The sequence below is a fragment of the Vigna angularis genome, chromosome 4 (genome assembly GCF_016808095.1).
Source record: "Vigna angularis cultivar LongXiaoDou No.4 chromosome 4, ASM1680809v1, whole genome shotgun sequence".
Taxonomy (NCBI): domain Eukaryota; kingdom Viridiplantae; phylum Streptophyta; class Magnoliopsida; order Fabales; family Fabaceae; genus Vigna; species Vigna angularis.
The window spans coordinates 42,454,500-42,580,194 of record NC_068973.1 but is presented as its reverse complement, the minus strand read 5'-3'; the positions used below and the strand labels follow the sequence as shown (position 1 = coordinate 42,580,194).

Sequence of the window (125,695 nt, the reverse complement as noted above, 5' to 3'; positions counted from 1 at the left end):
TTTTATTAAAAATGTATAGCTTGTTTTTAAAAAAATGTTTAAATAAAAAGTATAATTTATTTCCAACAATAATATAAAAATATAAATCTTATCAGTCTATTTAAGCTCATTGGTTCATTGACTTAATTAATAGTTTTCATACAAAAAAGGTTATGAGGAAACTTTTTCTGTTAAACTAGGCTTTTAAAAATATAAGGGAAAATCTTAAAAATTGACATATAATAATATATGTTAAAAAATGTGGTTTGGCTTCACTTAATTTTACTTAAATGTAAAAAATGTTATATGAGAAAAATAAAGAAATACCCAGAGTAAAATATATGAGATACGAAGAAGATAGTAGAGAAATGCAATGTATGTGTATGAGTTAAATTGTAAAGTGGTGATGATATGTGAAATGTGAAATGTACATAAATTGAGAGTAATAGAGAGAAAACAGGGGTAAAAATATAAATGTGATGAATAATTACTAAACGTAAGAGATATGAAAAGATGTATAAAATAAATAAATAAAAATAAAAGAGTGCGAATGGTTATTGATAACAGTGTGATGTGAGATCCTTAGGAAGAAGGTAGGGTTGAAGAAAAGGCACAGCTCTTGCTTGAAGTTGCAGGCTTCCTCAGGATGTTCTTCCACTTGGCAGTCGTATAAATTTTGTGCAAAAAGTGTAAAAGAAATTGGAATGGTAAGTATTTAGAATTTTGAGATTTAAACCCAAAAAAAAAAGGGTTTTAATGATACTGCACCGCGTCATCCGAATTCCAAGTTGATACCATGAAAAGAAAATCGATCCCATCTGATTGGTGGATGAATTGACCGAAAACTTAAACAAAATAAGAACTGTTGTTAAACCTTGGGCATGGTTATTCAAGCTAGACAGATCGGTGGTTTTTGGTTTCTTTGAAAATGAAAGGGAATAATTCTTATTGCTCAGATTTGTTGAAATAAGATTCTCAGACAACTCATACAGATCACTTTCACTCAAGTTAATCCTTTCTCTCTCTATCTCTCTCTATCTCTCTCTATATATAAACTCCTATAAGGATCAACATCAAACAACTTGTTACCAGAGATTCTATTACGTTAATGATTTTCTTTTTCGTAGTAAAATATTACATTAAAGATTAATTGAGCTTATTTTAGTCAAGGGATGGTTCGGCTTTAATAGAAGATGGAAAACATGGCAAAAGATATATATCACAAGATTTCAAGGATAGATACAAATTTTGGGACTCATTTTTTTAGTTTTTATTTAAATAAGATATTTATACATATTATATATATATATATATATATATATATATATATATATATATATTATTACGTGTTTCAATTACACGTATTAATAATTGGTAATTAAAAGGAAAAGTTTATTGTAAATCTAGAATACTATCAATTTCAGATTTTAAACGTATTTTTAATACACGAAAGATAAATATGTTTAAATGGTAGATGTGTTAGTCTTTTATATGATTTGCTTAATTAATATGTGGTTTATATTTTTGTGTGTAAATGTTTAGTGAATTATTAAGACACTGATTTTAGGTATAACTCAATCCTTTAAAAATGATTTAATAATATAAAATTTGTTTTTATTTATATATTATACTTTGATTTTATTTTTAATTTTTGAAAATCTTCAGTATATCCTTTTATGTTGAAAATACTGAATGCTTAAGGATATCAAATATGAAAATTGAGAAAATAACTATTATAAATTTAAATATCAATTAAAATTGATTTTTATAACTTTGATGTCATAAGGTAATACGTTTAATTCTAACTCGATCTTAAAATCAGTTTAATAAAATAAAGTTTATTTTTTCGTATAATATATAATTTAATTTTATATCTAATTAATGTATAATCTTCAACATGAATTAATTGAATACATGAGAAATTAATGGATTATTTGAATTATTATAATATGTGTATACGACTTTTGTATATGCATGTGAAATTTTTAAATAATAACTTCTCTTTTCTTTTCTACTTTGTAGTGAGTGTAGCTTCATAGTGTAATTTGACTGTAATGATTATGTTGTGTTCTTGCATAAGAATACATATGAAGACATATGAGATGCCTCTCTAGGAATGAATAATTTGTATTAAGTGTTTTGATTTAAATTTTAAATTATATATGTAAATCCTAAGAGGATAAAATTAATTTATTTAAAATTTTAAACACATATAAATAAATATTTAGCAAATATAGTAGCTTTTGGCATTCCAAGTCTCACTCTATACCATATCAAAAGATCATCTGAGCTATTTTAAAAAAGTAAAATAAAAACTGTAATCTAATTGATACGTAAGCTGATAAATATAATAAATTTCTATTAATCTGTATTCTAGTTTATATGAAATTATAGATAGGATTTTATATCAAGTTAATGGACAATTTTGATATGCTTCAAAAAATTAAATTTAAATCAACAAATTTCTTTTTTAATTTTAGATATAAACATTAATTTGATATATGGAATTTAATACACTTATATAATTTAATAAATAGTATTTTTTAAAATATAAGAATCATTTTATGAAATTAATTACTTACCAATTAATTTATAGAAAACTTAACATAAAGAATCAAAATTAAAAATTGAACGAAAATGAGAAACATATTAAGCACTAGTGTTAATTATATCAGTAATATATTCCATAAGTTTTATTTAGCTTTTCTTATTACATAATAATGAATTTTAACTACTTTTAAACTAACTTTCGCTATGTCTTAAACAGATGTAGAAAAACACTTAAAGGTAGATAAATTAAATAAATAGATATGCATTAAAAAAATTAAATTAAATATCCTTATTATTATTAAATTTGGAGTCAACGAGGTAAATTATTATTTTTTAGTGGAAGAGATAAACCAATAACCTCTTTCATTTACTCTTTTACTATTACCATTCAACCAACAACCTTATAGCTCTTCCACCAATTTTTATATGACTTGCTTAATTAATCCACCACAAATTAAAAAATTAATTATTTTAATTTGTAACATTGATTTTGTCATCAAAAATTATCTCTAATATTAATGAGAAAAAATTTTACTTATTTTTTAAAATAAGTATCATTATTAAATTATTTATTATTTTAATTGTTATTTATAAAACAAAAATCTAGAGGATACAATATTAAACATTAACCGGTGATGAGGACATTATAAAAAATAAAAAAAACATGATCTTTATTATGAATTTTCTTTCTCTTCCGTAGTAAAATATAAACAATATAAAAGATTATAATATCATATTCAAATTAAAACTTTAAAGTTATATAGTGTTCTTCAATATATTATTTGGATTCTGATTTGGTTTGTGGAGTAAAGGTTAACCGTTATTCAATATTGGTTCATTCAATTTAGGTTATAGTTAGTCCTTCATTGTATTTTGGTTTAAGAAATTATCGTACTTTGATTTTAATGTCAGTATAAATTTTACAGTTTAACAGTAAATATATATCAAAAGTGATCAATCTATTACAATACCTCAATCTGTATTTATAAATTTTCAAATAAACTTTATCAATCTAATTAGGATTTAAATAGTAATGGTCATGCTTTCGTTTAAGATAATCACCCTTAATTCTAATTCTTATTTAAGACTAATCATTTGATTCATATAACTTGACCAACCGACTCGCTAAATGTTTTTAATTAATAAGATTGTCTGTTCTTAAACTGGCTGAATGAGTATATAATATAGATTTTAAGACTATAAATTTATTACAATTTGGAGAAGCCTTTTCATAAATACATCATAATGGTTAAAAGCTAAAAAAATGTACCACTTTATTAAGTTGTTTTAAAGACGAGACTTGGTGTGGAATCTAAAGTGACCAACTCATGATTCACAAGGATTCCAAATGTGGGGCACTTTACCCTAAGAAATTAAGAAAAATAATAAGTGAGGGAATTATAATAATATAATACATATTTCGTAGGCAAAGCTTTCGTCGTGGTGGCTTCCCGGACTGCTGAAAGCCACATACATATATATACACACATACATCCACAACACTAAACTTCAAAGGCGACATTAATTCTTCACCGCAATCACGAAAGTGACCCTTCAATTATTTTATTTTAAGGACGTGTCACCAAGATATTCGCCATTACCACCAAATGTATTTTATATTTCAAAATATAACCTATTCCACTTCTCAACTTTCCTCTCAAAAACTACTTTCTCTCACTTTTCTTTTTCTTTTTCTTCCATCATCTCTATAATTACTTTTTTTACATTATATTTCCTCTCACATCTCCACTAATATGCATTATATATTAGATACGGATTATCAGCAAACTCGTAAACATGATATCTTGAAATGTTCAACTAATATCCAACTAATTATTATTTCCAGTACCACTAGACTAAATTTTCACAAGTGATTAACTTAACTAAGTGATAAAATAAATTATTAAAAAAAATACTAAATACGATAAAACTACAAACTAATAACATCTCACTAACGTAGATGAATCTTTTATACCGATTTAACAGAACTTTTTATGCCCCTTTAACAAACAACGTAAATAAAGTGCTTAGAAGATATATAGTTCAAAAAATATAATAGGACTTCAGTAAAAATGTTGTATTGAAATGACTAAAAGATGATGAAATATTACAATATCTTTCAAGCCAAACTAACTAATTCTATGATTAATGAATTTCAAGCCTCGATAACTCTCCTCGTTAAAGTGTATAATTGAGGATATTTTTTTCTAATAAATATAGCAAATCACGTATTCTAAATTTGGTGATCAAGAATAATGTGTACTCGTGAGAGGTAAATTGTAATAGTTAAATATTATTCTAATATTACAAAAAAAAATGATTCTGAAACTATGACAACAATTCTATATCTTATAATCACGGTGCAATTTTCTTTTTTAATATGTGCAATGCTGGGTCTTGGCCATAAATATAAGTTATAACTTTTGTTTTCTATAGAAGTTGGAACCATTAAGTGCCCAAAATTAAATTAATTAATTACTGTTACATTGTAAGATTTAAAAGATAATTAAGAGTAATAGATATTTTATTTCTAAATGTCGAGTCCAAAAATAAAAAATTGATTATTGAAGTTTTATTTTATAAAGATTAATAAAAAAATTTCTTTTTAAGTTTTAAAAGATTCTTTTATTCTTTTAAAAAATAGATATTGTCTAATAATCTCGATATAAGATAGATCAAAATAGTCCTTTATTTGAGTAAATTTATTTTTATCTTGAGTTAGTTTTTAAAAGTTTTATATATATGAATATACAATTGTTTATATAATTCAGTATTGTTCAAGATAAATTTTTATCCGTATCATATTGATAGAAAACCTTCAAATAATTTATTATATCATGTGGAGAGTGAAAGCACTTCAAGCATTTTAATTATTTGACTTTCAAAGATATTTGTCCTTTTTCTCTATTTGCCCTTGTAGGTATTCATCATTTTTTAGCTGGTTAGAGTTATGTTTGTACAAAACACTTGAAGTCGGTTAAATGCGTCAACAAACAATAAATCTAATTATTAATAAACATAGTTAACATACATTTTAGAGTGTGTTATTTATGTTATGATTCATTGATCTTTACCTTAGTGAATTTGGATCATAACCCAATTAATTACTAATCTCAAACTATAGTAACTAATTGAGAATAATATAGTTGATACGATGTCATCCTAATTGAACATATAGATACATGTCAGTTTAATAAATCAACGTATACTCGACAAAAACAAGTTTTGACAATTCCAAAAATAATTTAGTTATTTACATTTTACCAGTCCACTAAACTTTAACATGGTATATGTTGAAAATTTTACCATTAACAAAACTCTAATTGTTTATTAAACATCACTAAAGAAAAATATAAATTATAAACGGTAATCTGAAAACCTAATTATATCCTTAAAAAATAATAAATTATAAATAAAAGAAAAACTTCAAAGCTAACAGCATTGAACATGTAGTAAATATTTAAACTTAATGATTTTTATCTTTCTCTCTTGAACATATACTTTGTGACTGTGCATAATATTTTCATCAATTTCCAAAAATAATATTATAGTATTTTCTTACTCCGCCCCCATTTAAAAACTATTTATCTGATTATTAAAATATCTTTATTTGGCCGGCAGGCTTAAGTACATCATGGAACCAAGATATAATTACGTCGTTGCAATAATATCAATAACAATTGACACACCAGTAAAATGCAATCAAATATTAAGATTAATTACTTTTAACAGGTTGAGATGATTCCTTAGCGAAAATAATCCAAGCAAATAATGCACACCTAAATGATAATTAAATTAAACATTGAATTTCAATAAAATGGGAAATGTATTATAAGATTAGAGTAAAAGTCAAAACTATTAATTTAAAATAGTATATTTTAATTAAGCTTTTGCTTTATTGTATAAAACGATCTTGTTAAAAAAATAAATAAAACCGTAAATAACGTACTAAAATTGGAGAGTTGAATGACTTAGCTTATGTGGTGATTAAAAGCAGTGGTAAATAAGTATGAGTTGTGTCGCAGTCTAGGATTGATTTAGGATGAATTTGTAAAGAAGAAAGCACGTTAATGGTATTTTAAAGAAAAAGTAAAGCATGTTATGTTAGTAGACAGAAAGCGATTTAATAGTATTGTATTTGGGGTTAGTCATTGAAAATGAAATGAAATATTAAGTATTAGGAAGCTAGAAGCAACTTTAAAAGATAGATTCAACAGAACGGTGACGTTTTTATATATGAGTGTGTCATTTGATGTAGAAATTGTAAGCGGCGAATTGCTTATTAACAGGGTTGAAATAAAGTACATAGAATGCCACAAAGTTTTCGTAATAAAAGCACTAATCATAGTATGTTACTGTACACTTTTAAGGATGATATCCTTTTTTATGTCAGCCCCTCAACTTGCGTCTTTCCAACGGAAAGTTCACGTTTTATGCAATGCTTCCTATCATCGTTCACTCTTTATGTTGTGCCATTCGGATTTTCACTAAGCCTAATGCTTAATTTCGTTAGTATATGGAATCCACATATATCCATTTATAAAATATAATAATTTTCAGAAAAAATTTCTTTTATTTGTATAGTATGATAGATCAGTTTTTTATTGAGTGAATAATCAACTTTTTAGAATAATATTGAAAGAAGATAGTTCCCAATTGTCAGAACCATTAAAAACCCACTCAAAATTCCTCTAAGCGGATGTCAGGTGTTAAGCAACGAGGATCCGAAAATCAGATAGTGGAATGCAGGTGTCAGCAGATGAGCGGACGTTCGTTTTAAGCAAAACTGAGTTTTAGGAAAATCACGTCCCACTCTCTGCATGCATCTTCTTCTCCAAAACTCTGACCTTTCATTTATCCTCCTTCTCTCTAAAAAAAAACTTTCCCTTCTCTCTACCGGAACTCACCATTTCTCTACTCCGATCTCCGTTCAGGCACCGTAGAAGCGTTTCCGGCGTCCTAAGCTCCATTCTGAACCGAACAGTTTTGAGTTCTGAACTGGTAAGTTTCCTAGTCCTTAGCCGTTCGTTCTCTGGTACATGCAAATCAAGTTCTGATTTCATGCTATCATCTTGTCTGAACCATTTTTGGTTTTCTGTGGTTTGATTTAGTTCGAAGAGTTGTTGAACATTGAGGGTAGAAGGATTTTAGTCAGACAAACCGCATTCTATTTCTAGTACGCTCGTTCACGCTAGAGGTAAGGGAAGCTTATTTAATTTAATTGTATGTTCGTTGTACGTTCGTTAATAATGAATGCATGTTGCTGAGTGGTTGAATGTATATAAAGTATGAATGCTGATATGCCTGGTTATATGAATATGATTAATTACTATGTTATGGATTGTATGAAGTGTGCAAATTGATTATGATATGAATTTATAAAGTTATGAAATTATGTATTGAGAAATGAGTTGAAGATAAATGAATCCTGGATATAAAATTTTTCCTATGATAATGTACGTTCGTCACTGAACAGTCATTGACCGTTCGGTAATACTAGTAACCTTGGTTAAAATTGGATTCTTTCATTTGGAAAGAACCCTAGTTGAGGACGAGCGTCTTCGTGTGGTAATACTATGCTTGAGCGTTCGGCCAAGCGTAGTTGCATTTGAGTGTTCTATGATAAACTTAAATTTTGTAAATATATATAATTGTATATTTTAGTTATTCTTAAACACTACTCTAATAGTATTTTAGTATATTTATCAAGACCCTTTTCTTTAAGTTTAGTAGCACTTGGTCTTACACCAAGTGTTCATCCTAAGCAGGTGTTTGGTCTTACACCCGGCTCTCGTTCCAACTTCTTAAGCTAAATTTCCTAATACGAGCGTTCGTCCAAACCCTCTAGGGTTAGTTCACTATAGTGTTCCGTCTTTAACTGACATTCGTATTTCTTGATACTAAATCTGAGTAATCTAATTTTTTTTCATAAGTGTTCAGTTCTTCATGGGAATTCCTCTAAGTATTGTTCTTTGAATACCTAGAAGTGTCGGTGTCCATCGGTTACGGCCTAAAGCTTTAGTGTCGAGCATGGTCAATTAAATGTTCGGTTAAAACTCTTAAGAGTCAGTTCATCTAATTGGCTCATTTTGTAAGCTACGTTCGTTCTACTCGTTTCTGGTAATATATGATTGTACTCAGTTTCTTTCTACAACCGATAGTAAACTTCTTGGTCTAAATCCTTTCTAGAACTGGAGACCTCTCGGTCTCGTTCAAATTATTCGGTCTCGTCCTGAGTCAGGGTTGAACGTTCGGTATTTGGTAACCGTACGAATCTTGGTGAGAAATGTTTAAGTGAGATAATTATTAATGAAAGATGAAGAAAATATGATAAGGAAATGTTGTGGATTATGGACGAGCGTTCCGGGGAGGAACGACTCATGTATGAATATTGGAATTTGTAAAGTATGACTGTGGGTAAGCTAAGCTGGCTGTTCATCCTGATGTTCTGTGAGTACTCGTCTTCACGTAGAGGAGGGTAGGTCACGTGTGGGAACGGCCGGAGGTCCTAGTCCTTAGGGTTACTTTGGACAGATAGGGCTAACCTCGGGTGGCAGCTGTTGAGGGCATCCCAGTTACTACATCACCCGGGTGCACGAACGCCTGTAGCTACGCAGATTTCATACAGTCCGGACAGTCAGTCTAGTATTAGGATTTGTGTGAACGAACTATGAATTATCTTGTTTGAATGATGTTGTGAAATGTATGTTTATGCATGAATTAAATTACATAAGCTTACCTTGTGTTTTTCTGTCATGTCTCTTCTTGTGCGTTTGTCTTGTCGTTGCATTGATCATCCATGTGGATGTGAGCAGAAGGGGACGCGCTGTTGGAAGATGCGCTAGAAGAAGAAAATTTGGTAGAAGTTGAAGTTAAGACCGAACCTTAATACGTTCGGTCAGTAGAGTAGTTTTATTATAAGGTGGTTTGTCGCCACTTTCCTTTCTTTTGTATGTATGACAGTTTGGTAGTTGACTTTTGTAAACCGTTCGGTCAGACTCGTACTTCTGTATTGTTTAATTATAGTAACTCTTTCTGTAAGGCCGTTCGGCCGAGACCGTACGTTCTCATATAATGTAAGACTGATATGCTATATTATTAAATGTAATTATTTTATTATATGGTTCTTGACTGTATTTTTGGGATGTTACACCAATCTAAAGTTTATTTGAATTAGAAAATTTCTCAATAAGTTAATGGATTATGTAAATATTAGATATCAACATTACAAATTGAATATATTAATAAATAAAATATATTTATGAACTTTGGAATCTTATTAGACACTGATTGGATCAATCATAATTAAAAATTTATTTTAAAATTTACAAATACAAAAATAAAATAAAAAAAACATATAATAACATTTATTTTGAATTTAAAATTTTATTGTGATAATTGACTATACACATGTAATAAGAAATTAAAGATAATTTTATAAAGAAAACTTACAACGATATAAGAAAATTGAAAGAAAAATACAAAAAGGATCTTAATCGTGATCCTCGACTAACATTTATCGGTTTGTAATTTCTAATATTTTTTTGTAAGTAATTTCTAATACCTAATAAGGATAAGGTCTTCAAGTGTACACTTTCATGCCAACAGTTGAGTTTGATATTTTCTATTCCCTAAATATTATAAATTTAATGGTACCGAAAATTAGGTAAAGTTTACTACATTGAATATTTAGCTAACATTAAAATACATCTATTCAACAAAAAAAGGCAATATATATGTCTAAGCAGAACGAAACCAAATTAGAAAAAAAGTTGGAGTATGCTGGGCGGAAGAATCTGATGTGATCTACTGAAGTAATTTAATAATTAAAACATTGTTTAGATAGGCACATCCAATTTAATAATGCCTACACCTACATTGGATTTTCTGTATCATTTAGTAGGGATGTTTCCCGTAATTTCTTACTAATTCTTATCTTATATATTAAACATTTACTTTTGTAATATCGTTAGTTTGCCTCACTTTTAGAACAAAAAGAAAAATTATTTTTTAACTTATAAAAATTATTTTATTCTTTTTAAAAGTTTTCAGATTAGACATTTAAATTTTAAAATAATTTAATTTTTTTTCGTGGATTTATAAATATCGTGGAGGATGTGACCGGTTGATTCAACTCAGTTGTTGGCAAAACAAAAGCTAATTTGATTGATTTGTTTGATAATTTCTGGAAAAGAAAACAATGGTAGCACCAAGGAAGCAAATTGCTTTTTGATAATTTAGGATTACTGCATAGGTGTAAGACGTATGTTCTAAGTTTCCTTTTTAAAACAATCTCAATATTTTTTTTTCTTTATACTTTTATCTAATTTTTTAGAATTTTTTTTTTATCTTTTTAACCACCAGATTATACCTTAAATGATTATAATAAATAAGAAAGATTAAATATAATTTTATTTTAAGTAAGTTTATTTTATCTATTTAAATATTTTAATTTCTTTTTTCTTTAGCTTTTTGGATACATTACTTATTGGAATGAACATAAGATTAGAGTTAAATGAAGATAATCTCCATTGATATATTAATATAAGTATATAGGAATGTACTTTTGTTTATAGTCAAACTTTACTGACAGTAAGTTGTGATTTTTAAACTTTTTAGAGTTATGAAAAATTCTTTTAACAATCTAAATAAAAGTTAAGAGAAGTTAATTTAATTAGTTAAGTTTGTTTTGAGTTAAAAATAATATATGCAAGATGAAAAAAAAAAGTGTATTGAACAATAGATTAAATACAGAATAATAAGTTTATAAATGTGATTATTTTAACAGTGGTTGAAAGAGTGTCGACACACTGCAATTGAACCTAACATTCAAGCTTGTAAGAAGATTATCAATCTGGTAAGAATTGTTATAGGAGAACATAAAAAGTATTCCTTCGAGCTGAAAATAAACATGAAAGCTATTGGGTAGGGCTTTCTGATCTAGTTGTTTGGTCTATCAACACAATTACAATCATGTCACAGCTCCAGCTTGTAAAATGGTAATCCATCTGGTTAAAAAAAAAATCATGATATATTAATAAACAATAAATTATACATCATTATTTTATTGATTTATATATTTGAGACATATTAATTACAAATTATTACGTAAGTGATTGTAAAAAAATTATCAGAAAAAGTTGTAAAAAAAAAATTTCCTTCAAAAGAACATGACATTTTCATGCTAGACACAAGTTTCGAAGAAATTTTTGATAATTATTAAAAAAAATTTAACTCAATCTATAAAATTCGTCAAGATGAAATCATTATATATTATAATTTTGAATAATAAATTTAATAAATAATAAATTTTACCAATTTATGAATTTATGAATGTAATATTATGTTAAAAAAAATAAACTTAATTTAATCTTATAAAATAATATTTATATCTATTTATATATTTAAAGTTAATATTATACTTAGTTAATGTCATATTTTCAATAATAATTATTCCATTTATTTTAATTCATAAATATTACAAGACATATTATTGATGAGAATTTTGTGATGATGAAATTCAAGTAGGTTGATGAAGATTTGAAAATATGAATAAGATTTATCTCAAATCTTAGAAATAAAATTATTTGTGGTTTATTTTTATTTAATTAAGAGTTGTGTGATAGGACAATATTGTGTATATTGTATAATAGGTTTAATATTTAGTTGTTTTTTAGGTTTATTTTATAGTTTATTGTGATTGTAATTTTTTAGATAGAAGTTATTTTTTTTTATGGCATTAAATCGTTTTAATAAATTATTGTTAAAGTATATGAAAAACTTATATTAATAGGATTGCTTTGAATTATGATTTAAAAGATTTGAAAAGTGACACTCATTTGTAATTAGGTTATAAAATTAATTGAACAAAATTAATATTAATATGTGTAATAAGAAGCCGCCAGGAATTTGAGGGGGTTTAAAAACCGCCGATAATAAACCCCTCTTAAATTATATAACTTGTGTAGTGTTTGTTAATTTTTATGATAATAATAATAACATTTATAATGTATAAACACAATTTATTTAAACTTTATTTTTTGTTTATTAAATTTTATAACCAAGAGTAAAATGATGATATTTCAATTTTATCTAATAAAAACTTTTTTAATTTAATAAACTCATTACCTTCGCTAAATTTCATAAAATTTCGTATTAACGTTTTTTATATATCATTCTCTTTCTCTTTATTAAAATAGTCTCACTTTTATCTATTTTTTCTTAAATTTATTCTCCTAAATTTATTTTATCCTGAAAATGTTATAGACAATATAGGTTACATTAAGAAAAAAATGTGTATATATATATATATATATATATTACAGTATTTTATATATGTCACACTTGGTATGAGAATTTTTCACACTCAAAAGTGATAAAAGCAGTGAATTTTGTTAATTATTATTTTTATAAATAAATAAACTTTGTGTATATTAAAAAATATTTTTGGGATTATTTATATAAAATAATAACATGTTCTTTTAATAAAACTTTGTTTTAGTTTAAGAAAGTTTGATGTTCTCCTCTTCAAAAATTATTTTATTATAATTTGATTTTGGTGTTAAATCTGTTGTTCTTTATGAGTGCAAAAACCTAACCACTATATTTATTTATGAAATTAAATGTTTAAATAATTTTAAAAGTAAAACATATTAGATAATATATTTATTGGTTGAAGAAACCTAACCAAGGCAAAATTATTACAAGAAGGAAGTAATGCAAAATAAAAAGGGGTCCACAGATGATACTCAATCTGAATTACATCAAATGGACATTAATTTAATAATTGTATTCTTTTTTATACCAAGCAAGAAGAAAAGTCTGTCTAGATCTTGTTACGCTTTCCTTTTCGACCTCACTAATGTTTTAATTAAATATATGAAGGGACTTTACAATAATTCATATATCTATATACTATGTAATCAATTGAATTAAACTTTTTTGTCACCAACTATTTGAATTAATTTATTTTAAGATATATTTCTCTTTTTGTTAGCATTTGGGAGCTTTTTAAATATTATTTTCTGAAACTTTTTTTTTCCTTTTAACTAATCACTGGTAAAGTGGAACAATTAGATAGATCTCAATCACTTATCACTCGGATACACAATCTTAGAAGTTCATTACTGGAAAGGTTTGTTAACGTTGATAAGATTAATTGTGTCTCCATTAATAATTTTTTTTAGTTTTTTTTTATTAATACAACCAGGATATCTTTACACTTGAAGTTACTAAATCTCAAAAATTTGATGAACACCGAATGCAGTCTGGAGTCTGAGAAAAGCTTTATGAAGACACATGAATTTGGATGTGTTATTTATTTCCTGTGCTTTCAATATATACTAAAAATGTTTTTAAAATATTAATATTAATATATTTTTAATGTCGAATAAAGAACAATATCCAAAAACACAATAAAGAAGTTAAAAACGCAATAGAAGGGACCTGTAACCATTGAAATAGAAAAAGAAAGAGATTATTTGCCAATGGTGGAAAAGGGAAAATGGAAAAAGTAAAAGCAGGCCTTTATTATAGTACAGACTAGGTCAACGATGAGCGTACGAATAACCTGTCACTGAGAGTTATTGTAACAGAATTTTAGTGAAAACAATAAAATTTATTTATCATTTTCTACTTGTATTATTACCTTATATTAATTATAATATTAATTTATATTAATAATAAAGTTTTATACAAAATAAATAAGATAATAATTATAATAACGAGTTTTTAAATAAATTACATAATAAATATTCAATTATAAAATATAAAAAATTTAGAATACTTAATAAATAAAGAAATAAATTAACATAAAATTAATTAAAAATATTTAAATTTATCATATAAAGTTAAAATTTAATTAAGGGGTTTGCTAACACGCGTACGCCTGTTTTTCAGTTGGTACGTTTTAGCAATGTGTACCGGATTTTAGTAGACAAAAATATCTTTATATATCATGGATTCTAAGTTTTAAAGTTAAGGATATTTTAATAATTTTCATTCTCAAAACTAAAAAAAAAAAAAAATCCTCCAAACCTTTACTCACCTCTCTCATTGCTCTCAACCCTTTCTCTTTCATCTTTCTCTTTCATCTTTCTCCCTCCAATCTTTTCTCTGTCATCCCTACTGTAGCCCCAATTGAAAAAAATCAAAAATTTCTCTCAACTCTTTCTCTTTCGTCTTTTTCACTCCAATCTTTTCTCTATCATCCCTACTGTAGCCTCAATTGAAAAAAATCCAAAATTTCTCTCAACTCTTTCTCTTTCATCTTTCTCACTCCAATTTTTTCTCTCTCATCCCTATTGTAGCCCCAATTGAAAAAATCAAAAACATTTGCCGTTAAACAATCTTACAAAAAAAATGATTTTATAATAAGTTTTCATCTTATAATTTTTGTCTTATCTAATTTTATCCAATTTTCACAAGCATAAAAAAATTGGTAATTGACTTGGAAAAAATCAGAAATACTCGTTAAACAATTTCTTACAAAAAATGATTTTATAATGAGTTTTTATTTTATAATTTTTGTCTTATCTAATTTTCACAAGCATAATGACATCAAAGGAATTGATAATTGGCCTGGAAAAAAATCAGAAACACTCATTGTTAAACAATTTCTTACAAAAAATGACTTTATAATGAGTTTTCATTTTATAATTTTTGTGGTATATAATTTTATCTAAATTTCACAAGCATAATGACATCCAAAAGAATTGGTAATTGGTTTGGAGGGTTTTTCTAGAGATGATGATTCAACATATGCACGTGATGAAATTAGAGAGGTTAGTGAAGATGGTAAAATTGAAGAGATCTTGAATGAACCTTTGCCAGATAAATTGTTTAAAGGCAAATGTTTCTGATTTTTTCAATTGGAACTACAGTAGGGATGACAGAGAAAAGATTGGAGTGAGAGAGATGAAAGAGGAAGAATTGAGAGGAATGAGAGAGGTGAATAAGGGTTTGGAGTTTTTTTTTTTTTTAAGTTTTGAGAATGAAAATTATTAAAATACCCTTAACCTTAAAACTTAGAATCCATGATATATAAGGATATTTTTGTCTACGTACACATTGCTAAAACGTACCAACTGAAAAACAAGCATACGCGCGTTAGCAAACCCCTTTAATTAAACTTAAAATTAATTACGAGAACATCTCACTTTTAAGGATTATAATTAATATGTATGCAAATTTTATATTAAGAGCACCTGAATAGCAATACAGAAGTTTGAAGCATACGTAAATAGTAATGCAAAAGTTTATCGACCATATTGTTTCGACCATAGTTAAAATTGAGATTTAAATTGTAGTATTTGCAAGTTAGATCTCATGTATAATCGTAAGATTGGTAAAATCGTCGAACAAAATCGTAAAATCAGGTAAATTATTCATTTTTTTTCTGCTAAACCATCTCTTCACCTTATTCAATTTAAACAAAACAAAAATCTAATTAAAATTAAATACAATTAAAAATTCACTCTTATGTGTATTATCGAATGCAACACTATCCCATTAAAAATAAATTTTAACAATTTTTTTTTGCCTTTATCCTAACTAAAATTTAATACAATTAAAATTTTTACTTTATTAGTATTTAGTTGAAACAACACTCAACATTCACATTCTTGAAAGAATTTCAATTAAAATAAAATCCAATTAAAGTTGACAAATAGATTTTTAAGTAAAACAAAATTCAAATTCAACTAAAAATAAAAGGTATTTTTTTTCTACACCATTTACCTTCTTAAATGAAATTCAATTCATTAAAATAAAACACTATTTTTTGTTACACTCTTAAAACTCCTATGGTTAGAATGGTAAGATCACAAAGTAATTAGTTTTGTAAACTTAAGTTGATGAAATATTTAAAGACCAATTGATTTTATTTTAATAATTTGTCATTTTTATCTTAAGTTGATGAAATATTTAAAGACCAATTGATTTTATTTTAATAATTTGTCATTTTTATCTTAAGTTGATGAAATATTTAAAGACCAATTGATTTTATTTTAATAATTTGTCATTTTTATCGTGGAAAGTAAAATATATAATTTGTGTTACGATTTCACAATTTACAATTTTAACCATAATTTCGATTTTAACTACCTTGATTCCAGCAATGAAATATGCATGAGAAAGAGGGACATAACAGTTGTCTCCTGTCTAACAAACCTTAAGAGTGTGTTTAGTTTGGGGAGATGATTTGAGGAAGAATGAGGGGATAAATTTGAGGGAATTCGAAAGTAAATTTTTTGTTGTTTATTTGAGTAAATTTAGAGATAAGTGAGAGTGAACTTAGAAGTAAAGTTTGTAAAAATTAGTGTAGGATTTGACCGATATGACAGATAAAAAAAATATTAAATTGGTAGAAATTGAATATTACCAAAATACTCCTAATTATAAAAGTAATATAAAATTATAATTGTTAATGTTACGTATAATTGTAAAAATGTAGGACAAAAAAAATAATTATTAATACTATTATTATTATTATTATTAATTCATTTCTTCTGAATATTACATTTCAATATTTTTATAAAAGGGTGAAACTCACAATGGGGTCAATTGGTGCAAATCTTCGCATATAAGAGAAGATTAGAAAACTCTTTTATCCAGCAAATCAGTTGTTTTCATCGCTTGCAAATCGTTCGAAACGAACATGCATATAATCTCAAATTCGTCTTCACTAATCAACGATTATAGTATATTCCATCAAAATCAACACAACATAAATATAGACTATGTAGGATTAATGTGGTTGAATTATAATACTGAGTTTCTACTTGAACTATTGAATATATATATATATATATATATATATATATATATATATATATATATATATGATCATTGTTTATGCCAAATGTTTTTGTTTTTAGTTAGGGTTCCAATACCAAATGAAGTGATTTTCGACTGCAACATAAGGATGTAAGCTTCACAGATTTGGTGTAGAATACATAGTCGGTGTCAAGATCAAATCACCCTTTCACTATTGTTAAGGCCAAAAACATGGAACGATGCTAATAACGAATTTAAAACTTAACAATTTGATTAGTGCCATAAAAGGATCATGATTCGTAGATAAAGTAAGCATTAATTGTCATGTAACATAATTTTACTATTTGTATTGTGAGTATTGTAGTCATCTCTTACTTCAATCAATTTCCATATAAAAACTGTAATAGACATAATAGAACCATTTTAGTTATAAGAATAGTTTAACATATGTAAATATAATAATTATTCTAATTTATTCAATTAAAATCTTATAAAATATTTATATGATTAAATATTCTTTTTAATTTTTATATATATATATATATATATATATATATATATATATATATATAAACAATTTATAAGAATTAAAGAATTAAAAAACAAATTAATAAAAAATGGCAACAACTTTTGGTGAGAGAATTACAAATTTGACTCGTTTCATTGTAGTAAGTTGAATCAAAATGAGTAAAATTGACCTACCACTCCTTATTATAAAAGAATTTTACACAAATAACAACTTCATATCTTAAGCAAAAATCATATTACATTAATGTCTTTTAGTTTACTTAAATGAAAATATAAGACTCATATCATACTTATCTATTTTATACATAAATTACTCTTGATCCTTAAATATACCTTAACTATCATAAAAGAAATAAAAAGTAATACAAAAAGTGAGATTAAAATAGTAAAAAATGTAAAATTATTTCAAATCTACCATAGGATCCGGAGAAAATAAATTATAATTATTTATTTTAAAATAAAAATTGAATTAAATAAGAAAAAAATATAAAAATGAAAACGAATAAAAAATTTAAATATATATATACCAAATTAATAATTAAATCTAAAATCATAGTAATTCTATCTTTGTTTCATCTTCTAACTACTGTAAGAAAAACTGACAGATGTATTTTTTAAAATTAATATGGTTTTCCATCTATTTTTTATAGCAGAGAAAAATGATTTCTTTGCATTTCGTCATCCAACAGAAGACTAAAACATATGCTCGTTAGTTTTTTATCCTTCAAATAAAATATTAAAAAATTTGCACATGTTTTCCTCCCCAACTACTCACATGCTCATTTAATTGAGAACTTATTGCTTGTAGAAGGTTGACAAATAGCGAGAACTAAATAAAAAAATAAAAAAATATTAGAATGGACCAAGTAAGAAAAATAAATGTAGTTAGGACCAAGAACTACTAAATTTCCATATTTATAAGACATCAAAATAAAAAACAAAAACATGTAGAATTACTTTTCTTTTGTAAAATTTTCATCTCAACTAAAATAAATAAATAAACAACAAAGACTATAAACGAATTCAAGAAGTTTAAGTATTTCTTTTAATTATTTTAGTTTGTAATGAATTTTAATTTTTAATTCTTATAATATATTTTTGAACACATTATTATTGTAACGCCCCGGCAACTCAAGGGACCATCGACTGCCCCCACAGATCACCCCACACTTTCCGGGAAAACTTCCCAGAAGGTCACCCATCCCAGAATTACTCCAAGCTAAACACGCTTAACTATGGAGTTCTTATGAGTCAGGCTACCGAAAAGCAAATGCATTTTGGTGATAAGAGTAGCCAAATCAATTCCTTTAAGCTATCCTTCAACTGTATAGTCCCATACCTACACAGTCTCCAGATCCCTCTCATTCCGGTGTATGTTCGATTCGTCCATGTACCCCTTCCACCCGAAGCTGCCAGGAGCCGCTCCTTGTCTGTGCCCCCTGCACCATGCTTCTTGCACCGGCGTCACTCCCCGCCCTCGTCTCCGTGCCCGGGTGTCACAATTATCATTAAAAAAATAGAAGTTATCAAACACTTATCTTTTGTGAATAATCATTAAATTAATTTAATTAATATTAATTACAAAAAGTTATCTTTAAAATTAAATTTAATTGAATGAAATATAGTTGACATTTTCAAGTTAATTTTTGTTAAATGTATTAATGAGATGAACTGAATATATTTTTTCTAAAGTGAGTAAATAATAATGTTAAATGAAAATATGATATTCAACATATTTACATTTTTATTCTTTAAAAATAATATAAACTCCTTATATTTTTAAAAAATGTTTTGGGGTTAAATATTTAATTCTTAATTACGGTAATATTTTTATTGACTACCTGTTTGACTATTTATTCTTTTTAATATATATTTGATATTATTGAATTTTATTCACATGAAATATTTTTCTTAAGAGTTTTATTCTAAAACGATATTTAGTTTTTTAATATTTTATCTTTTATAATTAATATTTAAAATTCGCAGTTAATATTATATAGAAACTATCTTCAAAAAGTTAATGGGAAAAGTACTCAAAAAGAAAGTTGAACGAAAATTTTTCATTTTAACTGTTATTTTTATCCATAATTTGTAAACAAAAAAATTGACAGCAAATATTACTCAGAAAAGGATAAGTTAATGGAGAAAATTTCAAGTTTTAAAAATGTACATTTTATAATATTATCACACATCGTTAAAATAAATTTATGTTAGTAAAATAAAATTGACTTAATATTTTTAGTTCGCTAATTTTTTCATGAAACGAGACAATTAATCTTAAAGAAAATTATTTATAAATTTTTAACCGAAAAGGAGAGTTAAAAGTGAAAAAGAAGTATGAAATAACTTGTATTTTATGGTTAAACCTTTAATTTTGAAGTAGCAGTAGATTTTAAGAAAAAAGGGTGAAAGTTAACCTTAATGTTTTTAATTTTTCAAATTTCAACAGCAAAGTAGCCGTTATTAAGATAGGCAACGGCTAGGAATAGTGACACGGCGACATCACCGTCTGAAATTCGCTTTTCATCATTTCTTTTTATTCTGAGTGTTGGCTCAGCTGTCGCCTCCCATTTTCAGATTTCATTTTCTTTTTCTTCAGATTCATACAAGCGTGAGTTAGCAGCGTAAGGGTCTTCCATGTTATCTTGATTTTCGTTTGTGTTCTTTCAACGGATCTTGCTTTTCTTCATCTTCTTCCGACTTTTCTGATTCATGTTTATGGCACTGCACGCACACACAGTATAGCAAAGCCAATGGACGCCGCAAAGGAAAACCGCCTGCCCTCTTCAGATCTTCAAGGTTGGTTCCTTCCTTATCCATTCTTTTCATTTTAATAATAATACTTGGATACGAGGACGAGATTGAGGTTTCGTTGTTTTTAATGTTTCTCCTTTCCTTGAATCACAAAGGGCATCCAAGAATGGAGGAGAATCTGAAGGCCCTCCATCACCGGTTGCCTCTCCGTAGCATCAATCAGAATCTTATGCCTAACAGAAGCCCTGTTCATTCCCGGTACACTTCGAAACCAATCTGTCTCTCTCTGTCTGTCTTTAAAAGTTTGTCAACACTTCAATATACATTCATCTTTTTTGAATTTCTTTGATGATGCAGCAAGAGCAAAGGACACACAGTTCTGCATCACCAACCCCCTCAGCCTCATGTACTCTTCCCTCTCCATAAACCAGATGTCGATCATTTTATTTTTCTTTTATTTTTTAATTTGTTTACTCTCTTGTCTTTCCTATCTATCCTGTTATGTCAGGCAACTAAGAAACAGAACATGTTGGCTCCCAACCCAAGCTACACCTTAGATTGTGAAATCATAGCTATCGACGACAACGATGAGGATGCCAGTGACAATGCAGTTCCAGAATTCGTCAAGCATACTGAAGCCATGCTCGACGAAATAGACAGGATTGTAAGTCTTTGAACATTTTAATCTCATTGTCTGTGTTTTTTGGCACAATATCAATAATGTCGTGTGCTCCTCTGTTTCTCAGGAGGAAGTTGAAATGGAAGATGTGCAGGAACCTGTTTTAGACATCGACGCCTGCGATAGGACAGATCCACTTGCAGTTGTTGAGTACATCGATGATATCTACAGCCTCTACAAGAAAATCGAGGTAGGCTTATGAGCATGCTGCATCATCAACTGTTCAAAATATCTCCGCTGGTTGGTTCTTGTAATAAAAATCTGTTCTTTAAAATTACAAATTAAGTAGAATTTTTCTTGTTGGTTTTGGACATTCATCGGATCCTCTCTCCAAATAATTAAAAGAAAACCTCCCTTGTAGATCAGAACATCAAACGGGCAAGAGCTTTCTTGGGGCTTTTGTTTTTTCGGTTGGAAAATGTTATAAAAGGGCCATGATTTCTTAATTACTTGATTGGAAAATCTGGTGCAAGGACTTATATATGATGTTGACCCATCAGTTATTTCGCAGGATTCGAGCTGTGTCTCTCCAAATTACATGACTAATCAATTTGACATTAATGAGAGGATGAGAGCCATTCTTGTTGACTGGCTTATTGAGGTGCATTATTTACATTTCCATGTTAATGTCCTTTTCAAGGGTTGAAATTAAGCTTCTCAAAACTTAATCAAGCTTTACGGCTTCTGACAGGTTCACTACAAATTTGAGCTTTTGGAGGAGACATTGTTCCTTACTGTCAATCTCATCGACAGGTTCCTGGAGCGTCAGTCAATGATCAGAAAGAAACTTCAGTTAGTCGGCGTAACAGCTATGCTAATAGCTTGTAAGTACGAGGAGGTCTCAGTCCCAACCGTTGAGGATTTTATTCTGATAACAGACAAGGCATATACAAGAGATGAAGTTTTAGCTATGGTAACGCAGTTTATGCTTTTTTCTTTTTTTCTTCCTTTAATTTTGGAAAATGTATCTAATCAAAACATACGCCACTAGGAGAAATTGATGATGAACAATTTGCAATTCAACTTGTCTGTGCCTACTCCATACATGTTCATGAGAAGATTTCTAAAGGCAGCTCATTCTGATAAAAAGGTGAGTAATGCAGCATTGTTTTACGATGATTTATAATACTAAAGTAACTTAACGAGTATGATCTGTGAAACTGTGTCAGCTGGAGCTCTCGTCCTTCTTCTTGATTGAGCTTTGCTTGGTGGAATACAAAATGCTGAAGTTTTCACCATCTTTGCTAGCTGCTGCCGCCATTTACACAGCTCAATGTAGCATGTACCAGTTTAAGCAATGGACTAAGACCAGTGAGTGGTATACTGATTACTCAGAAGAGCAGCTTCTGTAAGTTATTTTTACCAGAGATGTCTTTATTATTGTCAATTGTCAGTGTCTGTCAGTTGATATTGCTGAATTTGTGAAGTGTATAGTAAATATTCCTTCTGTGTGATGTCAGAGAATGCTCAAGGCTGATGGTTACTTTCCATCGGAAAGCTGGATCAGGAAAACTCACTGGTGTATATAGAAAGTACAGTACATGGAGATATGGCTGTGCCGCAAAAGTAGAGCCAGCTCTGTTTTTACTGGATAATTAACGGGAATGGGAACCCGCATGGAGCTTCTGGCTTCTGGGTAGCAATACTTTTGGAATTTCGGAGAGCTTTTTTGGAGGCTTCGCAAAGACCTGGCAACCTTTCAGAGAACTGTTACCTTAACCTTTCAGAGAAGGTTGTATTCAAGGCCTACCTTACTGGTTGTATAGAAACAGCCCTGTTTCTGCTGGATAATTTGAGATTGTAGAATGCAAGTAAGTAGTAGTAGAATCCAACTACCAGTACCGGTTTTTCTTTCAGGTGTTGTTGACAATCACTAAAAGTTACTTTGAGTATAATGTGTGTAGAGTGGATATTCAAGGTATTGTAATAATGGTTGTGATAGTATAATGATAAGATAAAATGAGTAGGTTAAGATTATTGCATTAGGCCTTCAAATTACATTTACTATTTCTAAATGGTCACAGTTTTTCAGATTACATTTCCGATTCTTAAATGATCATAGGTCTTCAATTAGTTTCTTTTAGGATCTGTTTGTGTTGTTAGGATGAAAGGAAAAAATGCGAGCACACAAAATTGCACTTGCAGAAGTGAATAAGCACAAAATTATCACCAAAAAGATTTAGTCATATTCTTAAATGATAGAAGTTTTATGTGTGGCTTTCCAAAATGATCCTCAAGTGGTGGGACATGCACCCATGGATGAAAATTAGTGCAAGTAAAATTATGGTCATGGGATTTTAAGATAAGGAGTTTTCAATTGGAATCGTAGAAGTAATTTCTTAACTATTTATGTAAAGAAGGATTAAAACGAAGAAATGAAGAGAAAACACAAATAATAATAGATAAAAAATGAATACCTTTTTTTTTAATTTTTCTTCTAACACAATCTGACCTTTTTCATCTAAAATATTGTTTAATAATGTTTAAAATTTTATTTATTTGTTAAGTTATATATATTGATATTTTAATCTTCAATTTCAATCTTTATAATAATATTTGAAGAATTATTTATTTTGTTTTCATTATTATAAAAAAATAAACTAGTTATTAATTTTCACATTATTGTTAGGGATGACAAAAAAATATGTAGCTTACGTTGGATAGTTGCTACCTACAGGTACGGAATATTTTAATATCCACTTATAAACGGGTTGGGTGTACGTATTATACTATCCGACCTGCAAGTATCCATTATCCGCAAAAAAATAAAATAAAAAATTAATTTATATTTTATTTAATTTAATTTAATTTAAAATATAAATTAATTTTATATTTAATTTAATTGAAATTAAATTTTAATATATATTTTATTTTATTTTTATTAAATTATATATATATTTTTAATTTTATTTTAGAATTGTATAAAATATATATGTCTTAACATTTGCGGATATCCATGTGTTTTTTTTGAAACGAATATCATATTCATTTTTCGAATCAGGTACATCCGTAATTGTAGCTCTCCTAACTCCTTCTGATATAAAGAAAAAATAAGTATTTTTGTATTATTTATTTCATAAAAAAGTTAACTTTGTACGGTCTCGAAGTAAAAGTAAACTTTTAAATTACACAACTTATAAATTATTTGATTTCTAAATTGCGGAATCCGAAAACTTTTTCCTATAACATTTAGATTACACAATGTAAAATTTATTTTTAAGACAACAATTATTTTCATATTTATATGGTATAGAAAGAAAATATGGAGGTGTAAAAAGAAATTTTCTTTATTTCTTTTTGTTGGGCACAACATTCTCGAACGATAAGTCAAAACCCACATTTAAAATACATTATTAGAAATATTAAGAAAAAAAAAAAAGAATGTAGTATGTAGTAGTAACAAGAAACCTTCAAGAACTCAAAATCATAATGACAAAGAGGATCTATCGAAACTCACTTGGTTATCCTAATAATACCAATAAAACTAGGTAGATTAACTAACTATACTCACAATTACAAGGGCTTCAGTCAATCAAAGTAGAATAAGAAATAAGAAATGTAGAAGTTAAACAAATTTCCTAATTTGTGAGTTTGTGAGTTTTGGAATATAAGGTTTAAACTGAAGAAGAAAGGGATGGATAAGTCAGGGAGAAAAATTATAAGGTCGGGTTATGTTTTTTTTAACTTATTTAATTAGTGCATTCTTGGGTTTGTCTATCTTAACCTAACTCAACATTATTCGCAAAATAAAATTTGAACTAAAGAGCACAACATAAATAGTTAATTAGCCTTTTTTTTTAAAGAAGTTAATTAAATAAGCAAATAGGATACAATGATTGATATGTAATTTTACTTATTTTGTTCTAAATGTATAATTTTTTGTTCTAAACATCTAAATCAGCTAGTTGTTAGTTGAGTTCGGTGTACGAGCTGTGGTAAATTTAGTAATGAACCTTGAACAAATGTTGTAGATAATGATTTTAAACAAAATGATTATTAACCTTGGGCATTTTTTCTAGCATATTATATATAAAATTAACACTATTTAGCTATGAATTAATTCAACTTTTACTAGTTTCCTAGCATGGTGTAGTGATGAACAGCAATAACCGTCTTATAGTAAAGAGAACAAACCAATTCCTCTTCTGAATCAATGTACAGGTACTCAAGTACTTAAAAACCCAGTCTGGAAATCAGTCTGTTTGCCTTTGAAGTACTTTTGTTTCAAACGTAATCCAAACAAACTTTTAATTCATCTTCAATTCTTCTTTCTTCGATCTTGTTGTTCTATAACTATTCTAGTTTATCCAACCTCGTTAAATAAGACATGCGATACATCAAATTTTATCTTATCATCAAGACATACTTTTGTGGGTGGTAACTGAGTATGTTTCATAACGACTTCGTTTTAAAATAAAATTACATTATAAAAAAAACTGTATTTTGCAAACAGATGACAAGTAGCGTTCCAAACCCAAAATGTTTTCATCTTATTCGTGATCACAAATTACCTCCCTCTAAGATGACTTAATGGTAGTTGACAAAGTGAAGTACTCGTGAATCATCATCCCAAGCCATCATATGTTCAATCATATTCTGCAATTGGCAGCTGGACAAGTTGTAAAAGAGAAGAGAGAACGAATCAGAAATTAATATGTCGAATTAATACAATAGCAATGTGCCAAGTAAAAGAAAATGTAATACATTAGAAGCAGCCCAAAGAGCATGGGCAGATGGAGTTCATCTAAAGCAAGAATAAATTACATTACTTTCTACTTCTACCCCTCAACTCAAAATCTTAAATTAGCCCGCTTGATGTTTGTAGTATTAAAATGGAAGTGAATAATTGGATAAATGCAAGTCAATCATAAGTTATTCAACCCAGTGAGATTGTTTTCGAAATTTTTCTTTCCAGTTCACGTGGGCATTGGAGCTAGACCATGTCAACAAAGAAAGTGCATCATGCCATATTTAAGCAGAATTGCAGCAGAGCAAACACTTTTATATAACTTCATTACTTTAAGGACTTTAAGGACAATTTAAATACAACTCCACTGAGAAAAATATTTTCTAAAACAAAAGTTATTTGGTAGCTAACTCTGATTAAACCGTGGATACTAATTATATAAGGCAGTTTAGTGTGTACTTACTACAATACACAAATTGATTCAGATCGAGAGTAACTCTGCCTTGTTTTGCTGTATCAAAAGAATTAAACAGATTCCTGCAAAAAAAAAATAATAATGAAAGATCATTATTATAATATTGTAGTGGATAACAAAATAAAAATTCAATGAGGTTGGAAAAAATGGTGTTAGAAATCTGTGGCTTTCCTTTCCCGGACTTTGTATAAAATGAGAACATACCGTGCTGATTGTAAGAATATACAGATTGATATGAAGTCGTCCAGCCGAAACCTTCCATTTTTACTTTGATCAAAGCTCTAAGAAGGATAGAAAAGAAATAATTTAGCATGGTCTTCTGTATTGCATTAATGTGCAACAAGAATTCCAACTAAAATTAAATTTAGATGTGAAAATAATGAAAAATAATTACAAGGCTAACATAACATTATAGGATTCCCCATCTCTATTATACATTCAAGCTATCATTCCAAGAAAGGAACAAAAAGAGATGTTTTACCTCACAGACAGTGTAAAAAGCAGGAGAATCCAGCTTGAAACCAATTTTTACCAAAGCCTGGAAACATTTAAAATTCATCAAGATCAGTCGCAAGAGAGAATGTTATGTGAAATAAGCAGAGTCTTGTAGTCTCTCAACACTGGAGAAAGATAAAGGCTAGGACTACACACTGTAACACACTTTCTCACTGATAGGAAATGATAAAACTGGTAGGTCTCACATCTTATTAATGGCTCTCTTGATTTTGTAGTTTTTAATAATCAACAAAAAAGGGTGTGTCCCTAGAACTCAAGGTAAATACAGATCATGCAAGGACACCACTGTAAGAGGAGAATATGAACATTACACCAACAAAGGACCTTGATATTTTGTTTCTACAACTTGGAGATCAGTTTTAAGAACTATAAGCTCAATTGGATGGAATAAAATAGTTGCAGTAAGTACACGGTATAACTCACAGAATAATATATAAAATATACCTCAAATACATCATCAGGCACAAGAAAACCACGACCCCTGCATCAACGAGAGCCTAACAAATGTTACGACTCATCCATCCATTCTTCATGGAAAGCACACAGATAAAAAAATTACGTAATTATTTAAATTTCAACCAATGAGCTTTACTCTCTAACGCGAATCCCTCACTTTAGGGAAGCCAAAGCGACTACTGCTCTATTTTGCGTGATTCAATAGTACTATCCAGAAATCTACTGATTGGCATTCTATCACATAAAAGGTACTTAGACTTTAGAAGTAACAGGTCAAAAAAGTATTAAGATTCGTACCACCCACAGTCGCATGGTTTACGAACCTTCACATTAATAATTTCTTTCGGAAAGGTCGTCCGTTACTTAGTAAATCTAAGTAGATGTAAGGAGAATAGTTTATAAAAAGAGACATGAGGCGAAATTGCATAAACTTATAACGGAGGTTAAAATAAATAAAACGATCACCTCTCTAGGTCCGAAAATGCATGTTGAACCTGCAAAGACATTTATTTAAGTGGTATAAGAATACATTGGATGAATATCAATGGATAATTTGAATTTATCGATCGTAATGTGATGTACCTGCAGATAAGGGACGACATGAGTTAGGAGGACAAAAGATGATAATTGAGGTAGTCTTACAAACATGTGATGTGATGTGAATTGATATGATGAGGTGTAGAATGTAGAGTGATTTAGCACAAGTAAAAGTAAGTAAGTAGCAACCTTAAGAAGGAAGTTGTTGAGTGCAACAAATTCTGAGAGAAAGAAGTTGTTTGAAGGTTAGAGAGAGTGGAATGTCGGAATTAAAAGATAAAATAAAAAAGGCATGGACAGAGTAAGAAAAAAGGTAGAAATTTGGCGGGACAATGGTAAGGGGATAATAGGGTATTGAGAATGGCGTGTGTATGTACCTTGAAAGCTCATGGTACCATTCCTGTCGAAATCGTACATCCTACGGAACGGAATAGAATGAATCACAGCAGTAAGGAGAGGAATAAAAACGGAGAAGAAGAAAAAGAAGAAACCTGATCATCTGGTGAACCACTGAGAGGGGGAATTGCAGGTTGCCCACAGCCAGAGCTGCCTGAAAATGAGAATGATAAGAGAAAAGAAAGATAAGATCGCATCGCCGCCGCAACCAAAAAACACTCTTTTTACCTTCAGCTGCACCGCCGTAATGCTTCCACTTTTCTCCGAGTCAACGCGGTCAAACCATTCTTGTAATGTTACCCTGTTCTCCATCCTCTTTCGTTCCCCACAAACTTCTTCCTTCCTCCACGCAACTAACAAATGCCTTTTCAACCTAATAAAAACGCCGTCGTTTCATGTTTATCAATTAATAAATGAAAACAATTCCATTTCCTTTTTTATTTTTTGTAATTTATAATTTATAAAAAGAAGAGTAATAAAAACATGGAACAAAAAGAAAGGCAAGGCAGTGGAGAAGAGAGACGTGTAATAATTAAATTGATTCTGATATTATTATGTTACCTATTTTTTTATTTTTTATTTATACTTTAGGAGGGACGAGGGAGAGAGAGGTTGTTGGGAGGATTGGGATGCGAGATGGACAAAAAGGGTTTCCTTTGGTGAATTGAATTGCTTACTTGGTTTGCTATGCTATGCTGTGCGATGCTATGGTTCTTGGCATAAGGAGACGATCCAGGTGAGGTGACGCTGCGAATTCACCATGCGTGAATTCAATCCATCGTTCTTGAATTTAATTTATTTAGCCTGTTATCATTGTTGTCATCCACTGATCCAATAAATCTGGTGAAGAGAACAGGTGATGTCTGAGTTGAATTGAGGTATATATAGTGGTGCGTGTGTGTGGGAGTGATTGGTCAATGAACGACACCAGCATTCTCATCCAATTGGTTTCCTCGCCTCCCACATGGGCAACTGTAATCGCAGCCGCATTTCTCCTCACTACCCTCACCCTCTCCATGTATCTTCTGTTCGAGCATCTTTCCGCTTACAAGAATCCCGAGGAGCAGAAGTTTTTGATTGGGGTTATCCTAATGGTTCCCTGCTATTCTATTGAATCGGTAAGTCCGCACTCCCCTCCCATCCCTCATATCACATATTGCATGTTATGTCTCTGCTCACTTTCCGCTTCCCTCCAACCTCAACCAGTTTGTATCATTGGTCAATCCATCAATCGGGGTCGATTGCGAGATTCTCCGGGACTGCTATGAATCCTTCGCCATGTATTGCTTTGGAAGATACCTTGTTGCCTGCCTTGGCGGCGAGGAACGGACCATTCAGTTTATGGAAAGACAGGGTCGTCTCTCTGTTAAAATTCCTCTTCTGCAACATTCTTCTGACAAGGCCACTGTTAACCATCCCTTTCCTCTCAACTACTTCTTTAAACCCTGGAAACTCGGTCATCGCTTCTACCAAATTGTTAAATTTGGCATTGTTCAATATGTATGCTATGCTTCTCTTCTCTTCTGTCAATCATTCCTTTCTTTTTCCTTTATACTAATACTCTCACCAAAACTTTCAGATGCTAATCAAAGCTTTCACTGCTATTCTCGCTGTAATCCTTGAAGCCTTTGGAGTCTACTGTGAAGGAGAATTTAAAGCAGGATGTGGGTAAGATACTCTTAAATTGCCTTGTTCAACCATATCACATAAAAATGTTCCATTTCTTTTTCCCTCTTGCTTGCTTCTTTTGCTGTCTTAAAATAACTTTTTTTCCTTATTATTGCCATTCTTTGTTATTCTTTTAAATGATTATTAATGTTCCATGGAACATTCGACCTCTTTATCTACGAAATCATATATTTATATTAGGTAGAGTTTTGTGAAACTATGTTCTGCGATCACCTTTCTCTGTACGGTCGTTGACTCCTACATCTATGTTATATTTTATGGTCATCTTCTTCCAAGTACATATGCATTTTCTATCACTTTTGCCCTTAACTACTTTGCTAGTATAACATAAAAAGAATATTCTGCTTGACAATTCAGAACCCAAATTTCTAAGGAGCTATTTATTAAACTACTCCAATTTCACATGAACAGATAGCCGAGAAGGGAAACAGAATTTTTGAAATAAACACGAAAATCTTGAATTGGAGGGAAACAAGAGTATCAGGCAAGAAAAAGAGGGGAGGAAAAGAAAGAAACTATCCAATCATGGGATATAGATTGTGGATTATTAGATTACATTTCCATTTATATACGCCGTATGAATTTTTCCTTTGACACCTAAACAGCTTTAACATAACCTGGTATACCAGAATGGTGGCTTAGATTTTAGTCAGTAACTTGCCATTCAAAATTGTTTCTTCTGTCTTAAAATATTTTTAACTAGAGAAATGCCAAATCATCTTTAAAGATTATCTCAGTAATCCTACTTCCTCCTAATTACTTTTGGAGGAAAGGGATGACGAAAGGGAAGTTTTGAGACTCTCTAAATATTAAATGCACGTGCATTTTTTGTCTTTCTTCACTCTTTATGTAATTAGAAGGATTATTATAATAATGTATTCAAACTCCTCAGATAATCTTGTCATAAAATCTCTTAATTTGGTCTTTAACCAAACCAATGGCATCATGTGATCCATGTAAGCTGGCCTCATCTAGTGCGATAAGGTTTTTGTTGTTGTGATGATGTGTTTAGAGGATTTAGCATTTCTCTTTTGACTATATGTTTTGTACTAGATTCTAAGAAATCTTCGAGCAATTATTACTGAAGCTCTGTCAGTTACTTTCATGCATAGGTGTTGAACTTATTATGTTTATTTCTAGATTTGGTTGTTAAAATTTCATATTTGGTATCTTCATTTTAAAGTTTGTGTTCTCATGCAATTCTAGTGACAGGTTAAGGTTTTCAAGTTATATATAACTGCATGAGCTTTCTGCTACTTTTGTAGGTATCCATATACGGCAGTGGTTCTGAATTTTAGTCAGTCATGGGCTTTGTACTGCCTTGTTCAGTTTTATACTGTTACAAAGGATGAACTGGCTCATATAAAACCATTGGCCAAGTTTTTGACATTTAAATCAATTGTGTTCCTCACTTGGTGGCAAGGTGTGGCAATTGCTCTCCTGTGCACCTTTGGTTTGTTCAAAAGTCCCATTGCTCAAGGCCTGCAGTTCAAGTCAAGTGTCCAAGATTTCATCATATGCATTGAGGTAGACTTCGTCCTCTTATGTTTGCCTTGCTTCATTTTGTTTGGTAGTTGCATTAGGAACTGGGACAGCATTTTAATTGAATTTCTTTTGTATCTATTATATCATACAGCTGACTGTTGTAAGGAAGCATTTTGTGCAACCATTAACCATGACTAACTCAGTTCCTGGTCCTCCATGGTCCAGAATGCCTGGTGAACATGGTCTGGGAAATGAATTCTCTCTTTTAATCATAGCCTTGGTGGGAAGTAAATTGTGCAATTTGAGCATGAAAACTTATTTTAGTTTGCTGCTAATCGATCTGTCTAAAAGCCTATAGATTCAAGACACAATTATCTGTGTTGGATTAATAAACGGTGTGCTTTGATTGTTTTCATGGAACTAGGTATTTTTTGGTAAATCCAACTTTTAAACTGATGTAGTTTGGTTGATCAGTAGATTGATCATTTAATTAATTTTGATAATAATAACCAGGCATGATGCTGTGGGATGACAATACGCCGCAAGGTGTTAGTTTGTAATTTATATTTTCAGTGTTCTGTTACATTTTGCATGTAATTTGTCAACACTCACGCTCTTAGGCCTCTAGACACTGTTTCTTGAACTTGTACTTGAACCTTTTTGGACTCTTAAGTACATGTTCAACACTTCTTATCTTCATGTTTTACATTTTTATGACTGCTTCAGATAAGGGGAAGAATAGAGTTTAACAGCACTTTGTATTCATCAAGCACAGATGGGAATTGCTTCCATAGTTCACCTGTATGTGTTTCCAGCCAAGCCTTATGAGTTAATGGGAGACCGCTTTCCTGGAAGCGTTTCAGTTCTGGGAGATTACTCTGCTGACTGTTCTCTGGACCCTGATGAAATTAGGGACAGTGAGAGACCCACAAAGCTGCGTCTTCCTACACCAGATGATGATACCAAGAGTGGGATGACAATTAGAGAGAGTGTTCGTGATGTTGTTATTGGTGGTGGTGGATATGTAAGTATGCCGAAGTTTGCTAATCTTACAACATTGCTTCTTTTTCTCTGGGCATGTGGTATTAATTAACACCGGGAAAAATTCCCTACCAGCAAGGGTGAGGAAATAATATTATTCCCTCATTCTTTTGAAAAATGAAATCCTAAGTATTTATGAACTTATCATAAAGGGGCTAATTCGTGGTTGATAAAAAATGAAACAAACTATCTTCTTTTAAATTATTCTAAGGAGAATAGGGTCAAATATTTCCCTTTAGTTGGCCAGGTTCCAGCACCATCTAGAAGAAATTACTTTTAATGTGTCCAAAATTTCAGTACTGTGCATATTTTGCCAAGGGAAAAGAAAATAAAAAATTGGCTAAAATGTCCATCTACTTTGCACGTTATTTTTATTTATTTGAACCTGTTTGTACGGTTATTTCCTAATATGTCTGCCAATCTGCAGTTTCTGAACGGAGTCCACAATTCACAATAGGCAGCAAATGTTGTGTGTATACAGATACATATGTCCTCTTAATTGAAAACTTGATCGGGAAACACAACAAATGTGCATACCGTGATATTTTATAAAAGAAAATAGAGAAACACTAGATAGGTAATAAGATCTTGGATAAGATTAAGATGGAATCTTAAAGTGAGCTGCATCTATCTGAAGTTTCTTTTTTTGTTTTTTGTTTACTTCAATTTTCAACTCCATTCTTTCGTATTAATTTATTTTCTAAACATGCCAACAAATATGATTTATTAGGAAACTTCAGGACCAGAAAAGATTTAAAAATTCCAAAGTTATTTTTATCAGTAGTAGAGAAATATTGGCTTATTAATTTCAAGTGCCTTTTTTAATATTGTATCTGCTTCACCCTTTCTTTGACACTCAGATTGTTAAGGATGTGAAGTTCACTGTTCATCAAGCTGTGGAGCCCGTGGAAAAGGGGATTACTAAATTCAACGAAAAACTACACAGAATCTCCGAAAATATTAAGAAACATGACAAAGATGGAAGAAGAACCAAGGATGATAGTTGCATTGCCTCATCATTACCTGCAAGGAGAGTGATTCGGGGAATTGATGACCCCCTCTTGAATGGGAGTGTCAGCGATAGTGGCATATTGAGGGGGAAGAAACACCGAAAGAAATCTGGATGTGCAAGTGGAGAGAGTGGAGGTGAGAGCAGTAGTGATCAAAGTTTTGGAGGCTACCAGATTAGAGGCCGTAGGTGGGTTACTAAAGAGTAACCAATTGTTACTAAAGAGTAACCAATTGTTAGGGAACAGCTTATGAGTGGGAGGAATAATTTGTTACATGCTCAGACTGGCTTTTGAAACATGTTTGGTGCATGAGAATTCTGGTTGATATTTTCTTGTATATTCTTGTGCCATTGTATTAGGGGTCTTTCTGTATTTGTATAGAGGTTACTTCTGGCAGCTTCTAATGCTTTGTACCAAACTAGAAATTTCCTGCGGCTGCCAGAATAAGCCATTGTTTCTCGGGGACAATATTATTTGATACTGGCTGGGACTTTTGGAATTTATATTTAAATGATAATGTTAGTTTTATTCATTTCAGATAAATGGAGTATATTTTACTGATGTAAGGAGAGTTGATGGATCAGGTTGGCGTTGTATGTGGTTTGAGCATAGGAGATGAACCAGAGAAAATGAGACACAAAAAGGTGGATAGATACATTTTTGCTGTTTGATGGTGGGTGGGTTGCAAAGAACATGTGGGAAGGAGAGGAAAGTTGATAATCCAAATATATATTTTATTTTCTTCTTTCTTGTCCATTTTGAGATTGAAAAACACATCTAAGTCTCGTAGAAAGTGTTTCATTAGATAATTATCAATCTTTTACTCTAGATACATTTCATTAAAAAGAGAATGAATTTTGCCCTTTGTTAGCAATTTATTTGCCAGTGCATTAAAATCATGTCCTGTAGACTTTAAAACATTTCAACCAAGAATATTTAATGTCTATTATAATAGTAAAATTTTAAAAATAATAAAAGATGTGAACAAGTATAAATGTAGGATTTGCTAAGAATAAAATATCCTCTTTTACTATATCACATCACCACTGTCATCACTGTTCTGGCATTTGTGCTGTAGAGGGAGAACGCTGAGGAGTACAAAAAGAAAACACGTGGAACAAAGTTCATTCTGGAAAGCTCTTTCCAAAAGTGCATTTTATGTGTTTCAAAAAATTTATTTTTAAAAAGTTTATTCTGAAAACTTGTTTCGAAAGATATTATATATGTTTTGGAAGACTTATTTTAGAAATTTTATTTCGAAAAACTTGTTTCATTACATTTGATGTGTTTCTATTCTGAAAATCTCATACAAAAAGTTTTATTCTTAAATTTCATTCTAAAAAGCATGTTCTACAAAATTCAGAACATTGTCAGAACAAATAATCTAAGGATCACTTCTACATATGTAAAATATAATTTTGGAATCCGGTGAATAAGAAGATTTTACAAGAAATTGTGAAAAGAATATCTTGCAGACATCTGACATAAAAAGAAGTTAAATGCTAATATAAATACTTCAAATTAGAATATCTGTTATGAAACAATTATATGTCATTTAAATAACAATATAAAATACTAAACATTGAAAGTTTGTTTTCTAAGTCTTTCAGTAAATGTAATAGAATTATACTGCGAAGTAATTGATAATGTAAACATTTCTATTAAAATTAATCAAATTTTAGCTAATATGCTAAAAATGAAAAATTATTAAAAAGTATCTAATTAAAAGATATTATGTGAATTTTATTATCACGTTATATGATCAACATAATGAAAAAAAATTATAAAATTCTACTTTAATTAAGTTTCGAATTCTTCAAAACTTATAAATTTGATAATATGATTGATGTAAAATGATAAATATCTTTTATTGACAATAGTGGTGAGGGAATACTCCTTTGATTGTTGTAGATGATAAATGTTGACCAAGATTTTGAAAAACTAAAATAATATATATTTAAAATTTATATATATTATATTCTTACTAATACAACAAAAACAATACATAAATTAATATAATTATAACTAAAGAAAACATACATGTTAAAAGAAATTGTTCCTTGGTTCAAACTCATCACCTCTCATTAATAATTGAATATAAACTAAAATATTAAGAAATATATTTTCCAAAAAAGAAATTATGATATATGAGTGAGAGTTAAAATCTAGTTACAAAAAAAAACTTGTAAAAGTTAAGATTTCATTTTATATTCCTACAAAGAAAATTTTCATAAAAAAATTATAAGAATACTTATATTACTATAGTGTAGTAATTTGAAAAATAAAATAAAATACAATTATTCAAATTCTTATATTATTTTTCGTATATTTTAAACAAAAATGTTTTTAATGAGAACAAGTAAAAACTCATTCATAAAAATTCTATAAAGCTAATATTTCATTGTATTTTTTTTTTTCAAAAATAAACATAACTAGTGAGCCATGATTAAAAGCAACGAGTTTGTATTCTACTCATTTTTGTTTTCATTTATTTATAGACTATATAACATACGAGTAGAACTAATAAGTTTTATGTTTTACCGTAAAAAAAAATTAATGAATGGGATGGAATTAATTTTCTTCTCTACACAACTCATCCGATCCTATTTTTATTGTATTAATTTTATATTTTAACATTTATTAAAACTAAATAATGTATGTTATAATAAATTAGAAACTATTCTAATTTAGTTAGTATTATATTTATATATTTAATTTTAAAATATTTAAAATTTATCATCCCAATAGTATTTTATTTCAATATTAACACATTAAATCAAGCAAATAAAATAATGAAAGTAAACTATAATGAAACCATTCATTTAATAAAAAAGTTAAATAATAAGAATTTAATTAAAAAATATAATTCTTTTTATAATAATTGGTGAAAAACGTTTAAATTAAAAATATAAATTTATGAAAAATTTAAAACTTAATTAAATTTAAAATTTTGTATAAAAATATATTTAAAAAAAGTTGAAAGTTGTTATATTTATTTAGAATGAAAGGAAAAGAAGAAAAGAAAATAGAAAAAGGTGGATAATGTAAGAGAACGAAAAGAGGCCGTGGAGAGGAGTAGTGATCCTGGAAGCATCCGACGTGGAGGAATTGTGATCAGACGGGGGAGAGAGAGAGAGAATAAGGGAAGTTCTCTTCTTCTCTTCTTCCACCGTTGACAGAAATGAAGATGGCGCTGCTCAAGGCACCCACACCCCAACTGCAATGGCGCTGTAGTGTTGCACCCACCACGCTGGCGTTTCCCAATTCTCATTCCATTTCTACGGGTGAGTCACTGTCTTCCTTTACTTCCCCCAAATAATCACAAACCAATGGCAATTAGGTCAGCTACTGATTTAACATCAATGCCTATGGAACTGACAGGAAGGGGAAAAGGAAGAGAGTGGAGTTGGAGGGTGAAATGCAGCAGCAGTGCCGGTGCGGAGATTGAGAAAGGGACTGCCAATTTTGGGCCGGGGAGCCCAGTGAGGCCAACCAGCATTTTAGTGGTGGGGGGCACCGGAACACTTGGAAGGCAGATTGTGCGACGGGCACTCGACGAAGGCTACGACGTTAGGTGTCTGGTCAGGCCCAGGCCCGCTCCTGCCGACTTCCTTCGCGATTGGGGAGCAACCGTTGTCAATGTAAATGTCTTGCCATTCATCACCACTTCTATTTCTGTTTTTCAGTTGTAACCTTTATCTTTCTTTGATTTGTATATAAACACTGTTATGCTTCCGCTTTGGAACTACACTATTCTCTTCAATGATAATGAACATTTTTTTCTCCTGGGCATTTTGTCAAATTCTAGCACTCTCTTCACTTTCTTCTTCCCGTTCTCCAGGCTGACCTCAGTAAACCAGAGACCATTCCTGCTACCTTGGTCGGCATACACACCGTCATTGACTGCGCCACTGGCCGTCCCGAGGAGCCTATCAAAACCGTAACCAACCCCCCTCCACTCACCTTTTCATTTCATTTCCTTTCCTTTACACACATTTATACAATTCATACATACAAACATAGGTAGACTGGGAAGGAAAAGTGGCTCTCATACAATGTGCCAAGGCAATGGGCATTCAGAAATATGTCTTCTACTCCATCCACAATTGTGACAAACATCCCGAGGTTCCCCTCATGGAAATCAAGTATTGCACTGAGAAGTTCCTCCGTGATTCTGGCCTCGATCACATCGTCATCCGCTTATGCGGTTTCATGCAGGTCACCGCCACCTTACTCTCCCCTCAATCCATTCCTTTAATTTCTACCCACTTCCATTTCATTCATTTACAATCTGTCCTTGCAGGGTCTTATTGGTCAGTACGCAGTTCCCATCCTTGAAGAAAAATCTGTTTGGGGAACTGATGCCCCCACCAGAATAGCTTACATGGATACTCAGGTAATTTATGTACCATAATTCATCTCCTCCCTCCATGCTTTCTTTCCCTCTTTATCTTTCCTTTCTAATCGCTCTGCCTCCACCCTTAGGATATAGCTCGCTTGACATTTATAGCCATACGAAATGAGAAATTAATTGGTAAACTTCTTACATTCGCTGGTCCCCGTGCTTGGACAACCCAAGAGGTAATCAACTTATCTTCTTCTGCTGCTATTCTTTTTCTCTACCTCCTCCTCATTCCTCCTTTTACTGTCAGGTAATAACCTTGTGCGAGAGGCTCGCTGGCCAAGATGCTAATGTCACCACAGTTCCAGTCTCCATTTTAAGATTCACTCGTCAGTTGACTCGCGTTTTTGAGTGGACAAATGATGTTGCTGACAGACTCGCATTTTCAGAGGTACTTATTTCTTTGCCCATTACACCTTTAGTAAATTGATATACTGTTGCAAGGAATTGCTCCGTTACCCACCTTTTCCCTTTAGATCAAGCACCCATCCAGTATTCATTCACTGTTGGTTGGTTGGTTATGTTTACGGCATTTTCTTAAAATTATTATGAAACCAAATACACTTTTAATATCCACCAGTGAGCCATACCCATTGGACAATTCCCACAGGGGCTTTACTGATATGTGATGACTTGTTGTAGGGGGTATCTGAATGTTCTTGTTGCCTTATTACTAGCATCTCATAACTAGAATTTTTCACATTCTTCCACTCCACATATACGTTGTCTTTTAAGTGGCTGCCTCTGGTACATAATAGTGGGTGGATGATTCACAAAACAGATAAATGAGTGATGCATGTTCGGTATGCTCACAAACTCGACTGAAATTCTGTTTAGTTCATAATTTGACTTTTATAGAAGATCCTCTTGAACATTTTCAACAAAAATGTATGAGATGATTTTAACTTTTGAGAGAAGTTTTAAGATGAACACTTGGATTAAATCGGGTGGAAAGGAAATCCAATCTGATCAATCTTCGTTAGTGTCTCCATGCAAACTAAAATGAATGGTTGTATTTTAGAAAATAAAATATGAAATTATATATATTGTTTTAAAAAAATAATGACGTGGATTCTTGCAGTTTTATAGTTTATTAGATTACAATTTAATTGTTGATTTTTTTAATATACTGTTATGATTTCCTCAAACATATTGTTCATTTCATGTAAGTCAAGTTCAAAAATTTAAAATCTTCCAATGATTTAATTGTAAAAATATCGGTTTTATTGATATAGAATGGACACATTTTTTCATGAAGTATTTTTTTTGAGAAAAAATAAACAGAAAATATGAAATAAACCTTTCATAAGATAAATTTAACTTTATGTATAAATCGAAAAGAAGCAGCTGAAATATATAATATTTATAAATTAGTCTATACATAAGTTAATTTTGGTTTATGAAGAAGTTTATTTTACCTTTTTATTTTTATTTTAAATACGTTTGAGAAGAAAATGGTCTAAACTTTATCTTTTTGTTAGAAAGAAAAAACAAAATGTGTAATTGACAAAATTAAGGCATATGTGTATCATTGTTCTTCTTCATTAGTACATGTGATCACTCTCTATTTAATTTGATTATGGGTGTTTAATTTTATCTTTTTGGTGTATTGGCTTTTTAATTTTTAATTTTTGGGTTTCAAATTCAAGTGTGTATCTTTCATTCATATGATTTGTTATATTCTCAAAAGTTATAATTTATCATTAATCTTTGTTCAGGAATCATGTATTTATTTGACTGGACAATCACGATTCAATCAGCGAGCTATTATGTTCACTAACTTGTCTGTCAAACATTTGTATTTCCTCGTAGTGGTAATAAATATAATTAAATGGGAAAATATGCAGGTCCTTAGCAGCGATACTGTGTTTTCTGTTCCAATGGCGGATACATATAATCTTCTTGGAGTTGATTCAAAAGACATAATTACACTGGAAAAGTATTTGCAAGACTACTTCAGTAACATATTAAAGAAATTGAAGGATCTCAAGGCTCAGTCAAAGCAAACAGATATTTACTTCTGAAAGATTATTTGTAACATAAAACCACTTAAGGGATGTAGATATCTAGAAGTCTCGTTTATATATATTAATTTTTTTTCTTCCGGTTGGTGTACCTAAGAAAGCTGAGGATGTACAATAAAATTCAGACATATTATATGTTTACATGAGTTAAATTATCTTGTGATAAATATAAGAGACAATGCTGTTTATTAATTGCCAGATTATCATATTTGCATTTAACAGTGAAAGTAAAAGGAAATGAATATAAAAATATAACTCATTTTAGTAAACGTATTATTTTAAACAGTTATGAAATATTAGATAGAAATATTAAAACAGAGTAAGAACAATTTATTTATAAATAGACTAAGGTTGTTAAGGCAAAGTATATAAGTAATAATAATTATAACATGATTAACAAAATTAATAAATATTCGTTTCTTAATATGAATTAGCTTTGTTATTTGAGATGTGAATTGATCAAATGGAATAATAGAAAGAAAATGTTAGACTTAATTGTTTTTTGGTCCTTACATTTAGCTCTGTAATGAGATACTAAACTTTGTTCACTTGAATGAATTTTAGGAGAGTGATTGAATGAATTTGAGATGATTTAAGGGTAAATTTTTTGTTGTTTATTTAAGTGGATTTGGAGGTAAGTGAGAGTGAATTTGGGAGTAAATTTGTGAGAATTAGTGTAGGATTTGATTGATATGACAGATTAAAAAAATTTACTTCTAATTCACTTTCACTTACCTTCAAATCCACTCAAATAAACAAAAAAAAAATTATCTTTAAATCTTCTCAAATTCATTCAATCACTCTCCTCAAAATCTATTCAAGTGAACAAAATGTAAAAAATCTATCACTTTTCTTTTCTCTCCTCTGTTCTCTACATAGTTCTCTACACATTATTACAACGATGAAAGAACACTTAGTTTGATTATTTAATATCTTTGACAAACCATCTTCAAATCACAGAAAAGAAATAATTCTTTCTGAAAATAATGAAACTACCAATGTTTAAATATATATATATATATATATATATATATATATATATATATATATATATATATATATATATATATATATATATATTTAAAAATTAAACTTGAAAATATTAATTAAATTAAAATTATTATAACTCAAAATATTCACGTTTAATAATACTATTTTAATTTTTTTCACCTTATTTTTGTTCATGGTTATCAAGTCCAGGGAAACAATGATTTACTATTTTTCTTGGCCAGACAAATATGTTTTTCTTAAACGTTAACTAGTTCATCATAATTAAAAAAAGTAGTTAATTTATTTTATAACCATATTTAAGTTGAGTTTTTTTATAAGTAATATACGATGCAATTAAGATTAAGGAAACGGGTGAATAAATATTTGTTAAGGTGATAATAAAAGCTGAAAATACTCAATCAAAATATATTTAATACATTAACTCACAGTATTAAAACTTTAATAAATGTTTTTCGTATATTTATTAGTAAGACAGTAATTTATCAATCCTAATTAACTCCTTCAAAAATTTGTGTAAAATTTGTAATGAGTTATAATTGACCCCAACACTAAACATAATTCTATGATAATTCTTAATTTTCTTTTATTTTGTCTTAAATCTTGCATAGGATCTATTGTTTGAATTAAAAAAAATAAAAAAATATAGATAAAAGAAGAAGCATGACCGACAAGGCTGTTGGGTACAAACAAAGTCTCACATCAGATAAAATAAGAGATGAACATGAGTTTATATACACATAAGATACCTTCATTGATAAGAGGCCTTTTGGAGTGGTACCAAAAGCAAATCCGTGAGGACTTGACCCAAAGCGGACAATATCTTGATTGACAGTGGTTGCACAAACCATATGACCTAGGGAAAATGTTTTGCTCTAAATCCATTGGAGGAAGAGCAAGTTACCTTTATTGATGACTAAACCAGAATGTGCTGAATTTTTTTCTTGAAGTTTAAATCAAAAGTAGCTCAAGTTTTTTAGAAGTTTAAGATAAGAGTTGAGAATGAAAGCAACTGCAAAATTCATATTGTAAGATCTGATAATGGGAAGGAGTATACTTCAGCAGAATTTGATAGGTTTTGTGAAGATTCAGGCATACAACATCAACTTACACCCCCTTACACACCTCAACAAAATGGAGTTAGTGAGAGGAGAAATAGATACATCATAGAGATGTCAAGATGCATGTTGCATGAGAAGAAATTGCCAAAAAAAATTTGGGCAGAGGCAGCAAATATAGTTGTGTTTCTTCAAAACAGGCTTCCAACAAAGGCACTGAGAGAAATGACACCATTTGAGGCATGGTATGGTTATAAACCATCTCTAAAATTTCTTAAAGTATTTGGTTGTTTGTATTTCACTCATGTTCCACATAGTAAGCGTGACAAGCTTGATAGAAAAGTTTCACCAAGCATTTTTATAGGCTATAATTTGTCAGTAAAGCCTATAAAATTTTCCAGCCACAAACTGGAAATATTATTGTCAGCAGGGATGTTCACTTCATGGAGGATGAAGAGTTGAACCTAGATGATGCAGAAAAGAAGGGTCAGAACATGGCATAACTGAAACTCAAGTTTTCTAGTTCAAGCATTGAAGAAGAATAAGATGATTGACAGAATCAAACAGTGGATGATGCTCCTGTGTGACGAACAAGGTTGCTCTCAAATGTTTATGAAAGGTGCAATATTGCCTTATGTGAACCTGCTGACTATACAGAAGCAAAAAAGGATCAAAGATGGATAGATGCAATGGAGGAGGAGTTGTCAATGATAGAGAAAAATAAAACTTGGATCCTAGGAAGTAATTGGAGTCAAGTGGGTGTTTAAAACCAAACTTAGTGTTGATGGCTAAATCAACAAACACAAAGTTAGGCTGGTGGTTAAAGGGTATGCCCAAATCTTTGGTATTGATTATTCTGCACTTTTGCTCCTGTTGCTAGATTGGACACAATCAGGTTACTCCTTGCAGCACAAAAGAGCTGGAAAGTGTTCCAGTTGGATATAAAATCAACCTTTCTAAATGATATCCTACAAGAAGAAATTTATGTTGAGCTACCCAAGAATTTGTGAAGGAAAGCGAGGGAGATAAAGTCTATCTTCTCAAGAAAAGCCTTTATGGTCTAAAACAAGCTCTAAGAGCTTGGTATAACAAAATTGATGAATATTTGCTGAATTTTGGATTTGAGAAAAGTCTATCATAAACAACCTTGTATGTCAAACACAATGACACTAACATTCTTATTGTTTCATTGTATGTTGATGAACTACTAGTTACAGGAAATAATACAGAGCATATTCAAAACTTCAAACAGGAGATGATGAATGTGTTTGAAATGACAGATCTTGGAGTTATGTCCTACTTCCTTGGCATGGAGATCAAGCAAGGGCAAACTGAAATTTTCATATGTTAGAAAAAGCATGCAAAGGAAATACAAAAGAAATTTCAAATGGAAGAATGCAAGGCAGTAAGCACTCCAATGAATCAAAAGGAGAAGCTGCATAAAGAAGATGATGCTAACAAAGTTGATGAAGGATGTTTTAGAAGCTTGATTGGTTGCTTGATGTACCTCACGGCAACAAGGCCTAATATTTTAAATGTTGTAAGTATTCTGTCTCGATTCATGCATTGTGCAAGTGAATTGCATCTCAAAGCTTCCAAAACAGTGATTTTGTATGTGAAGGGTACAAGTAATTTTTGTTTTAAATTCACATGAAACAAAGAATTTAAGTTGGCAAGTTTCTTTGACAGTAACCGGGGAGGTTCTATGGATGATATGAAAAGTATTTTAGACTACTATTTTACTTTTGGATCAAGTGTTTTCTCTCAAAGAAGCAAGAAATTGTGGCTCAATCCACTGCAGAAACTGAGTTTATTGCAACAACAACTGCAGTCAATCAAACTTATAGTTAAGAAAAATTTTAATGAATTTAAGTCTGAAGCAAAAAGAAATTATTAAGATTTTTCTTGACAACATAGCTGCTATCGCTATTTCCTATAATCCTGTATTTCAAAGAAAAACTATTCATTTCAACATCAAGTCTAAAAATCAACTTGTAGATTTATTTACAAAACCACTTTCAGTTAGCGGGTTTAGAACTGAAACATGTCTACCTTTTAATTTTGTTTTATTTATTTATTTATTTTCTTAGTTTTAAAAAATCAATTTAGATTTATTATCTTTTATTCATGCATTTTTTTAATAGCTTAATTCTATAAACACAGTTATTTTTAAATTTTATAAATTGTAATGTTTCTTGATTCAATAAAATAATTTTTCATTATTCTCCTTTCATGAATTCTCCTTTCGTTCATCTTTGTTCCCTTGATAAAAAAAAATACTTTGGTTTGTTATAAACACCAACAAGTGATTTAGAATAAAATAATGTAAAGTGTAAATTTAAAAGAGAATGAAAAATTTAAGCGACAGAATTTATATGAGGGGAGGAAAGTCAAACGTGGGAAGGTGAGTCCAAGCGTGAAACATAGTTTGTCTCTGAAAAGAATATATATATATATATATATATATATATGTGTGTGTGTGTGTGTATGAGATATGGGAGAAGAAAGATGAATGTAGAAGATGAAGATGTGTCAGAAAGGTCAATGTCGATGACAGACTTTTTTTTTTAAGAGAAGCACAAGAGAGAAAAAGATGTGTCAGAGTTACTCTTCTTTACTAAAATGATTTACTTTTTATAAATTAGTTATAATATATTAAAAAAATTATTGATTTTGAATGTAATTATATAGTAGATAGAATAGTAATTAAATAGAATGAAATAAATGCATGATTATCCTTTGGTCTTGGTCTTCCTGGACATCACGCTTAGGAAGCCGCCGGGCTGGGCCCCTAACACGTTTCTTTATTTCTGTGGTAAACTTCTCATCAGCGCTTTTAGTAAAATAGAAATCTTTTTGCTGAAAACTTGAATCTTTGAGTAGAAGGAGAAAACCAAATGAAATAGAAATTTGAAAAAGTGATAATGTATTTTATGTATAAAAAGTAAAATTAGGAATATGATTTGAATGAAGTAAAAGAAAATGTGGCTATAAATAGATTGATAGGGAAGGAAGGGAAATGAAAAGTATAGAGAAATGAAGAAGAATAGAATGATATGGAGCGTAGGAGTGATGCTGTGGACGCTGTTAGTCGGAGGAAGCTGGGGAGAGCAGTGTGGAAGCCAAGCAGGGGGTGCGCTGTGCCCAGGTGGTCTCTGTTGCAGTCAGTTCGGCTGGTGCGGCTCCACCGACGACTACTGCGGCCAGGGTTGCCAGAGCCAGTGCGGGGGAGGACAGCCGGCTCCGGCTGATCTCACCGCTCTCATATCCAGGGCCACCTTCGACCAGATGCTCAAACATCGCAACGACGGAGCTTGCCCAGCCAAAGGCTTCTACACCTACGATGCCTTCATCGCCGCTGCCAGTGCTTTCCCCAGCTTCGGCAACACCGGGGACACAGCCACTCGAAAGAGGGAGATTGCGGCCTTCTTCGGGCAAACGTCTCACGAAACAACCGGGGGATGGCCCACTGCACCGGACGGACCGTACGCATGGGGATACTGCTTCGTGAGAGAGCAGAACCCAAGCGATTACTGCTCCCCAACTCCCCAGTTTCCCTGCGCTTCTGGACAACAATACTATGGCAGGGGTCCCATCCAGATATCTTGGAACTACAACTACGGTCAGTGCGGAAATGCAATTGGGGTGGATTTGATCAACAACCCTGATCTCGTCGCCACTGACGCCCGCGTCTCCTTCAAGTCCGCCCTCTGGTTCTGGATGACCCCACAGTCCCCCAAGCCTTCCTCCCACGACGTCATCACCTCTCAATGGACCCCCTCCGCCGCCGACGTTGCCGCCGGGAGGCTTCCGGGCTACGGCACTGTGACGAACATCATCAACGGAGGCCTGGAGTGCGGCAGAGGACAGGATAGCAGAGTGGAGGACCGCATCGGGTTCTTCAAGAGATACTGTGATCTGCTAGGAGTTGGTTATGGCAACAACCTTGACTGCTACTCTCAGACCCCATTCGGAAATTCACTGCTTAATCTCCATCCCTTCGTCTGAATCTCTCATCCCATCAAAATAAACAACTTATTCACTTTTAAATAAAATTGCACTTGCTGGAAAGCTACTTTCTGCTTTCGTAGATCAGCTGCACAATGGAACTTCTTCTTCGCTCAAATCGTCACTGATTTAACACAATGGTCCGGAAGAATGTGATGCATGCATAATAAATTATGACAAAACATGTATCCAAATCAGCCTTTTCTACTTCAAATTATTGAACCGTTACTGATAATGCAATATTACACACAGAACTATTCTAAACTAAACAACTACTAAAAAAAATCAATCACAGTTCGTAATGAGCACGGCAACGCGAGGGGAAGATTCAACCTGCATTGGTATATGTCTCTGTCAACTGCAACAACAATCACTTGAACTTGCAAGTCCTTTAAGTTGTCCATCTCAGTTTTTCAGAAATATTTAATGACTTTTTTAATCTATTTTTGACATAAATTTTTTAACATTTTGATACAATAATAAATAAATAATAAACTGTCTTAAAATATTGTAAAAAAATTGTCTAAAAATATATTTTTTCCTTACTTTTTACTTCATCTTCAAAGTTAATATATATTTTAGCCACTTTACTTACAATTTTACATGATAAAGATCAAAACAAATTAATAAGTATGTCCACAGAAAGTAAAGAAAGTAGTTTATGAATATCGGAATCAAAATACAGAATTTGTATAATTTTATCTAGAATTAGTGTCAACAGTCTTTAATATAATTTGAATTCTTTGTTTTATATTTGCAGCTTTTTTCATCTACTAATTTTAAATCTTAAATTCTATCATGCTAAAATTGCCTAACTTTGTTAGTTTGACTTTGACATTCAAACTTTAATACAGTAAAATTCAGAGACATCGATCACTATTTTCTTAAAATTGTAACGAATACATTTAGGATTATCAGATAACATAGATTTAAAAATAGATGATGAATGAAAATTGTATTTTCAAAATTTATTGACTATCAATTTAAAATTCTAAACCTCGTAATTTACTTTATCTTCTTCATGTGATACCTAAGTTTTTATTATCTTTTTCACCAGGTAGCTATTAGTGTGCTGATAATAATCAAATTCTACCAATTAGAATTTTGATTTCAGTAGGTTTTCCCTTTTCTTTACATTTTCTTTTTTCTTTTAATATTCTCTTGCATGCATGTAGTGTTTTGGGGTATTTTTGTATATAATAACATGGGAATAAGAATTCTTATCTAAGTCTGGAATGATATGTTTGGTTTTTTGTTCAAGTTTCTTAAGTGATATTTAGAAATACACCAAAACCCCAACCAAGTAGATGATCTAGAAGTGATATTTAATAATTCCTTATGATTTGTTCATGAACAACTCGTGATGAAATTTATTATGGAAAATATGTAAAACAATTTAAAAACAATGTTCTAGAATTATTTTTGGTAGATTTCTGCAAAGTGCTTGATGAAGAGCGACATTGGGAGACTGAACAGGCTCTTGTACAGGGCAGATTCTGGGTGCTCTGTATTTTATTTATTATGTTGAGGATGTTTACGTTATCAGCAACCCACCATTGTTTGATTTGGGTTTAAATTTTTAATTCAATGCCAACTTCTTAGTTGATTTCACCTGTTTTAATATCTCCACTCATCCTCTTTGCTTCACCGTCTGATTTTCTTGGTGAATTGGATTCCCTTGTTCAATCTTCATGACGGTGCTGTAAATGTGGTCCAGAGTCTAACATTCAGCTTCAGGAGACCTATTAGAGTCCAACAACATTCAGCTATTTTCATCTTAAACAACGTTTCACCCACAACAGTGGTTAGACGTAGAATCACTCATGTACTTTCTTCAAATAGTTTAACCTTTTAAAAAGTTGATTTCGTCTAAAGGCATAATTGGTTCATGACGCAAGTCGGTCTTTCCCATCACCATCACAACGCTTCAGTTCTATGTGATCCCAACATCTTTCAGAGCAATCAATATAGAAAGGAGTGAATCACCTGATCGTCGTTCACTATCAAAACTATCTTTCATGTATATAGTGTTTGCATTTACATCCTGCACCCAATCTTAGATGCGCATGCCAAAATTTACAAGTTGGATTGTGTGAATGCGTACCATACCAGTTTGTCAGAAGAATAAAGTCACACTAATAACCAACATTTTACTAGCTCTATACTATTTTGAAACTTCCATTACATGCCACTGGAATTGCCAGAATACTTTTACTTACGCTTCCAACCCTTTAATCTTGTGATTTGTGATGTATTCTCGAGACAACGAGAATCGATATATTCTGTTGCTTTAGCATAACAAGATTTGGTAAGCGTATAATAATTCAACTCCCTTTTTCACTTAGAGTAGCCATGAGTTCTGACCGAGCCTTATCGAGGGCACTTGACAAATTTTCAGGCTTCCTCCCACCTGCCTGAGCAAAATTGGGCCTTCCACCTCCTCCACCGCCACATAATTTTGCAATTTGTCCAATAAATTTACCTGCCTGAATCCCCTGATCAACCACCCCTGGAGAAAAAGCAGCAACTAGGCTAACCTTCCCCTCACCTGGGCATGAGCCCAGTATCACGGCTGCTGGATCTGTTAGTGTTTCCAGTAAATATTCTGCGGCACTTTTAAGTGATTCAGCATCAACATCATCGAAGGACTCAACTAGCACCCTGCAAATTTTGAACAACAAATAAATAAAAAGGATACATCTACTTAATGTTTAACAGATTTCTAAAGATAATTTTTTTAACAACATACGGAATATCTGGTTAAAAAAACAAGAAAATATACATACAAGGGACATCCTTTCAACTTAATTTCACATAATTTCTGTAGCAATCACAAAACTATATATTCAAGGGACTACCAACGATGTGATGCAATACCTCTGCTTCATAGTTGTCAGATTTGTTTGGTTTTGACAATAAAAACTTCAACTGAGAAAAGTTTGAAAGACTTAGATATCAAAGAAACATCTTCAGGTTGCTAAAACTGAAGAAATCACTCTCCCCCATATTAGGGCAACATATAATATCACACTGAGAACTATTACCTGTACTGTTTTGAATTCCCCACCAACAATGCTTTGCTCGCAATACCTGAAGCTTTGTAGATTGCTGCCTTTGCACGCACAGCAGAATTTTCATTTCTAACTACCCGTAACTCCTCCAAAAGGTTTTCGATCCTTGTTGTCACTTCTTCTGGTTTAACCTTAAAAGTATGATAATATTATATAAATTATAACACGTAATTTCATGCAAAAATCAATATTGCAAAGCATAACACATGCCCAAACAGAATTAGAAGTGCTTGAAAGAAATGGTGCAATGTGCTGAAATGACCAAGCGAACAACACCCCTGGAATTTTTATTTTATTAAAAACACTAATTAAATATTATACGCATAAAGGACATACATTATGTATTTAAGAAAGTCCATTCGCTGATATGTTTGATCCATTGCGGAAGAAACTACACAGGAAATCCTATTAAGGCATACACAAAATGAAAGTCCCAAAGCTAAGTGATAAGCACCCAAAACACCTCCCTTCTTAAAACGGAGTTGTTAAAGGGGAAAGAATCAAGCTACTTAAGTATTTTATCGAGTATACCCTACTTCTGAATGTGGGATTTAAGCACCTCATACTGTCCCTGAAAGCCAAGGTGTTGCATATAATTGAATATAATTGACCCAACAAGGTGTATATAATTAATAATTGATCAGAATAATTGAATAACGCAGAGATATTGACCCAACAAGGTGATTTTATAATTTCGGTTAATATAGATAAAATGAAAATTAACTGTTTCCCCCGAGGGCAAACTATAACTTTTCAAGCCAAGATCATGGAACATACTTTGAGAGTGGAACATAGCTGCTTTAGATAAAAGTCACGGGCATTGATATATTCAATGAAGGCTTCGCCAGCTACAGCTTCAATTCGCCTGATTCCAGATGCAATACCCTGTTCTGATATTATTTTAAAGCCACGAATTTCAGAAGTATTATTTACATGAGTCCCACCACATAGTTCCATTGATACACCAGGAACCTCTACCACACGTACCTGCAGAACGCCAAATTAGAAACCAAAATAAGCTGCATAAGCATCAGCTTGATAAATACTAACACAAACACAGATTCTTAATCATTTCCCTGATTGATGAAAGGTATAAATATACACGCCTAGATCTGGAACATATAACTGTAATCTGTCATAGAAGTGATGAGCCATTAGAATTTAAACTTTTCTTTTAGTTTCATTAACAGAATATTCTCTTAATAGGATTTACAGAACCTAGTATCTTAACTGTACATGATTTACTACTGTGGTCCATGTGCATGCGCTTGACAGAAATACGTGGATAACTACTAGTATATCATAAATGACAATTGTAATTGGATGTCTTCCAAATTTGCACACTTTTTCTGGAATGAGTAGCAATCTAACAATAGTAAAAAGGGAATTTCAGTCAGAAGTATTGTTTTGAGCATTTGCAGTATTGTAAACCTTCCCTGAAGGTCACCTACTTTGAATACACATTTCATGATAAATGTAATCTACAAGCTTAGAACTACTAAAACAGAAGTAATACAATTAAACTTTAAAGGTCACTACTAAAAGTGTTTGAAGCAAATCCTACCTCTTCTCCATATTTTTCTCCAAACATTGCAATAGCCCCAGCACTTTTTGCATCAGCAAGGGGCATCACTTTGTTTTGAAGTAGCGTTGCATCCTCAATCCATCCATTGATCAGCAGTTCGATTTCAGCAAGCTCACTATCACGAAGTGGTCGGTGGAAGTTGAAATCAAATCTGAGACGATCAAATGCCACCAACGAACCAGCTTGTGAGGTCTCCTGACCAATAACCTTTTTAAGTGCAGCTTGTAGTAAATGAGTAGCAGTATGATGAACCTACAAAACCCAACTATACTTACTATAATCTTGAACAACGTGTAAGTTTGAAAACTGGAAATATACATGACTATAAATGAGCAAATTAATAGTTCTTGTACCTTAGCTCGCTGCCTCAGCTTCGGATCAACTGCTGCTTCCACTTCTTTGCCAACCTCTACAACACCCTTTTGGACTGTACCCTTGTGCACAAATATGTTGCCTAAAGATTTCTGAACATCTATTATCTCCACAACAGCTTTTGGTTGATTATCACCCTCTGAAATATATAGAAAACCATGATCGCCAATTTGACCCCCTGATTCAGCATAAAATGGAGTCTTGTTCAGTAAAACTTCCACATTACTCCCTTCACTGACCTGTACAGCTGGATTTCCATTCACCATTAAGCTTTCTATCATTGCTTTACAATGAAGTCTGTCATATCCAATAAATTCGGTGTCACGTACATTCTCTGCAACATTTCCCCCATTTTCAATGGCAAGTCTGACAGTATTATGAGCAGCTTGAGATTGACGCCTTTGCTTCTCCATCTCAATATCAAAACCATCCATATCAATACTCACACCACGTTCTTCAGCCACTTCTTTGGTTATTTCCATTGGATATCCATAAGTATCATACAACAGAAACACATCTTCGCCAGCCAAGCAAGGAACAGTTCCATTTCTTTCTGCATTTGATAAAGCATCAGAAAGTTTCTCCTCAAGCAACTTTTCTCCTCTCTCCAGTGTATGCACAAACCGAAGCTCTTCTCTCTTCAGCTCCTCAAAGATACGAGGTGCTTTGTTCTTTACATCAGCATCAATCTGTGTACTTAATTCCACTACCTTCTCAGCAATAATCGGTGAAAACGCTCCTTCAAGGTCTCCCCTACCATCACCCTTTATACCAAGCAACCTGCCTGTACGAACAACCCTTCTAATAAGCCGCCGAACTACATAACCTCTCCCAACATTTGATGGGACAACTCCATCAGAGATGAGAAATACAATTGCACGCATGTGATCTCCTATAATCTAAGATAAATCAGAGAAAAAAAAAGCAAAACAAAAAAAATGAAATGACAGATTAAAAATAATAAGAAAGACAGATATGAGTTAAAATAAAGTAAGATTGTACAGCAGCATGTATGAAGATAATCATTATTTACTTTCAGATTCCTCTTTGTCTGATCATCAGCAAAACCATACGAAACATTTGCTAACTTAGAGGCCTTCTCTATGATGGGGAAAATCAAGTCAGTTTCATAATTGTTTGGAACCTGCAGAAAGAATTGGCTATATATAAGATGGACATTAGGAGCATGTGAAATGATAGTTCTAGTGCCCCAGAAATACTTCTTAAAATGTAAACGGTACCTATTACAACAACAAAAAATCAGCATAATGAACATATACCTGTTGAAGAATACGAGCCAAACGCTCCAGTCCAAGACCAGTGTCTATGTTCTTCTGTTTTAGAGGTTCAAGAGAACCATCATCCTTTTTGTTGTATTGCATGAATACTAAGTTGTAGAACTCTATAAACCTTGTATCATCATTGAGATCCTGCTTTCATCCCCCAGGTCCCAACCACACAACAAAATATAAAATATTGTCCCTGAAATGATATTGAATCCTTCAATCTAAAAATGATATACTTACAGCATCTACATATCCCCTCTCAGGATGAAAATCATAATAAATTTCTGAGCAAGGACCACAGGGACCTGTCACCCCACTAGTCCAGAAGTTATCTTCTTCTCCCAACCTTTTTATGCGTTCAACTGGGACACCAACCTGCACGGAAATCAAGTAAGCAATAGGAACAATAATCCAATGCGCTTTGTCAAATGTTCGCCAGTCAAAACAGAAGTTAGTTACGTAAGTAAATAAGATGACGGTCGAGGAAAACAATTTGTAGCTAACCTCATTAGACCATAGCTGAAAAGCCTCATCATCATCTTTATAAACACTAACCCACAATCGGTCCGGGGGCAAACCAAACCTAACAAGGTAAATGAAAGAGAAGAAAAATCATAATATATTTTGTCATAAGAAAGAGGTGGGGTGGAGGGATAAAATGTACTGACTCTGAGGTGGAAAGCTCCCACGCCCATAGAATAGCTTGTTTTTTGAAGTAATCACCAAAGCTGAAGTTTCCAAGCATTTCAAAGAAGGTATGATGTCTGGCAGTCAGGCCAACATTGTTAATATCATTAGTACGGATGCATCTCTGTGCAGTAGCAGCACAAGGTACTTGTCTTGGAACCTGTAATTAGTAAGTTAGAGAGGAGAGTTCGTGATACTGATTGATGGTGAGGCACAGGCATACCTTGCCGAGGAAGATGGGCTTGAATTGGAGCATCCCGGCGATGGTGAGCAGAACAGTGGGATCATCGGGGACAAGAGAAGCGCTGGGAAGAAGCTTGTGACCGCGGGAAGCATAAAAATGAAGAAATCTCTGACGTATGGAATCCCCACTCACAGAATTGGGATTCACCGTGACTTGTTGCTGCTGTTGTTGGTGGTGTTGGGGAAGATGAACACCATGTGCCTTGGAAAACAATGAAGCGCGAAAACGAAACCCGCGTCGACGGTGCGGTCTGAGAGACAGAAATCCTGAGCACAATGGCAATCACGATTACTATTACAAACACAATCCGAAGCAACTGCGTAGAGTAGAGAAAGCTTAAAATTGAAGGAAATAACGAACCATTGGTATTATTATCATTAGTGTTACTATTGTGTGGACTGGGAATGGCGGCAACCTTTGGAAGCGGTAAGAGGAATTGTGACTGTGCAAATGGAAGAAGCGCCAACCCTTCCATGGAAACGTCGATGCCAACGCGAACTCTCAACGGATAGATAATTCTTCTTCCATTCACTACGCTCCCCACCACCACACCACATAATATTATGTAATATATATATATATATATATATATATATATATATATATATATATATATATATATATATATATATATATATATATATATATATATATATGTCTATTTACTCTAAATTCATCAAATAAGAGAAATAATAAAATAATGAATCAAAAGGAGTATTTAAATCTCGAAAAATTGAATTCTCATACAGAAAAAAGTCAAAATTGTTCATGTGATTGAATTTTTTTATAGCACTAAAGAATAGTTTTTCACAAAAAAAAGGTACATATATTTTCTACCACTAATTTTAGGATCTTGTTTTGATTTATGAAACTATTTGAAAACTCATAAATTCTTACAATATATTTCTTACATTAAAAAAAGTTATGTCGTGAGTCATACTTGTTCCAGGAGGAATATTGATATTATAAATGAGTTCATCAATTTGAAAATTCTTATTAAGAACAAAATTTTAAAAAAAGAACGAGAACAAAAGTACAAGCGTGGAGTGAAATTACAGAACATATAGTGAATTTATAAATTAGATATACTAGAAACCAATTAAGAAATTTTGTACAATGGGTTTAAAGATGAAAGGGAGACACTATTCAGAAACAATTCTAAGAATTGATTAAAAAAATTCTAAAATGATTATTTGTACATGTTATAAAAAGAATCTCGTAAAAAAATTAAGTTTCAAAAAGAGTTCTCATGTAAAACATTTCCAATGTAGAGTTGTAACTTATAAACTTAAAATTTAAATCTTATAATATATTTCATTAAGATGAATAAAACTCTAGATTTTAAATAAAATTATGATTTATAAAAATCAAAAATTATTTTTAAAATTTTGAAAAACTAAAGTATAATAAAATAAAGCATAAGTTTTATAAAACTATTGTAATAAAGTAAAAGTTATAAGAATAGCTTAAAACTAATGTAAAATTCAAAATAATGTTAAGATATTTGACATGATTGATTTATAGAATATCAATTTAAAAAATAAGTTTACGCTGAGTTTGGTACGCATAGTCCATTTTAAAGCAATAAATATGAATTATTTATCCTAATATTATAAAAAAAATATTATCTTACATACTAAAGCCTTATTTAATAATTAATATAATTGAATATTAAAAGTGCTTCTTTTATTAGTGTAGAAAAGTAACAAATCAATATTATTTTTAAAAAACCTAATTGAACTGCATGTCTCTTTAAACCACAAATTAAAAAAATACAAATTAAAAAGGACTCACTTCAATTTAAAATATTAATTTTTAACTTAACCCAAACTAAATCTGGCCCATTTTAATGAATTCATACCGATAAAAAATCTTTATAATGTAAACCAAATTGAAACTTCAAATTCTCACATAAAGTCACCTTCGAATGGAATTTGATATATAATCTATTTAAGTTAAGCAAAATAAAAAGAATATAACTAGAAAATTAATTATAAAAATGAAAATGAGAAAAAAAGAATCGATGAAGTTAAGAAAAAAATAGTAAAACAAATTGTTTTCAATTGTTTGGATTAATAAAAAAAAGTGAATGAAAAGAAAACAAATAATGTTCAAAACCTTATTTTTATATTAATTGAAAACATGTTTTAATATAGTGAAAACGAGAAAAGGAACCGAGAACTTTTTTCTTTACTAAACAAATGGTAAAAAAATTAATATACCTACACATTTCATCCCTTTACCATTTTTTTTCATTATTTCATAGAAAGAAACCATTAGAGAATTAAAATGAAGCAATTTGAAAAATCTTTCATGAAAGTATTAAGCGATTTGGGACACAAAATCTAATTATATAACTGTCTGATTTCTCATCCCTTAAATCAACCCCCCAAATTCAACAACTTCAATCCTACTTCAATCTTAAAATCTTTACATGATAGATCGGCAAAATTCTTAATGGTACACATTCCTTCAACAAGGACATGAAACTTAAATTTAAGGTCTGAAAAATCACTCCCAACACATACAATCTAGCAGTCTCTCGGACCAACAATACGATAATAAGGCTTAAATTCAAGGTCAATAAAATCTCTAACGATACAAATACCAATAAAAACAATCAAATCAACTCGTTACTTTGTGCTAAAAACAACAATGAGCTATTTGTTAATAAAACCTCAACATTAATTTAGAAATAATCAATGCTTTATTAATTAATTTTAAAATCTTAAATATTCTTCAAATATTAATTATTTATTAATAATTTTATTTAGAAGCCACTGCTAACAAATTCATATTTCTAGAAATGGCATTGGAGTGACAATCTTTTTCTATATGCTCACAGAATTGTCATCAACCTGTAGCATTAAGTTTAGTGTCAAATTTTCATAATAGGGATATGATCCTAAAATATTTAAGAATATTGCGAATTGGCAAATCGCCATTATTGGATCAAACTGAGATTGAAAAATGTGTGATCATTAGTAACTTTGGAAAGAGAAACCCTATCACAAAATTAGACAGGTTCTGAGCCTTAAAGGACACCCACCCACTTTGCGTGGGTCTTCCTATTCCTGGCCCCAGGTACTTGATTCAAGTGTTTGTGACATCTCGTAAATACTATATTGATTTCAAACAATATTTCCTCAGTGATGTTCCACTTGTTACTGCAACTTATGCCACTATCCTTGCATATGTAAAGCATAGCACTAGTTCCCAAAGAGTTGGGAAGTAACTCTGATCTTCCTCACATAGTATTAAAAGACCGAGAGTAGGAACTGTTTTAACTTAATCCAATATAAATGAACAATATTAACAAAGTTGATATTGCTACACTACATTCAAACAAAAACTCGACTACTTCAACATAAGATCAAAATTCTATCCATATTAAAACCATAGTAATGATGCCTAATGCAGTAAAGCAAATACCTACTACAATCCATGACAATAAGCAACTATGTGCCCATGTTCTCTATCTTATCACCTTCATTCCAAGACTTGAAGTTCCTAGCTGTGTAAAGCAACTTTCAAATAAGACACAAACATACATAGATTCTCTGACCAAGTTGATGATGCATCTTAATTGATGACCGAACCCTTTGTTGCTTGATTATCTTGGGGTTGTGCTATCTAGACTTTATTCAAAACTCAATCAAGAGAAATACGACGGTTACATGTCAAACAGGTTGGGATATGAACAGGATTTCTCATTTCTTACCACATGAGAATCTTGTTCACATTATATATTCATAAATAGTTGTTAGGGAAATCCTGTTTGACATTAAGCTATCATAATTTTCTTGCGTTGGGTTATTGAACAAAGCCCCATAGTAGCACAATCCAAGACGATCAAGTAAATCAACCAATCGTCAAAATCCAACGAGATGGACCATCAATTAAGACACAATCCAAGATGATCTCGATTGAAAGTTGCTTCAATGTAGTTATCGCTGCAACATCAAATTGTGGACTGAAGGATGAAAACAGAACATGTACACTTCAAAAAACCTACATAAGTTACCCTAAATTCTAAAGATTACAAACTTCGTTTGTTGTTGCACTGCAAGCAATGCGCAACTTACAAAGGCAGGGATAGTCAGACAATTTGCAGGGACTAGTGAGAAGATCGATAGGATATAATAACTATTTGTTTGAAATCCATATTCAGTATCTACGAGATGCCACAAACCCATTTGTTTCTGCAAGCATCAAGCATCCAGTACCCACGCTAAGAATCAGCAGCCTTAATTAAAGGATGTAACTGTCAAATTTTTTGGCAACTTGTAAACCCTAGATCATGCTAGGATTTCTTGCCAAAACATTATTGCAATCTCAGGTTGACCATTGATGATAATTTATCCATTATCGACACACTTGAATGCTTTAATCAAGTTTCCCCAGATGTCTTTTTACTAGAATAGTAACTTCGAAACACAAGAAAAGAGAAATGACAAATATTCGTTCATCTATTCCTTGTACTAATAACTATGAGATCAAAATAGAACCAGCGTCTGTTTCGATCTGGCCTCAAGGTAAGGAACAGTGATACTAACAAAAGCTATTCTGATGTCAAAAAATTCTTTTCTGATGGTCAAGGTTGCGTGCCTCTTAAATGATTGAAACTAAGGAAAACGTTTTTCCTTGTACAATATCTTTGGTGAGAATATACATTAGAAAATAGCTTAGTCGATGTATTCTTCTGCATGAAGTATACAGTCGATGCACAAAAAATAAGGACAGTTAGACCAGTAGGTTATCAAGAAGAATATGCTAAGGTTTAGAGTCTAAGTGACAAAGACAATGATCTTAATGCAGTTCAAAGTGTGACTTAGCTTTGCTAAGGGTTGTTTCACAGGCATGGGAGTCATGAGGATCATCAGAGGTAGTGAGGCCAATGCGTACTCTATGGACCCATTACCCAATGGCTTTGTCAACACCATCATTTGCAAGTTTGTTGGCATTTCATTGCAAGCTTTGTTTAAACATTCTGTTCAATTATTTCCAATTGAAAAATTAAAAATTCTGAGAAAATTATGTGAGATTAAAATCGCACGTGAGAGAAATTAGAAACTGTGTGTAGGTGAACGTACACTAAAGGGAGATATACCATAATTTGTTGAATTTAAATACAATGTAGTTTAGAAACCCCTTATCCCGAGCAGAGCAGTCCAATTCAAAGTTGATGGCAAGAATGTCTGCATGTCCAGAAGGTGAACTATTTGATACTCTGCATGTAGCGGGATCAAAACAAGAAAGGAAATGAAGCCTGTGATAATATGTAAGTTTAAGAGAGACAGAGGGAAGAAAGGTACACTATTCCTATAGCCTAATTGGGAATTTGGGGGGACATGTAGATGAGCAGGCATTATAATTTTACCAACTAGAAATGGATCCACCACGCCATGAAAATTCCCACTCGAAGAGGGTGTTGCATCGGTTACAATCCAGCTGCAGCTGATCATTCACTCTGCAATCTGTCCATATGGCAAGCAATTAAAAGTATAAACAAGTAATTTGAAATAGAGTCACTATCCAAAAGAAGACGCAAGGCTAATCGCTGATAAAAGAAAAAAAGATGACTAACTTGATTAAGAGGATTGTCAGGAGATTTCTTCCATAGCTTCCATATCAAGTCCTTGTACTGATTATGAGTAAGACCCGGTTTCTCTTCTTTCAGCTTAGGGAGTTCGGCTTCTTCGAATGCCTGCAAGGTATGGTTAGCGGATCGAATCAAATAAATGATAAAAAGTGAAAAATAGAATGAATTTATACCTTGAAGGAGGCCTTGAGGCGCCTCTCGGGATGGCGATCGGGGGGCAAGTTGTCGGCAACAGTCATCTGAGCGATGGCATCATCCAAAGATCTCGCTTCGATGATAGAATCGTCGCGATTAGTGTTGGACACGAGGACCATTCTTTCGTACTCATCCTCTGCAGCAGTGCGACTCTGCCGCTTCTTCACCTCCTCCGCCTTCTTCTCAGCCTCCGCCTGCTCCTCTTCCCGCCGCCGCCTCAGCTCCACTTCTGTCACCTTCGGCACGGGTATCGACACCCGGTTCGCCTTCTTGTCCACCTTTTTCATCGCCTTTTCCAGCTCCTTCTCCTCCTGCTCCGCCAACCTACGCGCCTCCGCCCGACGCGTGGCTGCTTCGGCCCTCTTTTCGGCCTCGTCCTCCTTCTTCTTTGCGGCTCGTGACTTAGAGCCCTCCGCCTCTTGCCAGTACTGATCCTCCTTTTGTCGAGTCTCCTTCTCCTTGCGATCCGTTTCCGCCGCGCTCTTACGCGCCCTCGCTGCCTCCGCCTTTGTGTTCACCCCCATCTTCTTCGGCATCTTACTTAGGGTTTACTTTCCTTCCGGTGCTGATGCTGCTGTATCAATAATTTGATGCGTGCCGTGACCACATTATATATTCACGAGGGACAGGTTGCTGACGTTCAGTTCCGTTCCTTCCTTCTCGATCATTCTTTATTTCTAGGCCATTTCTTTTTCCACATGTACTTTGCATCTGCACCCATTGGAGGCTTAAAAGACCAAACTATCCCTTTGTCTTTTGCGCTATTTTTTACCTTGTCCTTTACCTTTTACCGTGGATGAAATTGGATTCTGCAGTTTAAAATGTTTAATTAAAAAGAAAATTATGAAGAAAATTAATAAATAAAGATTTTTAATTTATACAATTTGAAAAACATGTTTAAATTATGTAATTTGAAAGTTTTTTTTCTTGAAATAACTACTTTTATAAGCTGTATTTAATTATTTTTATATAAAATATATTTTTAAATCGTGTAATCTACATTTTTTATACAAAAAGTAATTATTGAGAGTAGAAAATAAATTATGAGTTATACAATTAAAAAAAAATACTATTTGATAATATAATTTAAAACTCGTCAAGATAAAATAAGAATTTTCACATGGATGCATAAGAAAAATAAGGAGGTGCAAAAATAAATCTTTTTATTTCTCCTCTTTTTTATGTTATTAAACCCGTTCCGAATTTTATTTTATTTTTTTGAAATTTCCATTCAGAAAAGCGTGTTTCAAAATATATTTTATGCGTTTCAAAAATTGTTATGGAAATCTCATTTTGAAAATTTTCTTCCAAAAACTCTGTTTTAAAAATATTATTCCAAAAATCTTATTTCAGAAATTTTGAAAAACTTGTTTCAAAAAATTTCCAATCTATTTAGAAATTTGAGGGAGTGGGCGAAGAAATCGAGGAGCTGCAGTTAGTATCCAATACCTTTTCTCATCAGTTTCAATCAAAACTTAGACTACAAAAATTTTGTCAGGCAGACAGCAAATAGAAGGGATTATCCAATATCACAAAATTCGTCTTTCTTACCATAAAACTTGACAAATTTAAAATCTTCGAGAATTACTGACTTGAAGATATTTTTTTCTCTATATTTCAGGTAGTGTTTTAGTCAGATTTCCTTCGGAGTTAAACCAAAAATAGGACATTTTTTTTCATATTTGAATTGGGAAGGAGTACATAAATCCAAATTCTTGCTTCCAGAACGACAAACAAGTTGGCATAGAAAAGTAAAATTGAGCATCACTCAGATATGGAGCCCCTCAGATGGGCGAAATTACACCCAAGTTATGACGGTTCATTGCACTGTCTCCGCTACCCGCAATACACATGTAAGCAAAAAAGAAAAGAAAAGAAAAAAAAATGGAAATATTATATTGGAAATCCACTATCATCATGTCATGCCTTAAAAACAAAAATAACAGCGGAAGGCATGAGCATGGAACATCGAAAATTGCGTTTGTATGGGAAATAGTAGCATGTACAAGAACAAAATGTCCAGCTCTCTCACCCAAGCGACTTCAATCCATATCTTGTGTGCTATCTGATTTCTTCCGTTTAGCAGAAATTCGTGGCCGTAGCTGTATGAGCATGTAAGTAGGTAAACTGTAAGCAAATGCAATATAGTATGGCAAGTGAGGAAATTAAAAAGAAAAATTTATGTGGACTGTGTTTAAGCATGTAAACAAGAACTTCCATGGAAGCATGTTCAATAATTCTGTAAAAATTTTTAACTAGGATACATTTTAAAAGCCTTTGCCTTTGTCCCTTACTAATCTAACCAATTCAAGTCTCGTTAAAATATTAACCCTAATTAGCACACAAACAGAAGTATAAAAACGCAAACTGCCAATCAATCACCAAATATTCCTTTGACATAAATACAATAATGAAAGTTATGCAGTTTGCATACATACCACTTCCACATACTTCAGTTGCTTCAATACTTGATCTGTTTCAAGCTCCTGCAGCAAATAACGGATAGGATTCAATGAAAGATGATAATATTTGAAGTGATCAAAATAAAGGATTTAAGTTGTCTAATTTATTATACGAATACAATGAGCTAAGACCTTGTCCAGATCCATATTCATAGCGAATAGGCACAAAATACTACTCACTGTACCTCCTATAATTTAAATTGGATTTCAGTATCAACTATTTCAAATATATTTTTATTTATTTGAACATGTCTGACAAATGCTAGCTGTTTTATGCTTAACATCTCAATATTATGTTTTATATAAAATCTAATACTCGTCGATATATTAGTTGTGATGGTATTGTGTCTTGTACTTTTGCCATATATGTTGTGTCCCCTGTACTGATTGCTCTGAATACTTGTATCTGTGTTATATTCATGCACTCCATTGAACACAACAATATGTCCGTGCGAGAGCATAGAGATCTGACCATATTCAACCAAAGTAAAAGGAACTCCAATCATAATAAATGAAATACTTCAGCATAATATTTCATGTTCACGCTTGGTTAAGCAAATAGGTAGAAAATGAAAAAAAAAATTGAGTTTTTCAACTCAGAATTAAAAAGTAAAACCTTCATGACAAAATAATCAACAGCAAGGAGAAAGATGAAGAGTTAAATATATTTCACCTGAGGTACAGCACAATCAGCATGAGATGGATCCCAATGGATAGCACAAAAGCACTCCCAGGCATTAGTTTGAACTTCAAAAAAAGGTGCCCTGCCAAACAAAAAAATTGGCTAAATTAATGCAATTTAAACACAAACAAGAGACTCTTCACACACACTACTCCTTTCTCAAGCTTTATTAATTTCTCCCTTCTGCATGTGAAATAAGTAGAAAAAGTACGATTGTGCAACGTCTAACTCTCACCTATTGACCACCTGAATCTGTCAGTCCATTTGATGGTGATAAGTCTAACTATAAAGGAGTTTAGCACAAGCTAAGTTAAAGAAATTTTCCCAGAATAATGGATAAATATCTGGTCAAATCAAGGTGGGAAACGCTTGCAGACACACCACTCTAAGAAATACCTCAGCAGACTCCTTTGGTTCGAAAGGGTGAGTCATTGCAATGAAATGACAATATTTCATCAACTATTCGTGACCACGAATTTTCTTCCAAGCCCTATAGCACTACCTATCCTCCAATCAAGTCCTCTATTACATCAGACCCAATACGAAATACTGCAGCAATCTCCTTGGCAGTAAAAGGGTGAGCCATTGCAATGAAATGGGCATATTTCGTCAACTATCCATCGCCACTAATATTGTTTCGAATCCTATAGCACTCGCTATCCTCCAATGAAGTCCAATATTACATTGGACCACACTTATGATAGACTTGGATATGTTGAACATGGATGTACTCAGTGAACTCAATGATAAACTTGGGTAGAATCACGAGCTTAAGTGTGAGTTTGTGTTTACATTAAATTTTTAAATTTGATGACTTCACCCCAGAATTGTCATTGTTCATCGTAATTTTAAAGCCTTTTTCTCTCACGAAACTGTGACACACTCATGCAAAATTCCCAAACCATTATCCTCTGTTATTGTTTGATGAATCCATCATACTACAGTCTGCAAACTCACTGGTGCTGATACTGCTGTCTGCAACCTTGTCAGATGACACTACTGTTTGACCACTAGTACCCTTTTCACCTATATAAGATATGTTGAAACTCATGGAATATTATATTTTCACTATTTTGATACTATGATCATATATGGATAGTTTTTAGTTAAAAACTGTATGATATTTTGTTACTAACTCCTTATGGTATGCATGAAGTTGGCTTTTTAGTATTTTGACTCAAGTTTACAGGCCCTTCACTACCTTACCTAAACTCTCAAGTTTAACAATATTGCTCGTTGTTACTGGGAACAATCATGCTTTGATCGAATTCTCACTACTCAACTCAATTTGGTATTTCATTGATAAAGTTTGGTGTTTTAATCTATTTTCCTGGAATTAAAGTCAAGCCTGACTCCATGGGTCGCTTTATCTCACTCAAAGCATATACATAAGAGATATTTCAGAAAAAACCAATATGACAGAGGCCAAACTCATTTCTTCTCCTATGGTAGCCACAAACTTCGAAAAAGGATTCATCCTATATTTCTTATGTATCCTCTTAGAATTTTGATGTAGACCTCACCGAACTACATAAAACCAACTTGTAAAGTAAGAGTGACCTTCACTCATATAATACCATAATTTGGTTATATTATACATATAGTCCACTTAGATCTTCATCACACACCCCTCCCATCAAGTAGTAAATATCTTGTCAAAATTCCCTTATTTGTGCTGCAGTTAATATTTCCCTCTACAGTTTTAATTACATGATTAGGAGACTTTATTGCATTGCATATTTAAGAGGATTAATAGGTTGACAATATATTTTATATTAAATTATTATACGGGATCACTAATCCTGAATTGTAGGGATAAATTATACTCATCACAATTTAGGATTTTCAGTTATTATGTCTTTGTATTCTATTTAAGAGCAATTGCTCCTCTACAAATAATATCAAAAACAGTTTTTCTGACATGGTAGGAGCACTCTAAAATCCTTGAGAGTCTATGTAACCTCTTATGTAGCCTGCACTGCTGCAACCCCACAACCCTTTCTCTATTCTACTATGTTCCTTCTAGGCTTGCATTGTCATACTTCAAACCTTTTTAATGGGAAAAATTACCTAAAATGGTCTCACTTTGTCCAAACCTTTTTAAAAGGGAAGGGTAAATCAGGTCATCTCACGGACAACCTTCCATAGTCTTTAGATCCCAAATTTGCAGAATGGGTCAAGACAAATGCGGTTGTAATATCATGGTTGTGGAATGCCATGACACTAAAGGTTAGTGATGCTTACATGTTTATGAAGATAACTAAGGAGGTATCGGATTGTTGTAAAGCAAATTATTCCAAAGTTGGTGATGCTGCCCAAGTATGAGATTAAGATGAGAATCTCTAATGTAAAACAATGGAATTACTCGGTGAGTGTATGCCCACAAACTACAAAATCTGTGGCAGGAGTTAGACCATTATGAACAATTTGATGCAAAAAGTAATGAAGATGCTGACCTACTCAAACGCTACAAGGAGGACAGGATCTGCAAGCTCCTGATAGGATTAAACAATAAGTTTGACCCTATTAGAATTCAAGTGCTAGGGAAGGACTTGTCCTCCCTCAATGAGACAATGGTAGTGTTTTGGGCAGAAGAAACCGCAGTGGAGTAATGTTAAATCCCCCATCAAATGAAAGTTCGACCTTGCTTGTACAAAACAAGGGGAAGAAAGTTGGACAAGGGTAGATCACTTCATCTAGAAATGAAGCAAGAGGAATAGATATACCTAAAGGAGATAATAAAGACTCCCTTTGATGTACCTACAGTAAGAACTCACGACACAATCAAGACAAGTGCTGGAAATTTCATGGGAAGCCTCCAAATCCAAACCAGAATTGGACACTTCATAGATGAAACTCGAGCTTCTCTTCTCCATATGTTCCAAAAGAATATTGGGGAGATGTTGTTCTTCCTGCTACTTATTTGGTTTATTGTCTACCCTCCAAAACACTGAAAATAACATTCTCATTCAACTATTCTACAACTTTTTCCTGGACTTTTGGACGACAATCATCTTGTACCTTGAGTCTTTGTTTGTGTATCCTTTGTCCATGTTCATTCTAATCATAGGGGGAAACTTGATCCTCGGTTAAGTGCACTTTTATTGGTTACTCAACTACCAAAAAGGGATACAAATGTTACCACCCTCCAACAAAACGATTCCTTGTGTCTTTTGATGTCACCTTTGATGAAAAGATGTAATATTTTCAACCTTATCTTCAACGGGAAAGCTCATGCATTGAAGATAAGGATAATTTACTCTTAACGGCCCAATATTAAGTCTCATTAATACTCCACCATCTATTGAGTCTAATACTTCCCCATCTACCGAGTCTAGTCTGGTTCCTTCTCCTATTCATTCTCCTTTTATGTCAAGTCCATAGATAACTGGGGAACAAACTCAAAATGCCAACCATCCACTGCAAGTATACTCACGAATGACAAGGTCTGTTATTCAATCACCACAAGTCTATGAATCTGAACCTATACTCAAAATATCTGATATTGATGAAGAACATTATATGTCAACCATTGAAATTCGAGATCTTTCAAGTACAATAACGAAAGGTGTTAGAGCATGTACTCAAAAGCAAAGGTACCCATATTCACACTTTCTGGGTATTACAAACTATCCAGTAATCACAAAAGCTTTCTTGGGCTTCTAAATACGTCACTATTTCAAAAGTTGTTGATGAGGAGTTGACTAGTACAGACTGAAAAATGCTATGATGGTTGAAATGGTTGCTCTAGAAAAGAATAAAACTTGGAAGTTGGTGGATCTACCTAAGGGAGAAAATCTTGTTCGATGTAGTTCGGTATTCACTGTTAAATACAAGTAATATGGGACATTAGAAAGGTGTAAGGCAAGGTTAGTAGCTAAGGGGTATACTTAAACATATGGGATTGACTATCTTGAAACTTTTTCACATGTTGCAAAAGTCAATAGTGTTAGAATTTTTTTGTCTCTAGCCGCTAACTATGGATGAATTTTGCAGCAATTTGATGTCACAAATGACTTTCTGCATGTCAATCTTGAGGAAGAAATTTACATAGAGGTCCCACTTAAGTTTATAGCTGAGGAGGGAAATATGTATAAACTAAGGAAGACACTCTATGGATTGAAACAGTCTTCTAAAACATGGTTTGGCAGGTTCACTACTATAAAGACCATGGGCTACAAGCAAAGCCAAGGTCTATGTTTATTAAGCATTCTGCTTCCAGGGGAGTTACTGCACTAATTGTCTGTGTAGATGATATAGTTGTAATTGAAAATGATTAGGCAGGAATGGAAGCCTTGAAAAGATGTTTGATAACAGAATTTGAAATTAAGGAGTTAGGCAGATTCAAAATATCTCTTGGGTATTGAAATAGCTCATTCTCAATGGTATTTTCATCTCCCAACAAAAATGTACTGAAACAAGAAAATTAGGATGCAAACTAATGGATACACCTATTGATGTCCCAAAATCACAAACTTGATGAATCAATTGAAGATGTAGTCGTGGATAGAAAATCTTATCAAAAACTGTTAAGAAATTGATCTACGCGTCTCACACTAGGCCCAACATTACCTATATTGTAGGGGTTGTAAGTCAATTCATGCATAATCCAGAGACTCATCTCAGAGTTGTTTATCACATTCTACAATACTTGAAAGGAACACCTAGAAAAGGAATTCTATTTACAAAGGGGAATGAGTTCATCTTAGACAAACTCTGACTATGCAGGTTTTATAGACCACAGGAGATCTACCTCTGAATATATCATTATTCTTGGAGGAAATTTAGCCACTTAAAAGTGCAAGAAACAAAAATGTTGTGGTGAGATAAAGTGCAACAGCAGAGTTTAGAGCCATGGCCTTTGGGATATGTGAAATACTGTAGTTAAAGATAATTTTAGAAGACGTGAAGATTGATTGGAAGAAGCCTATGAAAGTGTATTGTGATAACAAGCCAGCAATGAATATTGCTCATAATCCAGCACAACATGTTAGAACTAAGCATGTTGAAGTAGACAAACACTTCAAAAAGGAGAAATTGGATAATGGGACAATAGGTACACCATTTGTATCCTCTGGAAATCAACTTGCAGTTGCAGATGTATTGACAAAACGACTAAGTGGTGCTACATTCCTGTCTATCGTTGGCAAGTTAGAAATGGATCCACTTACTAACTTGAGGGGAAGTGTCAGAATCCCATGATTTATGTTGCAATTAATATTTCCCTATACAGTTTTAATTACATAATTAGGAGAGTTAATTGCATTCCCTATTTAAGAGGATAATTAGGAGGATTAATAGGCTGACAATATATTTTATATTTATTATACAAGATCATTGATCCTGAATTGTAGATATAGAATCCATCATAAATTAGAGCTTTCAATTATTATATCATTGTATTCTATTTAAAAGCAATTTCTCCTCTAAGAATAATATCAAAAATACTTTTCTGACATATCTTAATCATGAAATTTGTAGAATTGGACATCTGCAAGTGGTCCAATAATGACTTGATACCACTGACATAATAAGCCCAACAACCATCTTTGGGATAGTTTTAGGTGTCACTATAACATGCATGGAATCAATTATTTGATTACTAATGTTAATTTATGCCCCAAAACTCTAAAGGCTCACTCTAAAGCTGTTAAATGAATCCTTCAGTACCTCAAAGGCACTATTTCTTGGGGTATTCATCTTCTCCCAACAACTTCCTTTGGTCCTCTCCCAGTTACTTCCTTTTGTTATGCAAATAGGGCATATAATCCTAATGACAGATGTTCCACTTCAAGTGATTATATTTCTTGGTCCCCAATCTCATTGCTTGGTGATCAAAGAAGCAAACAATGGTTGCTCATTCTTGTACAAAGGTTGAGTATCCAAGTTTGGCCCTTGCCACTACTGAAGTCACCTAGATATAAACTTTTCTTGTTGAACTTGAGGTTCATCACATCCCCCGTATTTACTGTGATAATTTGACAATAGCTGCGCTTGCCCACAATCATGTTCTTCATGCTCATTGAAAGCAATTTATTTGAGAAAAGACCATACGCAAACAAATTGAGAATCCAGAGATAAGTGTGTGGATTTTATAATTAAGCTTTATCTCCTACTCGGTTTAATGGGCTAAGAACCAAACTCAGTGTGGGAGACTCCTCTGCTTCTTCCGCCGCTTGAGTTTGTAAGGGTAATTATTAAAGAAATGTACAGGATGTTATTTTTCCCTTGCACATGCACTATGTTTTATGTATGGGACCAGCCTTTTTCCTGGTCCACTGTTAGATGGGTTCGTCTATATAACTAGTTTTTTGTCTTGTAGTATATAACATAATCATAATATACATTTTAGTTATCTTTTCTCTCTCACGTTGAACTTCATCATCCGCTTATAGCCTTAAAGTTATGTTAAATAAAAAAATTATCCTTCAAAATAATAACTTATAACCCCTAAGAAACAACCTTGCATTAAGTTTGAATTGCACCATTCTACAGTCATATTTTCTCCTTGTATAACTCAAAATATTCAAAACAACGATGTTATATGACTTACCTGCGCCATTTTCCACATATAGTTCCATTAGCTCTGTCTATAACTGTCTGACATTGGATCCAATTACCAATGGCACTAAGTTTAGCAGGACTTCGCGTATTCTCTTCCTGCAGAACAGAAATGCATTTCCATCGGCAGGAGATTCAAATTAAAATAAAGATAATAAATAAATGGAAAAACCTTTACCAGCAGTCTATTGAAGTCTGAAGGATTAATTTCGAATGGTTCAGGAAGGGTATCTTCATCACTGCAAGAAACAACAAAATGATGTTGGAAGCAACTTAATACTGAAATATTCCTCATGAACAATTCATTCGGATACACACACTAAATATGCATAATTTCACCTAAGAAGATTAAACCCAGCAACAAATCAGAAGAGTGATCTCATCAACTGTTTCTATGCTATGTGTTTTATTTTATCAAAGGATTTGCTTAAAGATGCAAATTAAAAGCTTAAGCTCCCTCTACTAGACTCTCCATTTTGTCCCTTAGGTGATCTATCTAGTAAGTCGGACCAATATTGTTACATGCCTCCTCAAAGAATAGAAAAGAGATAGGAAAAAACGTAGTCTAAGACTGTTAAGAAGTGGACTTTAATTCTAACTCAACCTCACAAACCAGCTTGTAAGAAAAGGTTTGCACTCACTTATATACTATAAATTGATCTTATCTCTAGTCGATGTGAAACTCCCAACAAAGACTATTCTTATTGTATTATGTCAGCAGTTATCAACTCTGAACACAAACATCAGCTTATAAAGGAAATCTATTCCTTTCACAGAGGGCATTCATTGTCACAACAGCTGAAAAATCTCCTTCCCCCTTACCCCCATAAGATAAGACTAAATATAGATTTTCTCATAAAGTCTCACCCCAACTAACTTCTTAACTATTTATATTTTTTAATTTCTTTTTATAATACACTTTCCATTCCTTCTCGTTACTTCCCTGCCTAAAGTTTCACTCAATACACCTTGGATGTTCTCAAGAACTAAAACACTTCGTATTCACAAATCGATAAGACTTTTCAGACTATCAATGCTCAATGGGATTTTTGGAAGTCTTATAAGGTGAAGGAAGTATATTGTGATGAATATGCTTCGTTTGATGCATTGTATATTCTATTTGTTTGGATACCATGATTAACTGTTTTAAACATGATATTTGATTTGATTTGATTCAGTAAACTCTTGCAAATTCACTTGTCTGAGAGTTGAATTTATGGACTGTCCATGAGTATAAATACTCTTAAGTTTGACAACCTTGTTAGATGTCACCATTCCACTTCCATTGACTTACATGCGTTCCAATTTTGGAAAGTTCTCTTTTCGTTAATCATTAGAATGTCTTCCAAAGTACACAAATTCAGCACCAAAAGCCCTACCCTTTTATATAACATTGGGATCCTAACATCGACAATTAGCCTCATCAAAACAATGGGCCCTAAATCCACAAATGCACCTTCATAGGGTGCTCAAATCACAAGATAAAAAAAAGTTACCAATGCTACTTTACTTTGACCACTGTCACTCAATGGATGTAACCTTCCATGAGAACTAGCTCTATTACCCCAACGTTGCCACTCAAAGAGAAAGAACAAACTAGAACTCTAAGAGATTGAACCCCTTTATTCTACTAAACCCCTCAGAATAGTTTTCTACTCAAAACAAAAGTAGTAAAAGTTCATATTTAAAGCATTGTAAAAAAATAAATAAAAATAAATAAATAAATAAACACTACAGAATGGTATAGAAATTTGGTTCCAGACATTTGTGAATAGAATAGAAGTTACCTTTTTATCGGACCTGACCAATCAAGAACTTCTACTTGAAATCCTTTACCAACCCGCACACTAGATGTATATGGCTTGGTGTCTCTCAACATCAAAAGTATGGGATTTGATTCACCCTTGACTGAGGTAGCTCTACATTTGCCCAATTCATTGTGGATACTTGGTTCCTTGAGATTTTTTTGCCTTTTCTTAAGACATGAATGACAAAACCACTCATCAATTGGCAATTTTTTCAAACGTGAATTGTAGCAAGATGGATGATATGCATCTTCACAATGATCACATAAAAGCATGTTCAGTGAACTGTCTACACGATCACATATTTTGCATGACCTGGAACAGCAGTTATTACCCGTGATGACAGTATCTTCCCCAGAAGCCACATTATCTTCAGGAGAATATTCTCCAAGAAGTCCATGGGTTCTTAAAGTATTAATGCAGAAATCCTTTTCTGTCACTTCTTCCCTTGTGGAATCCATGACTATTACACTAGAGGTGGACCATTCACCATTTACATTCATTTCAGTTTCCATATCTGCCTTTGAAGAGGAGCAACTACCATTTACATTGCTAATACCTAAGTTTTTATGAATGTTATCTTTGGTTACTCCATCACACAAGACTGAAGGTGAGGTAGGATTTTTATCCACTTCCATTTCATGATTTACTCGAAAACCAGCAGGTTGTTTCTCAGCTGATAATAAATGTGCAGCAGCGCTTACGACTGAAGGGTAATTTGCACTTGCCAGCATATTAGTTGGCTCTAGTTTGAAGTTTGAGTCCTGACGAAGCTTCTTTCTCCTGTATACCATCTTAGGTTTAGGTGTAGTATTTTCCGTCATTATACTAGCAGTTGATGTCTGACCCAAGCTTGAGCGGTAAGGATCATCAGCTTTCCTTCTATCTGACTCCACTGGTTCAGCTTTTCTACACCAGTCAAGAGGGTACCTATTGCATTCGAGACATACCTGCCAAGTTTCACCACTAGGCATCCGATCACATAGAACATCTTTCCCATCATCAGATACATAACATAGACCAGCTTCAACTGAACTAAGGAGAGAAGTTTGTATTAACATTATCACCTGAAGAAAATTCAGAAAAAATGTAGTATATTGCTACAGAGCCCCAGAGATAGAGTCAAGACAATCAAGTTTCTGTGTTTCAAATTAAAGATTATTGAGTTGTTGGAAGCGTGTCCATCTATCTCATCCAGTCAAAGCACTAATGCCACCTGGTTTAAAAATCAGAAACAGAAGTAGGAAAAAAAATATAAGAAACAAGTATAGGCAAAAACAGACTTTCTATCATACATATACATACCACAAACAACATTGAAACATTTTTTCAATAAATAATTGTAAAATTGAAAGATTCAAAATTTTAGGATGAAGGCCAATGTTATCGTACAAACTAAATCAATGCCTTCTTCATATGCCTGAAAAATACATGTCAGCACAACACAGTATAAACATTGCAGTGAATCATTTGAAGACAAACCCAATTATAGATGTTAAATTTTCTAACCCAACCATAAAATCAGATCACCACCCTGGCACTTGGGAAACTCTCCCTTGGCTAGCTGTCAAGGGAGAACCAAAGACTTAAATATCTAATCAATCATCGTATTCTACTCAACAATGGACTTAGGTGCACCATAATTCCCAATTCATAGATAGCACCACCCAGAAAGCCATCATCCAATGGCTAACACTCCACAACATTACACTCATCCTTTTGTTAGCTACTTTGTAGGTTGCTCTTTTCGACACACTAGCAACTAGCTCTAATCCAAAGTATAAAGTACAACTTATAAGCTGTGTATTAAGCTTTTAAATGGAGAGCATAGAGAGAGAGAAGGGTGGAAGGTGACTTGCCTTGTTTAGATTTTTAAGTATCGAAAGGAGGATGACTTACAAATCTAGAGGAACTACATATTCCTATCAACCACCCTAATTCAAGAGGGTAAACTTTACCCCTTAAAGTCCTCCATCCACGTAAGGGTTTAAGTCACATATTTCTCCTCCTAGTCTCTCTCCTTACTTCCCATCCAACCACAAAAATTTGGTCCCACTTGGACAAGTTTGGCTTCATGAATTTCCCAACACCATTAATCTAGGATAAGGAGGACTCCTATAAAGTGGACTTAGACCTAACTCAATCTTACATAATTGACTTGTAAGATGAGGATTACTCACACTTATATATTATGTTTTGACTCTACCTCTAGTCGATGAGGAACTTTGGTTTTTCCAAATAAAGACCAACTCTCACAGGAAATATTCATCTTAAAATTACTCTTAGAAACTTTCTCCAATGTCCTTGCTCTCTCTCTTCAACTCTCCCTGTATTCGTGGGATTAAAAACTATGCAATCTCTTCACTAATGTCTCTATGTCTCCATTGACCTTCTTTGTACATGACCAATCCATCTGAAACAATTTTCAATTGTCTTTTCATAATCAATGTCACACCAACATATCCTTGTATACAACCATTTTGTATCTTGTCCTTTCTTATGTGATCACCACACATCCACCTTAAAACTCTCCCTTTCACAACTCCCAAATTTTTCTGTTGTTGTCCCTTTAAATCCTAATAATTACTACCATAGAGTATAGTTAGAAATGTAGCAAAGCAATACAATAAAATTTAACTTTGAGCATAGCAACTACTTTACAATCACAAATAACTTTTGATCCCTTTCTCCATTATAGCCATCCCATTTGTATCCTGTGCGTGACAACCTCATTAGTTTCCCCATCATTTTACATCATTGATCCCAGACTTGTTAACTTGAAAATTTCTCTCATCCAAACATGGATCAAAGTCAAGCCAATATAAGCATGAGTGATACATTGATTCCAATTATGTATCAATTATCAAGTCCAAATCCTTATAAAACCAAGTAATTCAAATATATAACCAATAATTACGATAAAGGAAAAGTCGCACAGAAAAAATTACCAGCACCACACTGGATCCCCCTAATTTTTTCTTCTCTACAACTTAATAATTGTCCCCCTTAAATGCAAAATGCCAGAACACTTTCCTTCAAAGGAAGTAAACAAAATCTCTCCTCATCCACCTTCTCACAAAAAAAAGAAATACAACACACTGATGCACTTCTCCAATCTGTTTGACAAAATATGGGGGGAGTGAACAGTGGGAAATTACTAGGCAAGATAACAGCATGTGCTCAATAAGGCAACCTTTACTCATTAAAACATATAAACATTAATAAATTTTAGTAATTAGAACATGAAAGTCATGTCTCTTATACTTATCCAATGCAATTACATTCCATACTTGTCAATCAAGTGCAACTTTAATTTTACCTATCAAAACGGTGCTCGTTTCAATAATGTTTTTTAATAGTCATGAGAAATTAGCACGGCTTATATAAATGTTTATCTTTTAAAGCTTAGTTTCATGAAGTCATTTACCTAACATGACACAAATTTATTATTACTTTTATGATAAACGAATAAAATCGTGATTTACCTAAAGTTGTGGAAATCAAAAGTACAATAAGAGAGTATTGGCCAACAAATGTACATTGCTTGAGTCTAATTAAATTAGTTGGAACCAACGCAACTCCATATGTCAGTGGTAAAAATTCATGCACCAAACCAACAAGAGTAGGACCGAAAAAATCCCTAAGATGTTGTGTCCATAAGGCCAACTCAAGGTTTTAAAACACACTTTGCAGCCGTGATTTTAGCCAAATTGACATGATTTTTCAGATCTTTGCAACAGCACTTACAGTCATGTCGACTGCAATTTCCTGCAATATTAAGGATTGCAACGAAACCATATCAATTGCATTAGTCTGCAATTTCCCAGACATCAAGGATTGCAAGACAACCATAACCATTATCACAATACAAAACCTTAGTCTTACTAGTCAGATGTAACATCACTACTTTATCACAAAATTAATGAATCAGCAATTAAGTCATATATTAGGCAAATAAGTAAATACAACTAATATTGGAAAATTGAACTTGTATATAAGTCAAGCTTGTTATCCCAAAACTTTAATCAAAAGAATTAAGAAAAAACTCCTACTAAGTTGTGGGTGAGGGCCCGACTTCATGAAACTTTATTCATTTTTTGGTAATAAAATTGAAGAAGCCACATATTAAGAATATGTCATTGCCCGAGATAGTTAAAAGGGGCCAAGTTGCCACCCTTGCTTGAAATAGGCCATGAAGATATCATAACCTATAAACACAATAACATTGAATTCATAGAAGACCACATGATACTTTAACAATGAAAAGAAAAAATAAATGTAATAGTTTGGTAATCACTTTTAGTAATGCATTAGAGAAGTGCTTGGTACTGATCTTCCTGTTTCCATATAAACAAGTGACTACAAACCAGAGCAATAAAACCTTCCTTCAAGATTGAAATGAATAATTTATCTTAATCTCTATTTAAGTTTTGTAAAGGGATTCACAAGAATGAAATATTGAATAAGGTTTTTGTGACCCATGAAAACCCTTCAAAGCATAAGAAAACTCACTTCTTGAATTATTAGGAAGGGAAGTTTAAACATTTTCATGGTTTTCCCCTGCATGTATGACTAAACCTGTGGATAATTCCAAATTCGACATCCTTGCTGAGTAAGAAAATATCTATAAAGCAAAGATTTTTTAAATAAATTCATTCAATAAAAATCAATAGCCAAGGTTACTGGTTAGGGCTTGAGCGCAGAGTTAATGTTATTAGCATCTCCAATAGGATAAAAAAGACAGGCAATTGAAAGCAATAATAAATTAAATCTTCCTAAACCTCTCTATGAAATCAATAAGTAGACAACAATTTGGTTCTTTAACTATGGAAAGAAATGGCAAACAGCAAAAGATATGAGATGAGAGGGACGAAGCATCACCCAATCGGATCAGAAATGATAGAGGCGTTGCATTGAACCGAGGAGAGGCAAAGAGTGGCGAGCGGTGCCATCCCAATACACGAATGAATGGGTTTTAACCTTCACATCTATATGGGAACCATTCAAAGCCTTAATTGTTCAAAAGCCAGAATAACCCCTCCCTTTGTATTTCAGTTTGAGTCTCTTGATGGATCCATGATGTTCAAAAAACACACTGTTATGGCTCACAGTCACTGACCAAAGACCACCCTTTTTCTGCATTCAATTCTATTTCTCTATAGCTTAAACAACCTGCACAATTACACCCATCCTCCTTCACCAATTTCCTCAATCAATTTAAACTCTCCACCTTCTCTTCCCAAATTTTTTATTAAGAAAATGGTTATGTTAATCATGCATGCTAAGAATCTCATAAATTCAATTTATTAAACCATTACCAGCAATTGTAGAACATACTTCTTCATTGTTTTTAATATTCAACTCTTCAATAAAATGTTATTATTTATTATTTCACTTTTTTTTTAATTTCACAATAATATATTTCTTTAATTTTGGATGAAAAACCTTGACTAACATAAGAAACGTATTGACTAATTTTTCAATTTGCTAACTGTCGTTTCCCAATAATCATAAATTATGCCATTCCAATAAAGACCAAAATATAATGTCTATAGAATAATTGCACATTTAAGAATATTTGTAAGAACAACTTCAATAAAAAAAATGAAGTTCTAGGAAAATTCAATCACATGGAATGAAGATGTTTTATTTTTTAATATTTTTAAAGTTTATTACTCAAGGGGTGTAATGAGAGTTCAAACAACAAAACTCCAAATTGCATGATAATTTGGGGGTATATGATATTATTTAGAGTTGCAAATATTAGTTTTAAGTTTTGAATTTAATAAGCATCTAGTATACTTATGTGAACAATATTCCTTATTTATTAAAATTCATGGTAAAATTGAACATTATAATTGTGCCTTGGATATTTTTTCTACTGTACTTCGAGTTAGGGATATTTATTTGAAAAAATCTAGATTTCAATGTGATTTGAAAAATGGTTTTCTGTAATTAAAAAATAAATAAAACACATATATTTGTATTCTTTATGAAAATTTAAAGAATGAAGAACCTAATCAAATATCTGAAGTTAAAATAAGAAATATTTTATAGTGTGGTTTACTGGTTTACTATGTACATTAGTTACAAAACTAAAATTGAATCTTCTTTAAAAAAAATTACGAAGAGGAATTTAATACAAATAAAGACAGTAAATCTTACCACATATGATAAAGAACTATAATAGAACAAAGAAGATTTATAAGAGATTGCGAAAATATTTCAACACATTGTGTTTTATTAAAGTTATAGTAGTTAATATTTCATCACTGATCTTAATAAATTGAAAGTTGAAGTAATTTTACTCTAATAAATAAAGAACTGAAGTCATTAATATTTTATTAACTATGTTGAAATCGTTAATAAGATTTATAAGAGATGCAGAAAATATTTGAATGCATGTTGTTTTATTAAAGTTATAGTAATTAATATTTCATCAATGATCTTAATAAATTGAAAGTTGAAGTCATTTTACTCTAATAAATAAAAAACTGAAGTCATTAATATTTTATTAATTATGTTGAAATAATTAATAAGATTTATAAGAGATGCATAAAATATTTGAATACATTGTGTTTTATTAAAGCTGGAGTAATTAATATTTCATCAATGATCTTAATTGTCTTAATAAATTGAAAGTTGAAGTGATTTTCCTCTAATAAATAAAAAATTGAAGTCATTAATATTTTATTAATTATGTTGAACTAATTAATATTTATTAATGATCCTAATAAATGTATTTTTATTTGTGAAATTTTTATAACATTTCATTTAATAATATAAAACTATTAAATAAAACAACAGTTTTGAATATGGTTTAATACTCTTTAGGTTTATAACTATAGCCTTGAAATGGTTATTTAATTGGATACTTGTTTGGTATATGGCATCATATGTCTTATAGTCATTAGAATTAACATAATGATTGTTAAATATTTTGTAATGGATGAATTATTTACTGGATATCAAAGACTGCACTTAAAATGAGTAAGTTCAATGTTACATCGTGAGTACCAACAACTGAATATTGTGTTTCTCAAACCAAAGGTTACATTCATCTTGTGAAAAACATGTTATTTGTTTGAGTAGAATGTCGCCTATCTATTCTCGTATGTTGAAAACATTCTCACATTAGGTAACTTAGCTAAATATGATTAGAGTTCGCCACAAATAAGCTAGTCATTGAGCGTATGGGCCAATGAGTCTATAATTGATGTTCATTCAGGTGAGGGTATAGGGTCACCCAATCACATCTATAAATGTTATTCTAATCATATTTGACTTCTTTTTTGCATTAATCCAACTATGACTATAATCTCTTACCTATAGCACTAACTTGGGTATTAAAGAATCTTTCACATTTGAAATAAATATTTATAATATATCGATTTAACAATTACACTTGTTAAACATACAACATATTGGTACATTCATACAAATAGTTGGTATTAAACTAATTTATCCAAATACATGCCTTTGACATAGGATTTTAACACAAGCGTACACTTGTAATAGTATCCATGCTCTGCAAAGGCATAAATAAAGAGACTACCACTTTACCAGTTAGTGTTTTTCACACCTACGACCAATTGTATAATGGCTAAGATCTCCTACGACTCTCACCACATAACTCTATTTGAATATAAATAGTGGTTAGAGTTCAAGATACTTGATCTTCAACTCATATGTCAATGCATACATAGGACTCAACCACGTCACAAATTTTCTCCTTGAAACTATCTCACAATATTTCAAATCATATTATCTATCAATAGAAACAACATCATACATCTTAAACATACATAATAACCATAATAAATCAATATCAAACAAGTAATAATATAAGAAAAACGCAACATACACATTGACACTTTTAGGTGGCGCTTAGTGCAAGACGTCGTGCTCAACAACCTGAAATTAAATGGTTTCAACTTCCAATGAAAAGTGGTGCTCAATGATTCCCTGCCATCACTCAATGGTACAAGCTTGACGCTCAACAATCTGAAACTAAAATGCTTCCAAACCTGCACAAGGAACTGACGTTTAGCGCTAACTTGTCACTACTCAATGTCATACCAAAAACCAACAAATGAAAATTCAGTGATTTGTGAAAGTGAAACATATTCAAGTGATTAAATTAACATTCCTTACTTAGTTTTTGGTTCAAAAGAAATTTTTAATCTCAAGGCACATACCAATTTTCTCAATTAATCAAGTTTTCATTTTTCCAATTAAACTTCATTTAACCAATTCAACAATCAACATTTACAACAACCAATCAATCAACAATTCAACCATTATTAACAAACCAAACAAGCAAATTACATTCTTAAAGCATCTACAACTCTAAAATAAGACAATAATATTTTCTTACCTGAAAAATGATCAAACAAATTGATAGATCTATGAATACCTTCCAATGCACAAGATGTTTTATATGCTTATATAAACAACACAAACATATAAAAACACACCATTGGGACCACTGATAAACAAATATCCTTAAAGACAACCCAGACCCCACATGCAAACTAAAACCATCCACTTTCAAAAAAAAAAACTTAAAAAATAAGAAAATGAATAGAAAACTATTTTAATTTATATGAGAAATTAATTGGGTAAGGATCGATCTTTGATCTTTAAATTTTTAGTTTTTAAATTTTTAGTATTAAAATAATTGACTTTTATTTTTTAATACACATTATCAATTCTATTGATTTTATAAAAATTTTACAATTTTTATAATATTATTTTATTATTTGGTATCTAAAATCTTGTAATTCTTTATTTTAATACACATTATCTAAAATCTTTGATCTTTAAATTTTTAGTATTAAAATAATTGACTTTTATTTTTTGATACACATTATCAATTCTATTGATTTTATAAAATTTTTACAATTTTTATAATATTATTTTATTATTTGGCTTCTAAAATCTTGTAATTCTTTATTTTATGAATTGATAAATGTATCCTAACAGTAAAAGGTGTTAAACATCGTACGAATGCTGAAATTGTTTTTTTAATGATTTTTTTTTTCATTTGGTTTTTATCTTGAAAAGTATTTTTGAGGTAGTGAGTCTTCTATGATTTTCTTTTTTCTCTTCCAAGATGAATTTAGCTTATTTTTTTACACATAAGAACTCACGAGCTTCCTTTTTAAAACAATTTCTTATTTCTTCTCCCGAGCTTTAAATACGATGATACTGAGAGGTGTAATTGTGTTTTTTTTAATTATCAATTTCAATGTTTAATGATGAAAATTATAACACTTATCATTAAGATACTAATTTTTATTGTTAACGAAAATTATTGTGATTTCGCTTCTTTGTTTAGATTAGAGAGAAGTCGAAAAAGAAAAAAGAAGAAGAATGTGACATTGTTTAAATTGAGAGAAAAGAAGTAAAAAACGTTTGGAAACTACATGGTAGAATTGATTAATGTGATATAATAAGTACAGTTGTATATTATTATATTGGACAATATTTTGTGAAATAATTTTTTAAAAATAAAGTTATGTAAAAAAGTAAAATTTAAAAATATAAATTAAAGTTAAAAAAACATTATAAAACATTAATAGATAAATTTTTTTAATTTCAGAATAAAAGTATATTAAGATAAATCATCAAAATTTAAATTATTGTTTTATATTATTTTAATATTTTTATTTTAATTATTTAGTTTTTAGTACAACAAGAAAATAATAAAATATTATTGTTATTAATACTATTATTTATACTATTATATGATTATTTTTAGTCTACACATTTTTTTCTACTTTAATCTTTAAATATATATTTTTAAAATTAAAAATTCTTTTATCACTTTTATTAATTTTTAAATTTAATTATTTTGTTTATTTAACTGTTTTTTAAATATATTTTTAAAAAATACAAATTACTATCTACAATAAAACTGTAAAAATTATTTACGTTAACTTTTATAATTACAGTATTAATAATTTTATTATTTTATTATTTTTATTAAAAAAAATTAAACTAACATGTAAGTAGAGCATTTATTTTCACTAATTATAAAAATAAATATAAATAATTTTTACAATTATATTATAGATAATTTTCATTAAACTAAAATACAGTTAAATTAAAAAGAAATAAATTGAAAAAAAAGTAGTAAATAAAATATATATAACAAGACAGAAAAATCCTCTTTATAGTTATTTTTAATTTAATTTATATATAGAGAGAAAAGTTAGTTATTATAACATAAAGAAAAGATGTATGATATATAAATATAAATTGAAATAAGAAAAGTAAAAAAACACAACAAGTTACTCACATAAAAGTCGTTAAAAATAGAAAATTAAATACTTTATTTGCTTCAGATAAAAGAACATTAAAGGAGCATTATAAAGAAACTGTGTATATTTATGAAATTTATTTAATTGGATATGAATGATTTTTTTACCTGTATTACTCAAGTGATTTTATATGTAATATTTATCAACCATATTAAAAGTATTTTCAAAATAATTTCCCTATACATATTACTGATGCCTTTATATAGTTGTTTTTGACACATACTGAACTATAACGTTGTATTCATCTTAAAAGTATTTTTGGACTATCCTTCCCCTTTATTGTTTGAAATCTTATTAATAACTAATACCTTAAATTTATTATTTTCATTAAAAATAAATAATTGGATTATCCTTATACTATAGTAGTATAAAAAAGCTTTTTATTTTTATATTTGTTTCTAATTTTACTCTTTAAATAACAACCTTTCTAAATTAAGATATTTACTTTCTCAATCTTATATTTTAAGGTACCATTTTTAAAAATTGATACTTTTTATTTGATTATATTTTTAAATTTAATTATATTTTTAAATAAAAATAATAATACATAACATTTTATATTATTATATAAATATAATTTCTTATTTTGATATATACATTTGGTTTTTCATTTTTACTATTTAAATAACTATTTTTAGAAATTAAAGTAATTACTTTGTTAATTTTAGTTTTTAAGTAACTGTTTTTCAAAATTAATATTTTTTGTTTCACTATATTTGAAATTAAAATAATTATATATATATATATACTATTAGATTTCTCTTTTTGATATACATATTTGTTTTCTATTTTTCTCTTTAAATAATTATTTTTAAAAATTAAAATAACTAGTTAGTTAATTTTACTCTTTAATTATTTTATAAGTTAAACTAATTATTTATTATTATATATTTTTAATAGTTATTTTTTTATAATTATATTTAGTAAAAAATATATTATAATTTAATAAAATTTTACTAAAAAAAAAAAAGTGGACACACCACCAGTATTTATTTAAAGTAAATATGCATTAAACTTTAACTATAATACGAGACTTTTAATGTTTATTTGATGGTTGAAACATGATAGTATAACATAAAACATGGTGAGAATATAACAAAATAAGAAAAAAAAAATAACATAATGTTATCCAACAATTTATTTAAATTCGAAAAATTGTGATAAAAGTAATATAATAAAAAAGAAGAAATAGTTTTTGGTGAATATTAAGAAATTGAAAGGGTAATAAGAAAAAATAAGGGAAAGAAGAAGGATTTGCGTTTTTGTGAAGAGCCTGAGCCGAGTCTGAGTTCCCTTATCCTCAATTCGTATTCTGTTACAAACACACATTGCTCTCGCTTCTTCTGCATCTTCTTCTTCAACAACAACAATTCCTCCTATTCCATAATTCCATGACATGACACCCTTCACTTACAGTCACAATCTCAATCTCGTTGATAACGTTGTCCTTTGCTACAACCACTAGAATGTCGTGTTTGTTGCCGCACTTCAATTGCCACCTCGACACTTTCAGGAACCATCCATCTGCTCTTCCTACCCATCTATGTAACCCTTTTCTCTGTTCTCTCTCCCATTCCCAATTGTCTCCTATTCTTTCTCACTCCCGTTTTCTCTTCCTCTTTTGCAGCAAGAACAAGATCAAATTTCTGTTTCCAGCCGCAATGTCTATTGTCCCCCACGTCGTCTTCAACTCTGCTTAATTTGGAAAAGAAGTTGGTATTGGATGCTCCTTCTGATCCAAACACGTCTTGGCCCTATGTCACGGCTGTTGCCCCTCCCACGCAGGTTACACTTCTACAACTATCATTTTAATATTAAACATAATACCAAATCAATTTACCTAGACTTATTACTTTGTTTATCCGGATTGAGAATATCGTAATTTTGTCTTCCAAGTTATCATTATGCATGGTTGGTAGCTCAAGTGCAGGTTACCACTTCCCTTCTTTAGGGTTGCATCAGGTTTATAATTTAATATTTATCATCATTTCGCCACTATAATTGAATTTTTGCTTCCAATGAAGGTTCATTGGTTTAAGGCTATTGAGGCTGTCCCCAATCACAAAAGGCTTCCCATTTTTTTCTTTATATTTTTGTAAAAACAAGTTGCTTGTTGCCAACTTGTATTATTAGGCAATCAGTTTTGTTGTGATATGATGTATTATTTGTTGTTAATTCTGTGGGTAATATTATGTAATATAGATGTTGTTTTATATTGTTTAAAAGGTTGTATCACTCAAGTTATGGAGAAAATGATTTTGCATCTATTTTGGACTCTACAAAAATATGGCTATTGAACTGCACATGGAGCTTAAATTTTGCAAACACTGTTTGGTCCTTAAAAACAAGACATTCAGCTTGAGATTATTTTCATATTGTTCTTGTTGAGAAGCCTTAATTTTGTTAATAGGGGTGCCATTCTGTGTTTTCTTCATTGTGAATGGTTTGTTGGGTTGCAGTTTAAGGTAAAAAAAGTAGTGTCACTCATTGTAAATTTTGTAACTCTTCTGTTTGTTCTCTGTGTAAAAAATATAGTTTCTCTGATTGTCTGTGGATCCAGGTCACGTTAGCCAAATCATGTATTTCTTGCTTTTTTGTGTTTTTTGTTTTGTCCTCATCTTTTTCCATAACAGTTGTTTTATATACATACGATATCAATATATTGCTTCTATTGAAAGATGTTTTGGATTTACTATAGAATATACAACTCTTTGATTTTTATTTGAAACACAGCCATTTAAAACTTTGCATGATGATGACTTACTAAACTATTGTATCAATCTTGAAAACATTTGAAGTTTTGGTGAACCTTTTGACACTGATGGACTTTATCTACTTTTATAATGGAAAGTATGGTCTGAAATGCTAACAAAATAAAGTTGTCGATCGAGAATTAAAATTACTTAGATTATATTTGAGGTAAACTAATTGTGAGATAACTCCAATGGACTAGCCATATTATTTATGGAAGTGAAATATCCAGATTCTTCTATTATATACCTTTGGTTTGTAATTTTGTTGCTTAGGAAGAGCTAGAAACATAAATTGATGAGTTGCATTAGATTATGCCTCAAACATAAATTTTGCCCAAGGCTCAAGAATTCCTTAAGATAGCCATGTGAAGGGTGATAGGTAAACTTCAATTGCCTTGCCCATGACAAAAATGGCCTTCACTAATTCTCTGATTTTGGAATAGGACAACTTTGTCCCCTCTTTCCAAACTTTCTTCCTTCCGAAACAATAAATATAATTCCTTGATCTCTTTTAGACGCTATATTCATCCTGTTTTCATTGTCAACCAATTCATAAGCAGGAACTAATATAGATTCCCATTTGTCTGCTTTTAAACTTTCTTCTCTACCTTTTGTTTTGAAATTTTCAGTAGTGCTTGTACTTTTCATTTTTGGATCAATTACTTTTGGGTTATTTTTATAGTTGTTTTGCCTTGCAAAAAATAAAAATAAAAATAGACATATCAAACTTGCCCAGGAATTAATTATATTTATGGCTTTAATCAGGCAAACTTTAAATCAACCTTATCTACGGAATCACTTCTTACTAATGAAGAGGCTGTAATAGCTGCTGCTGCATCTGAAGCCCTTGCTCTTGCTAAAGCAGCCGTGAAGGTTGCAAAGGATGCAGCTTTACTAGTAAAAAAGAAGCCCCAAGCAGAATCAGAGTATAAATCCCATGTTTCTTCCAAGTCTGATGATTTATTTCTCAAATGGTTTCAACATATGGATGTGGAAAATGGTGTAGCAGGGGAATCCATGGGTGCTGGAGCAGAAATGGTGGAAGGTGTTGACCTAAGCCCCAGCGAAGAGGAATCCGATGTAGAACCTTCGCATGAGGAACTTGAGCGCCTGCAGGAACAACTTTCCAACAGTATAGCCGTAAGATCTAAGCGCCAACCAGAAAGAAAAGCTAAAAGAGACAGAGCAGCAGAGAAGGCTTCCACAAATGTTGCATCTTTTAAGCCAGGCTCCTCCAGCAGAAGAAAGCGTGTTTCTGTGCAAGAAATAGATTATTCAGACCCACTTCGTTACTTAAGAACAACAACCATGACTTCTAGACTTCTCACCTCAACTGAAGAAATCAAGTTGTCAGAAGGAATACAGGTGGGATTTGTGTGCTAGTGACGTGTTATTAGTATTTTAGGGCGACATTGTGTAGAATCATCCATGCACTTCATGCACTTAATGCCCTTAATTGCTGACATGCTCCTGAATCAGCTAATAATCAGTATAAAGTCTATGCTGATCTTTAGATTTTGTGAATCAATATTTGTCATTCTTCATATGACATAAGCCTCATTTATCTGGCTTCTCATTTCCAGCACTACGTGCAACATCACGTTGTTTTATGCTTCAAAAGATACCATTTAAATATAATTTCTATTAGTCAGCTGCTTCAATGTTTCTTCCTATTTTATCCTACTGTATGCTTAAAATGCAAACTCCTAAATTGAATTTTTCACCTCATGGGATTTTTAAATTTTTCTATAACTGTATATAAAAGAGAAATTTCTCATATTTACTTGACATTATCTTGCACTTTTTTTCATAGTTATGGGCAGAGAGGGTTGTACATTATTCCCTTACCTTTATTTTATATTTAAGGGTAGGGAGTTTTTATGTTGTTGTTTGGTTGGGATGCTCTTCGAGATTCTGCTTACTGGTTGGTTGGACATTCTTATAGTTGAGAACCATCCAGAAAGGAAAAAGAGTGCTACAAGGAAGTCAGCAAATTGTTCATTCAATCGTAACAACTCAGCTTGTGCATATTGTATTAATCTAAACATTTTTCAGAAGCATCTGGAATGGAAAACATCATCACATGTTAGCAAATATTAATTTAATCACAGTGAATCAATCAGGAGATTGTATAATTTAGGTGATTTAAATACTTGAGGTTGTAAATATATGCCAGCATACATTTTTTTTTATTAATGTGTATAATTTTACTATTTTGCTTTTATTGTCTAATAAATCATTTGCCCATTCTTCTGCCAATATAATTCAGGACCTTCTAAAGCTTGAAAGACTCCAGGAGGATCTTGTAGAAAGATGTGGTGGTCAGCCCACATTTGCCCAATGGGCTGCAGTGGCAGGGGTAGATCAGAAGACACTTAGGAAACGCTTAAATTATGGTAGATTTTGCAAAGACAAAATGATTAAAAGCAATATAAGACTTGTCATATCAATTGCAAAGAATTATCAGGGATCTGGGATGAATCTGCAAGATCTTGTCCAGGTACATTCTCACCTACCTGTTTGATTTTGCTTAAACAATTAGTGATGGTGGAAAACATGGCAACTATAACTGTTCCAGTAATAAACTATTTTAGTGTTTGTCATTGGTTTACAGGAAGGATGTCGGGGCCTTGTAAAAGGTGCAGAGAAGTTTGATGGTACCAAGGGTTTTAAATTCTCCACCTATGCTCATTGGTGGATTAAACAGGCCGTTCGGAAATCACTTTCTGATCAGTCAAGAACTATTCGCTTACCAGTGAGTATCATGTGAAAAATCATAAGATAATATTTGTTATGAGTTCAAATTGCTCTAATGTTTAAGGGACTTTATGATTGTAATTTTTTTGTTTTGAAAGTTCCACATGGTGGAGGCGACTTACAGAGTGAAGGAGGCCAGAAAACAATTGCTTAGTGCAAATGGAAGACAACCTGATGATGAAGAAGTTGCTGAAGCAACTGGATTGTCTATGAAGAGGCTTACTGCTGTGCTTTTGACTCCGAAAGCTCCCAGATCTCTGGAACAGAAGATTGGAATCAACCAAAATCTTAAACCTTCAGTCTGTCCTAATCTTGTTCAAATTTGTGCTTAAGAAGAAAAAGAAACTCTTTTCTTTCATATGGTTTTCATTTTGGTGAAACTTGTATTTTTTTTTTACCAGGAAATAATTTCTGATCCTGATGCCGAATCAGCTGAAGAACAGCTCCTTAAGCAATTCATGAAGAAGGACCTGCAAGAGGCACTTGACAGTCTTAGTTCAAGGGAGAGGCAGGTGGTAAGATGGAGGTTTGGTATGGATGATGGAAGGACGAAGACCCTCCAAGAGATAGGGGAGATGATGGGTGTGAGTAGGGAGAGAATTAGGCAAATTGAGTCGAGTGCTTTTAAGAAGCTTAAGAACAAGAAGAGAACCAAACATTTCCAGCAGTATTTGGTTCCATAACCGTACCAAATATTGATATTAAACCGCTGTATGAGTTAGCTTCTTCCATACTTGTGAGGTTCCTCCATTTTTTCCCCATTCTCCGAAAGAGAAGACAACATTATTTTTAGCATGCTAGGAAATGAATGTACACAAAGGAATAACTTATGATGAAGAGTCCACCATTTTTAATGTATGTGAAGCTATGGGTTATTTTTAAAAAAATTTACTTTTCTAAAAGCTATTTTAGGAAGGGGTAGAAACAGTCATTTATTATGAAACAGTCCAAGAATCAGTGGGAAACACATTTCTATTTTATCGGACACAAGCCATATTATGTTATTCGTGTTGAATAAGTTTTTAAAACTTCGTATTGTTGGTTCGAATCAATTTTTCCCCTGAACGCCACATTCAACGGTTGCAAATATTTGGAACAGAGATGAGGCTCGAGTGTATTGTAAAGTGAATACAGCAGTTCCACATGGAAAGGAGAATAGAAAAATAAATGTATTTTGACAGTTAATTACTAACAGCTAACAGTAACAGCCATGCATAGGAAAGGAACTTAAAAGATTTAACACTATACTGGTTTTTTAGGGTTCATTTCGGATGTGTACATTAAATACTTTAAAATGATTAAAGGTTTTAATACCATTCTAAGCTGTAGAAGAAAAAGAGAAAACAGATGAAGAATAAAGAGGCAAATAAATCAAGTAAATAGGAAATAGACAAGAGAATGTAATGTAAAATAATTAAAATAACATATATTAAATAGTTATAAATTGTGCAATAAATAAGTTGAGTGTGATGTTATTATTATTGGAAAGTAAATCGATAGAAAAGGGTGGTGCTGGGTCCTATTACACGAAGTAGCAGCATTTGGTGTGTGGCAAAGTAAAGTAAAGATCGAAGATGCAATGAAGAAGAAGATGAAGAAGCACACCAATTCCACTTCTATTTCAGTTCGGGAGGCCTCAAGCAATGATCCATCTTCGTCACCTTCATCACCTTCATCCTCTGCTCAGTTTCTCTTTCACAAAGACAATGGGAATGGAGAACAAACCCTCGTGCCTCTCAACCCCAACCTCAACTTCGAAGATGGCTTCTATGAAATCGAAACCATACGACGTAGAAGGGTACGCAAGGTAACAAAACCAACCGACTAATAGTTATTACTTTCCTTTTTCACTTAATGTGCTTCTATTCTATTCTTCTTCTGAGTTGTGACTATGAATGTTGCAAATCGTGATGCGATTCACTGATTATTACAGGGTCAGCTGCAATACCTAATCAAATGGTGAGTTTTTTGCTTTACATGTTAACATAATAATGGTGACGTATTAGGTGTGAATGAGGTTGTGAAACTGTGATTAACAGGCGTGGATGGCCTGAGACAGCCAATACCTGGGAGCCTCTTGAAAATCTGCAGTCCGTTCCTGATCTCCTTCGTGCTTTTGAGGAGGACAGGTAGATGCCTACCCTACCTTCTCATCGTTTCCTCTTCTTCCCTGTATCCATGTGTCATTACTTTTTGTTTCTTACATTTCTTATTTCTTTTCAAGTTTTCGCAAGCCCAAGCGCAAGCATGTCGTTCATCACACCAAGATCAGGAAGCACACTCAACGTTCTACCACTTCTTACAGCCTTAGACATTTTCCTACTCACAACCCCCATTCTCAAACTCCCACCTTCCCTCACCAACCCCTTCCTCAACCGCAACAAACCAATGAAAATACCTTTGCAGATCATCACCAAAATGATTACGATCCAAAGCTCTGTGAACTTAAGGCAACAACAAACACTGGCCTTGAGCTAGATAACCTTGGAATGCATTTCCAGCAACTTAAGGTTTCAACTGCCATTTGTAGTCACCTGGATTGCGTGGAACCAACTCAAACTGGGCGCTGCATAGGAGCAAAAAGGAGAAAATGTGGTCCTGTCAAGAGGTTCAAGAGAGAGACGGATGCTGGGAAGCCTGTTGATGATCAGAATGCAATCAGCAGGCCTGTTGGTGCAGTTGAACCAGACTGCATGAGAACCACTGGTTGTGTGGGGAATAATAGTTCTTTGAAGATGGATGATGCTAAAACTGCCTGCAATATTGTCAAGATTTTGAAGCCAATAGGTTATTCATCTTCTTTATCCGACAACATGCAGGATGTTTTAGTGACATTTATGGCCATGAGGTTTGTCACTTAACCAACAACTCCAAATTTTATTGTTTCGCATGCACACTTACACTTTTCACTCAAAATATATAGTTGTATTTATTTTTGTTACAAGTAAGCTTAATAACTAAATTGATATTTATACATATATCTAAATTTAAAGGTTTTGGATTTCATGGTTTAGGGTTTTCAAATGGGGATACGAGTATCTTAAATTGGATATGAATTTGCTCTCAATAATGAGCAAATGATTCACAAAATAAAAAACAAAAAGCCTCAAACAACTGACAAGTGAGTGGAATGAGTATAATTATTGAAGTAACGAAGTTCAGTCTGAAAATTTATTCTACATTGCTGAAGGGTTCGATCACTTGTGATCATAGTTATCAAAACTTAAACCGTGTGGCACGTGATTTTGCCAGGTCATTTGTTTAGTCCTAGAATGATTTGGTCATTAGTTGAGTTATTTTTCATCAGATGACACCTTAACAGGAAGTTTATTTAGAATTTAATGCTTCGTATAACAGCATTCAGTATCGAAATGAACACACTTTTAACTAAAATATATCCTTTAGTTAATAGAGGTTGAGATAATCACCACATCAAGGTATGGATCGCTTTGGAGTCTAGAATTCAGAGTTACGTTTTATTTTTAAAATGCGTTTGAGAGAGTTAAAAAAGGAAGATATATTTAAATTGACCTTGTTCTCAACACATCAGAATATTTACAATTTGTACAACCAATGAGGACATTGATAACAAAAGACACAAATATTAATTATCAATTGATGAAAACCATCCACTCGACACAGGCAATTGTAAAATAAGGCATTCAGGCATATGGTTATTAGAAAATAGAATATCTGAAAAAATAGAAGGGATGCTAAACACAGATCTAAAGGAATTGATGAAAAAAATTAAAACATAGAACACAAAATTTGGAAGATAGAAACATTGAAGCTGTTTATACTCCTTGTACATCTGTGAGAGATTCCACTGAAGAAATTCAGAAAAACATCACGGGGATGCCATAAGATTATCCCATCTCATACCAGATCCATGGGATGATGAACTTTGGAGTCTTTGAGCATTGCAAACTTGTAATAAGATGTTGGTACTAATTCTCGAGTTAAAGAAACCAAGCCAAAGCCATGGTTTTAAATGAAATGCCAGGCGTCCACAAAAGTAGCAAGTGAAAAATGATTTTGGCATAACATTCCCGGATTTTATGGGAATCTTGGTTTTCATTTCCTTCACTAAATTTGTATTTATCCAACTCTTTATGGAAATTGAAGCAACCTGAACTATTTTCCATAATAATACTGCATGCTTGTTCACATAACAGCTTACCTGATTAACTTTACAGGTCTGATGGAACAGAAGTGATGGTGAATAACAGATATCTCAAGGCATATAATCCACTTCTGGTAATCTGCAATCTCATATCCAAGTTAGATTTAGTTGTTTATTTCGTTGTCAATTTTTCATGGCTTCGACATCTCTTGAAAATGTTGTTTTGGCCTCATTTTGACCTAAAGCTAATGATTTTCTTAATTTTTCAGCTGATCAATTTCTATGAGTTGCATCTCCGGTATTGTCCTACATTGTGACTGAACAGGGTAATGAAGGGACTTCCTTATTTATATAGAACTTCCCTTTTGTGTCGCTAATGATAACAGTGTAGTTTTGTAGATGCAGCCGATCGTAAAGGTAATACTTTTTGGTTAGTGATGTTGTTTTCAATGCCTGCCTGCTTGTCTTCGTACTATGACAACTAAGTATTAGACATGCTCACGCCTAGGAAATTGTATTTCAATATTTTCAAAAAACCTCTTTAGTCTAAATATTCTACACTCCATTCTATCCTCTTACCGTGAAGAGTGAGACACCAAAATAGTTATGGTGGCAATTAATTTCAATTGAATTTAAGATATATAAAAATTAGGTTATTTCGGTTAATACTATATTAATAACGTTAAATACGTCTTACATATAAATTCGTTGTTTTATTTTTAAATTTTTTAAAAGATTTTTTTTCATGAATTAAGTTAACATTGTGTTACATTGTTTGAATTTCAATTTGGCCAGCGTATTTATTATTTTGGTTTAATTCAATTTCAATTTTTTTTTTTTAAATTGTGAATAATTTTTTCCTTTTTAAATCGAGATCACATTAATTAATTTATATATATATATATATATTATAATGATATGTATATTAAAATTGATATTTTTATTAAATATTTTTAACAATATTAAATTTATTTAAATTTATATTTTACATTAAATTTTATTTAAATTAAATTGTTTTAAAATTTTAAATATATTTATTTTAAATTGTTATAAAATGATTATTTTTAAATTAACTCTAACATTTGTTTAGAATTTATTATATATAATGTTATACAAATATTTGAAATATAAATTTATAGATAACTACTTGAAAAATATATTAAAAAAATATTAAAATAATTTTAAGAGTTAAATATAAAATATAAATTTAATTTTGTTAAAACTATTTAATAAGAATATCAATTTTAATAAAAATATGATTATAATATTTATATAAAAGTTAAATTTATTTCAATTTGAAAAAATAAAATTGTTCAATTTTTTTAAAAAATCACATATTTAATGTTTTTATTAAGAGATTTGACATTTTCTATTAAGAAAAAATCACATTTTTTCTATAAAAGAAATAAACTGTATGTATGTATTTTGGAATTGGTTTCTTTGAAAAAAGATTTGTATACCCCAAGTGCCACCGTTTCCAAAGTGTACGTTTTCGGAAATTTTAAAGGTATTAGAACGGTTTGTAGACCTAGTTAGCCACTAAAACAAACTAATCACCAATCAACTTACACAAGTTTCACGAAGCAACCCCCATGAATGAAGGCGTTTTCAATGGCATTTCGAATTAGAGAGGAACGGCCAAACTTGGTATTTCGAAAATTTCGAAGGTGCAAGGGGTATTATAAAGGTACAAAAAGTAAAAATGCCTGTTAAAAGTTGAATCTGAAACCCCACATCGAGGTGATGGCACTCTTCAAGGGTTAATGCGTAAAATAATGTTAATATGAAATAATCATAAAGCTTACAAATAATAAATCACAATCATTCGGTATATCAATGGTCATTAAATATTTGTATGGAACGGACTCCATGTGGCCTCTTGACTCACCTTCTCTCGACCATACCATTCGTATTCATATTCACGGACGGAATTTGTGTATTAAAAAAAATGCAACTATAAACCTTCCTTTGAGTTTATCAAATGAAGCCGTAAGTTTCAGACCTCATTCTTTTTATAGGTATTGTTGAGTCAGTTTATGTTGTCAAGGGATCTAATCCAGGAAGCGTGACTTCCTCTTTCACCTATTGCTTGTCATGTAGTTTGGAGATCACCAAGTAGATATACATAATTCCACTGCCATTGAATTTCTCTTGTAGATAGATGGTTACTAAACCTGCGTTTGATTAAGCACAAGTACACAGACGCCGTAGATTCAAATCAAAAGTCTAGAGTTCCACACTGTTTTCCCTGGATGCTCTTCTCTACTTTACTTTCATTTCCGTTCTCAGAACCACCACGACTTCGTCCAATCCCCAGTTTTGGCAATCCTCTATTCAGTCCGTCAAGCAGAACACAAGCTTTACACCATTTCTGCATATAAAGCAGATATGAATACTGGCCCTTAAGGCTACTTCAACAAAATCATACTCAGACAAACCATATTTGTATATTGAAATGAGGCATTATATTCACCAGTTTAGGCCAAGTTTCACATTCACGCAGAAAAATACCTGACTAGAAATATAACCACACCGTTGGCATGTTCCCTGTTCGGGCATTTTGGTAGTAGTAGAAATCCTGAAATTCTCCCCCGATTTGATGATGTCAAGAATGGCTCTAGGTCTGCATTTCACGTTACACATAAACCAATCACCAACTCGTCCGTAAGTGCAAGAATAGGAGGTGGCATAAGTAAAGCAACAACTTACCTGATTCTTTCCAAATCTTTGATGAACTCGCGAGCAAAACCTCGATATGCATTTGGGGAATAGATGCCTGCAATTGTAATCATAATGTTTTACCAATCCGTTTGATGGGAAAACAAAGATTAAATAGATAAGAATAGGAGATTACATTCGGTGGAAAAGTAGTCGAGCTTCTTGAAATATGCATACGTAAGGAATTTAGTCAAGGAAGCAAAAACAGAAAATGAATCGAAATTATATTGAATTGGGGAAGGTAGTGGAAGGATATATGACGATCTCCTTCTCGTACGTATACTTGAAAGGCTTGCACCTGGGAATTGGACCATCTTCACCGGTGGTAATAGAGGTGCACCTACTCAATCTACGGAAAAGGAAATAAAGGAATGAAAAAGAAGCGGAGTAAGAGAAGGGAAGAATGGAAGAGAGAAGGAACCTGGCAACATCTCCTCTCAAAAGGTTGAGGAGAACGGTCTCGGCAATGTCATCGGCGTTGTGACCAGTAACGAGTTTGTCGACCTTCAAGAGAGCAGCACCTCGATCAAGGGCCTGGCGACGGAAGACGCCACAGAAAGTGCAGTTGTTTTTGAAGCCAATGACGTCAACGATTTGGTCCATGGTCCATCCGTACAAGTCCTTGTAGGAAACCACTTGGAGAGGGAGTTGGTACTGAAGGTGGTTCCGATGAACGGTCTGGAGAGAGTCGTCGCGGTAGCCGGTGATTCCCTCGTCGACGGACAAGAGGAAGAGATGGAGGCCGTAATTGTGGAGGCGGTTGAGTTTAGAGAGGACGTAGGCAAGGACGGTGGAATCCTTGCCGCCAGAAGCACCGATGGCAACGCGGTCACCGGCGGTGAAGAGGGAGTTTTGAATGATAACCTGATGGATCTCAGATTCGAAAGCATCGAAGAAGCATTCCCTGCACATGTGCTGTAGGGTTTTGGGCCTCTTCACGGAAGCTCTTTCCTTGTTGCAAACGCAGCATACACGTCCTCCTCTTTTCCTTTCCCTTTCTCTTTCCCCTTCCATTCTGCACAACAAATCAGAACTAGGGTTTTTACTTATTTATTTATTCTCCTATCATTTTATTTGTCAAACTCCAAAACATCCACTATCAAACTATACGTTTATGCTACTCCGTATAAATCTTATAACCTAAAGTTTATACAAAATTAATAGTTGAAAAAAAAATTCAATTTCATTTACATGTTAAGGATTTTTATTTATCATTATATATATATATATATATATATTATTCTAATATTTTAATTTGAAATCAGAAAAATGTCAACAGTTTTATTGAATGTCCTTTTTCATTTGTTTTAAATTTGTATAAATCGCATAGCTCCCCTTAAACACAAACCACTTTATCTCTGTTTTCGCATTTGTGTTGTGTGGACATTAATATTCTTCGTCTTCACTATTGCGTTTATTCTTTTCCTCAACTTCCCCTGCAAAATATATTACAGTATAATAACATAATCAATTTTTTCTAATATTACAGACAATTTAATCATTTTATAATTTTTTAAAATTTATTATATTAATTAAGTTACTCACAATTATTCTTGTCATTCCTTTTCAGTTTTTAGTATTTCTATTAATCCACACAACCATACCTTTTAAGTCATTTTTTTCTTTTCTTTTTCACTCCTCAATATAAACATAAGCTAAATGAATGGATATATTTAATATTTGATTTGATTGCAAACTCAAAAATAATAAATAATAAAAGATCATATTCTGAATTTTAAAGATCCAATCTCTTTGGAAAATTCCTATAACTTGCATAGGGAAAAATTTCCTAAAAGAGAATTTATTTTATAGGTGAAAGGCCAATCCCTTAACATATAAGCAAGTATTGAGTGAGTCTTTCCTATCAATACTTTCTTAAAATATTACCCAAAAAGACATGCTTAAGAATTCAAGTTCCTTCCACTCAATCTTAAACATGTTGGTAAAGTAAATCAATAAAATAGAGTGAAGACAAACTAGTCAACAAAACAAAGACAGGCTAAACCAATAAAGTTCTGAATTTTCTCTATTTTTTATATTTCCGTGAGCTTTTGATTTCCCTTCTTCTAATCACCCCGAATCTCCTCTTTCCATATCCTGTTTGATAATCGATAAGAATATAACAGCGGTGTGCGTGTGTGACGTTACATATGGCATCAATTACATACAGTATTACAAAAAATCTAGTGAAGTTCAGCAAATGAATGTCACTTTTGTGGGGAGGTTGTCAAACACGATGCTGTTTTCATCTGGAAACAAGAAACGGTATTCACAATATCTTATGTTGAGCAATTAAGATACGGAACCCAAACTGGTAAAGTGGAGTATGATTGAATGGATTGGAAAACGCAATAGTAGTAGGTATACATAAAGTAGCACCTAAGGGCCAACAGAGGAATGCAACAATTACAGACAAGTTAATGAAATGCAGCATGAAGTGAGAACAAAAAGGAAAGATGTGCTAATTCTTTGGAATGTTCTTGCCCACAATCTTGGCTGGAGTTATCCGGAGAAGATTTCCAGGCTTACCAGGGAGAGCACCTTTGATCATTACCACGTTAAGATCTTTATCGATTTTGACAATCTTAAGCTTTCTTATCTTCCTCTTGGTCCCTCCCATCCTTCCGGGCATCTTCTTTCCCTTGTACACACGACCGGGTGTGGTTCCAGCACCAATTGATCCCAGTTGTCTATGACTCTTCGAACCATGGGTCATTGGACCCCTTCTAAAGTTATGACGCTTGATTCCACCTGTCAAATGTTTTAATGTTCATATGAGCAAGAGGGAATTCAAGCTCAATACAGAAAAGTGGTAAAAAAAAGAAGCTTCTTAACCCCTAACAACAGAGATCATTTAATTGCATGATTTTTCCGGTATGAAACGTCTAGTATCTATCATTCAGCAAAATCAATTTGGAGCAATCGTTACTGAAAATTTTGCACACGAAATAAATTGGCAAGAATTTGAACCGGAAATTTCATTCGAAGGCCCTAAATATTTGAAAAAGGCAGGGATGAAAGAAGTTGAAGAGAGATGACCTTGGAAACCCTTGCCAATGGTGGTGCCAGAGACATCAACAAGATCACCCTCCTTGAAGAGCTCATCGAAAACGAGGCGTTGGTTAAGCTCGAATTGATCAACGGTTTGAAGACGGAACTCCTGAAGATGACGCATGGGAATGGCACCAACCTTCTCGAGATGACCCATTTCGGGTTTGGTCAATTTGCGGTCTCGGACCCTTCGGTAACCAACCTGGACGGAGTCGTAGCCATCGGTGGCCTCAGTTTTGATCTGTGTAACGATGTTCCCTTCTTTGAAGCCAACGACAGTGACAGGAACAACCTCGCCGTCGGGTTGGAAGAAGCTCATCATACCCAATTTGGTGGCCATGACTCCAATACCTGCTTCCATACTCATCACAACCACACCTCTCACTTTTGCTCTTCTACTCACTTGCAGAGGCTGAGCCGTCAAAGAATACGGCAGCCGAGAAATTGAAAGGGAGGAATGAGAAGAACCATATATTGGCGACGGAATGGACAACATTGACATGCTTGCTCTGCTTCCTTATCCCAGCGAGCGTCACAGACTCGTAACAGTTAGAGAGAAGCACACTGGAATTAATCTTAAACTCTTATCCTTTCTCTCTCTCTCTCTCCGCTGAGGAATGGAAAGACCAGTTCCTTTTAGTAGTCAAGCCCGGCCCATGTTAAATATTTATCCAAAAACATGTCCGAAATGCAAAATGCAATATTGTAGTCATTAGTAATTAAAATTGTGTACAGATTTAAATTTTGTTCCGAAATAACAATATTTTATTTGTCAAATAAATAAATACTCAAGATGGATTGAATTCAATACGCCTTTTTTTCATTTATTGGTTAATTCATTTAACATTTTTCTAAGTATGTTGTATAAATTCATTCTCTAAGAGTAATAAATAAATTATAAATGCTAAATTAACTGACTTTGCACAAAATTCTTTTATTTCGGGTAATTATAAAAATGTTCTTCACTTTAGACCTTCATTTGTATAATTGCGTCGAATTTAATATTTGTCCTCCACAAAAAAAAAACTAGAGATAATATATTGCATTTTATATGTTACAATTTCATAAATAAATAATTTCAGAAAAGACAACTTAGATAAACTCAAGTCAATTCCATTGAAATCGACCGGGGCCTAAAAGATCAGTTTGGTATGAGTAAACTTGTTATCCATCATTATGTTATTTAAATCAGTTTGGTAAGAGTAAAGTTCTCCCATTTTTCTTATCAACTCTTATTATGACTTCTACATAAAATATTGCAATTTTGTTTGTCCCTTGTATATGCTACTATGTAAGACAATAACAATAATGATTTTTAAGTTAGAAAAAAATAAACCTGTTTATTAAAGCAAGTCAAGAATTTTTGGAGTAGGACAAAAATGTCTCCTCTGTCTGTACGCTCCAACTCATTGGTACAATAAACAATTGGTGTGATTCTAATAGTATAAAGGCAGAAGACCAGCAAAACTGAAACCATTCCTATTTCGTGTTCTGCCCTCAGCTGGGACTGTGCCAAGCCTTGCCCTAAAAGTTTTAGAATGAATAGATAGATGAGTAAATTATCTCACCACTATCGTGCCACTTGAAAAAAAAAAAAGTGTAAGGAACTATGTTCTGCAACCTTTTAGTCCTCTGCAAATAGAAAACCTAAAAGATGGCTGGTTGGTGGCTGCTAATATGACAAATTAAATTGTTCAGCACTGCAAATTAAAGTTCAGCAGTCATGATGTATTCACCAGAACCAAATCCCTACAACTTCCACAAACCGTTGATTCATCCTTAGATATCTGCAGGGTCGTTGATCTCCTGTAAAGCAGCCAAATGTGCTTGTCAGGACAACATCATAATATCCAATTATACTAATAATTATGGATTGAAATCTGGAGAATCATGCATAATCATCTTGCTGTGTCATGATGCCAAAAGGCCTCAGTCTCCGTTAAATATGACCTGCCTCAATACTGCTTAGGCTTGCAGTCAGTCAGGCTTATCCAACCAATGATGACAAAAGGTTAAAAAACAACGACAAGAATCCCCATTATACCAGTTCTAACAAAGCAAACTCTTCCAACAAACATCCCACCTACAAACCCTCAAACACCAACAGAACAGGGAAAATAAAACCCATGATATGGTGAAATTTTGTAATAAGAGACTCCCAAAAAGCTCATACCGAAGTTAGTATCATACCTTATTTTCAATCGTCACCCCATCTGGAATTTCCAATTTCAAGTCAGGTTTTGCAGAAATAGTCACTTGCCCCTGAAAATCAGTGCTAATAATCAGATAAATGCAAGAAAATCATAACAAATAAGTTTCTCATATATAGCAGCTCAGACAACAAATTATATGAATCAAAGTTCACTGATTTTGAATGCTTACAATAAGTTATAATGACATTTGTATTATACTCTCAGTTCACCTAATTCCAATCTTCCATTCAATATCAAAAGCAAAAAATTTACCCAAGTTTATAATAAGCAGAAACCTTAGAGTCTAACAAGAAAATTTGTAAAACGGAAAAGAAGAGCACTACAATTTTTTTGGAAGGTACTGTCCGCTGTCAACTGATATCCGAGATTTATCAGTTCCAAATTAAAAATAAAAACTGATTTATCTCTTTTACGAATTACCCAGAAATTTTCCATAGTTGATTTGGGATAATTTGAGTGTCAGAAATATAAAACCAATTGTGGCCTTCACCCAAAAGTTTATAGGCATTAAAGTTGCATCAAAGCCTCTACAGTGTAACGTTCACGAGCCTTCATTTTCTAAAATATAGTTGATTTTCAGAAAGAGTGAGTTATTGTCCAGGGCTCTGTCTCTTCAAGTCCATTGGATTCTGGCATGAGAGGATGTGTTGCAGACGTAAAACAAATATTAGCATATATTTCATAGCTCAATCTTTCAACAGAAAGATGGTTCTTGACCATGAGACCAGAATTATCTTAAGATTTTTCTAGTTTACTTGCACATTATAATATAGCTTCTACTCTATTCTGAAAAATACTAAATTATAATTTTTTATTATCGGATCCCCACTCTTCCAGCCCCCCTTGCACAACATTTTCCAAAAAAAGTTGGATACGCTTTGGAGAGGCTATGTGGCTGCCTCAACTCTTATGAGAAGAGCTTAATTATTCAAATCTTTACACCACTATATCTGGGTTCTGCAAGTGCATGTCTTATTTCAGTCCAGGTCTCTCAACCCCGTTTTACTCGGTGAGTAGGACGAACTCGGGGCTTTACTGGGCTGCAGTTTTGGAGTCTTTAGACATATCCAGTAATCCATGTTCAAGTGATTTTAGAGCTTCACGTAAATCTTCAGTAGTTTTGAAAATTTGCTATAAATTGGGTAAGATTAAAATCAATTGGAATATAAAGGCTCCTATAACCACAGATGAACAGGGAAAGGAACGTTAATTGTACCTTCAAAGTAATATTAGATCCAAACCACACATCACCTCTCACCCTCAAACTATCCAGCTCAATGATGCTTGGAATGGATTTGAAACGACTTTGGAAGTCATTAATCTGAGAATAAAACACATATATAAGGTAATGACTGTGCAAAGATAAGACAAGAAAAAACTAGATTTCACCTTTTCAAATTCAGGTCCCAAGTCTATGACAGGATTTAAATGATTAGTTCTAGCTGGATTGCGAGTTAAAACACCTTCTCTACAAGTGTATAGATCCGACTGCAAGAATACATAATTGGTGAAAGGGAGTCAGTCATGCATCAAAACACAGTATGTTTTCAGTAACATTATTTGCGTATATACAATGAAGTCAGTGTCACCTGGAGAAGTAATAGATCTGATGTTACATCCAATGGAAAAAACCGAGATTCGGGCACGGATACACCAATTACATTGCCAAAGAACTGATGAAGAAAATACATTAAAAACAGCAATCAGTAACTTCATAGTTAGCAGAACTGATTGTCTGTTTATAACAGTCATTAGTTTATTCTCGCTTTCCCTCTCTCATTTTAAGAAGACAGGCCAGGGTCACACAACTTAATATTTAATTTAATCTAATTAAAGTATTTATAACACTAGTAGTGCTTAATGTTTTAGCAATACAAATGACCTTTAATACATGTAGTCACAATATCACATGAAAATCCTATTAACAAGCAAATGAACTTGCATGGCTGAACATTTAGAAGACATAATATGAACATGCATCCAAGATTGATAATGTGGAGCAGGGTTCAAAAGCTGAAGTGAGATAATTTAAGTCAATTGGAATTATAAAAAAACAGAGAAAGACAAGATAGGTGTAAGCTGAGAAAAATTACATCCAGAAAAGCCACTTGCAACGAGAAAGGATTCAGCCATTTACATCAGCTATCTTTAAAGAACACTAACTAGACTAACAAATCTGAAAAACTGACTCTTAACTGTCTTCATAATAAGTTAAGAGTTGGATCTGCCCACTCACAGCAGACTCCACCCAGTGTTTCGTGTGTCTCTCCTCAAAAGAGCAGTCCAGCCAGCTACTGTTATCCTGCCTTTACCTTCCACACTCAGTGAAGGATTAATTTTAGATGTTCATTATTAGACACCAGGACAAATAACCAAGGAGAATTGGAAGTTCTAATCAAATGGAAGCACCTTCCAAATTCGGACAATAGTTGGGAAGGGCCTCTTCAATCAGCAAGGAATTTCCAGATTTTCACCTTGAGGACAAGATCAAACTTCATGGAGGGGGTATTGATAGGTTTGGCATTGTCTATAATAGAAGGAAAAAAACATGACAGTTAGGGCAGTTATGTCATAGCTGTTACAGACTTTATAAAAACAGTCTGTTTAGGTGGGTGGGAGGAGGTTGTGTCTTTTGTATCTAGTTTGGAGGAAAGGTTGTGGAGAGTGAGGTCTCTCGAAATACCTTAGTTGTAATAGAATTCTTGTCTAATTTCCTACTTCATTGGTAAGGAAATAGACCGTGTGGGGATAAAGTGTATCTTTCTGCCTGGACCTATCACATTAATTATCACATTAATAGAATAATGACCTAATGAGAGCTGGAAAATCATACCTTAAAAACTGAGGACTTCTCCTGCTTTAGTTCATCAGCATCAACAAATCTCTTGATGGCTCTTAAACTCACCCACCTGTGGAAAGGACAACACATGGAATTTAGCACTTTTGGTAAATTTTAATACATTGTAGAAGAAAAACCAGCATTTCACTCACATGTTTGTTGTATCGATGAGTTTGAAATTGTTCTTCAACTTCCACACATAAATAAAGAAAAATAACTTAAATCAGAAAAGAAACAGATTGCTGTAATATTCTCATAAGTCTTGTCTGAAATTCAAAATAAATCCTCTAAAGCTATTACTTAAAATGATAAAAAAAATATAAATGCATGTAAAAGTTACAAAAATAAAATAAAATAAAAATTATAACTTACATTTTTATCTTGGTTGCGGGCAATCTCCCCAAGCTGCATAGATTACAAAACATATAATGTTTAGCCAAAGCTGTTCAAGTTAAATTATACAAATCATAGCACCATTTTAATAGGTTAATAGCAACCAAACTACCCGATTGTCTTATCAGCATTTAATAAGAGCTACTAATGCACATCAAACAATAAGAATTTTTTGCCCTATATTATCTCCAATGATAGTGAAAATTCCAACTTCCAACAAACTCCACTTCAGGATGGATGTTTTTACCGTACATCTTAATATGCTTATATATAATGGCACACGATAAAACTCGCACAAATATTGAAGACAACTGATTAAGTATCACACAAGTCCAAGTCTGACACAAATATTAGTGACTAAAGGGATGTAAAAGTAAAGAAAATGAAAATATACCTTAAATTTCATTGCGGTTAAGACTAAGTTAAATGATTGGTTTGGTGTCACCTGGAAAAAAGAAAGAAAATGAAGCAGATAACTCATATTCCCTAAGAAGAGAAATGGTAGCAGTTCATATGATGGACACAAATAATTCTGCTCACCTCCATGCAATATTCAATATCATTTATCATCAAATGATTTAGTATATCTACAAGACAGTTAAGTTTGATAAAAATAAAAACATCTTAGTCTCAAAGCTAGGTTAGGAAATAAAGAGTAATGACTCCAAAAAATGTTGTCATTAATGATAAAAACTATATGAAGGATACTTGGATCAACAATTGTTGCCACATTGTCTGACTTCAACACTAGGATATACTCTTTACCCTGGAAAATAATATGAATAAGTAAGTGAAATATTCAATTATAGTCTTACATTGTCACAGTCGTAAAGTTCAACTTTAAGTCTCATACTTTCTAGATAAATTTTAACGTAACAGGACGACAGGTTAAGGTAGAAGTGCTAAACAGTATAAAAAGTTCATACCTGTGACAATAACGAATCAAGGGTTCCACCAGTCATGAGTGGACGGAACACCTCCACATCATCAAATGGATGCCTTAACACATAGAATTAGTAGATTAGTTTAAAATGATGAAGTATTTATAATGAAAGCCAATTTGCAGGCAGTGGACTGCACAATTCGATAGGTTGAAATATGTTAGAATGTAATTGGTCATTAAATACTACAAATTTGTTAATCATTAGGTGTTACAGATTTTAGTAAATTAGGATCATTGATCCCTAATTTTTAGGTAAAAATTTAATGTATTTGATTTTATACACTAGAAAAATACATACAATGTCGTATGCATTAGACACAACATCAGAAAATTTTTCTTTTATATCGTATCAATAGTTTTAGTGTTTTTTATCCCCCTCTGTTTTGTTTTGGACCATTACGTGCCCTTTCCTTTTGTCATTGAGTGCACTTTTTCTCCAGTGATCAAACTACCAGAACTGCCCTACTCCAGCAACCACTAAGCTCAGTTTGCCACTCTGTTCCACCACCTCACACACCCACACACAACTTCCCCGGCGTGTGCATTTCGCGAATCCGTAACAAATAGTTGTTTTCCCCTTTTTCCAACATGACCCACGATGCACCCCAACCTCCTTTCTCACATCCAAGCGCTATGTTTTGGCTTGTTTCTCATGGATTTCAACAACTCCCATTCAAATACTGCTTCTGCAGAGACTTTTACCATTGTTCAATGTGAAAAACTAACTGGAACAAGCAATTACAGTTCTTGAGCTACTGCTGTCCAGTTGCATTTTCAGGGTCAAGGCCGTAAAAACCACTTGATTAAACAAACCAATCGATGCCTCTCTGTGTAGCATTCTCTAGCTCTCCATTGATGGCAAATTGTAACCCTAATATCAAGTTTTTAATGCCTGTTATGATGTCTGAAACAAAGCCAAGAGACTTTATTCCAATGATATTCATCACCTATACAATGTAGTCTTCGGTCTTTTTTCTGTAAAGCTTGAAAATCATGGTATACAAACCTATCTTGGTAAGCTCTATCGCTCAATTGCTGATTTTCATGCCCTCGTGTCTTTCTATAATGACACAAACAAACATGTTGAATATCACTGGAAAGTTTTTTATGTTTCTTGCATTAGCTGGGCTTCCTCCTGAGTTTACCTTTGTAATCAAATATTATGTAGTAGAATTGTTCCATCTAATGACACCATTAGTGAACAATTACTTCGTCTCTTAGCTGCTCACATGTTTGGGAACTCTCCTGAATTTTCAATAAATACATCTGCCTTTTACTCCCACTCTACAAACTGGGGTGGAAATCATGGTCGACTTCCTCAATACAACCATTGTCAATGGTATGGCCATATTGAGGTAGATTCTCATACAAAGGCATGACAACAAGCTAAGACCACTAATATTGCTCAGGTTGTTTCTCTAGGGCCATCTGATGATGTCTCAATTCCTATTGATGCTTATAATGAGTATCTTCAATACAGGGAAGCCATACAACATACACAAGCCAATGCTGCTCAATCTGGTAATCTTGAAGCCTTTGTTTCTTAGTCCTCTTCATCTATCTTGTTTGGATCACCACCGCAGATAGCTCTCAAATAAAAGTTCATGGCATTGATCAAACAAAACCCTCTCTTAATCTTACCATAGATTTTGTGCTTTATATTCCTGGGCATTTTTTTAATCTAATCTCCACTAGCAAACTCACTCACAACAAAAGTTACTGTTTTTATGTTATAATTCTATATTTGTTAAAGTTCGATGTATCCAAAAGGCATCAACTAACTTCAGTAACAAACTATGTTGATGTGGCAGAACACAAATAACATTAACTAACTTCAATAACTAGCTCTAATGTGACAGAAAACCAATCAGCTTACAAAGTAAATGAGAAGTACTCTATTAAGTCCACTAGCTTATTTGCAATCCAATAAACAATAGCTACTTGTCATCCTTAATGTTATCTTTGAAGTCCATGTTTTGGGAATGTAGGAAATCCCATATCAACTAAAAACATGGTCATATTATAGTATATAAGTGAATGTAAACCTCACTTAAAGTTTAACTCAGTTCAAAATTTGCTTTCTAAGTTAGTATTAGGGTTTATCCAAGATCCTGTAAGAAATGTCACTTACCATGTCATCCATATACCATTAACAGTTTTGAACTGCTGAATATGAATATAAAACGGAATTGTTAGGATATTTATCCTATTTTATCATCATTATATTGTGTCAAGGGTTACCCTATTTATCATGATTATATTGTGTCTAGGATTACCCTATTTATCATGATTATATTGTGTCTAGAATTACCTTATTTATCATGTACTTTTGTATCAATTTATTTTTATAAATAGAAGATTGTGAGAGGGATCAATTAAGCCCTCTAGAATTATTTTACAGTTTAATTCTCAAGTGGAATAATAAAGAAATTTGAAGATACACTTTTTTAAATACACTAATTTGACATGCCTTTATGACAGATAAGAATCTAGGGAGGGAGAACTACACCACCAAAAGTTATTCGTTGTTGTTGGAGTGTCCAAGACCTTATAAACCACACATTAGAATCCCATACTTTAAATTTGGAACTCAAGTCCCATCCCTTGCAACTGGATCCAAACAGTGATCTATGTCACAGGTTCAAATCCTAGAAACAAACTCTCAGACTGCAGTGGAAAGGCTGCACATATCTACTTTCCCTAAAACCCACTAAGTGATAGTTTTGTTCCTCACGTAACCCTTTATTTTTTACTCTATTTTCATGTCAAACCAAATTGAAATGTGAATTAAAACACTGTAAGCAAAACTGTAACTAATCCATATCTTATTAGTATTTGTAGATCATTTGTGCAGATAAAAAACAATTACGTATGGCCTGTCGCACAATATTTCGAAAGTCAATCACGTAAACAGAGAATGGCTAATCCAATTACTTAGCATTGTTTCCACACAACTAAATTATGGCTATAACATCTAGACTATATCAGGGGTAACACTAATAACAGTATTTTAACATGTCCATAACATAATAACAATACCATCAATTGGAGGGCATTCAAGCTGTATTACTCTATAGACATGCACAGCAAGTTTAGAATTGAATTTAATAGGCAGATATTTATTTGAAGACATACATTTCCTCCTTACTGGAATGTTCACCCGATAATTTCAATTCTCCACTTTCACCCTACAAAATGTATATATATTATGATGTATTGGTCATGAGAAATCACAAATATCACTTAATCCGAATTGAAACAAATACAAACCGGCTTCAATGTGTGCACTTCAACACTTGATTTCGAATACTTCTCCAAAACCTATGGAAAATGAAGCTGAAGATTACAACAGTAGCTGAGGTCAACAATTATATACGGAAATTGATACGGCATTTCACCTTTAGAGAACTATCCCCAGTATCATTTTTGTTGAAAAGCAGCAAAGGAACACTGCATCCATACTTGGAGTTGAGCATCTACCAAATCAAAACAGAAAAATAGTAAGAACCAGACCAGTCAATGACAGCTGTATAGTATGTGCAAAATCTAAATAATTCATTAATAAAAAAGAGAATAATATAAGAAAATATGATTTTATCATAAACTCATACATTATGTATAAATGTCTCACCTCAATCTGGTTAATGATCATGTCCAGGAACGTCTGTCCATCACGAATATTAATTGCAGATCTACATGAGTCGAAACATTTTATAGGTGTAAATTAAATAAGTCATCAAGTATAAGGTTTAGCCTAATCCATGAATGGGGAGTACAAATGTAAGAAAGGAAAATAACTTTAAACACTTGATGCACATAAATAGAAACACATGTACTTATGCATGCATACGTAAACTAACACAATATAAAGTAAAAAGTACTAAATTGTTTCATAATATTTTTATTACATGTAGAAGAGATGAAAATCGGGTAGAAAACAGCAACACATGTACTTATTTATGCATGCATACGTAAACAAGCACATAATATAGTTAAAAGTACTAAATTGTTTCATAATATTTTGATTACATGTAGAAGAGAAGAAAAGGGGGTAGAAAGCAACAACACAAACAGGAGGGAAAATACATATAGAACAAATATGGTGTAAAGAAGGGCGAAACCCTTCAAAACAAAAGATCCAATTCAGACTTGACAAAGAATTGTCTGCCCTCGGCTAGGAAATTATGTATAAAAACATATTGCTCAAACGAAACCAGCCTTTTTATGTAAAGCACACATTAAATGTAGAAGGCTCCACCAAAACCAAATTAGATGTAGACTAAAGTGAGGTGTTGGGTGAGTGGCTTACTTGGGACCATCAAGATCCATATTTCTTCCTTGGGCACCATTGAACTTCAAAACAACAAACTTGTCCAAAAGCTTCTTAGTTTCCTCTGTATCTGCTTTGGATGTGAAAATTGCTTAGGTAAAACTTTGTAAAAGGCGATAGGAAGAGAAAACGGAAAGCAAATAAGTTTGATTTGCAACTACTATTCAGTTTACCTTCGGGTAAGGGAGCTAAACTAGTATAGGGAACTACGGTTATGTCGACCTTATCCAAATCGCTCTTGCTCTTGCTCTTGCTCTTGCCCTTGCGCAGAGCTTCTTCTCTTTAATTCATTGGAGAATCAATTAAGTAAATACAACGGGGAAAATGAAATGAGAAAGAGAATTAGGTAACGCATGATACCGAGAATCGGCCGCAGCAGCAGCAACCTTGCTCTTCTCATGAAGCAGTGTTTTGGTAATCAAATTACAGAACAGATAAACAAATTGAACAGAATCGTTGGCGGGAACAGGATAAGCAATGCGGTTGTAGACATCGAGGGGCATGGCGGAGTCGACCAATGCAACAACGGGAATTTGAAGCTTGAAAGCCTCGTTGATAACGGTAGACTTGCGGTCGGTGTCGACAATGACGATGCAATCGGGGGACTGGGTGGGGCCGAAGACGAGCTTCTTGTTGCGGGAGCGGAACTTCTTGGGGCTGTAGCTGTTGGTGAGGAAGCCGCCGGTGCGCCAGAGGGAGCTGGTTGAGGAGGAGTAGGAGCCAACCTTCTTGGTCATGAGGTTGAAGATGTCGTCGAATAGAGGATTGGTATTGATGAACATGAAGCGGGCGTTGTGGCGGGCGAGGGAGGCGATGAAGTTGAAGGCACTGCGCATGCAAATGAGGGTTTTGTCGGAGTCGATGATGGCCATTTTGTTGCGGAAGCCATAGGTGTAGCCCTTGAAATGGTGAGCAGCAACTCGTCGACCCACCTGCGCATTCGTGCTCAGCAGCTTCTGTATCACTATCGAATGGATCGTCATGCCTTTACTCCTTCGATACTCTCCCCCACTGCACTAGGGTTTTTCGATCTCTCTTTCTTTCTTCTTACAAGAAAAAAAGTAATCTATTCTTAAATTCAAATCAATTAAATTTACATCCATGTGCAAGTTAGTGATTGATATTTGAGAATTGGATATTGAAGTGAAAAGTCTATTATCTCATTATATGAAATAGTTTAAAATTATTAAAGATTATTTATAATATCATATCTACAAATAAATAAATAAACAAATTTTACTTTATAAAATTGTAATTATATACAAATTATTTGTTTATTTACGTTATAATAGATATTTTTTTAAACTTTTTCTTAATAAAATAACCTAAAATTTATATACTATTTAAATTTATTTTCTTTCAATTTTTTTTTACTATTACATAAAGGAAATACATCATTTGTTAACTTTTTGTGCTGTCATCCTTTAATTGGACATTTTTATGTAAAAAACAAAGAAAACTAATTTATTTATTTAATAAAAAATAAATGAATAATTCATATTTTAATATAGTTACACAATTATTTTTTAAAATAACTCTCACATAATTATTTCTATTTTTCTTTCCCCCATCACCCATCATGCTTAGCATAACATTCTAAACTGTTCTCTCTTAGTTGGAAATATTGTTGTATTTTTTTAAAGTGTTCAATGACTTAAATTTGTTATCTAAGCATCTTTTTCTTCTTGGAGTTATTATTTACTTATCCAAGGGTGGGGTTTAGGTGGAGGCTTGTGGGGGTCCTTGAAAGCTTGTGTGCTGTCATGAAGCATTTTTTCTGGATCGATTGGGTGATGGCTGCCGGACGAGGGTTCTCTGCTGTTCACAATTTCAATGGCATAAATCTCATTATCGAAAACATTTTTACTCATTAAATATAAAATAAAAATACAAAGCAAGAATGTTTCACACTAGTTAAAACTGGAAGATCCTACAGTTTTTTTTTGCAGTGCAGGTGATCCTAATCCGATGACTGAGTGCTCTTGGAAATGACAATGGCGCCATCTACTCACACAAATGTTCCAAAATGCTACACTACACTAAGTTATCAAAGAAAATAATATAAAGAAAACTGCAATTTGTGTGCAACTTTACATAATAAGATAGTAATTGTTCAGTTAGACATGCACAGTCAGCTGGTTCCGTCATCTTTGGGGGCAGAAGAAGTGTCGCCTGGAGCAGATGCCTTCTTCGGGAAAATTGAGCCAAGCTGGATTCCTGTATTACCACTCTCCTGAGAACTTCCTTGGCCAGGACGGCCATCAGCTTTTAGTTCTTTCCTCTTCTTCGCCTTTTGTGCCCAACCAACAATGTTGTGTTGCAAATGCTCATTAAATATTGCCCTCTTATAGTGAGTTCCCATCTATAGTGTGAAATTATGGAAGTCAATGCAAAGAGGACACTACTTAAATTCATAATTAATCAGCATTTTAGTTTGAAGAGCTACATACCTGCGTAACTATTGCATAGAGTGGCAGGGTGCTGTAGCTACATAATACCTGAATAAATACCCTGTAATCCCAATATATAGAAGGAAATAAAAAAAGAAAAGATTCAGCTAAATAGTTTGATAGTCACAGAAAGAATTCATATTGCTCAAAAGAAAATTGTTAAATTGTTAACAGTTACCCAATAACGAGCCTCGGAATAATGTATCGAACTTGTCCCATTATACACGAGTCAAACCCATATGTAACCTGAGAAGTGAGCGCCAGGGGCTTCATTATATTCAACACAACTACAAATAATTACCCCCACAACCAACTTATTCTTCAAGAGAATTATTTGCTTACCCATATCCAGAAAAAAAATGCTATCTCAAAGGCATTTTGAAAAAGGATAAAGTGAATTAAGAAGAGGACAACACGGGGCCGATGAAACCAAAAGTGTTCATCTGATGGCTGCACAACTAAGTCACCTTCTATGGCTGCATGTTTTTCAGCCACTTCATGAGCTAGTTGAGTTATTACATGCTCGAGCTTAGTGCCCACAGCAAGCAAAAGCTGAAAGAAATGCAAACCAGAATTATGAAATTATGAAGGGCAGATACAGTACGGGGACAATAAAAAAAATAAGGATATTCCAAACATAGAAAGCCTACTATTATGTCAACTTGCACGAACAAATAGACATGCATGCCAGTACAAACGGATTTAACAAGAAAGCACCAGTAGAAAGCCAAACACTAGCACAAATGTGACCTATCAACAAAAATAATAATTGGAAAATTGAAACAACGAAAGTCCCAAAGTAACCACTAACAAATGTCATTCTTAAGGGCATTTGTTTCAGAAGACAAAATAATACTAGTTGTTTCCAGGATCAAAATTCCTTCGAATAATACTCATAGGATAGGTATTCCTGAAAGCCTGTAGAATACTCATAGGAATGGTATTCCTGAAAACCTGTCCTGCCTACAGTCGGTACTCTTATGGCTTAAAAACTGATTGAGAAGAATGCTTGATTACAAATTACAAGACAAAAGCATCGCTAAAATAAATAAAAAAATCCTTCTACCCACCTACATCCCATTTGGTAAGATACGTCACATCGATAACTCCTGTTCCGGACTAAGCAGCAAGGGCCCAATTCACCAAACACTAATAATCGAAAAGCGCTAGTGACATCACCTCCTTACATTTCACTTACAAGGGGTTCTAGAATATTCAGCCAATAACGGAATCCACATTCTATGACGATTGCCTAGTGGCCACACTCAGCTGCCCAGACATGAGTCCCAGTGAAGCACAACAACAGAATAGAGCCCAAACAGAGACACAAGATACACGCACCCTTCCAATATATTGTTACTGATGCAGGTGTTAAGGTACCTTTGCAAGTATATCTCCCCCTTTCTCTATCCTTCTTGTCCTAAATAGCAGGTTAAGATCTCAATATCTCGATAGTAATTTGGAAAAAATATCTTAAGAATCTTCCTACTTATTTCAGCATATTTTTGTTTTCTTTTTTAAAGGTTTTGGTGTAATTGATGTGATTGTTATCAATAAAATAAATCTTTATTTTCTTACACAGTTCAAGCCTTGTAAACCAATACAAAAACTCGTCATTAACCGTGAGCAAAAGGTGACCTTCCAAGATCTTTTGGAGACTGAGCTTGATTAACTTTAACCGAAAAAAAGACTATACCTGTCTACCTGGTATGATTTGGTGGGAATGACACTAAAAATATGTCCGGAAATAAGTGTTAAGAGGCAGTCTTTTTTCCAAATACTAAAAGATACGATATTATACTAGTTACAGAAATTTTAAGGAAATTGTTGAACCAATCACCTTGTATCTATGCAGCAGTAGAAAATCAAGGTATGACACCAGCTTAATAGAAACAATAGTTTTGTACTGTATAGTTGCTTGATTTGATTAAGAAACTCCTTGCAAAAATGTAAACAAAATATCCCTCCAACAAAATTATTACAAGAAGGGTATGTAAGCCAGGTAAAATGAATGCACGGACATGTAACGTCCACTCAGAAAGGGTCAAAAATTTAATAAAGATACTTACAATGACAGGAACAAAAGCAATCCAGAAATATGTATGCCAACCTGGAAAAGTTAAGCAGACGTCTTAATAACAAGATACCAAGTGATGTTAATTAACATGCGCAAAAAAATATAACTTGATCAATTACAAGCTATAGGCAAATGTATATTGGTCAATATTGTTAACTGGCATGCTTGATATTCATCACCAAGTCATGCAAAATAATAGGCAAAAATATATTGGTCAGTATTGTTAACTGTCAAGTCATAAAAAGTAATTCTTAAGCTCATTTCCTTTTCTACACCAGAATGTTATTTAAATTAACTTCATTACGAAATACACGAAGAGATATATAACACTACCACAGTCCATAAACAAGATCATGAGGTAAACATAAAAACATAAAACTGGGTTTTAGATGCCAGTCTTGACATTGTAAAGTGTCAGTCTGGGCAAAGACAATTAATTGATGACATACGAGAAGCATAACTTTATATCTTATAGCATACCATTGATATTGAGCAACAAGAAGATAACCACAAAGAGCCAAAGATACCAACTGCAAACACAAAATGTAATTGTTATTACAAAAGAACTGGAACTAAAGTTTTATTGGCAATTAAATGGTGTATAATTGTCATACACGCATAGAAGCAATAATATAAAAGAACTTACCTTATACCAACAACTTGCTTGAAATCATCTTCAAGGGCGCGAATCATGTACTTGTGAAAATTAAACTTCGGATTTGACTTGCAGTGGGTCTAAACAACAAGAAAAGATAAATTTTACTACTCAAGCATCGAAGCCATTGGCCAATAGCTAGCTGAGACATTACTATTACTAATTTGACAACAAATATGGCACACTAGAGCTTTACCATAATGAAACCATGTCGTAACGTCACATAATCTGATTTTGTCACAGATCCATAAAATTGCTTAGAAAAGGATATCTGAAAGAAGCAACAAATGATTAGGAGAGATAACTAAAAAGAAACAAAAATACTAAAAAGGCACTTGCTTAGCTTGACTTTCCAAGTTTATTTGTTGTGTGGTGGAAGAAAATAACTACGTGGTGGTGATCAAACATCAGGGAAAAAGTGTATCAAAATTAAAAACAAGATCTAAAACGAACCAATATTTAAAAAACCTTTGATAAGATTGGAAGTATAAGATGGAAGTATACGGATTGAGGTGAAGCAAGACTGGACAAATACAATCAGCAGGGATACCAAAGATATATGGTACATGTGCGGTTCCAGTATATAAAGCTTGTAAATGTTAAGGACACAACCAAAGATGCAGCGGTGTATCTTTAAATTAGCCACAAAAGGCTTTTAATTGCCAAGGACCCAAAGATGACATCAGTATATCTTCATTTATTGTATTCATTAAACTTACAGACTATGGCAAACTTGAAATTTACTTACCATCCAACCGACTATAGCAGAATCTTTCCCAAAACCAGAAAAACGGCCCCTGATAAAATCATGCTGCTGAACATCGGTCACCTTTGGTTTCAGAACTGCATTAAACCAACGGGAGTATAAGTGGGGTAGAGGAAATAAAAAGATTTAAAAAGAACTAGAAAATTCTTTGCAAAGGTGTGATGCTTTAGTTGACACAAAGTAAAATTAGGCGATACCAAAAGCATAAAGCATGTTATATTTATCAACAATAAAAAATGCACAGGAATAATAAAAGCAATTGAAGACAGAAAGAGAAGGATGCAGAAAGAATTGAGGAAAGGAAAGAAAAGAAATAATGTACCTCGGTCGGTTTCGTAGTTCTTTTTTGCAATTGAATCTTCCCAGTGTTTCCATTGACGAATCTGTATATAGAAAGAGAGTGATAGCATGAACAGAGAAAAGCGAGGAAAGTGAAAAAAGAAAAAAGAAAATAATTGAGTTGATGATGGGAAAGGGGGCATAGAACTCACTCTGGCACCTCCAAAGACAACGGTGAGTACGGAAAAGGTGACGTGTACGACAGCCAATACAAAAATGAAGATGTGGAGGTGGTGCAGCGCTTCCACAGACAACAAAGGCACCTTATTCTGAAAAGTGAAAAGCGAAACGGGCGTGGTTGGGGTAATTCGAAGATGCGATTTAATGTTCATAATAGTTACAATTAGTGAGCGACCTTGCGAGCGCAGAACCCAGTCTCGGTTCCAGTCTCAGTCGCCTCAGCCTCGGAGTGGGGAGGCGCGTGTTCCGCCGCAGTGGCAGCGAGAAGGCGTCTGGGTGTTCCCGGGAAATAAAATGTCTGGAAATGAGATTCATGTTTGGGAGCAAGGTCAAGGCTACACGGAAGCATGTGGCGCGTGAAGGCCGGCGGAACGCAGATTTTGGTAATGCCATTTTGTGTAACCGTCAAAAGGAGGGAAATGAAGCCCAAAAGCATGAGCTCTGAAGCAGTGCAGAGATAGATCGTGAACACGGATTTGAATTTGATCGAAACATGGGTGAGAAAGGAAAAGAAAAGAAAAGAAAAGAAAAGAAGAGAAGAGAAAAGAAAAGAAGAGAAGAGAAAAGAAAAGAAAAATAAAACCTTCTTTAATCTTCTGCAGTGCTTCGTAGAGCGGCTTCTGGTCTTTGGCTTTGAGATATTTTCCGCCAAAATGAAGAAAGCGCTCCGCGGCGAGGGAGATGGCGACGATGACTGTGCATACGGCGGCCACCACCCACGTGGGAGTGAACTCCAGACTCTCTCCTTCTTCTCCTCCGCCACTCATGCTGCTTGCTCTCTCTCTCTCTACCCTTTCTGTCACTAGCAATCACCGTTCATCATCATACCACAAAACGAGCCTTACGTTCTCTCTTTCTTTCTCTCGTCGCGCATCTTTGACAGCTGACCGACAACAATTCTTTTATTTTACATCTAAAATACACCTCTCATTCTCAATTTCAATTAGACATTTATTAATTTATAAATCTCACGTGTTAATAACTAATCCCTGTATTAATAAAATAATCGTATTAATTACTTTTTCCCGCTGCACTTTTGTTGCCATTCCAAATCAAAACTTTCTAACAATCTATTTTGTCCCGATGATTGCTGAAATGAAATTTTCCTTAATCTAACTGTCAACGTTTCGCTCACTTCTCACCAACTCACAATCGACGATTATCAGATTAGTTGTCATTAATTTTATGATTAATGGAGCGTTTTAAGTTAATAGTGTTCTAATAATAATAACATTAAATATATTTGTTATTTGGACACGGTCTTATCATATACTACCACACAACACCACTACTGCTTCCTTCTATACTTAAAACGATTATGACTCCTAAAATCATTAAGGCCACAATTTCAAAACAATTACATCGATTCATGTTTTAGGATATATATAAAATAAAGATCTGTGACAAAATTTTAGCACGAATTATACTATTGGTTAAATGTTCTCCGAATTACATAGCTATAAGTGAGATCTACCGAACTTTGTCATTCCAAAATTAAAAAAAAAGTATATTAAAATTGCCATTAATCTAATGTTGTTTTAATTGGAACCTTTTCGTTCCTTTTAGTCGTGAATTAGTAATTAGAATTTAATGGAATATCATGTGAATGGGTGTAAAAATGCTTTTAGAAAATAAATACGGTCAGTTTCAATTTATTTTGAAGAAGAAGAAAAATACCTTTTTAAAAAAGTATTACAAAAATTGCTATTTTGAAAATGTAATTTAGCCACATTAAATAGGGTGCCGACGATTGGTGTGGCAAAGGAAAGGTCGTTGTTGCGTGTGATAGCAGAGAAGTAAGTGATTAGGTGTAGAAATGTGTTGCATGGGATGCCATCAAAATAAAGTAAATTAGTTGAAAATGAAAACGAAACCAAATCGTCGCATTATGTACGGCTTTGTTGCCATGTACAAGTGTCCAAAATCATTTTTGTGGCTAAGAAGGGCCATTCTTTATTTCTAGAAAAGATCTACACAATAACAAGATTTTTATGGAAAGTATTTACAACATGTAGAAATTGGTCCATACATTTTCCTTTATTGTAAAACAAATCCTGTAGATGTTACTAATGGTAAAAATAGATTAAAAATTATGACTCAATTTAATTTATTACAAATTTAAATTTAGTTGAGGTAAGAATATTAAATTTTAATATAAAAAAAATGGCATCAACCCATTAAAAATCGTTTCATTTAGATTGAATTCGTGGTATATTAGATTGGTTTATCAATCCGAAAAAAAAAACTCACTTCACTTCTAATTTAACAGTAAAATTCAAAATAAGATAAAATTGTTTGTATTGAAGTAAGGAATAAGCGTACGACAAAGATACGCCATAAACAACCTTGGTTTTGTAACAGACATGTTTGGAGTACGCGATAATTACAAAGCTGGCTTCCATCCGAATCTGGCTAGCAAGATTAATAAATGAAGCACTCCAACATTCACCCAAACATATATTGCTGTGTAAAAAGGTGTTCTTGCCACATTTTCGTGACAATGATTATCATTATTGGGTTCATATTTAACAGACACAACTTGTTGCTGCACGCGCTACAGCTTACTGTCTTTTTCAGACCAATTCTTGTACCAGCTCATCACTTTCGCTATAAACTCTGCAACAAAATAATTCCAATCATCAATAATTGAATACAGTAAACGGTATAAATGGCAGAAAGTTAGAAAATGTTTTACCTTCTACTTTTAAGTAAGTTAAGGCATTCTTTTTTGTTGAATCAGTGTTCTTCTCATCAGATTCGGACTGTTTTGGAACATGACAGAAGTGCTGCTTCATGGTTTCAAATTTGATTTCACTGGGTCTCTGAGAAGGGACGAAAAAATTACATCAAAACAGAAAAAAGTGAAACAGAGAAAAGTGTTATTTACCATGAAGTCCCTGTCGAGTTTGGCAATCCCTGGGCATAGCGAGTGATGAACAAGAGTGGTTAATTCTGGTACCAAAGACTGCATTCATCAACCAATTTACGCCTTAAGTTGGAACCTTCAAATTTTATTTTCACTTCAAACAAATAATTCCTTTACCTTGTAAATAAACTCAGGAGGAACATCATGGCTCATAAGACTTCGTAGCTTTCTACGAATGGCGTACAGCCTAATGCAAATATCATCTTCGTAAAAAACTAAACTTCAATGACAAATAGAAACAAAAGCTGGTGTGAAATTCCTTACTGTCGTGGACTTTGTTCTTGGATTATTTTTTTGGCAATATCCAGAATATCTTGTTCCCAACCAGTTAGAATCACGTCGTTCTCTTTGACAGCATCCCTGCATGCAAAATAGTAAACAATATCTATCCAAAATACCCTATTAATCTTTCTTCAATTTCTCCATCTCTTACACATTAATTTCACTACCCCTTTCGACAGTATAGGAAGAGGAAAAAAAATGCTTAAACATAAAAATGACAAACCTATTTCGGCAAGTGGCCTCTAACGAACGAATGGCCTGGCGTAGGTTGTTGTTGGACCTCAAAATTATGGTATCGATCAAGTGGCGTGATAACTGTATTCCTTCTGCTATTGCAATGTTTTCCAAAATCGTAGCTAGCTGTGAGGTGAAAAGCTTATGAGAAGCATGGTATGTACGTTATGTATTGAAAATGCAGGAAACGAGAAAGGAACCTCTTGGGTTGATGGCGATGAAAGGCGGAGAGTGATGCAAAGTGGCTTCACAGGTTGAAGCTTAGATTCATCAGAGCAACAGAAGAAAACCTTATTACACCCTTCGTACTTCTCTAGCAGCCACTTAATATACAACAACGATTCTATCGACAGCTTCTCCGCCTCGTACAAAACGATTGCTTTCAAACAAACCACAGAGACATTAATTATCGGAAAACATGTTGTTACCTAACAGCAAACCTTTTCCTTCACTTATTATTACTTACCTTTGCAGTTTTCTGGATAACAAGGTTGCGAGTTATCTATCACCTGCCCATATGTTTCCTTGAATAAATCAACAATTACATGTTTTTCGTATCCATTTGTCTCTGACAGATTCACCTCGACATGATGGAGTGATTTCTTTACGCGCACTTGCACACTATCAATCATTTCTCCCTATATGTAAATAAATAGTTATATATGTATGGTATTCAGGAAGAAATAGTTTATCATTGATGAAAATTCAAGACGGTACCTTCAAAATGAAGTTTTTATATTCTTCTTCGACCTGTGATGTCATTCATCAGTGGTAAAATTCTCAGTGTTTTTTGTGCGCATGAACGATAGAAGTATATTTGAGTTAGAATAGTTTACCTGGACCCTGTCGGAGCCGAATACCTCTCCAAGCATAGCCCTTATCATGGATCTCTTCCCCACACTTGGTGGTCCTTCAAATATAAAGTGGCTGCACCCACAACCACCTTCTACCTGAGAAAAAGTATCAAAAATAAAAATGGACCATATGTTAACAACTTTTCTTTTTAACAATAACTGTGTGTAAAACTACCACGTAATTAATTTTCCAATATAAAATACCATTATCAACTAAAAAAAGTCTCAAAATGGAAAGTGTAACATTCTTTTTTTACCAACAAAATTTAGAAACAGACAAATCAATATTTAAAAGCTTGTATACTTTAGTTCTAAACTGCACATACGCCTCTACGCTTCTATTATTTATTTCTTAGATTATTCCTTTAAAAGTTAGTATGTATGTTATCTTTGACCAATATAGTTGCCTATCAATCATATTATCTATTATGTTTTATCTGGACTGAGTTGGAGGTGAAAAGACAAATAAAGTAAGAGATGAAAAGGCAAATAAAGTAAGAGATGAAAAAATGATAAGGCTTTGTTTAGATTTAAGAAAACCAATTGGAAATGAACGGAAAATTTATATAATAGATTTAATTAATATGGTATAAAAGAATTAATTAAGTATATAATAAATTACGAAAGGTATCCTTAGTTTAATTTTAATCAAAATGATATAAATTAAAATTTAAAAATAACCAATATTATAAAATCATTAATTTATAAAAGTTAAAGTAGTATTTTAATTTTTGTTGATAACCTTCTACAAAATTAAAAATTAATTAAATTTTAATATAATTTTATATTTTCTTATAGCTCTAATAATTTTTTTAGTATTTATTTGATAAGAAGCAAAACAAAAAACACTAATATTATATTAAGATCTAATTAAACTTATTTTTGTTTCGATTCAAATGAAAATATATAGTGATTAAAAATTGTAAGATGAATTTAAATTAATAGTGAATAAAAATGTCATACCAAAATACTTTTGAAACCTTTTGTATTATATTTAATTTTCACTCTAATTTGATGATATTTCTTATTCAAGTAAATATAAACTAATTTTTTCTTGATTTTTTTAATCAATAACAAATTTCTTGATCAATAACTTTTTTTTTTGTAATAAACCTATATAATAGTTTGTAATTGTTCTGTTTAAAATATACACGTAATTCATTATCAAAAAATTATTAAAAAATATTGTTAAAATATCGAGCTCCTCATGTATTATCCCTCTCTCCTCAAAAGTTTCACCACATAAGTAGTGAAATTCACGATTCGTCTCTTGACATTCTTTTTCAATTATCTTTCAATACTTATGATTTGTTACCTTATTCAATCTATGTAACAACAGAAGATGCACGGAAACACAGAGATACACAAAGACACAAAGTATATAAGCCACAAATACACACGATAAAGGCTAGTTGTTATCAAAATATAAAAAGTCTTTTTTAACACATATCAATATTACATTTAAATTTTTATTATAAATAAATAAAGAGATAGTAAAAATATTCCAAATGACACAAAGTAATTAAACTTAGGTATATCTAACCATTGTTTTTAGGTATGGATTATATCTTATAGAATTACGAGATGCAATTAAAAAAAATAATTAGATTTAGGTATATATAGCTAACCATTGTTTTGAGTTGACTTGCTATGTCTTTGTTGCAGATGAACTCTTCCAAGGCCATGGGTTGGTATTTGGCTGCCCATGTATAATCAGATTCAGACGAAACAACAACTGCTTCTGATGAAACAAGAGGCAACACTTCTTTCACTTCCTCTTCCTTCCACAAATCCATCTCGCTCTTTTCCGATGATTTCTCCCCCAATGGCTTCTCTTCAACAACATCATCATCACTCATCAACTTTGTATCAAAGATTGCTTCTTCTGACACACCCTCAACCTCATGAGTAGCCTGCTCGAATACACTCTCCCCCAAGGCCTTCTCTTCAGTCATCACCATCTCAACATCAACGTCATTCTCTTGATCAACCACAGCAGCAGTTTTCTCCCCAAGTTCCTCCAATGCATGATTGCCAACTTGAGCAGTTTCTTGAGTAACAAAGCCAACGTGATGAGGATCGAGCATCAAGTCCTTCAAAGTAGGGTTCTTGATGTTTGGAAGGTTTGTAGTGAAAGAAGGTTGAAGCGAGCGTGCATGAAAGAGAAGGGTGTAGTGAGTGAGAAGACCTGCATAGTAAGGACTAGGGGTGTAGGAGAGGGAGTTGTGGGGAAAAGGAAGAGGATGGTTGTGAGGAGTCCAGGGACGAATAACAAGGGAATAGTCCGTAAGGCCTTTGTAATAAGGACTGGAAAGGAGGTAGGAGGAAGGGGCGTGAGGATGAGGTTGAGCACAGGAGGGTATGGTGTTCACAATCGCAAGGGACTGGTCAGTCAGACCCTTGTAATAGGGACTGTTGGTGCCGTCGATGTCGTATGCGCGGAGGTTGAGCGATGAGAGGGGGCAAGCAGCGGTGGTTTTCCTCCTTCTGGACCGAAACCTGCGACGGTTGGGTGAGATGTGGTTCTTGGACATGCTCTGATGATCGGAAACGTTAACGTTGGATTGCTTCATGGTTGGATTTGGCAGGTTGTGATCGCCATTCACCATTGTTAAGCCTAAGCCTGAAGCTCAAGCTGAATGCATAGGATGTGATGCGATGTGATATATCGGATGTTTCGAAGCAGGCGATAATGTCCATGCAACCAAACAGGTAGGACCGTTATTCACAAGGTCCTCACCGCGCCGACTCTGTCACATTCCCGTCTCATCATAAAATACTTACGTCGAAACATCTATTACTATTATCTTTATTTTTCTATAATTATAATTTACTTAATTAAGTTTTAAATTTTAAATCTTTTACAAATTTAAATATTTACAGTTAAAAAAATTTATTAAACCATTAAAAATAGCTTAATTAACTTTTAAATTTCCAATTTAAATATTTTTAATTAAGTTTCTATTAAAGAATTTATTTGATTGAGTTTTTTCTTTTAAAATTGAGGTGATGTGAATAAAAAAGTAACTATTATTTCTTTTCATTATTAAAGTTTAATTTAAAAATAGAGATTAATATACAAATTGAAAGAGATACACAGTTTATAATCTTTAGTAATACAAATAAAGAAAAAATAGTTTGAGATGGTTGAAAATTTATTTTTCTAGATACAGAGGTGACGTATGCAAGACATATATTCACATAAAACTATTAAAATATTTAATTAAGAAAGTGGCAATAGTCTCATTCTCTGTATTATGTATTTTAATTTATAACGTGAGAATATACTATCATACTTATTCAACATTTTTTAAAATCATTTTATACCAATTTTGTAATATACAGACTTAATTATAATGTTCCACACATCAATTAACTGATTGTATCCTCTTCTGTTCGAGCAAAACAATTCCAGAAAGTTTGTAAGGGTTGGAAATAATTATACAATGAAAGATATTGATGTATTGTCTGAAATATATAACATTTAGGCAACAATAAACAAATTATCACAAGAATTTAATAAACATGTAATATCACCATCATATAACGTTAAACGAATAAAACTAAAGAACAAAAAAATTCCAATTCTTCCAATGTTAGGTATTGATATATGTCAATGTTAAAATTTACAAACAAATTTTTGGTCCATATCACGTCCTTATTTAGTTTATCAATTCTGATGACATTCACTAGTACAAACAAGAAAAGTTCGTGACTTTTCGAGCATGTTAAGCTCCATCGGTTTATCGAGGCTGAGAAATAAAATAAATCATCAACTGTTTTTCTAAAGAAAATATGGCAAACCCAGGTTTATGCATAAATGCAATTACATCGCAAGACTTTAAAATTTAACATACATTTTTTTTTCAATTGTAAATTCAAACAACGATTAAAACATGCTAAACTGATTATTTGTTTGATGAAGTTTACGAGTGACAGAGTCTTAGGTACAATATAAGAGAAACAGACCTTCCAATACAAAATACTCCTTGACAGATGATATATACCTTACATAATATAATAAAAGAAAATAGTAGAATGAACTTCCCTAACAGAAGATATTTACTCTTTCAGGTTCATCAATATTTATATATCTATCAACCCAGAATTTTTAGATTAGGTCATGTCAGGTCAGGTTCAACCCTGGTCAGATTAAGCACTAAGGCTCTGAGTATTGCCAGCCACAATCCTAATTATATTTAAGGCTGTCCGGTGCACAAGCCCCTCCTAGTCCTAATGGGGTTTAGGGAGGTTAAATATATACGGTCTTACCCTTACAAAGGATGCGGCAATTTCAAAGATTTCAACATGTTTTTAGACCACAAGGTTCCCCCTCGGAGAACTTCCTATCCTAGTTATAATATAATTTTTAAACAAAAAAATTCACAGAACCGAACAAAAGAAAACTCAAAAAAGGACTTAAATATTACGGCGAAACCTCTTGGCTATCAGAAATCATAAAGATTATGATTTGTGAAGAAGTAGACTATCATAAAACTGGGTTTGCATTGCAAAACTTCATTCAAAGAAACTGGTACCTTACAGTCATTTTGAACATAGAGCTCCAAGGCCCCTACTTCAAATCGGCTCACAAATCCCATTCACATAATTGAACAGAGATTCACAAAAACGGCATCATTATCCATACAGTGAATACAATGGAGATTTAGGAATTGAAAGGTCTGTATACCTACAAAATGTTAAGAATCCTTCCTATCTGCAGGATCACGATCAACTAAGGCAAGTGGATCTTCTCCAGTTTCAGATGGGTGCTCGGACGGAGGGGGTTGCTCTTCATTTTCATTGTTCTCAGGGTGGAAATTGATGGGGAACTTCGTGACCCTGGGTTTATCAGACAAAATGTTCCTTTGAACCCGATCAATTAACACCTTTGGTGGGGGTTCCTCTCTCAGCTGCTCATCATCATAATCATTGTTCACATAATAGCCAACACGAATAAATTCCTGTCCCAGATAAGAGCACGTCAACAGAAGCACTGTCACACCAATTATATCTTCTTCACGAATCTTTGATGGATCCGGTGGATCTGCCTGCAAACCAAACAGTATTTTCAAAGTTAGAGCGAGTGTCTGAGCAATTGCATGGTGCAGCGCAGAATTCGTAAGATTAGTATTCATATCGCTTGCCTGTAAAACGAAGCGATAGTTTCCAACATTGACAGGACCAACAAGGACACTTTCTAATAATTGGTCATAGGTCTCATCCTCAGCAGATCCAACATATATGAGCTTCCATTCCAAATCTGCACCCACAAGACAGCATACATTGTCAAGAGGTTATGGGAGTGAGATTACAGTGAAGAGGCTAGAAAAATAGGCTTCACAGTGACTTCTAGACAAAAATTCAACATGATAATGTAGACTTTGTTCCCAGAAAATCACTTACAAGAAAATATTTCAACAGGCTTTCATATTTACAAGTATAGATTACAAAATTCAAAATAACAGAACAAGGTCAAACAGTAAGAGATGCCTGATACATTTCTTGTTTTTTTTTTTTAATTGCGTCTTCTAAATAATTTCACATGCTCAACTATCAATTTTTTATTTTAAATCCATTAAGTTTTGAAAAAAGAAAACATTAAAAACAAGGTTTTAGAAGCAATTAACAGAAACAGCAGAAGATATTTTTTCCATTCAGCTCGTTATCTCAGAGTAATGAATCGCTCAGAGACAATTTTCTGGGAAACAAGAATTTGGTCATACAAATTCAAGAAAAAGGGCTTTCGAATGTGCTCGGCAGGCATACAAATTTTAGGGAAAAAAGAGAAAAAAAAAACACTAAACAAACAAAGCCTGAGTCATTAAAAAGTACAGTCTTACAGAATCATCTTGCAATGGTATTTAGTTCTCGGTTACTTTGTGAGACGAGTAACCCAACCCATCGTATAGAATGAAAGACAAAGAAAATTGTTATTTAATAAAAAAAAAACAGGCTTGTGCGAATGATTAAGCAGGGTTTTGGGTATTAAATTAGACGAAAAAATTGGGGATTGCAGAGATAATGATAAGAAAAGCGGAGGATGAAAGAGGGTGCAGAGATCCGTGAAAGGAAAAGATAGAGAGAGGGGATTGAGTAAGAAGTGATGGAGTGAGGGTTTGAAGAGAGGGATGAAGAAACCCTAAAAGAAAGAGAGAGAGAGAGAGAGAGAGAGAGAGAGAGAGAGAGAGAGAATATGTTACCGTCTTTGAGAGCGGTGAGGCACTCATAGGAAATCTCGAACTGAAAAGGGGTGAGAAAGGAAGCAGGGTTGTCAAGGACGGTGACGTTGGTGATGTTCACAGCACTCATGCTGATGTTGCTGTTGATTCTTCTCTTTTCTTTTCTCTTCTTCTCAGACAATGAATCAATGAACCAATCAAAGAATGTTGGAAACCTCAAGAACCGCACTTTCCTGTTGTTGGCGGGAGAGGGTTTGAAGACACCAAAAAATACCTCCATTTTCACTCCCACTGTTTATTATTTATTTCTATCTTACTTCAATTTCAACTTTCTTTTAACTTTAAATATTTTTAATTCATTTTTTATTAATTTTTTCTATTCAAATTAATTGTTTGATTGATTATTATCTGTTTGTTGTCTTCATTATTTGTATCAACTTTTCAAGAGGTAAGGTTTTATAAAACAATTTCATTGTTGATGCATAATTTTTTTTATTATTTTAATTAAAAATATGTTAAATAATAAAAAAATATTTTTCCATAATTTCCATATCATCGTTGTTATTATTAAATGTAGTCCTAATTAACTATCCTAATTATTAAATGTAGTGATGATAATGGTTTTTGTTATACTTTAATGAAAAATCATCTTTCATTAATTATAATAATTTTTGTATTAATTACATAACTTTATATTTTTCAACATTTACGTACAAATAATAAGTAAGACAATGAGTCATGATAAAAATAATAATGTAAAAAAAATAAACAGCAAAATTCAACTAAAATATTGGATATTATATCGAACAAAATAAAAGTTAGCAATGACTCAACTAATATAATTATTTATTTCACCAATAGTTGCAGTAACAATGTTTTAAAAATAATGGCCTTGACTAAATTATTAAGTTATTGGATTATTGATTGAATCCATGTTTTGTAACTAAATCAAAGGAACTTTTAGTAAATAATGTACTATTTTTAAAATAAAATGACAACTCTTAGATTTACAAATATCACTAAACAATTAATTGACTAAATATGTAAAATATTATCAAATATATTAAATTAATATTTCTAATTAATGACATTTTTAAAAATATTATATAAAACATAAATATTCATAAAATTTAGTATGGACAAAAATTTAAGGGGAAAAATAATACTTTTTACAATTTGTAAAATCTCTTATATACCATTCTTTTTAAGATATTTTATAATAAATGAGAGTATTTAATAACACTTCTACTAAAACATCAAGTGGCATGCCTTGATGTGTTGAGCCATTTCTTCTCCATTTCCATAATTTTAACCTGAATTATAGTAGATTTAAAAATTTAAAATTTAAAAACTGAACTATAAATTTTTTATTAAAGATTTCCTTAATAACGTCATATATTTTATTTAATAAATTTTTATAATTCACTAAATTTTAAAAATATTACAAAACCACAGGTTATATTATTAACAAAAAAACAAGGATTACAAATTTTATAGTTTTTTTTTTTAATTTTAGCCAATAATAATGAGTATTAAAAAAAATGAAATATTCTGATGGAAAAATTTGCTATATGTTAATATCATAACATAAGAAATGTTATTATATATGCAGAAATACAATATAATATACTGTGATTAAGTATTTAGCCACAAAAACAACAATTGTTGCAAAATTTATTGCGATTTTATACTTGAT

General features: G+C 32.4%; 16 protein-coding genes across 27 annotated transcripts; 6 read left to right on the top strand and 10 right to left on the bottom strand.

Annotated features, from left to right (window-relative positions):
- The first annotated feature begins 20,319 nt into the window (after positions 1-20,319).
- Positions 20,320-23,247, top strand: LOC108330774 (G2/mitotic-specific cyclin-2). Its single transcript, XM_017565319.2, has 11 exons — positions 20,320-20,456; positions 20,573-20,631; positions 20,742-20,844; positions 20,944-20,992; positions 21,095-21,250; positions 21,333-21,455; positions 21,777-21,866; positions 21,957-22,178; positions 22,257-22,355; positions 22,435-22,613; positions 22,726-23,247. Exons 2-11 carry the CDS (start codon positions 20,586-20,588, stop codon positions 22,862-22,864), a joined length of 1,206 nt encoding a protein of 401 aa, XP_017420808.1. The 5' UTR covers positions 20,320-20,456; positions 20,573-20,585; the 3' UTR covers positions 22,865-23,247.
- Positions 23,248-25,598: 2,351 nt separating this feature from the next.
- On the bottom strand, positions 25,599-29,153 carry LOC108330776 (uncharacterized). 2 transcript variants are annotated; one of them, XM_052875941.1, is made up of 11 exons: positions 29,010-29,153; positions 28,561-28,705; positions 28,428-28,486; positions 28,314-28,354; positions 27,982-28,157; positions 27,865-27,893; positions 27,388-27,424; positions 26,909-26,965; positions 26,632-26,708; positions 26,416-26,489; positions 25,599-25,874 (listed from the first exon to the last, which is right to left on the bottom strand). In XM_052875941.1, the coding sequence occupies exons 2-11, from the start codon at positions 28,642-28,644 to the stop codon at positions 25,855-25,857; spliced, it is 654 nt and encodes a 217-aa protein (XP_052731901.1). In that variant the 5' UTR covers positions 28,645-28,705; positions 29,010-29,153; the 3' UTR covers positions 25,599-25,854. The 2 variants fall into 2 exon arrangements, with proteins under 2 accessions (XP_052731901.1, XP_017420811.1); XM_017565322.2 differs by having other exon boundaries at positions 28,126-28,157; positions 29,010-29,146.
- On the top strand, positions 28,911-34,100 carry LOC108331830 (protein LAZ1). Of its 2 annotated transcripts, none has more exons than XM_017566795.2 (7): positions 28,911-29,068; positions 29,182-29,450; positions 29,539-29,832; positions 29,912-30,000; positions 31,287-31,548; positions 32,282-32,530; positions 33,408-34,100. In XM_017566795.2, exons 2-7 carry the CDS (start codon positions 29,250-29,252, stop codon positions 33,762-33,764), a joined length of 1,452 nt encoding a protein of 483 aa, XP_017422284.1. In that variant the 5' UTR covers positions 28,911-29,068; positions 29,182-29,249; the 3' UTR covers positions 33,765-34,100. The 2 variants fall into 2 exon arrangements, with proteins under 2 accessions (XP_017422284.1, XP_017422283.1); XM_017566794.2 differs by having other exon boundaries at positions 28,912-29,068; positions 29,189-29,450.
- Positions 34,101-36,629: 2,529 nt separating this feature from the next.
- Positions 36,630-40,175, top strand: LOC108331744 (protein HIGH CHLOROPHYLL FLUORESCENCE PHENOTYPE 244, chloroplastic). The gene is made up of 8 exons (XM_017566649.2): positions 36,630-36,841; positions 36,939-37,198; positions 37,399-37,497; positions 37,581-37,775; positions 37,861-37,953; positions 38,043-38,138; positions 38,210-38,350; positions 39,807-40,175. Exons 1-8 carry the CDS (start codon positions 36,739-36,741, stop codon positions 39,981-39,983), a joined length of 1,164 nt encoding a protein of 387 aa, XP_017422138.2. The 5' UTR covers positions 36,630-36,738; the 3' UTR covers positions 39,984-40,175.
- Positions 40,176-45,061: 4,886 nt separating this feature from the next.
- LOC108331745 (endochitinase) lies at positions 45,062-46,175 on the top strand. The gene has a single exon (XM_017566650.2). The coding sequence runs from the start codon at positions 45,086-45,088 to the stop codon at positions 46,055-46,057; it is 972 nt and encodes a 323-aa protein (XP_017422139.1). The 5' UTR covers positions 45,062-45,085; the 3' UTR covers positions 46,058-46,175.
- A 1,875-nt stretch (positions 46,176-48,050) lies between these two features.
- LOC108331796 (alanine--tRNA ligase, chloroplastic/mitochondrial) lies at positions 48,051-53,867 on the bottom strand. 2 transcript variants are annotated; one of them, XM_052876246.1, is made up of 12 exons: positions 53,663-53,867; positions 53,282-53,568; positions 53,040-53,218; positions 52,876-52,954; positions 52,612-52,746; positions 52,366-52,518; positions 52,119-52,229; positions 51,067-51,984; positions 50,693-50,965; positions 49,906-50,115; positions 49,102-49,259; positions 48,051-48,718 (listed from the first exon to the last, which is right to left on the bottom strand). In XM_052876246.1, exons 1-12 carry the CDS (start codon positions 53,775-53,777, stop codon positions 48,382-48,384), a joined length of 2,955 nt encoding a protein of 984 aa, XP_052732206.1. In that variant the 5' UTR covers positions 53,778-53,867; the 3' UTR covers positions 48,051-48,381. The 2 variants fall into 2 exon arrangements, with proteins under 2 accessions (XP_052732206.1, XP_017422220.1); XM_017566731.2 differs by having other exon boundaries at positions 52,366-52,515; positions 52,612-52,954.
- A 2,713-nt stretch (positions 53,868-56,580) lies between these two features.
- Positions 56,581-59,697, bottom strand: LOC108332026 (uncharacterized). Of its 3 annotated transcripts, XR_008248507.1 has the most exons (5): positions 59,078-59,697; positions 58,890-59,009; positions 58,683-58,779; positions 58,413-58,532; positions 56,581-58,292 (listed from the first exon to the last, which is right to left on the bottom strand). XR_008248507.1 is itself a non-coding variant. In XM_017567116.2 (3 exons), the coding sequence occupies exons 1-3, from the start codon at positions 59,633-59,635 to the stop codon at positions 58,768-58,770; spliced, it is 690 nt and encodes a 229-aa protein (XP_017422605.1). In that variant the 5' UTR covers positions 59,636-59,697; the 3' UTR covers positions 58,381-58,767. The 3 variants fall into 3 exon arrangements, 1 of the variants encoding a protein (XP_017422605.1); XR_001832466.2 differs by lacking the exon at positions 56,581-58,292 and having other exon boundaries at positions 58,381-58,532; XM_017567116.2 differs by lacking the exon at positions 56,581-58,292 and having other exon boundaries at positions 58,381-58,779.
- Positions 59,698-60,837: 1,140 nt separating this feature from the next.
- Positions 60,838-75,862, bottom strand: LOC108329851 (uncharacterized). Of its 5 annotated transcripts, none has more exons than XM_052876651.1 (8): positions 75,491-75,857; positions 71,677-71,825; positions 70,592-71,575; positions 68,983-69,043; positions 68,797-68,903; positions 62,235-62,325; positions 61,538-61,585; positions 60,838-61,201 (listed from the first exon to the last, which is right to left on the bottom strand). In XM_052876651.1, exons 3-8 carry the CDS (start codon positions 71,431-71,433, stop codon positions 61,142-61,144), a joined length of 1,209 nt encoding a protein of 402 aa, XP_052732611.1. In that variant the 5' UTR covers positions 71,434-71,575; positions 71,677-71,825; positions 75,491-75,857; the 3' UTR covers positions 60,838-61,141. The 5 variants fall into 5 exon arrangements, with proteins under 5 accessions (XP_052732611.1, XP_017419692.1, XP_052732610.1 ...); XM_017564203.2 differs by having other exon boundaries at positions 70,592-71,559; XM_052876650.1 differs by having other exon boundaries at positions 60,838-61,226; positions 70,592-71,825; positions 75,491-75,862.
- A 6,317-nt stretch (positions 75,863-82,179) lies between these two features.
- On the top strand, positions 82,180-87,302 carry LOC108330577 (RNA polymerase sigma factor sigB). Its single transcript, XM_017565066.2, has 7 exons — positions 82,180-82,479; positions 82,562-82,719; positions 84,453-85,052; positions 85,957-86,187; positions 86,302-86,442; positions 86,543-86,743; positions 86,846-87,302. The coding sequence occupies exons 1-7, from the start codon at positions 82,401-82,403 to the stop codon at positions 87,125-87,127; spliced, it is 1,692 nt and encodes a 563-aa protein (XP_017420555.1). The 5' UTR covers positions 82,180-82,400; the 3' UTR covers positions 87,128-87,302.
- A 609-nt stretch (positions 87,303-87,911) lies between these two features.
- Positions 87,912-91,118, top strand: LOC108330721 (chromo domain-containing protein LHP1). The gene is made up of 6 exons (XM_017565234.2): positions 87,912-88,251; positions 88,378-88,403; positions 88,484-88,573; positions 88,669-89,292; positions 90,641-90,701; positions 90,837-91,118. Exons 1-6 carry the CDS (start codon positions 88,024-88,026, stop codon positions 90,882-90,884), a joined length of 1,077 nt encoding a protein of 358 aa, XP_017420723.1. The 5' UTR covers positions 87,912-88,023; the 3' UTR covers positions 90,885-91,118.
- Positions 91,119-92,327: 1,209 nt separating this feature from the next.
- Positions 92,328-94,389, bottom strand: LOC108330576 (cytoplasmic tRNA 2-thiolation protein 1). The gene is made up of 6 exons (XM_017565065.2): positions 93,707-94,389; positions 93,542-93,634; positions 93,422-93,462; positions 93,277-93,343; positions 93,079-93,190; positions 92,328-92,938 (listed from the first exon to the last, which is right to left on the bottom strand). The coding sequence occupies exons 1-6, from the start codon at positions 94,297-94,299 to the stop codon at positions 92,786-92,788; spliced, it is 1,059 nt and encodes a 352-aa protein (XP_017420554.1). The 5' UTR covers positions 94,300-94,389; the 3' UTR covers positions 92,328-92,785.
- A 1,194-nt stretch (positions 94,390-95,583) lies between these two features.
- Positions 95,584-96,946, bottom strand: LOC108330605 (50S ribosomal protein L3, chloroplastic). The gene is made up of 2 exons (XM_017565099.2): positions 96,325-96,946; positions 95,584-96,036 (listed from the first exon to the last, which is right to left on the bottom strand). Exons 1-2 carry the CDS (start codon positions 96,836-96,838, stop codon positions 95,747-95,749), a joined length of 804 nt encoding a protein of 267 aa, XP_017420588.1. The 5' UTR covers positions 96,839-96,946; the 3' UTR covers positions 95,584-95,746.
- A 710-nt stretch (positions 96,947-97,656) lies between these two features.
- Positions 97,657-108,864, bottom strand: LOC108331699 (UTP--glucose-1-phosphate uridylyltransferase). Of its 3 annotated transcripts, XR_001832423.2 has the most exons (20): positions 107,415-108,864; positions 107,228-107,334; positions 107,034-107,124; positions 106,356-106,416; positions 106,123-106,200; positions 105,995-106,045; positions 105,860-105,912; positions 102,708-102,780; positions 102,490-102,547; positions 102,322-102,368; positions 102,176-102,226; positions 101,761-101,793; positions 101,541-101,578; positions 101,383-101,458; positions 100,139-100,222; positions 99,939-100,037; positions 99,766-99,870; positions 98,527-98,598; positions 97,958-98,142; positions 97,657-97,860 (listed from the first exon to the last, which is right to left on the bottom strand). XR_001832423.2 is itself a non-coding variant. In XM_017566576.2 (19 exons), the coding sequence occupies exons 1-19, from the start codon at positions 108,035-108,037 to the stop codon at positions 98,116-98,118; spliced, it is 1,827 nt and encodes a 608-aa protein (XP_017422065.1). In that variant the 5' UTR covers positions 108,038-108,864; the 3' UTR covers positions 97,657-98,115. The 3 variants fall into 3 exon arrangements, 2 of the variants coding, with proteins under 2 accessions (XP_017422065.1, XP_052732853.1); XM_017566576.2 differs by having other exon boundaries at positions 97,657-98,142; XM_052876893.1 differs by lacking the exons at positions 97,657-97,860; positions 97,958-98,142; positions 98,527-98,598; ... (1 more) ...; positions 99,939-100,037; positions 100,139-100,222 and adding an exon at positions 100,268-101,076.
- A 38-nt stretch (positions 108,865-108,902) lies between these two features.
- Positions 108,903-114,417, bottom strand: LOC108331876 (MLO-like protein 1). The gene is made up of 13 exons (XM_017566868.2): positions 114,105-114,417; positions 113,697-113,962; positions 113,494-113,610; positions 113,325-113,385; positions 112,985-113,079; positions 112,433-112,507; positions 112,228-112,316; positions 112,062-112,111; positions 111,574-111,614; positions 109,847-110,056; positions 109,683-109,750; positions 109,505-109,565; positions 108,903-109,416 (listed from the first exon to the last, which is right to left on the bottom strand). Exons 1-13 carry the CDS (start codon positions 114,286-114,288, stop codon positions 109,186-109,188), a joined length of 1,548 nt encoding a protein of 515 aa, XP_017422357.1. The 5' UTR covers positions 114,289-114,417; the 3' UTR covers positions 108,903-109,185.
- Positions 114,418-115,802: 1,385 nt separating this feature from the next.
- On the bottom strand, positions 115,803-120,558 carry LOC108331274 (replication factor C subunit 3). The gene is made up of 11 exons (XM_017565924.2): positions 119,446-120,558; positions 117,800-117,913; positions 117,681-117,713; positions 117,430-117,601; positions 117,164-117,342; positions 116,953-117,089; positions 116,712-116,807; positions 116,565-116,634; positions 116,409-116,486; positions 116,217-116,343; positions 115,803-116,137 (listed from the first exon to the last, which is right to left on the bottom strand). Exons 1-11 carry the CDS (start codon positions 120,424-120,426, stop codon positions 116,076-116,078), a joined length of 2,049 nt encoding a protein of 682 aa, XP_017421413.1. The 5' UTR covers positions 120,427-120,558; the 3' UTR covers positions 115,803-116,075.
- A 1,746-nt stretch (positions 120,559-122,304) lies between these two features.
- LOC108330886 (probable histone chaperone ASF1A) lies at positions 122,305-124,293 on the bottom strand. The gene is made up of 3 exons (XM_017565476.1): positions 124,021-124,293; positions 122,965-123,080; positions 122,305-122,868 (listed from the first exon to the last, which is right to left on the bottom strand). The coding sequence occupies exons 1-3, from the start codon at positions 124,277-124,279 to the stop codon at positions 122,518-122,520; spliced, it is 726 nt and encodes a 241-aa protein (XP_017420965.1). The 5' UTR covers positions 124,280-124,293; the 3' UTR covers positions 122,305-122,517.
- Positions 124,294-125,695: the final 1,402 nt, after the last annotated feature.

What these genes read in the sequence shown, in the direction of transcription:
- LOC108330774 (XM_017565319.2), top strand. Translation starts at nt 20,586, where the DNA reads ATGGACGCCGCAAAGGAAAACCGCCTGCCCTCTTCAGATCTTCAAG. An exon ending in TCGACGAAATAGACAGGATT is followed by an intron (nt 21,251 to 21,332) that starts GTAAGTCTTTGA and finishes TCTGTTTCTCAG; the next exon opens with GAGGAAGTTGAAATGGAAGA. An exon ending in CAGCTCATTCTGATAAAAAG is followed by an intron (nt 22,356 to 22,434) that starts GTGAGTAATGCA and finishes AAACTGTGTCAG; the next exon opens with CTGGAGCTCTCGTCCTTCTT.
- LOC108330776 (XM_052875941.1), bottom strand. Translation starts at nt 28,644, where the DNA reads ATGGAGAACAGGGTAACATTACAAGAATGGTTTGACCGCGTTGACTCG. An exon ending in TTACGGCGGTGCAGCTGAAG is followed by an intron (nt 28,487 to 28,560) that starts GTAAAAAGAGTG and finishes TCTCATTTTCAG; the next exon opens with GCAGCTCTGGCTGTGGGCAA. An exon ending in CTTTTTACACTGTCTGTGAG is followed by an intron (nt 26,709 to 26,908) that starts GTAAAACATCTC and finishes TATCCTTCTTAG; the next exon opens with AGCTTTGATCAAAGTAAAAA.
- LOC108331830 (XM_017566795.2), top strand. Translation starts at nt 29,250, where the DNA reads ATGAACGACACCAGCATTCTCATCCAATTGGTTTCCTCGCCTCCCACA. An exon ending in CCTGCTATTCTATTGAATCG is followed by an intron (nt 29,451 to 29,538) that starts GTAAGTCCGCAC and finishes AACCTCAACCAG; the next exon opens with TTTGTATCATTGGTCAATCC. An exon ending in GAATTTAAAGCAGGATGTGG is followed by an intron (nt 30,001 to 31,286) that starts GTAAGATACTCT and finishes CTACTTTTGTAG; the next exon opens with GTATCCATATACGGCAGTGG.
- LOC108331744 (XM_017566649.2), top strand. Translation starts at nt 36,739, where the DNA reads ATGAAGATGGCGCTGCTCAAGGCACCCACACCCCAACTGCAATGGCGC. An exon ending in CCGAGGAGCCTATCAAAACC is followed by an intron (nt 37,498 to 37,580) that starts GTAACCAACCCC and finishes ATACAAACATAG; the next exon opens with GTAGACTGGGAAGGAAAAGT. An exon ending in ACAGACTCGCATTTTCAGAG is followed by an intron (nt 38,351 to 39,806) that starts GTACTTATTTCT and finishes GAAAATATGCAG; the next exon opens with GTCCTTAGCAGCGATACTGT.
- LOC108331745 (XM_017566650.2), top strand. Translation starts at nt 45,086, where the DNA reads ATGAAGAAGAATAGAATGATATGGAGCGTAGGAGTGATGCTGTGGACG.
- LOC108331796 (XM_017566731.2), bottom strand. Translation starts at nt 53,777, where the DNA reads ATGGAAGGGTTGGCGCTTCTTCCATTTGCACAGTCACAATTCCTCTTA. An exon ending in TAATGATAATAATACCAATG is followed by an intron (nt 53,569 to 53,662) that starts GTTCGTTATTTC and finishes CATTGTGCTCAG; the next exon opens with GATTTCTGTCTCTCAGACCG. An exon ending in GAGAAAAATATGGAGAAGAG is followed by an intron (nt 50,116 to 50,692) that starts GTAGGATTTGCT and finishes GGCGTTCTGCAG; the next exon opens with GTACGTGTGGTAGAGGTTCC.
- LOC108332026 (XM_017567116.2), bottom strand. Translation starts at nt 59,635, where the DNA reads ATGCCGAAGAAGATGGGGGTGAACACAAAGGCGGAGGCAGCGAGGGCG. An exon ending in GCCTCAAGGCCTCCTTCAAG is followed by an intron (nt 59,010 to 59,077) that starts GTATAAATTCAT and finishes CATACCTTGCAG; the next exon opens with GCATTCGAAGAAGCCGAACT.
- LOC108329851 (XM_017564201.2), bottom strand. Translation starts at nt 71,670, where the DNA reads ATGTTAATACAAACTTCTCTCCTTAGTTCAGTTGAAGCTGGTCTATGT. An exon ending in CAGACTTCAATAGACTGCTG is followed by an intron (nt 68,904 to 68,982) that starts GTAAAGGTTTTT and finishes TCTGTTCTGCAG; the next exon opens with GAAGAGAATACGCGAAGTCC. An exon ending in CTGATTGTGCTGTACCTCAG is followed by an intron (nt 61,586 to 62,234) that starts GTGAAATATATT and finishes TATTTGCTGCAG; the next exon opens with GAGCTTGAAACAGATCAAGT.
- LOC108330577 (XM_017565066.2), top strand. Translation starts at nt 82,401, where the DNA reads ATGTCGTGTTTGTTGCCGCACTTCAATTGCCACCTCGACACTTTCAGG. An exon ending in CTGTTGCCCCTCCCACGCAG is followed by an intron (nt 82,720 to 84,452) that starts GTTACACTTCTA and finishes GGCTTTAATCAG; the next exon opens with GCAAACTTTAAATCAACCTT. An exon ending in CAAGAACTATTCGCTTACCA is followed by an intron (nt 86,443 to 86,542) that starts GTGAGTATCATG and finishes TTGTTTTGAAAG; the next exon opens with TTCCACATGGTGGAGGCGAC.
- LOC108330721 (XM_017565234.2), top strand. Translation starts at nt 88,024, where the DNA reads ATGAAGAAGAAGATGAAGAAGCACACCAATTCCACTTCTATTTCAGTT. An exon ending in GACGTAGAAGGGTACGCAAG is followed by an intron (nt 88,252 to 88,377) that starts GTAACAAAACCA and finishes TGATTATTACAG; the next exon opens with GGTCAGCTGCAATACCTAAT. An exon ending in AGGCATATAATCCACTTCTG is followed by an intron (nt 90,702 to 90,836) that starts GTAATCTGCAAT and finishes TTAATTTTTCAG; the next exon opens with CTGATCAATTTCTATGAGTT.
- LOC108330576 (XM_017565065.2), bottom strand. Translation starts at nt 94,299, where the DNA reads ATGGAAGGGGAAAGAGAAAGGGAAAGGAAAAGAGGAGGACGTGTATGC. An exon ending in TTGAGAGGAGATGTTGCCAG is followed by an intron (nt 93,635 to 93,706) that starts GTTCCTTCTCTC and finishes CCTTTTCCGTAG; the next exon opens with ATTGAGTAGGTGCACCTCTA. An exon ending in GTGGTTATATTTCTAGTCAG is followed by an intron (nt 92,939 to 93,078) that starts GTATTTTTCTGC and finishes CTTTATATGCAG; the next exon opens with AAATGGTGTAAAGCTTGTGT.
- LOC108330605 (XM_017565099.2), bottom strand. Translation starts at nt 96,838, where the DNA reads ATGTCAATGTTGTCCATTCCGTCGCCAATATATGGTTCTTCTCATTCC. An exon ending in CATTGGCAAGGGTTTCCAAG is followed by an intron (nt 96,037 to 96,324) that starts GTCATCTCTCTT and finishes AACATTTGACAG; the next exon opens with GTGGAATCAAGCGTCATAAC.
- LOC108331699 (XM_017566576.2), bottom strand. Translation starts at nt 108,037, where the DNA reads ATGACGATCCATTCGATAGTGATACAGAAGCTGCTGAGCACGAATGCG. An exon ending in CTGGGGATAGTTCTCTAAAG is followed by an intron (nt 106,046 to 106,122) that starts GTGAAATGCCGT and finishes CATTTTCCATAG; the next exon opens with GTTTTGGAGAAGTATTCGAA. An exon ending in GGGTGACGATTGAAAATAAG is followed by an intron (nt 98,143 to 98,526) that starts GTATGATACTAA and finishes GCTGCTTTACAG; the next exon opens with GAGATCAACGACCCTGCAGA.
- LOC108331876 (XM_017566868.2), bottom strand. Translation starts at nt 114,288, where the DNA reads ATGAGTGGCGGAGGAGAAGAAGGAGAGAGTCTGGAGTTCACTCCCACG. An exon ending in CTGGGTTCTGCGCTCGCAAG is followed by an intron (nt 113,611 to 113,696) that starts GTCGCTCACTAA and finishes TTCACTTTTCAG; the next exon opens with AATAAGGTGCCTTTGTTGTC. An exon ending in CATTTTTTTTCTGGATATGG is followed by an intron (nt 109,751 to 109,846) that starts GTAAGCAAATAA and finishes CTCACTTCTCAG; the next exon opens with GTTACATATGGGTTTGACTC.
- LOC108331274 (XM_017565924.2), bottom strand. Translation starts at nt 120,426, where the DNA reads ATGGTGAATGGCGATCACAACCTGCCAAATCCAACCATGAAGCAATCC. An exon ending in CAAGAACAAAGTCCACGACA is followed by an intron (nt 116,635 to 116,711) that starts GTAAGGAATTTC and finishes TATTTGCATTAG; the next exon opens with GCTGTACGCCATTCGTAGAA. An exon ending in AACTTACTTAAAAGTAGAAG is followed by an intron (nt 116,138 to 116,216) that starts GTAAAACATTTT and finishes ATTTTGTTGCAG; the next exon opens with AGTTTATAGCGAAAGTGATG.
- LOC108330886 (XM_017565476.1), bottom strand. Translation starts at nt 124,279, where the DNA reads ATGGAGGTATTTTTTGGTGTCTTCAAACCCTCTCCCGCCAACAACAGG. An exon ending in CCTCACCGCTCTCAAAGACG is followed by an intron (nt 123,081 to 124,020) that starts GTAACATATTCT and finishes TTGTGGGTGCAG; the next exon opens with ATTTGGAATGGAAGCTCATA. An exon ending in ACTATCGCTTCGTTTTACAG is followed by an intron (nt 122,869 to 122,964) that starts GCAAGCGATATG and finishes TTTGGTTTGCAG; the next exon opens with GCAGATCCACCGGATCCATC.